This window comes from Periophthalmus magnuspinnatus, chromosome 23 (assembly GCF_009829125.3).
Source record: "Periophthalmus magnuspinnatus isolate fPerMag1 chromosome 23, fPerMag1.2.pri, whole genome shotgun sequence".
Lineage (NCBI taxonomy): Eukaryota > Metazoa > Chordata > Actinopteri > Gobiiformes > Gobiidae > Periophthalmus > Periophthalmus magnuspinnatus.
Genome location: NC_047148.1, coordinates 1641444 through 1779045, shown reverse-complemented (window position 1 = coordinate 1779045; position 137602 = coordinate 1641444). Strand labels below are relative to the sequence as shown.

The following is a 137602-nucleotide window of genomic DNA, read 5'->3' as shown; positions in this document are numbered from 1 at the left end:
TCGGTAGGTGGTCAGTAATATCATTGATTAATATTCCACTAGTCATTTTGTCATTGATGATATTTGTGAAAAAATTATCAATTAATGTAGCACTGTGTACAGTCACTCTCGTTGGTCTGGTTATTTTCGGGTGCAGCATCATACTATACATTGTATTAACAAAATGTTCAATTTGGCTCTGAGAGTTCACTTTCAACACAAATTAAAATGGCAGAGAGCAACACAAAAAGAAATACAGTTTAAGTAACTCCAACAGCAAGCCTTAGGTGGGGCACATAGGTTAGATACCTATAAAATTTAAACCACTGTAATTTTATAATTTATATTTTCTTCCAGCAATACCTATTTGACCTGTGGGTATGTTGGCAACCCAGCTGAGAAGCCTTTGTCTTTTAATGGAAAAATATTATTATTTTCTGGTTAATAAAGATGCTGTAGAAAAATAATTATTACACTATACTTTTTACTTAATTAAACTCCAAGCAATCTTTTCTAAGGGGCTCCTGAAGAATCTTAGTCATATTTATGTTTTCTTTATCCTTCATGGAACTAATTGGAATGGGGCAGAGAGCGGAGTTGAAGACTTGAACTAAACATTATTGCTCAGGAAGTCAGAAAGAGAAAATGGGGTTTAAACTGAGCTTTTACAAAATAGCTATAACACATATAAAATAGGTTAGAGGATCCATTATTTCAGCTTGTTGGGTAAAAAAAAGAATACCCCCAGTTAAGGATTTAATAAACATGTTTGAAATGTTTCCTATTGCTTAGGCCAGTGTGCATATTTCTCTGTTCAGTGACTTACTGATGGTATTTGAGCATGGTGTGTGTCATAGTTAGGCTCAGTAATAAAGAGTTCATGTAATAATAAGCAAATTTTATTTTATTTTTTTAATAAATCCATCATTCCACCCTCAAGCCGGTACATGTACAATTGCAAAATATTTAGCATCATCTTTAGTGGCCATATTACCTTGAAGATATAGTTTCCTAAATTGGACAAATTAATCTCAAATAGAGCGACATACCCATATGGAATAATGGATACATATTGATTAAGAAGAAATCTTTCTATTTCAAAGACTGGTATGAACATGGAAAATGGTCAGTTTTACATTTGACAGATGAAATTTGCTTAGTTTTTCAGAGTTCAGTTGCAACTTGCAAGTATACCGTATTCAACAGCTTAGTAGAGTGATAAATGCTATTCCTCAAGCTATTATTTGCAAAGTAAAATACTTTTTTACTTTATATAAATGTTCTTCACAGACTGTGTTCATTATCAATCAACAACCGTCAATTAGTGGACAAAAAACGCGATAACAAGGATCAGTATTGTTGTATGTTCTGTATCAGGTTTGAGAAGAAGAAATATTATGGGAAGCTTGCACAAGTAACCTTGTTCAAAAAGATAAGGTATAACTACTTCAAATTCCCTATCCCATCCAAAGCCAAAGAGGGGAGTTTTATAATCTAAACAAAATTTACCCATTCAAATAATTTTTATACTCAAAATTAAATTGAGTATATATATTTAACACTGATGAGTTTGTAGTAATAATATTAAATCCAAGGAACACCTTTTCTTCTCATGTATATTTTCGAAAATATTCTAAGAAAGGTTTTCTGTCTGAGCACAATATATTAATTTTGGCTTAATAGTAAATTTTAAAAAGATCAAATTCGGATGATAAAAATATGGAATTTACAATTGAAACCCCTCTTGTATACGTGAATGAGTTGATATCCTTGCTGCATTCAGACAGGGGTGTCCAAGACGCCTCGGACGCCTCTAGTTGGACACCTTTGTATTTGGGGACAGACATCTCCAACGTGCATTATAGACACCGTGAACGTGCGTCCAGATCATCCTTTGCGGCCTGTGAGTGCCTTTGGATGTTTTGTTTTTCTGGTGTCTTTGTGAACGATGCAGACCAGATTGAGAGAGTGGCTTTAGTGTATTTATTACATAAAATCCATCAACAGAGGCGATGGGCGGTGTGTGGGTGGGATGGGTCCATGACTAGGCTTTAGGTTAGCTCGTGCGCCCAGCATAATTAATTATTTCTCATTTTCCCAGATAATGTCATTGCCACATCATCTATTCGCACGTCCAAAGCTCAGACACCAGACTTGAAAAAGTCATTGGCGTTTGACGCGTCAGCCCATCAGAGAAACCTGCTCAACTGGTAACACTTTATAATAACTATAGCCTATTTAGCCTTAATAAAGCATGAACAAAGACTTAATTAGTAATGAACAAACACTTAATTAACAATGATTCATACTGAATAAATACATAATTACGACCTTAATTAACACTTAATTAGCAATTAATTAGTCATTTAGTGCATTTTCAAATACACACACAAATGGTTAATTAAGTATCAACTCAATCACTTGTTAATGATAGTAAGCTATGAGAGAATGATTTACTAATCATATAATGCAATGATAATTCAGGCAGCTATTACCTGTTAAGTAAGTCTTTTTTAGAGCTTTTCTAAAGTGAAGACTAAATATGCTTTATTAACTATTTCTTAAGGTTGGCCAAACTCCAGAGAAACAATAATAGAATTTTCACATTATTTAGGCATATAATAATGATTAAGAAATGTCCAATTAACTTTATTAGTTCATGATTAGTTCAACCAGGAGCTAATATTGTTTTGTAAACACTTCTAAAGTGAAGATTATTTAGATTAATTTATTAAGGTACTATACTAGCCATTTTCTCCTGAATTTTAACTTCAACAGCGGTGGGAATCAACATGAAAAAGCAAGCCAAGAAACATGGATACAAAACATCTGGATGTGTATTACAAACACAATCAAAATCAGTTTTGTTTGCAAATATAAATATATATAAATATATATCCATCCATTTTCTTCCGCTTATCCGGGGCTCCTCACCCTATCCCTAAGGGTGCGCCCAGCCACCCTGCGGAAGAAAAACCCACTTCGGCCGCTTGTATCCGCGATCTTATCCTTTCGGTTATTACCCAGAGCTCATGACCATAGGTGAGGGTAGGAACGTAGATTGACCGGTAAATCGAGAGCTTCGCCTTCCGGCTCAGCTCCTTCTTCACCACAACGGACCGATACAGCGACCGCATCACTGCAGACGCTGCACCGATCCGCCTGTCAATCTCCCGCTCCATCCTTCCCTCACTCGTGAACAAGACCCCGAGATACTTGAGCTCCTCCACTTGAGGCAGAGACTCACCACCCACCTAGAGAGGGCAAGCCACCTTTTTCCGGTCGAGAACCATGGCCTCGGATTTAGAGGAGCTAATTCTCATCCCAGCTGCTTCATACGCGGCTGTAAACTGCCCCAGTGCTGCAGGTCCTGGCTCGAAGAAGCATCAGGACAACATCATCTGCAAACAGCAGAGATGAGATCCTGGATCCTGGATATATGTATATGTATATATATATATATATATATATATATATATATATATATATATATATATATATATATATATATATATATATATATATATATATATATATATATATATATATATATATATATATATATATATATATATATATACACACACACATATACATATACATATATACAGAATTAGCCCTTCCTTAGATACCAGTGGTAGTTACTGTAGTTACTTTACTGTCCTGCATTCCTGTACAGGCTTGAAGGGGCAACCACTGGTACCCAGAGAAGGGCTTATTCTGCACTGGACCGATTCTGGGGCATGTACGGGCAAGAGAACATACATGTACATTTTTTAAGCATTAATTCATCCTTCCAATATTTACTTTTAAAAGGAATTCGCTTCCTTGAATATTTTTTTCTGGGACTACTATGTACAGTTCAACAATTCGAGCAGTAATGAATAACAACTGTATTACAGTCCACCCCAGATTTTTTGAAGGCCGGAGCCACAGTGTCACCTCGCTTGAAGATCTTCAAAATTTCTTGTACCTGGCCACCACATGTCTTGGACTTTGAACTGCAAATAAAACAGAAAATGGAAAGAATAAAGATACAATATTTTAAATAGCGTAGTCTTTTACACTCATTTCCCCTGGTTCGCTTGTCTGCAAACACATTATAATTAGACAAAGACAGCACATAACTGCATTAGAATGATATGTAATGAGGTCAAATAGATTTTACAGGGTGCAACAGGTTTAACAGTAGTATGGATAGATTACCTGGAGTTCAATATGTTGGTATGCATAGGAAAAAGGGTCAGTGAAATTTGGATTTAACCTCAAGGTCATGTGGATGTGGTTGTTTGGGAAATCACTCAAATGCCTAATGCCAAACCCTGCCACGGCTCAGAAGCCAAAAACTCTGCAAACTTTGGTGTCTAAGAAGATATGGGTAAAATGAACAAAGTATTAAAAGTCATATTTTACCTCTTTACAATCCACTTTCAGTGACAGTGACTTGTCTTTTTTTCGTCAGCTGATGAGTTCTCAGTATCACTTTCTGATGATGTTGCGTTGAAACACAAACCTGATTGTAGCTAGTGGAGCTGGGGCTAGGGTAAATTTTCCTGAGAGCTGTAACAAGAATGTAAATAAATACAAAAATATTATTTACCACATTTTCAGACGACTCTCAGACCGTCAAATCGATTTTAATATTTCACAAGACATCACCAGTAAACATATTGGAATGATTATGAAAAATGTAAAAAAAGTCAAATGAGACTTACCTGCTGCCAGATGTTCTTTTAAAAAGTCATTGTCCTTCTTCAACTCCTTAATTTTCTCATTTTGAAAGTCCACTTTTATTTTCATTTTCATCCATCCATCCATTTTCTTCCACTTATCCTGGGGCCGGCTCGGGGGGAGCAGTCTAAGCTGGGACTCCCAGACTTCCCTCATCCTTCTTCAACTCCTTAATTTTCTCATTTTGAAAGTCCATTTTTATCTCCAACATTTTCAATTCCTTCAATTTTATTTGTTTTTTTAATGATGTTAATGGGGCAACTGACAAATCTAAAACACATAAATACATTTATAATAAGCCATGAATCAGTATTTTTTATTTTTTTATTTTAAGAAAATAATGTAATAATATATTAAATAAATGAATAAATTGTAAATAGATCACTTTAAAAAAAAGTTTAAGAGGCTGTAGTGTAGAACTGCAGTTGGCCTGTATAGTTGCAGCCCAAGTATATAGCTTACTTGTTTCAACTGTGCACTCTTTTGATGATATTCTACATGGTATAACTAAAGCCCATCGCCTTGAACTGTTGTGCCAAATTCATTTCACTGCTTATGCGTGACTCACCACTGCACACTGTCATAACCAGGTCAAATGCACGGGACAAATGAACGGGACAGGTAAAGAGTCAAGGTTCAAGCTAATACAGTTGCAAGTTCTACATTACAGCCTCTTAAAGAGGCTTTTTTAAAGTAAACTATTTACAATTTATTAATGTATTTAATATATTATTCAATTATAACATTATTTTCTTAAAAAACAAAACAAAAAACTGGTACTACATCCAGTTTTTGTTTTTAAAAAACTGACTTTATTGTGCCAAAAAGTATATTAAGATATGACAATAATATTGTTATCATAACACAAAACATAGTTATCAAATATCACATATTTTTCTCATTTCTTACAGCTGGGCCTGTCATGATAATTACTCGACTTATATTGACTTATCTTTCAGTATATGAAAGCTTTAATGATATATTTTTAGGTTCAATATTTATCACAAGATCGCCGATACAAGCGGCCGAAATGGGTTTCCTGTGTGAGTGGCTGGGCGCACCCTTAGGGATAGGGTGAGGAGCTCAGTCACACGGGAGGAGCTCGGAGTAGAGCCGCTGCTCCTACACGTTGAGAGGAGCCAGCTGAGGAGGCTCGGGTATCTGCCCAGGATGCCTCCTGGACGCCTCCCTAGGGAGGTGTTCTGGGCATGTCCCACCGGGAGGAGGCTCCGGGGAAGACCCAGGACACGCTGGAGGGACTTGTTTTTTTTTGTTTTCTACCATATAATAATGTTCTCTCAACAAAAACATGTCTGAAGAGATTTTGGATGTCATCTATGCATGTTTCAGCATTTCAGAAAATCCTCCCAGGCCCTATTCAAACTCTCCTTAATGTAAGCTATAAGATTCTGCCCAAAGCTCAGCCCACAAGCCTACATTAGACATGCTCCTACACAACAATATAAATATATAAAAGCAAAATGCAAAGTTGTACACAACAACTTGACAAACCTGATGTGAAGTTTAGTAATTTCATTAGCCGGATACATGCTGATTGTGTTGTGATAGTGCTCTGATTTAGCATGGAGAGTAAAGGGCGGTGGGACTCAGAGTGTCAAAAACAAAACCAAACATGATAACATTATTAATACGTTGTTTTCAGTGAATATAGCATTTTCAAAACAGTAAAAGGTAAATTATGGTAAATTGCAACCTTTGCAATTTACTAACTTTGTCCATTGAAATTGTGATTTTGATTTGATTCCCATTAATCTTGCAACCCTGGTGAGTAGGCATGTTAGCATTAAAAAGAGCAGGGTTGGGGCGTAACTAAATACATGTTCCACAAATAGGAATTACGAAGACAGTTATTCATTGTGAAACCTTTAAAAACAAAACCGGTTGTGTTTTTAAAGGGGTATTATGCAAAAGCAAAAGCTTTCTACAGGGGGATGAAACGATTAATCAAAGTACCGTATTTTTCGGACTATAAGTCACTTTTTTTTCATAGTGAAAAATACTTTACGTCTGTGTTATGTAATGGTTGATTATACATGTTACAGTTTACTTGTTTGACCACTAGATGGTGGTGTTGTGTTTGCAATACCTGTAAGAAAATATACTTGACTCGTTTTCTTTTATACATTTCATATTTAATTTCTTCATATTTATTTCCCCGTCATTTGTAATGTTTGTAATGAAATTTAGAACTATCCTTGGAAGGGAGCTGTAATGATATCTAATCATAAATTCAGTAACTATGTTATTATGAGGCTACTATTAAACTACTATTTGCTGCTACTATTTGCTGCATATCCTCCAACTATTTGTTGGAGGATATGCGATTTTGTGTGTATATGTAATATGAGCCAGAGCTTATATTACATTTCATGTGCTTGGCAGTTCTACGGTGTGAACTGTGACGAAGAAGTAAGACCACAGTAAATATCAGTGAAAAGAACTCTTGTGTCTTTCGTGTTTATAATAATTATCTGATTAACTGTTAATATCTTACGTAAACATACCAGACAGTTTATTGTCTATATCAGTGGTTCTTAACCTGGATTCGATTGAACCCTAGGGGTTCGGTGAGTCAGTCTCAGGGGTTCGGCGGAGATCAAGACACGCTCCCGACTCATATGATTTGCGGACTGCGAGCGTATCCAGAAGCCGGCCGTGTCCCAATTTGACAAATGCACCCTTCGGTGTGCCTATCGAAGTACCCGCCTGACTTAAATGTGCCGTTCGAACGCAGCAAGCATTTAAGGGCAATTTAGTGAATTGAGACAGCATGAGACACGGCCAGAGTGATGCCCCAGCGTTGACTGGGAGGATCCCGGCGACAGTTGCGCTCTGGTTGGACATCTTCGAGGGACCACGGAAGTACATTACCATAATGACAGTAACATATTTAAAGAGCTCCATGCCTCTGCTTTGAGACGTCGATTGAATTTACATGAAGCACAATTGGTTGTGGAGTTACGGTGTGTGTTAAAATGTTAAAAATAATAAATAGCATAAATACAATAAGTTCATTATTGGAATACATAAGGTTAAAAATTCAAATCATTTCAGTGTGGTAGTATTAAAAAAGGTCATGTCTTTGTGAAAAGGTATGTATGTAATTTGTTGAGTTCATGCATTGTACTGGTTTTATTCTTTGAACACAGTGATGTTAATGCACAGTTCATTTTATGCACCAGTAAAACATACATGTGTCTTGAATTTGGAAAAAAATCATATTTTATTTTTCAATAAAGAAGGATTCGGTGAATGTGGATATGAAACTGGTGGGGTTCAGTACCTCCAACAAGGTTAAGAACCACTGATCTGGACGTTTCTAAAATGTGAACTTTGAACTTTGATTTTTAAAACCGAAACCCCAAATCAAATCGCAATCGCAATTCTTGTCAGAAAACTGTCCTACCTGTAACTCTAGGCAGGCAAGGCAAGTTTATTTGGAGAGCACAATGTGTACACAAAGTAATTCAAAGTGCTTTACAGAATAAGTACATTAAAATCACACAAATCAAAACATAAATAATCACAAATAATCATCATAAAATTAACATTAAAACAGAAGAGTACAGAATAAAACCTTTTAACTCCTATGCACAGTTTAACAGAAATGTTTTGAGCCTGGATTTAAACATTGTCAAAGTCGAGGCCTGTCTCACATCTTCAGGAAGACTGTTCCAGGTTTTAGCTGCAGAAAACTCAAACGCTGATTCCCCATGTTTAGTCCAGACTCTGGGCACCAGAATCAAAATCAAATCACCAGTACAACAAGTACGTGCAGCTAAAACATTTATTTATTAGATGTTCATTTTGGAAATGTGAGAAAGCTCCAGAGTCCTGGCTCCTGTCTCTCCACCTCTGGTCACGTCTACACCAACATCTGCTCATCCGCCTTCAGGGATCCTCCAGCCTCTTCAGACTCAGAATCCTCAAGATCTATGAGCAATGTTGATGAACGCCATCCCACTGCTAAATTTGGTTAATCATTAATTTTGAATTGGTGATTAATAAAATTTCAGATTTTTATGTATCAGCTGTCTCCCTCTTTCCAGCCCCTGTTCCTCACTGGGCTAGTCCTGTCTTAGTCCAGTTTAGACCTCGTTTCGTCCTCCTTTAGTCCAGTTAAGGCTTAAAGTATAGGACTAGCCAAGATCCAAACTGAGACTAAAACAAGTTCAAACCAGAATGTGGTTCAGTCTCTGTGAGGGCTTTTAGTATTTAAACATATAAGCCAGTGAGCCCGATCCTGGCTTCTTCTTTTCCTTCTTCTTCTTCTTCTCAAGCTTTTTGTGTTGGTGACAGGTTATAGCCCTGTGTAGTGTGTCCTCGTTTGCCCTCTTCCCTGATCTTGTGCTGTTTAAACACTGAGTGTTGGGATTGTTATGAATGTTTTGGGCGCCAGTAGGACCCCTTTCACTATCTGTTTATGAAACTGGTAGTGAAACGGGAAAATCTTATCCGGGGAATGCCTGGGAGAAGAGCTTGGCCCGCTCCTCTCCCCACGCAGGCCTTGTTTGTTTCATGTTATAAAGACGGGGTAGCCCCTGGTTTGGTAGAGTCTGCTGTGGGATACGTACGGTCGCCCAGCTTTGTTTTCGGACAGCGCAGCGCTCTACTGGACTGTTGGCTCTCCAGTCCTGTGTCAAGGTAAGGCGCTGGTTGATTAAAGTTGCTGTCTGATGAAGTGATTTTGTATGCTGCTTTTGTGTGGGGAATAAAAGACACATTATTCTAGCACTAAGTGGTTTCTGTGTTTTGTTGCTCCGCCGATCCTCTAACGATCCTGCATAAATATATGAATTAAATGTTATAAAACAGTTGGTTCCTGACTCTTTCCAGATAAGCATCTACATCCCCATCACTCTTCTTCAGCCGACATGGAAGGCTGCTAAAGCCCTTAAAAATATGATTCTTTGGGATTGTCTCCTCGTCATCAGGTATCTTGATGTTCCTCAGTTCTCTGGGGAGTTTGAAGTCGTCCTGCCTCTTGCATCTGCCCGTTTCTTCTTTGGTCTGATAATCACGTTTCATCTTGGCAGGTTTGGTCTCCTTTTCAAGGCTGAGAGTGAGTGGGCTTCACCTGAGTCTTCTTGGATGGTGTCATCTCCTCTGAAGGGTTGGTACGAGCACTTATCCTGGACATTATTTTTGGACTTTGGTGTTTGAAAGTCCAGCTTCAGTCTTACCGAAGGCTCCTCAATCTTTTTAGTTTGTTTGTTATTATTGAGGGTGGGTTTGACCTTAGATTTTTTATGTTTCATCTCCTCTTCAAAGTTAGTAGTGGAAGACTTTTCAGTTTCAGGCAGAGGTTTTGTCTCCTCTGTGGGGATAGAGCGAGAACACTTACCTCTGACCTTTTTAGACGACTTTGGTGTATGAGACATCTTCTTGGTTGCATCTGAAGTCTTCTCTGTCTCTTCAGTATTTGAGTGGGCAGTCACTTCTCCGTGATCATTTGGAACTTTTGTCTTATTTCCTTTTTGCTTTTTCTGTTGTCTTTTCCCACCAGGTTTGGTTGGTGTTGATTGGTCTTGGTTGAATTCAGATGGTGCTTCAAATGTTTCAGGAACACCATCTTGGATTGTAGATTTCGTGTTTTTCGGGCTCCCTGCTAAATACTCTTTTGGAGACACTTCAAAGACATCAGAGAAAGTAGTTTGAAGTTCACTGTGCACCTCCTGATCTTCAGCCTTTTTTCCTTTGATTTTAAGGTGTGCTGAGGTTTGTTTGGAGGTTATGACCTTAATTCTTCATTTGTTCTTCCCCCTTTGGTTGTTTTTGAATTGTCCTTTCCAAATCCAGGTAGCAGTGGTGTTCCAGATGGTGCAGGTACATACTGAGCACTAGAGTCTATGTTTCCTGGATCATCTAGTACTACAACGTCTGCTACAGGTTCTTTTTGACACTCCTCTACGGTCTCCATGACTGTTTGTTCAGCCTCTACAACCTCCTCCGACTGTAGAGGAACTGAAGAAATCTCTACTATGGTGTCACATTCTTCATTTGTCATCTGTCACCTGGAATGGTATCACTCCAGGTGTCATTTTGGATAGATGTAGTGCAGTTGGTGTTATCAGGAGAATTTAGACATTGACACTCCTCATTAACTAAAACTGAAGCCTCATCAGTCTCTTCAGTTTGTGTGTTGTCTTTTTGAGGGTCATTAATACACGTTATCAACTCCAGGTTAGACGTTGCACTTGTGTCTACAGCTATCTTATTCTCCTCAGTATTCAGTGCAGGTAAAGACATCTCAGACATTTCAGCAGGCATTTGTTCAGTCCTAGTGTCACAGAACTCATCTTGTGGATCTATTTCATAGACCTCTTGTTGTGGCTCTTCTATGTGGTCTGAGATGTTCTCCTGCTCCTGCACCTGAGTATCTCCAGCTTCTTGATCTTTTTCTGCCTGAAGGACGGTCTCATCTCTTGTCTCATTTAAATCAAGCTGTAGTTTGGAGTGTCTTTCTCTCTCCCACAGTTTCTTCTCCTCTTCCAGCTCCTGCACCTTCAGTTTCAGAAGCTCCTCACTCTCCTCTGACCTCTGCTTTTCTTGTAACAAGGTCCTCTTCTCCTCCTCCCAAAGCATCTCTTTCCGGTGGTGGGCCATGCGCTCTTCTAACCAAGCTTGCTTTTTCTCCAACCACCCCTTCTCCACTGCCTTTAAATTGTCCCACACACTTCTGTCAGCGTAAACAAACAAAAGTCAAATGGTTTTAGAATTTTAAGATTTTTTTTTTTCACAATAGCTTCAGGAAGTGGTGCCATTATTCAACCCCATGTTTCCAGTATGAGTTTTGCCCAATATCAACAAATCTATACAGATACAGATGTATACAGTATATCCGTCGCTTATCTGAATAGACAAATACAGATATGGGAGTCTCTGAGTAGATAGTATAAAGTGGGTTACATCCTGACTAAGCTAACCCTGTGTTTCTCTGTGGAGCTGTAAGAGTGTTCATGTGGAATAGCTCAAGAACAAATGTAAAAAATGTACTTTTTTGGCCAGATCTGCAAAAAAAATAGCCAAAGAACCACTGAACAAACTGATACACTGCTGGGTCAATACCTGTCCATAAGCAGTCCCATTTAGACGTTGAAAATTAGAACCTGGTCTAATCGAATGCAATAAATAATCAAATAAAACCCTACTGGTAACTATGTCTAACACACTGTTATGTCAATATTTCCTGTATTTTTAGTATTTATTATCTTAAAAGAGCAGAGTGGAGAGGTGAGCCCACTGATGGTATAAGAATATGCTTGTGTTTCAGGGTATTTTTTTAGCAAAACAGAAACACATGTAATTAAATAAATGCAAGCAAGATATTTCACACCATGACATGTAATGCTGACCAATGGAAATACAGAATATAGAGTACTGGATATTATACTGCCTCAAAAAATCTATACTGACCCATTCCTATATAATGATTATGATACCAGGATTAAACAGGACTAAAGCAGGACAAATCAGGACTAAACTGGGACCAACCCAGGCTAAACCAGACTAAAACATGTTGAATTTATCCAAACCGGGTCTAAATCAGAACTAACACTCACCAGCTCTGATCTGATGCCACTGTCTTTGTTCTGAAGTTGTGTTTTATTGTGTGTTTTAGTTTGCACAGTGTAGATCCAGATAACCAGTTTTAGCATTTTGACATATTTTCTCAATGTTTAGTTTTTCACAAAATCTGTTACATTAGCGAGCTGTACTGCTGTTCAGCCTGTTGTTCTCTATTATAAGTTATCTGTTCTCTGTATAAGTTATTATTATAACAACTGTTTTTTAAAGATAAACTGTATGTACATGGTCTCAGATTTTGTAAAATAAATTTGGCCAAAAATATGACTCATACTGCATTGCAACTTATATATGTTTTTGTCTTCATCTCTATGCATTTTTTCCCTGGTGCGATTTCAGAGGATCAGAGGATCCCTTGGACTTTCTATTGCGCAGAAGTTGGCAGTCCATCGGAGAGTTCGCTTTAAGCAGCAGTGTCTGCGTAATACCTTTATTAACCTGCCTGATATCTGTACATCTGCTGTCCTCTAATTCTGTGTATTGTGTGTGTTTTATGCAAGTAAGTGTGTGATGTGTGTAAATCCATAGTGTATTATTTCATTGTATTTTAAGTCTTTGTTATGCTAAGTTAGCTCTGGCCCACTTTACGTTGATGCCTCGTGCATCACATTACATTTACATTGTTAAGTTTGTACTCTGCCTCGCTAAATATGTTTACTATTTCATACTTTGTATTGTGAATCCTTATTCTAGTGCTAATTTTGGCCGTTTGTGCAAGTTACGCACTGTGTGCACCTTAATTGGTTGTAGGCCCGCAGCACATCACATGGCTGAAGGGCTCCAGGGCTCGTTTGTTATTACTGTTTATGGCCAACAGAGGGCGCCATTCACGTAGTTATTTTCACAACCTCTAGATGAAGCTATTTTATCTGAATGGCTTGTCTTTGGGTAAAAGCTGACGTTACAAATATAGAGGTTTTTATTTTCTGTGAGTTATTGTCAGTTTAACCAGTATGCTACTGTTCAACCATTGTTTATTACTATGAATTATTATTTGTAGTTATATGGTGTGTTATTTGTACATTTACACTTATTCATTGTTGTTTGTATCATTGTTTCAGAACCACACACACACCCATCCATTCACATTCAATCAGACAGCCTGTACAATCCCGAATAAACATTAAATCCAGTGAAGCATCACAGTGATTCTGGCCGATCACCTGCTGTGTGTTCTACCATAGCGATCCCGCAAAATAATATAGCGAGGAAACCCATCCTTCCTCACAAAGTGGGGTGGTGTGACATAGAGCCCACCATCTACCAGTGGAATGTACTCCCTTTTGGCACCACCTGTAGCCCCTGCTGTACTACATATGCTCTACAGCAGGGGTCACCAACCTTTTTTAACTTTATGGGCACTGAGTCATACGAAGGGCTACCAGTTTGAGACGCTCTTCTGAAATAACACATTTTCTCAGTTTGCCTTTAGTTATATATTATTAATAATGATAAATGATAATCATCTATGTGAACACACTGATCATGTTACAAGACACTGATCACATTAATGATTTCTCAAAATAATTATCAACAATGAGCAAGGAGGGAAACAAATATCAGTATTCAGCACTTTAACTTTACTGATCTTAGTAATTGTTAAATTTCCAGATGACACTTACATCACTACATCTCATAGGAAAAGTGTCCCATTTTCACTATCCATTGACAAACCTTTTTAACAAAACATAAATAATATACATTGCACCATGTTTCATAAAGTTATCAATTATGTAATGTTAAAGAAAAATAAGCTTACATATTTTTAAATAAATTCTCGGTTGCGTTGTGTGACTTTTTCACCCGTGTCGTGAAAAAAGCCTGTTGTTTACCCAAAGCTGCGTTTAGCTCTGGGCTTGTTCTGCCCATAGTGTGCGCCCCCGTGGGGAGTTAGTGTGGAGTTTTGTGAGACATAGTGAAGTGTCCCTCCACATTGTGCCGCTTTGCCGTCACCACAGTCGCTCCGCAGATGAGATACGCGCAGGTTTCTTTTACAGTCTTAAATCGTTGTGAAAGTGATCTCTTAATTTTCTACCATGTTTTGGAGTAAGAATCTGCATTCAGCGCATCCTCACAGCGCAGAGCGGAGCACTGGTTTTGTCACGCGCACAATAAACATATGTTTAAGATATTGTCACTTTTAAATCTATATAAATGCAAGGGTGATAAAAAAAAAAATAGCAACAGAATAAAATTTAATTTTAGATGCAGCTCATTAGTGAGTTGTGCTATTTTTAGAACCGGTCTGCGGGCAACTCATGTGGGGCTTGGGGGCGACATGGCGCCCGCGGGCACAGGGTTGGTGACCCCTGCTCTACAGAGACATGTTATAGACCACACTTTATCAGATGCTGCCTTTGATTGATCCAAAATGGAGCCACGTACGGTCGCCCTGGTGATTTGGTAAGCTATGTGTTTTTTTGTTTTTGTGTGTTTGTCCTGTGTTAGTATGCTCTTACACCCGTGAAGAGCTTCTAGCCATCAGAACAACAACTCCTGCTGATCTACAGCCAGTTTTTTTGTGCCTGCAGTACATTTTGTTCACTCTTTGACCAAAAGAGTGAGACGGCGAAGACGAGGAAAGTGGGCAGGGACCTCGGTGCACCTTCGGAGACGCGACGCTTGCACGCCCTTACCTGGGATTTTCCTCACCAACGTTCGCTCACTCAGCAACAAGATGGATGAACTGGCACTGCTGATGAGGAGAAACAAGGACTTTTCTTCCTCTTGCGTTTTGTGCTTCATGGAGACATGGCTCAACGAGTGTATCCCGGACTGCGCTCTTCACCTGGAGGGATTCCAGCTCCTCTGTGTGAACAGACAACGAGGACTCTCTGGGGGAAAGATGAAAGGTGGAGGTGTCTGTTTCTACATCAACAATGCCTGGTGCATGAATGTGACTGTGATCTCTCAACACTGTTCTCCCACCATGGGATATCTGTTCATTAACTGTAGGCTTTTCTATTCCCCACGTGAGTTCGCTTCATTCATTCTGGCCGCTGTTTACATCCCTCCGTGCGCGGTCATGCACGAAGCCCAGCGTGTGCTCGCGGAGTAGATTCTGAATGTGGAGCGAACCTTCCCGGACTCTTTACTAATCATCCTGGGGGATTTTAATAAAGGAAATCTGAGCCAGGAACTGCCCAAGTACAAACAGTTTATTAAATGCCTGACGAGAGAGCGGAAGACGCTGGATCATTGTTAATCAATGGTCAGTGGAGCCTACAGAGCCTACAGAGCCTACAGAGTCTACAGAGCCTACAGAGCCTACAGAGTCTACAGAGCCTACAGAGCCTACAGAGTCTACAGAGCCGTGCCCCGCTCTGCTCTAGGATTCTCTGATCACGTCATGGTTCACCTCATCCCTGATTACAGACAATGGCTGAAACTCTCCAAACCTGTTCTTCTAAGAAGTGGACCAGTGAGGCTGTGGAGGAGCTTTGCATGTGTTTGGATATTACAGACTGGGATGTGTTCAAGGCCACAGACAGTTTGGATGAGTACACAGACACTATGACATCATACATTCAGTTCTGTGAGGACAGCATCATTCCATCATGTACCAGGGTGACTTTTAGCAATGATAAACCCTGGTTCACACCCAGACTGAGACATTTAAGGAGGGAAAAGGAGATGGCTTACAGGGCAGAAGACTGTAAAGGCTACAGGTGTTGCAAGCATGCATTTAACATTAGACGTGGAAAAGGCTAAAGCTAAATACAATACATGTCTGGAGCAGCATTTCTCCACCAACGATTCTGCCTCTGTCTGGAGAGGGCTTAGGCAAATCACCAACTACAGGCCCATGGACAACAAACAATTAGCAGAAAGGTTAAGAGCTCCGTCTCAGGAATGTGCAAAATGAGAATTAGTGCATAGGAAAAGGAAGCAGGAGGTAGTTTGGAAAATGGCCCAGGTGATTCAGTACAAAGGCCAGGTGAGCAGAGAAGGGAACAGGTTTCACATTCGCAAGGGAAAAAAACAACAACAAACAAATATACTTACAGATGGTAGCTTTAAGTTTGAAAACACAAATAAAGTACACTGCCTGGCCAAAAAAAAAAAAAAAATTGCCTGGATTTAACTAAGCAAATAGGTACGAGCCTCCTCCAGTTGGTCAGGTCTAGGTTCAGCAACAGTCTGTGCTCAAAGAATGAGGTCAGCTGACTACCTGAATACACTGAATGACTAGGTTATTCCATCAATGGATTTTTTCTTCCCTGATGGCACGGGCATGGCAGACTCTACCATCATCAATGCAAGATCTTGGTGAAAAATTAATGCAACACTGGAAATAAATCTTGTGACATTGCAGAAGCTTATTGCAACAATGCCACAGCGAATGTGTGCCATAATCAAAGCGAAAGGCGGTCCAACGAAATATTAGAGTGCGTTTTTTGGTGGCGACTTTTTTTCCCCAGGCAGCGTATTAACTACCGTATACATTTTCAAGTTAGCAAAAAGTTGGTTACAACTGACTGTAATCCTTATATTCCTTTGTTTAGGAAATACAATGGCAGTATACAGTAGGGAAATACATTCTTCTGCTATTCACATTTATAAGATTTTCTGTTTCTTTGAATGGAGACTCACTGATGACTAGGAGTAGAGGCCAAGTGTGATTAACAGGTTGAGTAGCTACTACACCTGCATCAGCTGTTAACGCTAGCATTAAGCAAAATCGTATTTAAATATAGTTAGCAGGCTATTATGTCTGTATTACCTCATTACTATGAAATTTGGATTTTAAAAGGTGATCCACAACTTACAATTAAATGTTTAAACTATCAATTATCCACTAGATGGCAGCACTGTTTGTTTGGTTTTATTTGAACTGAAGTTAGCATAACAGGGTAAAATTTGTAAACCATTTATTGTTTAAAAAATAAATAAAAATTTAAAAGCCACACAGGCATGACTGGCAGGTGGATTAGCCATTCGGGGACATGCATGAGCCATCCATATCCAAAAAAATAACACAGGGGGCTAAAAAACATCACGGATTTCTGCAGAATCAATGAGTGTAGCACTCAACTCTGTTCATCTGAGGTGAGATAAATTAGATTTTATTTGTTGTTGTTTATTGAACTCAATTAATAATGAAACTATAATATAAAATGGCTAAACATTCACAAAACGTTCTGGCATTTCCAAAGAATAGCTTTACAGATTAACAATTCAAAAAGTTATTTGGTTGTGACAGTGCATAAATGATAAACATGAGCCATGAGCTAATTCACTCCATTCACTCTCATAAACGCACTCTCATTTATACACCAGTTTACATGAATTCTGGAGGCAATATGTCTTGCCTAAAGACACGATGACAGTTTGCACTGCTGCTATCTGTGCCATCAGTGCCAACCAGGCCCAACCCTGCTTAGCTTTTGAGATCAAACAAAATCAGGCATTTATTATATTTAATTGTGGCCATATCAGAATTAGGGAATGTGAACTCTGGCCCCCTCTCCATCCTCCTGGACCACAGCTTCCTAAACAACAATAAAAAACAACTTCTCATCACTAGGCCGAAAGCTCTCCACCCCTCTGCTCAGAACATCTTTCTCATTTTCAGGGGCCACACTGCATATGAAGCCTCGGGGTCATCACAAACCCCACCCTCTCATTCAGAGCTCACATCAGCCACATCACCAAAACATCTTTTTATCCACCTCTGCACTGGACAATGAGGGACCAAGCCTTCGCTGCAGCTTCCCCCGACCTTTGGATCTCACTCCCACAACCCATCAGAAACTCAGACTCATTACAGAACTTTAAATCAATCAAAACATTTTTGATGATTGATTTTGGATTATGGTGTCAAATTCCATTGCATGCATTTGGTTTGCTGTGGTTTGCTGTGTGTCTTTATATATATTTTTTTATTCTTATACACTTGTTATGCTGGGTTATATAGCACACACACAATATATAACACCAAGTTATATAGTTGAAGTGTTCCTTTGCACTTATACTTGTTCATTTGTACTTTCTTTATTTGAATATTTATTTTGTATGTTGTATTTGAATTTTTATATTATCATCAGGGGCGGGTGCAAAGAGATCCGGGCGGCAGTCGAAGGCGGGGACCTCGACGACCGGATCTCCGGACATGGAGACTAGCTCTGGGGACGTGGAACGTCACCTCGCTGGGGGGGAAGGAGCCTGAGCTTGTGCGGGAGGTTGAGCGTTACCGGCTAGATATAGTCGGCCTCACCTCCACGCACAGCTCGGGCTCTGGAATCCAACTTCTTGAGAGGGGTTGGACTCTCCATTTCTCTGGCGTTGCCCGCGGGGAGCGGCGGCGAGCTGGTGTGGGCTTGCTCATTGCCCCACAGCTCAGCCGCTGCGTGTTGGGGTTCACTCCGGTGAACGAGAGGGTCGCGTCCCTGCGCCTTCAGGTCGGGGACAGGTCTCTCACTGTTGTGTCGGCCTACGGGCCAAACAGCAGTGCAGAGTACCCGGCCTTCTTGGAGTCCCTGGGAGGGGTACTAGACAGTGCACCGACCGGGGACTCTGTTGTTCTCCTGGGGGACTTCAACGCCCATGTGGGTAACGACAGTGACACTTGGAGGGGCGTGATTGGGAGGAACGGCCTCCCCGATCTGAACCCGAGCGGTGTTTTGTTATTGGACTTCTGTGCTAGTCACAGCTTGTCCATAACAAACACCATGTTCGAGCACAAGGGTGTCCATCGGTGCACATGGCACCAGGACACTCTAGGTCGGAGGTCGATGATCGACTTTGTTGTCGTGTCATCTGACCTCCGACCGCGTGTCTTGGACACTCGGGTGAAGAGAGGGGCTGAGCTGTCAACTGATCACCACTTGGTGGTGAGTTGGATCCGCTGGCGGAGGAGGAAGCCGGACAGACCTGGCAGACCCAAGCGCATTGTGAGGGTCTGCTGGGAACGTCTGGCGGAGCCCTTTGTCAGGGGGGTCTTCAACTCCCACCTCCGGGAGAGCTTCTCCCTGATTCCGGGGGAGGTTGGAGACATGGACTCCGAGTGGGCCATGTTCTCCACCTCTATTGTCGATGCGGCTGCTCGTAGCTGTGGTCGTAAGGTCTGTGGTGCTTGTCGCGGCGGCAATCCCCGAACCCGGTGGTGGACACCGGAAGTAAGGGATGCCGTCAAGCTGAAGAAGGAGTCCTATCGAGCCTTGTTGGCTCGTGGGACTCCTGAGGCAGCTGATGAGTACCGGCGGGCCAAGCGTGCCGCGGCTCGGGCAGTCACAGAGGCAAAAACTCGGGGTTGGGAGGAGTTCGGAGAGGCCATGGAGAAGGACTATCGGACGGCCTCAAAGAGATTCTGGCAAACTGTCCGACGCCTCAGGAGGGGGAAGCAGTGCTTCACCAACACTGTATACAGTGCGGGTGGAGAGCTGCTGACCTCGACTGGGGGTGTTGTCGGGCGGTGGAAGGAATACTTTGAGGATCTCCTCAATCCCACTGTCACGTCTTCCGAGGAGGAAGCAGAAACTGGGGACCCAGATGCGGACTCGTCCATCACCCTGGCTGAAGTCACTGAGGTGGTTGGCAAGCTCCTCAGTGGCAAGGCTCCGGGGGTGGACGAGGTCCGTCCTGAGTACCTCAAGTCTCTGGATGTTGTGGGGCTGTCTTGGCTGACACGTCTCTGCAACATCGCGTGGCGGTCGGGGACAGTACCTGTGGAATGGAAGACCGGGGTGGTGGTCCCTCTGTATAAGAAGGGGGACCGGAGGGTGTGTTCCAATTACAGGGGAATCACACTCCTCAGCCTTCCCGGTAAGGTCTATTCCAGGGTACTGGAGAGGAGAATCCGACCGATAGTCGAACCTCGGATTCAGGAGGAGCAGTGTGGTTTTCGTCCTGGTCGTGGAACACTGGACCAGCTCTATACTCTTCATCGGGTCCTCGAGGGCTCATGGGAGTATGCCCAACCAGTCCGCATGTGTTTTGTGGATCTGGAGAAGGCATTCGACCGTGTCCCTCGTGGTGTCCTTTGGGGGGTGCTCTGGGAGTATGGGGTCCGGGGCTCTTTGCTAAGGGCTGTCCGGTCCCTGTATGACCGGAGCAGGAGCTGTGTTCGCATTGCCGGCAGTAAGTCAGACCTGTTCCCAGTGCATGTTGGACTCCGCCAGGGCTGCCCTTTGCCACCGGTTCTGTTCATTATATTTATGGACAGAATTTCTAGGCGCAGCCAGGGGCCGGAGGGGGCCTGGTTTGAGAACCACAGGATTTCATCTCTGCTGTTTGGACCTGCAGCAGGCACTGGGGCGGTTTGCAGCCGAGTGTGAAGTGGCTGGGATGAGAATCAGCTCCTCCAAATCCGAGGCCATGGTTCTCGACCGGAAAAAGGTGGTTTGCTCTCTTCGGGTGGGTGGTGAGTCTCTGCCCCAAGTGGAGGAGTTCAAGTATCTCGGGGTCTTGTTCACGAGTGAGGGAAGGATGGAGCGGGAGATTGACAGGCGGATCGGTGCAGCGTCTGCAGTGATGCGGTCGCTGTATCGGTCCGTTGTGGTAAAGAAGGAGCTGAGCCGGAAGGCGAAGCTCTCTATTTACCGGTCAATCTACGTTCCTACCCTCACCTATGGTCATGAGCTCTGGGTAATGACCGAAAGGACAAGATCGCGGATACAAGCGGCTGAAATGGGTTTCCTCCGCAGAGTGGCCGGGCGCACCCTTAGGGATAGGGTGAGGAGCTCGGTCACACGGGAGGAGCTCGGAGTAGAGCCGCTGCTCCTACACGTTGAGAGGAACCAGTTGAGGTGGCTCGGGCATCTGCTCAGGATGCCTCCTGGACGCCTCCCTAGGGAGGTGTTCTGGGCATGTCCCACCGGGAGGAGGCCCCGGGGAAGACCCAGGACACGCTGGAGGGACTGTGTCTCTCGGCTGGCCTGGGAACGCCTTGGGGTCCCACCGGAGGAGCTGGAGGACGTGTCCGGGGTGAGGGAAGTCTGGGAGTCCCTGCTTAGACTGCTGCCCCCGTGACCCGGCTCCGGATAAGCGGAAGAAAATGGATGGATGGATATTATCATCACTATTGCTATTTAGACTTGTCATTGCTTTAATTTGTCATTATTCAAAGTATTTTATTTTTGTCTTTATTGAAAACACACCACTCATAATCACTCATCAATAACATTCAACATCACCAATAGAGTGGTAGGGTGTGTCCTGGCATCCTGCTCATTTGTTCTCTGTCTGGTTGACGATATTTAGTCCTAGTGCCATAATGCAGGAGGATTGGACCAAGAGATGCAGGACTCAGGGAAAGGTTTACAGTGCTTATTTACAATAAGTGATAAATAGTATAATAATGAGGGTAGATCTGGCGATGAGCAGTGGGCGAGGTGCAGGCCAGGGTCCAGGGGCGGAACGTGGAGTGCAGAGGAGACGACGGTGCGGGCAGTACTGGGGCAGGGAGCAGAGTGCGAGCCAGGGTCCAGGGGTCGTCGAGTGCAGGGACGGAGACAAGGTGAGCAGAGCCAGAACGGGGAGCAGGGTGTGAGGCAGGGTCCAGTGACATAGAGTGCAGAGACAAGACAAGACAGACTGTACCAGGGCTAGAGATGTTATACTCGAGCCTCTCAGCTCGACGCTGTACCAACCCTATGAAGTGGAAGTGTCGCCGAGCGTTGTTTCGATACGTGCTTCACCACGCCAAAAATCACGTGACCAGTCAAACCAAGGCCTCGTTACGTCAGAAGTGTCAGAGATACGTGTCGAGCTCTGGTTTCAAGCTGCTTCGCGGGAATTTAGATGGGGTGGCTTGTAATTGTGTCATAGCTTTAAAAGAGTCTGAATCCCCCCAAGAATTGTGGGTTTTGAGAGAAGGAGATGTTGTTGTTGACAGCATTTCTAACACTATACTAGTTAAAGGAAAGTTTATATTAAAGCAGGTAAGATACAACAGGTAAGAACGACGTTACACCTAGTACAGATACATTTATATACACTTGGTTACATTACATAACACTTACAAGATACACTCCACCATACACAGATTCACATCAACATACAACTAGGCCTATATAATACAGTCATAGTTTTAGGTAAGTGATACAGGTAAGTGATATAGGTAAGTGATATAGGTAAGTGGTAGATAAGTCTTGAGAGTGAGTTTGAGTGGTTGAAAGAGAGTGTGAGTGAGACAGTAAGGAAGAGATATGGAGGGACAGCTATTGCCACCAAAAAGATATGCATGGGAGCACTTTGACTTAATAAGCCAGAATAAAGTCAAGTGTTTGATTTGTGCTCAAGAGCTGACATACAGCAGCAACATTTCATCAATGCTGCGACATTTGTGCACAAAACACCCGGAGACAACTCCAACTGCAGTGGCTGCTGCTGTTGGTCCTGCTCCTGGTGGTGCAGCAAACCAGCAAGGTAAGTCTGTTCATTTATGTGGGTAATAACATGCTTCAGTATACACACAGACAAAATGTTACATCATTTTAATGTCCAATTCATTTCCATATTATTATTTTTAAGGTCACCAGTCTGAGTAGTCCGAAATGTGCCATGTTTTGCCCACAGTTTCAGTTTAGTAGTAAAAAGGCACTAGAGCAAACCCCAGCACTGGCCGCTATACAACTCAAAGACAGGAAATCTGTGACTTTCTTCAAAACAAGTGTCAAAGCAAAAGTTGGAGAACTCCAGACACAGCTAAACAAGCCACCACACAAATTAATTCAATTAGCTGAAACAAGGTGGAATTCTACATTCTACAACGACTGTATGAACAGCGTGAGCCAGTTGGAGCAGCACTCGCTTCTCTTGAGACTGATTTACCTCTCCTCTCTTGCAGTGATTATGAGATCATGAATGAATGCTTAGAAGTTCTTGGACCAGTTAATCTTGCTTTTAATGAGCTAGCATCAGAGAAAACTGTATCGGCTTCAAAGGTTATACCAATAATAAGAATGGTTCAACACAAACTTTCGGCCAAGTCCGCCACTCTGAAAAGCCCAACTGCAGCAACATTGACACAACACCTTCAACACTTTGTCAGCACAAGATGCAATGTTGAAAATGTGCGTGTTTTGGCCATGGCTACTGTGCTGGACCCAAGATTTAAAACTTTGGCTTTTGGGAGTCAAACATGCGCATAAGATGCTGTTGCCATGAATGTGCCAGACTTATGAGAGCTGAGAGAGCAACACCATCAACTTCACAGGTATTATATTTTCATTGTTTTGTTTACATTGTTATGTGGAACAAAATACAACGAAATGTATGATATCCACTTAAACAGTCAGGATCAGGAGAACCACTTGAACTTGCAGATGCGGAGGAAAGTGACAGTCTATGGGACCTTTTGGACAGTCGTGTTGGTTTGTAGCATTTTAAATAATTAGCATTGGTTAATTTGGTCTCTTTTCCCATTTTAGGTGCAACCCAAGGATCCAACAGTGCCACAGCTGATGCCACTGTTGAAGTTCAGCCAATATTTATCAGAGGCCTACCTCTCCAGAGGAGAAGACCACCTCAATTATTGGTCAGTTAGACAAAACATTTATCCTCACCTTTATCTGCTGGCAAAAGACTATTTGCACATGCCTGCAACATCAGTGCCATGTGAGCGGGTCTTCTCCAAAGCTGGAGAGGTAGTGAACCAGAGGAGGAGCAGACTAAAACCAAACACAGTTGAAATGATTCTTTTTTTGAATTAAAAAAATCTCTAAAACTTTACAAATATCTTATCTCACATTTCCCCACTCACCCCCCCGACATCTTTTCCAAAAATGTTCCAATTTCAGAAAAACTACAGTTGCACAATCACTATCCCAGTTGCTTAACCACATCATTTTATTCTCCAATTTTTACAAAATGCCTCTGTAGCTGCAAACTCTTTAGTTGGCCAAGTCAGAGTACAACTAATACATATATGTATGGGACACAAAGACACCAGTTTGAAAAATAACTTTTTTATTAGAAAGTAACCATTTTATTGGTTGAGGGTAGCACAAAATCCAATGAGCAAGGTAACAGAGAGCAAAAATACAAAAAGCAAGGACAAGCAAGATAATCACGTTGACACGCGGACGATCTGGCACCAAGTGTCTGGTCCTGGCACCGAGTGTCTGGTCCTGGCTCCTCTTATCCCGCGGCAGGTGGCGTTGATTGCGCTGAAGAGTTCCAGGTACGCGCGGGAGGAGCCAGGAGCCAGCTCCAGCTCAGGCAGGTGAGGGAGGGGAAGGAGCAAGACAGGAGGCAAAACAGGGAGCAGGAAATAACATGGATCATAACACCTAGATACTAGATACAGTCCTTTCCAAGGTCACAAATCTGTGTCTCCTTTCCAGTCATAGAGTATATATATAAACAGACATAGCTAACCTGCTGCCCTTGGCCTCCCAAATAGGAGGTGAGCATGGGCGTCCTTCTGGTTGCATCAGCTCCTGTTCCAATTCACTTTCTATTGAAAAACTATTCCCCCTCTCTCTGTAACTGCTGCTGTCAGGCTTGTCATTTTGGTCTTAAACTGTTTATTTTAATCCACGCTACATAATCCACATGTTTTTATTTGGCTATTGTGTCCATTAATCAAGATATGAACATTAATGACAGACCAGTGAGGTGCCTTCCTGTGTCTTGTCTTCTTCCTTGTCCCATTATAATGTATACATAATCAACCATAAACAGAATTTTGTATATAAGCCTCTGCCTCTAGCTGTGTCATGTATTTAAGAAATAAAGTGTTAGTGTGTAGTGATTGGTTAGTCAGTCAGTGTGACACATTTCCAGTCTAAAAGCTCTTACGTATTTCAGGGGTAACTCCTCCTCTGAGTAAGCCCCACCTTTCCATGTTGAGACACAGCTGTGTTTGGCATCAGTTCAAAGCAGCAACAGCACATATTCGCACAGGACACTTGCTTAAGGTAAGACTGGACTTTAGACTCTGTTTCCTGCTTGTCATTTACATGTGCTACCTGCTGCAGTTGTCTGGTAGTGTAAAAAAGTGAATATTCTCTGACAAATGCATATTTATTTAAGCCTCAGAAATATTTGCAATATGCATCTTTTGAATAGATTTAAGCAGAAATCGTAAATTATATGTTTAGTTAACCAGTTGTTAACATGAGAAGATAACAATGCCATCTTAAAATGACAAGAAACATTCACCACAGCCTTGAGAGGCAAAAACTGTATGTGTATATAATTCTGTATGATTTGATCAGGTTTTAAATGTTATTTGGTTCAAAATGCAGTCTCATCCTCTCATAGTTTATATCTAACAAAATACCTTGCCCTATATGTACATCAGAGATTGTGCAGGACTGTTAGTTGGCATTGCTCAAAAGTAAAGTGCTATGAGAATGAGCGAGTCAATGAAGATCTGTGGACTCAGGCTGTCCTTGTTTAGTTACTTTAAACACAGGGTGTATCAGCTTGTACTCTGCTCTTAGAACTGATAGTAGCCTCTTTATCTTGATGTTTATGGGTGGAGAAACACATACACACCAAATATATGTTCTGTTTAATGATGGCAGTACAATACTGGTTGTCACCTGTTACATCACACCATTCTAAATTGCCCATATTTTAATGTCAAGCTGGAGGGCATTTGAGAATTATGTGTTAGAGTTTGCCTTTTAAATATCAAAATACATAGTTTATGGTCATTCTATTTCAGTCATTTCAGTAGTATATGGCCTATCCATATACCACAAGAACGTGCAGACAGTTTAAAAAAGTGTAGGCAGTATTAAGTCATAAGATGGTTATTCATACCAGTTAGAGGGCAAGAGGATTATTATAACAAATCTGTAGACCCAGTCCATCACACTAAATTATAGGTTTCAACAAATGAGGATTTTCTGTTGCAATATTTCTTGCAAAACTGTATTCCACAGTTATATTGGCCTCTGCCCTCCTTATGAAAGTATGATACAAACTCATAGAATGTTTTGAGTACAAAATTGGAGTAGTTATGGTGATGAACATGGGTTTCAAGCTTTTTCTTTCTCATTTTGTGAGAACCTTTCGCCATTTAAAACACATATTTGCTTAGAATTGTGTTATTGCTAAAAAAAATAATGGAGGATCGCTGCTATGCCGTGATAATGAACGTGGTTTGTGTTGACGTCTGTTTATGGGATGTGCATTGACCCTTTCACCTTTCACCTTTCACCTTTCAGTCTTATTCATCTTCTATAAACAAACTAAAATGATGAAAACAAAATGCTTTTTAAGTATGCTTGAATTTATGCTGTAGCTCCGGGTTTATTGAACTTTCCTGACAGAACCTACACAAAGCCTGGGCAGAAGCAGTTCAGTTAATTATTCCCACTGCTGGAATGTGGGCTACATGAGTCCACACCTCTTGGAAATCTGTTTATTAGTTTCACATTCTTCTGAGGTAGTGGCTGAACCAGCTCGAGAGGAAACTCCCCTGTCGTACCTCTCTCCACAAGGCTTTGTCCATTAGAATAACATTGAGACAAATATATGTACTGTTTCTTAAATTGTCTACAAGGTGTGCCTTCCATAGTCATGCATCTTAATACATTTTCTGTATTAGATTAATTGCCAGCCTTAAGTGATTATCAATCTGTAGAGCTCGGATGACCATTACCATGGAAATCGACCATGTATTTGGCAGCAGTGTATAAAGTCCATTAGCCAAAATAATACTGAAAAAGTACCTTATAAATACATTGTATACAGTGTTGTTCTCTTCTGACAGATAGTGACAGCCAACCTACTTATTTATAGAGTGTACAGTGATGGGTTTTAAATTCATCATCTGTTATGAAACGGTTGAGTGAAGGAGTATATCTAAAGGTTTCAATGTCTATTACATCTCCATAATCCACTACAGAATGAAAGGTTGCTTGAACAATTCATTTTCTGTAGTTTAAAGGCATACTATATTTACATCACTCTATAGTGGCAGAATACTTTTGAATAAATGGTACATTTAGACAGCAAGACACTTCATCCACATTGTTTGGTACGAATGTGGTCAGTGAGAGTGTTAGTGGTGGTCGGAGGGGCCGGTGATGCAGACTGGCAGCTTCGTTTAGCTGGTTAGCTGTGTGACTCTATGGAGATAAACGGTTAAATCTAATTATGTGGAACAGTTCAGGAAAAGCATTGAGATTACTTTTGAGACAAGCAGCAGCATGCGATCCACCAGGCCATGCCTGCATGTCATTTCCCATACAAGGGTATAAAGTGATATTTCTGCCCTTTTGTGGTTATTTTATGCTTAATTCACATTTTGTCACATTCCTCGGAAGATCGCCAGAATATCGTGAATATTTCAAATATGATTATTAAATTGATAAAACCTTTAAAAATGAAAAGCAGAAAAAAAAGTAAACATAATAAACAATTTATAGTTTATTTAGTTAAGCAAGATGTTGTGTTTGTTTTTTAACAAAGGAAGCAAGGCCCCATACGTCCCTCATTTAAATTGACTATATTGGTCTAGACGTGTTCTTTGGGGTGCGGCAGTGTTTGCCACAACAGGAGTGAGCTTTGACGTTCAGCCATGACTACGAGTACAGGTATGATGATGTCACTGACTGTCTGCTCAGACTTGCTCTGTCTGTACTGTGCCAGGCGCAAATGAAACCCCAATACAAAGGTTCTCTGCCACCCTTGCGGGAGTGGTGTAGTTCATTTCCAGCTTGAAAAACAGGACAGTGACATAAAAGTCTCACATTATGGTTTATTATTAAGTTGAATATCTTACTTTGTAATAAATAAAAAACAGATTGGCCAGTGATCAGTCTCAAAGCAAATCACATTCACTTATTTTCTCATATAGACACAAAGATATATTTTAAATCAATTCCATATGGTCCTCATTGACATTTACCATAGTTAGTTCTTCACTCCATGCTTCCTTCAGAAGGTCCAATGTGTTTACTCAGTTAGAGGTTAGAGGTTATGTGGCTGAAGCTCCCATCTCCGCAGACATTTTGGAAAATAATTTGAATTTTTTTGCTTGAACACTTTGAAGACATGGTCTCACGAGGGCAGCTATCAAAACCTGCACCATAAGAGCACACCAGTGCTCTGCTCTTCTAACAACTTTTCTTCTACACTTTGGCATATTTTCTGAAACTTTTCATAAATCTGGCATATTTTTGCACACATTGCACAGAAGACACAAAACAATTCAGAATGTATGAAAAAGTTAACTTTGTGAATAAAACACTCTAGTAAAAAAGACACTTTGTGGTTTAAGTATAAACACAGTCATCAGATTTATGCACATAACTAACCATCATCCAGAAAGTGCCCAGAGAATGCTAGCACATTTTGAAACATGTAATGGGAGGGAGTCACAGACCTGTAGGACCAGTATCACACTTTTTGATTGATAGTGATCTCTACAAAATATTACACAATCATTTACGGAACAAAAAGCACAATTTACAAATGTGATTTTTAATAATTGTTGTCTAAACTGTGTCTGACTTGGATTTTAAAGCTTTTGAATTAAAACCTGGTTCACATAGGTTTTCACTACAGAAGTCTTTTACATTGTGGTTTCTAGTGGTTCTGTATCTGTCTATAAAATCTATACCGATTATGAATCCTGTGTGTTCACTTTTGTCCTTTGTGTCTTTGGTGTATGGAGCTGGATAAAAGACTACAGTACATTCAAAATGTACTATAAAATGTACTATAGCACTACATTATGCAGAGTATATTACTGTGGCTACTTACGAAATAAAAGAAAAGTTGCATTAACAGTGGCAGTTTTAGATTCACATACTTCATCACTAAATAGTTGTCAGGGCAAGGTGAAAAATTGATTCAGTCAGTGTCCAAACTTACAAGTGTTTATAGTGTTTAATTGAAGATTCAGTACTACAACTGAAAATTTCACAGTATCCATGTATCACCAGGTTTGTGACCTGGTGATACATGGATATTGTGAAAGTTTGTCCTCAAGCCCTGTACATCTCCCACACAAAGAATATTAATCAGACCATCTTGAACACATGGATATAAACCACCCAAAATCCACTCTGTACACCCAAAATTCTAAATTCTATATCTACATTCAAAACAAAAAGTTAAGACTTAAATAAATATGCATTCATCTTCAAAGAAACAAAATTGCCTTTTTGCTACAAATACGGACACGCTGTTTTTGTTTTGTTTGTTTTTTTCTTTTTCATTTGATATTTAAACAGCTCTCAGATTTATACAGATTTATATTATTATAAACATTACACCCAATATTCAAAATATTCATTGTCATCTTCTAATCCATTACATCAGTGGAAGGAGTAAGGAAAGCAATTACTATGCTTCCTATACTGTCTCCTTTGGCAAGGCAATTTCTTTAGGTTTTGATAAATATTAAATACATCTTGGTCCATTGACTGTATATATATATATATATATATATATATATATATATATATATATATATATATATATATATATATATATATATATATATATATATATATATATATATATATATATATATATATATATATATATATATAAATGTGTATAATATCTACATATTATTAATCTTAAAAAATGAATTTACTTTATAGAGTTTTTCCAGATGCTTAAAATCTCAAAGGCTCATATACTACACACATGGTAGAAATCTACTCAACAGTTTGCCTGAGGTAAGGTTAAGTGAGTCCACCAACTGCACCACTGACCTTCCTCCACCAAACATTCACTTGCACACTACATTCAAACAAAGTCAAGGCATGCGTTTAAAGTGGATGTCTGTTGGTTTGGAAAACAAGGAGAGAGTGCTTTGTAACTAATCACTCTTACTCTCTCCCCCTTCCTTTCTGGCTGGACTGAAAGACACGCCTCTTTCCATGTGTACATACACATACAGAGACTACCGGGGTCAATACAGGATTGCAGGATATAGAAGATAATTTGTTTTCGGATTATGACATTTAAATGTATAACTATGAATTTTTTATCCTCAATTTCAGTTGTTAGATCTGGCAGTAAACACTAATTTAATTATTTGTATTACATATTACTAACTTCGCATCATAATGCGGGGGCAGGTGGTCAAAATGAAATGAAACACATTTGAATTAATAAACATTAATTTTAAATACAGAGAATGTTGAACCAGCTTCAAGCAGCACAGTAACCCAAATGCATACTGTTGGTATTTTCCATGTTCAGTCTATTGGCTTTGATTATATAATGTAATCAAAATAATTGCTGCTGTTGTTTATTTGCAGTGGATGGCTATGCCCAGCATTAGATAGAGGTGAGGGAGGAGTGGGGCTGGGCCTCAACAAGACATGCACCATTTGTGTAAGACAAACCTGTTTAGCAGATCAGTGTTGTCTCAGAGGGAGTGGAGCAGCAGCAGATCAGTAAGTCTATAATGGTTTTAGCTTTGACAGTTGGAGATTCTGTTTTTTGGCGACGCTTTGTGTATAATGTGGTGTTCGATTTTCTAGAATGAGAAATATGTATAGAGTGCTTATCTCTGTTATCTTTGGTAAGTAAGAGAGAGAAATTTTGCATTCTAAAGTAGTGGTCTAGATTATAGCATTTAGCATTTAAAAGAAACCCAGGAACAGTCAATCAGGAAGAGCAGCTCCAGTGAAGATGAAACAAGGCAGCTTGTCTGTCAGGGCTCAGTGAACACCTCTGTACAACTGAGCACTTTTTGTGTACTGAGCAGAGCTCAGGATGACAAAGAATGGCAAATTATTTATTAACTATGTAAGAATCACAATAACAAATCTTGCTCCTATGAATTATATTGTGTGCAGTCAAAGGAGCTACTCTGTAAGGGTCAGTCAAACAAGCTGCTCTGTGAGGATCAGTCAAGTTAAGTTTTGCAATGGGTTACTTTCATATTCTACAGTTTGATAGTACCATATTTTTTTAAGGGCAGGGGTCTATGGAAGATCCACTATTTTTGAACTTATGATTTATAACTGTTGATCTTAATCATTATTTGAAATTGATTGGGTCCACAAACTTGCCATATTAATTTGCTGAAAAATAGCCTTAACCTTGTCAGTAAGATATATTTTTTGTGAATTCACAAACTCACAAAAATCCATCTGGCTTGTCTCCCACTGTAGTGACTACCTGGTTCATTAATGGTTCAGATCACAGGGCAGCAATGTGGTCTGGCCAGTAGCCAAAGGTGAAGTAACAAAAGAAACCAAAATAAACATGGGGACAGATGCAAACGCAGAAGGCTTTGTGCATTTGTAAAGATATCAGTGCTTGTACCATGGACACTTCATGGACCGTGGACATTCTTCCTTTTCCCGATTGCTTTCATTGAGAGCCATCCCAGATTCACTTTATTCATTTATACTGGTGGAGAGGACTCTGAAATTTGTGCAAAATTTGAATTCATTCATGTTTGTTACACATGGAATTTTAAGTTGGCTTATGTTAACCCGATGGAGATTTTATGATGCTATGTATTACATTTTGCATTCATTCAAAAGCATTCTGACACTATAGAGTGATAAAAGCACATAACAGTAGTGTCCCAGCTGCTTATAAGGTTGTTCTACTGCTCCTTTGTTTACTTGAACTTGCGCTGCTGCTAAAAAATGGTGGATTTGTCAATAATGGTTATTTTTTATGTTTTGATATTGTCATTGAAAATAATAATATCACACTTTCACACAGTAAATTTTTGTGTTGAATGTCGTTGATCGGTAGGTGGGAAGATCCTGAGATCAGGGTCAACTTTGTCCTGATGTAAAGGTGTGGTTTGCTTCAAAGTGCATACCTCTGCAGTGACTGGTACTCTGCATAAGGGAGTGGCCCACAACACTGCTTTGAGAAATGCTGCTAAACATTCCTCAGCTCTTAGCACAAATTCAACAGATCATCATACCATATTGTGTTTTGAGCCACAAAAAAGGCCTGCAAGCTCATATATATATATATATATATATATATATATATATATATATATATATATATATATATATATATATTAGCGCCCACATATGTGGACACCATATTTTGGGTTGGGTTTTTAGAAGAAGAAGAACAGCAAAAATGCAAAACTTTTCAATTTAGAATATTTTTAAGAGTTTAGAATTTATTTTATTTTATTTTTTTTTGTAAAGGCACATGTCTTCCTGCTCCTGTCAGCAGCACTTCACCACACGAGACACATTGTTCCAAGAGGCACAATTGTTGTTTCTCATTTTGTTTTTACATTCAGGACAAATGTTGCGTTCAGAGACTTAAATAAATAGTTTTTTGCAAATCATTATTCAAATGTTTCATCAAAATGATTAAAATGTCCACATATGAGGACATTTGTTTTACTTTTCTCAGAAACTACATAATGTAAAAAGATAATTCTTTGTTTTTACACTCATCAGGTCAGGTTAATTAATAAAGCATGTCATGCAAGAGCTTGGGTCTTAGGAAGTCATATATATATATATATATATATATATATATATATATATATATATATATATATATATATATATAAAAAATCTCATCCTCATCCTCTCTCTCTCTCATCCCCTCTTTTCCACGCTCTCTGGACCTAGGAGCTTGAGGGTTCTGCGCAGTATCTTTGCTTTTCCGGACTGAGATGTCTGATGTTTTTCCTGGGATCTGCTGTAGCCACTCCTCCAGTTTGGGGGTTGCTGCCCCGATCACCACGGGCACCACTGATACCTTCACCTTCCAGGCCTCCTCCAGCTCTTCTCTGAGCCCCTGGTATTTCTCTAGTTTCTCATGTTCCATTTTCCTGATGTTCCCATCACTTGGTACTGCGATGCCCACCACAACGGCTTTGCTCTGTTGTTTATTCACCACCACAATGTCCGGTTAGTTCACCATCACCATTCTGTCAGTCTGTTTCTGGAAGTCCCACAGGATCTTGGCTCAATCATTCTCCACTACCTTTGGAGGTGTTCACCACCTTGAACTTGAGGTTTCCAGTCCGTACTCTGCACAGATGTTTCTGTACACTATGCTGCCAGTTGGTTATGCCACTCCATGTATGCTTTCCCTGCAGCATCTTACACCCTGCAGTTATGTGCTGGATTCTGGAGTCTCAGGGGCCTCTTTGCACAGCCTACACCTTGTATCTTGTCTGGTGTGGTAGATCTGGGCCTCTATCGCTCGGGTGCTCAAGGCTTGCTCCTGTGCAGCCAGGATGTGTGCCTCTGTGCTGTCCTTCAGTCCAGCTTTCTCAAGCCATTGGTAGGATTTCTTGATATCAGCCACTTCAGTTATGTTCCGGTGGTACATCTCATGCAGGGGCTTGTCCTTCCATGATGGTTCCTCCAGCACCTCTTCCTCTGCGCTCCACTGTATGAGACATTTGCTGAGTACATCATCTGTTGGGGCCTTGTCCTTGATGTACTTATGGATCTTGGACTCTCTAGTCCTCGGCCTATTCCTACGTACAATGGCTAGCCTATGATTCCTGCTGGGTATCTGATTACTGGCAGAGCATAGCTGTTTATTGCCTGGATCTTGTTCTTGTCATTGAGCTGACTCCTTAGGACTTGCCTTACTCATCTGAGGTACTTGGCCGTGGCTACTTTCCTTGTTTCCTCTTCAAGGTTGCCATTTGCTTGTGGGATACCAAGGTACTTGTAACTGTCCTCAGTGTCTGCTATTGTCCCTTCTGGAAGGGAGACCTCTTCTGTGTGGACTACCTTCCCTCTCTTTGTCACTATCCGGCTAGACTTCTCAAGCCCGAATGACATTCCACTGTCTGCTGTAGATCCTGGTGGTGTGGATCAGTGAGTCGATGTCTTGCTCATTCTTAGAGTACAGCTTGATGTCATCCATGTAGAGGAGGTGACTGATTGTAGCCCCATTCCTGAGTCGGTATTCGTAGCCAGTGTTGCTGATGATTTGGCTGAGGGGATTCAAACCTATGCAGAACAGCAGTGGGGACAGTGAATCTCCTTGGTATATGCCGCATTTGATGGTCACTTGTTGATGGTGCAAGTGGCTTGCCATTGGCCTCATTGGTGGTTTTCCAACACAATAGTTGGATGGTACTGTACCCTTTTAGGGATCCTTCTGGATCAGGATCGTACGCCCTTCGGTTAGCCATTCAGGGTGAGTCCCATCCATTAGCAACTGGTTCATTTGTGCTGCCAGGCGCTCATGGAGAGCAGTGAGCTTCTTTAGCCAGTAGGCGTGGATCATGTCAGGGACTGGTGCAGTCCAGTTTTTCATGCCTGAGACTCTTTCCTGGATGTCTGCCATTGTTATGGTGGCTGAATTCTGTTCAAGAAGGTTGCTGTGGTCTTCCCTCAGAGCCACCAGCCACTGTGCATCACTGTTATGTGAGGCCTCCTTTTCCCATTTACCTTTCCAGCACTGTTTGGTTTCCAGCCTTGGTGGGTCTGTTCTGGTGTTATTACCCTGCCATTAAGCGTACACTTCCGCCAGTTGTGTTGTGAACAGAAGGTTTATTCGTCTGGCTTCATTATCTCGTGTGTACCTCTTTCGGTGGCTGGCCAAGGCTTGGAGCCCTTGTTTGGCAGTTTCCAGTGCTTCAGGAATGGGCATCTGGCTTTACCTCTTGGGTACTTATTTTTCATCGCATATATATATATATATATATATATATATATATATATATATATATATATATATATATATATATATATATATATATATATATATATATATATATATATATATATATATATATATATATATATATATATATATATATACTGGAACAAAATTTGGTGAGTTTTTGAATATGTTCAGGGGGTCAAATTCCTTCTCAAAGAGCAGAAGGAGTAGCATGGGTGCCTGAATAGGGCTCAGTGCCAAGAGTGTGCTAGCCCACTCAGTGTTGACGATGATATGGGTTGCTAGACATATTAGACATTGGTTTGACATATTATACGTTTTTTGAAAGCTCTTGACTTTCCCCACATAATCACGAGGTCAATGGCAAACCACTTGTCATTCACCATGACATCACGGTGCCCAATTGACCTCACATTGATTTCCATTCATTTTAGCAGTAATAAACATGGCCCATGCCTGCGGCATGGATGCTTGGATAGACCTCAGTGCCAACATTGTGTTTGGGGGGCATGAGTTGCCCATTGACTCATTGTTGACAATGACATGTTAGCTTGGCAACAAATATGCATATCGTTGCTAGGATACTGGAGTCAGGGCAAGGGGCTTCGTGCGCATTTTCGAAAAAACAGACTGAGCAGTAGGCCGTACGCCCTGTAGGGACTCAAGCCTAAAAATAAAAATATATTTAGCAAAAACAATGGCCCTACACCCTGTAAGGGCTCGGGCCTAAAAATAAAAATAATAATATCTGATAACATGAGTCGCCCATTGACTCATTGTTGACAATAACATGTTAGCATGGCAACAAATATGCATATCGTTGCTAGGATACTGGAGTCAGGGCAAGGGGATTCTTGCAAGGGGCAACTTCAACAAAACAGACTGAGCAATAGGCCTACGCCTATTAGGCGGGGCTCTGGTCTAAAAATAAAAATATTTTTCGCAAAAACATTGGCCCTACGTCACCATGAGGTCAATGACTGGAGTTAGATCAGGGGGTGCTTCGCAAGCAACTTCAGCAAAACAGTCTGTAACAATGCGATGAATTATGATGATCATCGTTGAGGAAGCAGTAGGCCCTATGCCCTGTAGGGGCTCAGGCCTAAAAAGAAAGGTCTGTTTAAACCAGTGCCTTTTGAGCTGCAATGGGTCTGATTCTTGATGAGTTATGGGAGTGAGCTCCAGAGGGTAGTGTGGTTGCAATGAAGGCTCAGTCTCCCAGGGTACAGTGCTGTGTTCTAGTGGTTGGAATCAGGAGGTTGATGGTGACAGATCTGTGGTGGCATTTGATGCATTATTTATTTATTTATTTATTTATTTGGTTTACCAGAGCTGAGTGCTGGGTTATGGCAGTCAGATTCCTTTGGAATGTAGTCGTTGTTCCAGTTCCACTGTTTTCTAAGGTTCCAACAGGACAGAGAGAGGTTGAGATGTGACAGCCAAACTGTGGTGTGGATGTAAGTGTCTGGGCCGTTTTGTGTGCAGTTGTCTGCACCAAATATCAGTCGTAATACTAATTTCAGCTGAGTAGTGTATGCTATGAAGATGTTTGTATTAGATTGGTTGGAGATTGCTATCAGAGTTAAGGCTGTTGTTTCTACCTTAAAACAGGTGTGCCATTGACTGACAAAGTGTTTGTTCGATGTGTAACCATATGGTGTTTGATTGGGCAGGGTATACAGGGTATTACTAATGAGTAATAATGGAAATTTGGGGGATCCAGTTTTGACTGAGATTTTGCAGTGTGGAAAGTTTAGTTTGACTATTCGACTATTAAAAAAAAAAAAAAAAAATGTTAGTGCTGACAAGTGGACTACGAAAATAATGGTTAGCTGCAGCTTCCCATATACAAGCATGGGGAGGGGTTGGGGGAGGGGAGCAAACTTGATCATTAAGGGTAGTTGTGACATCTCTCCAGTTAGCAGTTGGGTTAGCAGTTGGAGGATTTAAAATTTTTTTTTTTTTTTTTTTGATGCAAAATTAATAGTGGGAAGACCAAACAATATAACAATTATCAAACGTGGCCCTCCCTCAGATATGGATTTGTGGCCACAGGGCACTGATGATTGTATAATACCAATGTTTTACACTTTAATGTAATGAATGGAATGTTTCAAGGAGAATGTTTAAACTACAAGGTTTGTAGTTTAAATTCCTGATCTGGCCCAGTTTGGTGGGATAGTACCTAAATGTACCTAGCTAAATAGTGCTCATAGTTTTACATCAGTTAAGCAGCAGTTTGAGGAAAAAGGTTGAGAAAAAAGTGCATAAATACAGGAAGCAGCACTGAATTCTAAAACTGAATCACTCTACCTATGTCATCAACACCAAAAATTGCATCCAAAATGCAGGGACAATTTACTTTTTGACTGATTAAGCATTGATTTAGCAAAATAAAGTTGTTGTTATCTATTTTTATCCATCTAGTCATAGCTATTGTGTAATTTAGACAAGCGTTGGCCCTTGTTAACATTATGGTTGCTAGGTAACAGAACTAGAAACAGAAAGTGGAATTATAAAGAGAGAGAGAGAAAACTATTTTGTAAAATCTTTGTTTTCTTATATTTTAGTGAAATTAGTATTCATATACACTTTTAATATTTACTTACCTTTTCTTTATCAAAACAGTGGGATGCCTCTTCTCACCTGTTACATAAAGCCCCACCCACATCATACCAGCAAGTTTGTGCGGTGTGTCTACTGGCACACTGCCACTATTCCAGACACACCCAGAGTCCTCACCTTACTCACACCTACACATTGTATGTTCACTCTGCTCAGGCCATCTAGACTTGAGGCTATTTTTATCAAGTGGTCCCTCTACATTTGTACTTGTGAACAAGTAAGTATTATAAATTGAAAAGAGACATGAATTAATTACAAATATGAGTCATATGTATTTTATGTATTTAAACAGCTTCATAAAATGGAGTAGAGGCTTTCAAAAGTTGTGTTAAAATGGTTTATAGCACCTTTATTTACTGGACTCAACAGGTTGTGTTAAGCAAGAGTCATGCATATATATTTATAAATTCTACAGCAAACAAACAAAAAGACATGTAATGGCAACCAGTTAAAGTAGGCCCAAATAATATTTAACTTTAAAAAAAGGAATAAATTGTGGCTGGCCTTTAAGTACACATCAAACATGCATTTAATTTGTTTAAAGGGCCCATATTACACTATTTCTGAGCTATGTTATAATGTTGTTTCCTTATCACAAACATACCGTACCAGAAGTTGTGTTTTGATGGCCAAGTTCTCTCAAATGAAACAAACACTCTGTTCCACCTTGTGATGTCATGTTGTAAAACAGGAAGTCCTCCAAAGGATAATTTCAGCCCTAGAATTGCCAATCTCTACACACAAAAGGTGAAAGTTGGTTTATAACTTGAAAACTACCATTACATGACATCACAAGTTGGAGTAGAGTATTTTGAGCTTTGGAGATGTAAACAGACTAATAAAGGATTACTCTAACATGTGTGAATGATACAAAACACAACTCAACAGTCAATTGTTTAATATAGGACCTTTAACATCACATAATTGAAATTCCTTGATCAAAGTAAACACAAAGGATCCATCAATTTCCCAAACTGGAAGCCTTCAGGAGACTGGGACATATAGTGAATATGTGGATGTTATGGAGTGCTTTATTAACTTGACAGTTTTACTCATTTTGGATTATATCATAGATTATTTACCTCATCTATGCAATGGCTGTGGTATACAGATGACTGGGAATTGTGCCTAAATGAATAAACAGAAAAAGCAACTAAAACTTCAGTTTTAGTTTTCCTCGTAAGCAGCCATATTTGTCTTGATATGGACTGATCATGCACACACACCTGTCAATCATCGCCATCTAAAATCGGGGAGATTCACTGTGACGTAACAAACTGAAAAAGTGTGTATTCTGTGGATGTCAGGCAAGTTACTTAGGGAAATTAAGGCTCAAGCAACAATGCAAAATGTTTATAACTTAAAAGGTACTTATCTATGAATATGTTTCTTACATTATAATGAAAAAAGATGCAAATTAAGTTCCTTATGGGTGAAGTAATACCATTATTCAAGAGTTGCAATAAGCACCTTTTTAATAACAGACCAATTTTACTATTGTCACAGTAACACCTCCACGAACAAGCAGCTATTGGACTACCTATCAGAAAAGTTACATAGCGCACCTTTAAGCAATATCCCTCTTTTTTCAAGTACAAATCCACCTTCCCACTGTTCTAATGCCACTGTTCCTTTAGAACTTGGGAAAATGTTTTGTCTTTTCTTATTTGCACATGAGTACTAGCACACGCTGGAAAAACAACTTGGGTCAAGGCCTGACAGCAGCTGACCACATCAATGGCACAAGGTGCAAGCTGTTTTTTCAGCTACTCTTTATGCAAATGAGCCATGTGGTTTAAGTTTTGTTTCTGTAAAACGTAAACAAATATGTGCAAAGCTGTTTAAACACATTGTAATATAAATTAATATATAATATTATTAGTAATTTGCCGCAATGTATAACTTGTAAATTAGTGTTTGTAAATTATTTGCAGTTTGATCTGCACGTGAATTGTGGGATGCCTCAAAGCTCCTTGCTGCTGGTCAGGAACCTCCCAAAGTTCCTATGCTAAAAAAGCAATGTCTCCTTTCCTTCCTAGCTTTACTGATTAGTTCGGGTGGTCTATGCTCCTTATGCATACTTGTGTGAGTTTATTATTGTAGCAGTATTCATAGTATAATATTAGTCTTAGTTATTACACTTATACTGCTGTTGCCTCATCAGAAACACACCTGGAGTTGTTTTTTTTTTAATTCGTACTTATTTTATTAATCCTAAATTGTCATCTCTAAGCATTCCATTTGCTTTTGACCAGTTTTGCAAAATGGAAGCCCATAAACCATCACCAAATTAATTTTATGGCCAAATTGTGTTGGCAAATAATGCATGGCTTTATTAGGCTCTATTAGCATAGCATTCACTGGAGATTTGTTTATTTTTCCATTTTTTATTCTCACTACTGACAGCACAGAGCGCTCTAATGCCTAAAAATAAAAACATTCATCCATCCATCCATTTTCTTCTGTTGTGGGGGCAAACTCCCATGAACCCTCAAGGACCCGATGGAGAGTATAGAGCTGGTCCAGTGTTCCACAACCGGGACGAAAACCACACTGCTCCCCCTAAATCCAAGGTTCGACCATCGGTCGGATTCTCCTCTCCAGTACCCTGAAATAGACCTTACCAGGAAGGCTGAGGAGTGTGATTCCCCTGTAATTGGAGCACACACCTCCAGTCCCTCTTCTTATACAGAGGGACCACCACGCTGGTCTGCCAATCCAGAGGTACTGTCCCCGACCGCCACACGATGTTGCAGAGACGTGTCAGTCAAGACAGCCCCACAACACCCAGAGACTTGAGGTACTCAGAATGGATATCCTCCACCCCCGGAGCCTTGTCACAGAGGAGCTCGCCAACCACCTTGTTGACTTCAGCCAGGGTGATGGACAAGTCCACCTCTGGGTCCCCAGTCTCTGCTTCCTCCTTGGAAGACGGTGGGATTGAGCAGATCCTCAAAGTATTCCTTCCACCATCCGACACAACATTCCCAGTCAAGGTCCTCTTCCTTCTTCAGCCTGATGACATCCCTTACTTCCGGTGTCCACCACCGGGTTTGGGGATTGCTGCCGCGACAAGCACCGCAGATCTTACAACCACAGCTATGAGCAGCCGCATCGACAATAGAGGTGGCCCACTCAGACTCCATATCATCCCCCGGGATCAGGGAGAAGTTCTCCCGGAGGTGTGAGTTGAAGACCCCTCTGACAGAGGGCTCCGCCAGATGTTCCCAGTAGACCCTCACGATGCGCTTGGGCCTGCCTGGTCTGTCCGGCTTCCTCCTCCGCCAACGGATCCAACTCACCACCAGGTGGTGATCGGTTGACAGCTCAGCCCCTCTTTTCACCTGAGTGTCCAAGACACGCGGCCGGAGATCAGATGACATGACAACAAAGTTAATCATCGACCTCCGACCTAGGGTGTCCTGGTGCCACGTGCACTGATGGACACCTTTGTGCTCGAACATGGTGTTTGTTGTGGACAAACTGTGACTAGCACAGAAGTCCAATAACAAAACACCGCTCAGGTTCAGATCAGGGAGGCCGTTCTTCCCAATCATGCCCCTCCAAGAGTCACTGTCATTACACACATGAACATTGAAGTCCCCCAGGAGAACAACGGAGTCCCCGGTTGGTGCACTGTCTAGTACCCCTCCCAGGGACTCCTAGAAGGCCGGGCACTCTGCACTGCTGTTCGGCTCATAGGCCGACAAAACAGTGAGAGACCTGTCCCCGACCCGAAGGCGCAGGGACGCAACCTTCTTGTTCACCGGGGTGAACTCCAACACGTGGCGGCTGAGCTGTGAGGCAATGAGCAAGCCCACACCAGCTCGCCGCCGCTCCCCAGGCCCAGTCCAGGCCCTCTCAAGGAGTTGGGTTCCAGAGCCCAAGCTGTGCGTGGAGGTGAGACTATATCTAGCCGATAACGCTCAACCTCTCGCACAAGCTCAGGCTCCATCCCCCCCAGCAAGGTGACATTCTATGTCCCCAGAGCTAGTCTCCATGTCCGGTCCGGTCGTCAAGGTCCCCACCAGATCTCTCTGCACTTTAATAATAATAATAATAATGCCTTACACTTGTAATGCGCTTTTCAAAGCCTCTCAAAGCGCTACACTATAGTCATTATTCATTCATTTCCACACTTGGTGATGGTAAGCTACTACTGTAGCCACAGCTGCCCTGGGGAGACTGATGGAAGTGAGGCTGCCAATCTGCGCCATCGGCCCCTCCGACCACCACCAATCATTCACGCACACACCACTTTCATACTTCCCCTCATGGCTCCTCCTGCAGGTGGTGGGTCCACGGGAAGATGGCCCCACGTTGTTCCTTCGGGCTGGGCCTGGCCGGGCCCCATGGGGAAGGGCATGGCCGCCAGGCGCTCGCTGCCAAGCACCCACCCCAGGCCCGGCTCCAGGGTGGGGCCCCGGGCAACATAACTGGCCTTGTTATTTTCAAAAAATCGAAATGTCTAAATTCCTCATTAGAAACAGAGGTGTAGTTTATAACGTATATTTTCCAAATGCAAAGATTATAAATTAGGAATGCTAACGTATTGTAATGTAATGTATTGTCCCCAAGAGATCATTTATCTCAGCCCATACTTGAAGCTGAATAATAAAGAATACACGCAATGACATGCACACAAAACCTTGTCAAAGTAGTAGATGGCTGTGTTTTGGTCTTTTTTATTTATTTATTTTTTTATTTTAGTAATTTTCTTTTTCTTATTTTCAACAGCTTCTTCAGGGGCCTTTAACAAAGCACAACAACATGGTATGTAACTTCTAAAAAAAAAAGTCTCACTCCATAACGCAAGTGAAATCCCTGCTCAAAACAGACTAACTTATCCTTTTGCTCTGCTCTGATCCAGTATACTAACATGACTTCTATTTAATAACTACTTCTTATTATGGTAACATTCTGCTGGTAATAAGAGCCTTACACCTATAAAATTTTCAGTTCAACTTTCCTAACCTCTCTGCTTGACCTTAAATTTTCTATATTTTCTCAATCACTTATTGTTGCTCTGGTTTTAGCTCTGAACTTTGTACGATGTTAGCTCATCAACTTCACTTAGCATCAAAAACAATACAGCACCATAAAAACCTGAAACCTGAATATAGGTCAGTAAATAACACCAACAGGCCAGTGCTTCCACTTTTTCTGTATGTGTATTGCTGCCATTGGTGCAGTGCCAGCCCTAGCTTTTTGGCACCCTAGGTGAAATTTCTGATGATGCACCCGTGCCCACACCCACAGTAATAAATAGTCTAAAATTTCGTACTTTTGCCAATACCTTTATAGCCATTAGTCCATGAATAATGGGCCCTGAATTAAATTCTGCATTGATTTTGTAGCAGTCTATTTTAAATGCAGGGTGGTCTGGGGTTCCCTCAGGAATTTTCTGGCAGGTTGAGGGTGCATAGTTGGCTCTAATAAGGTTAATCAACTTGTGATGTACAGGGAGGAATTCCACTCCAGAAATTGTATAATAGTGATTCTAATTATGGTGATTTAGTCTACACACAAATTATGTATATTTTTCCAGTAAATGACAAAGTGATTCTGTCTGGGGTTTTTTTTACATTATTTTAGATTATTTTGTTGCTATCCTGACAATAAATCCATGTTTCCAATCTTCAATATTGCTTAGTTTATTTTGTTTTTTACCATTTTATATTCTGTCTCTTATAGGAATCTGAGCAGCACAACAGTACTGATGATGGCCCAGTAACACCTCAGCCCATGTCAACCAGCCAAAATCCCAAATATCAACTGTTTCTTAATAATGATCTGAAGACCAATGGCACAGGCTCCAGAGAGCAGGACATTAACAGTGGTGGAATAGCAGGGGGTGAGAATGGACCCAGACCCCGCTGGGAAAGCACCAGGTTGGGACCTACTAACTACAGAGGGTCCCTGGAATCACTTACGTCACGGGACTGGGACACCCCGTCAGACCGAGTGAGAAACAGTTCTACTTTATTTTATAACTGTTTGCAGTGGTCCAAATTTATTCCTCACATTCTTAACACATTCCTAGCACCCAGATTATTATCCATGATGAGTTTATGTAGTTGATTTAGTTTTTTAGTTGTTTTAAAATCTGAATTTTTCATCTTTAACTTCAGCCTGCTCCAGTCCACTCTCACCTCTTGCGATGCGGGCTTACAAAAACTGCCATGAGGCGCAGCACTTTGCTTATCTGCAAAGAATTTGAAGAAGTGTTTCATCCAAGAAATCTTCAGTAAATATGTCTGCATTTAAGCAGATGCTGGCCAAAACATAGAACAGGGCTATTTATTACATTCATTGTTCTCAATAATATTATACATGCATGCTCATGCATGAGCTCATTCACTTTTCCTGGTGCAGTGCTAGCTCTTCTCAAGCCATGAAGTCACCTCTATACAGTCTATGGATAGATTCCTGCTGCTGGTGGAATCTATAATTCCAGCTCCATGTGGGATTTGTAAAGCACAGTTGTCCATAATGGAGTGTTTTCAGGAGTTTGCATGGCGCACACCCAACTGCACTACAAATTTACACACTCAATACAGAATTCAAACCATCAGTCAGAATCAGTGGTTGACCTGCCCATGACTGCTATATTTCAAAATGCTTCAATTATGTCAAATTCTTAAAAAAAAAAAAAAAAAAGCATACAAAAGCAAAGAAGAAGAAGAAGAAGAAGCCCTGGAGAAGACCCAGGACACGCTGGAGGGACTATGCCTCTCGGCTGGCCTGGGAACGCCTTGGGTCACCAGAGGAGCTGGAAGATGTGTCTGGAGTGGGGGAAGTCTGGGAGTCCCTGCTCAGACTGCTGCCCTCACGATCTGGCCCTGGATAAGCCGGGATGCACATTTTATTCATCATCTTTCACTCCCGAACACAGGAAATCTGTTTTCTGTCGGCTTTATTTTAGTCCCCTTAGATCAGGGGTGTCAAACACATTTTCACAGAGGGCCACATGAGCAAAATGGCTGCCCTCAAAGGGCCAGATGTAAAATAGATGTAACTACTTTAACTTGTTAATTAACCGTTTCTGTATTTATTACTTATTCAGGTTTCAAATATTGCATATTCATTTGAATAGATGTAAAAAAATATGCCTGTGTAATGACATATCTCTTAATAAAATTAGACCATCATACCTTTTAATTTACCATGTTGAGGGCCACATAAAATGATGTCCAGGGCCACATTTGGCCCCCGGGCCTTGAGTTTGACACATGTGCCTTAGATCTTCTGGCTCACAGGTTGACGTTGTGATTCCTGCTCCTACAGAGGAATACTGTTGTGTCATTGGGCAGGACACATAACTTGCCTCTTCCCACCTCACCCTAGTATCTGCATACACTGGTGTGTGAATGTGTGATTGAATGGGTGAATAGTTCTTGATGTAAAGCCATTTGATTGCCTTGTAGGTAGAAAAGATCTATATAAACTATAGAAAAACTATATATGAACTATTGAAAGCAAATTTGCACCAACCATTCATAGTAAAATGGAAATGAGCAGTGTGGTTCAGGTTCAGTAGAGATTTTCAGATGTTTATACTTTATACAGCAGTTGACGTGTATATGACAGGTTTTCATGTTTTTTATAATTATTACTTAGTTTGATAGGATAATGCATTTGGTAAATATGTATCACTTGCACAGTAATAAAATTGAAAAGAAAAGTACAAAATTACAGGAAGTTGGCTGAGGTATAAAAGTGAAAGCACTATGTCACAACACAGACAACTCCATCTAAAATACAGGGACAATTTACAAGCAAGGAAGGGATTTTTCTGACAGTTTAAACCTTCATTTGAAATTTCAAGTATAATTGTTTATTATGTTTTAGTGAAATTAGTTGTCTGACCTATCATATGCACTTTATTGAACTCATTTGCAAAATTATGAATATTAATATTATGGCCTTTTTTGTGGCACAGGGGGGTATTAGTGATGGTTCATTGCGAGTCTTCAACAGTCCCTACTCCACTACTGCCTCCATGGACTATAATCCTACATTTCGGATGTCTGAATATAAGGTCAGTCTGCTGATTGTTTTCAGTCATTTATAATTGTTTTGTCCTGTTACACATGCCTTGCTATCAGAGAGGTAATTACACAGCAGATGTCATACCAGGAAGGTGTTGATGATTTTCTAAATCCAAGGGGTACTCAACATTTTTACATTTGAACATTACTTTTGTTCAGAAGCGGGACATGCACTACAGGACTTTTTCTGTTCAGTAGCTTTAATTTTTTGGCCAGTTTTGTATCTACACAAATACATAAAACTTTCCAATCATGTAAGACATTTTTACAGCTGGATTTATTAATACCTAAATATTACTTTTTATTTGGATTTTTACACACTTTGAGGTGGTTATGCATTTTTTTTCCTTTTTTGTTCTCGAGGAGAAACTACACTTTTTTGCTGACTGTGTGATTCTGAACTGGCTACATTTGTGGTTTGATGCTTGTGGCTCAACTGACTAAAGCAGTCTGATTGCTGAGTCCAGAAATGATAAGAGCAAAAGAAGCAGTGAGCGATCATAAATGTTTCTTTTTGATGTCTGTGTGTTAACTTTCAGGTAGCAGGTGGTTTGTCTCCAGCTACCTCTGAGCTGAACTTGTACAACTACAATGGGCGCAGCATTAGTCCAGTACCCTCTGTCACTGTGGGTGCTGGACGGACACGCTTCTCCACTTACGAGACACTAAGACGCAAACCTGAGATCGTTCCTCCCGTAAGAACAGAAATTCATCAAATCTAAAGAGGCCAAAAATAAAATTAAAGTGAATATGTTTCTATTCATTTTGTTTCATTTTCAGGTGCTCCCTACAACGCACTATTCAGTGCGTTCCTCAACTCTGGGCAATCCAAACAAGAAAGATTACATTGAGGAGTTGACTAAAGAACTAGATGCCTGTCAAAAGGTGAGCGTTCTACATTTCTTAAAATAACAGACATAGCTGTTTATGAGGTATAAAAATGTAAAAAGAAAAAAATGTAAAAGCTTTGTTTGAGTCAGAATTTATGGATAATTAGGCTATATGTTTGAGTGAAATCAATACATGATTTCAGAGTATATCTTGTGATTGTTAGAGTAATATTTATCTGTATATGTTATATTGTTTTGCAGAGGAACCAGTTTTTGGAGGCAGAGAGTGTGGAGATGGAGAAGGAGAGAAACCAGATAAGGTCAGAAACATTTATGTAAAGGTGTTTCTAGGGTAAAAAGTTACTAGAAGACAAATAAAATGTGTGCATAAATATTACATAATAATAAACACCTTTGACAAAAAGGTTTGAAATGCGGGGCTTGCTGGTGAATAACGAAGACCTTCTGAGAACCAATACTCAACTGACCAATGAGATCAAGAGAACAAGAGAACAAATGCTGGAAATGGAAAAAGAGAATCAGGCTATGGCTGAGCGCTGTCGGGAGATGGAGGTCAGTCCTGAGTCCACTGTGCAGTCTGTTGTTATTTCATCTTGGGTTAGTGCTAGGTAGTCAGTTCTGGAGAGACAGAAATGTTAACATAGCACTGCTTATCATTTATGTGTACATTTCTGTGCTATGAACAGCCTTACACTTGGAGGGTCGAAAATGAAAGCAAAACCTATTAAACATATTAATAAGTTGTTTTTGGCGGATATCCCGCTCTCAACGTGAACATCATCGGTTGAGCGGTCAGGTCCACGGATCCACAGGTTGCCGGTGAGATTCTAACTCACACAGATGAATGATGTCGTTGTGTCCTTGGGCAAGACACTTAACCCATCTCGCCCTGAGTTTCTGTGTGCACTGGTGTATGAATATATAAAAATGTGACCATTTACCATGAAGAATTTTCAAAACAATAAAAGGTAAAATGGTGATCAAAATGTGGTTTGTGTTAGCAATTAATACCCTCTTTAATATATCACAAAGTTCAGTTGTTAATACATATAAATTTGCACTCATTTACTGAGAATTAACCTGGTCTTATATATTAAGGTGTAGTATTTTGCTGTTTTTTGCAGACTGAGGTGAAACAAGCCCGGGAGATAATGGTAGAGGCCAACAACCAAGAATATGCGTTTAATTTTCTCCAACAGTCATTGAAAAACCAGATTCAAGATGCAGAGGTAAGACACAAGTCAAACTAGCAAAGCAGATGTAGCAGGTATAGGGGAGAGTTGGCAGCTGAAATAAACAAAGTGAGACAGCAGCATTCATTTTGTGTTGTCTTGGCTTTCTGTGACTGGAGATTAACTTTATTTGTAAATTAGGTGTAACTGTAATTGTAACATTAGCATGTACACAATCAAAATTCAGCGGAGGACCATTTTACAACACAGTATAGAGCCAATGGAGAAATAGGAAGGTCAAATACAACAAACACGACTAGCAAATAAATAAATAAATAAATAAATAAATAAATATTTATTTATTTATTTATATATATATATATATATATATATATATATATATATATATATATATATATATATATATATATATATATATATATATATATATATATATATATATATATATATATATATATATATATATATATATACAGAAGCCAGACCTCCCTCAAACCGTCTCCGATGGCACCGTGTGCTGCCATCAAGTGGTCAATTTCTGAAAGTCAGAATTACAAGTGTTAATTTCTCAAAATAAAACCACCACTAATACTCATTTACAAAATGACATTAAATAAAAACAATGTGACCACACATTGTGGGCATCACACAGACAAAAAGGCCAATTTCTTTTCACACACACCTGATAACAAAATCTCTTAAAGTGGGACTTAAATAAATAAGTTGTAGCTGTAGTTAAATAAAACAGGGTGAGTGTAAGTAGTACGTTATCTAGCTGCTTCCCCTTGTCCCACATTCAGATATTTGTTATTTAGCTGAAGTTATATTATGTTTTTTGCCATGGATTTTAGGCCACAGAAAATTCAGTAATGCACTTTATATGACAGTATAAGTGGACAGTATATTTATATTGTAGATATTCACTCAAAAATATGAATGAACACACAGAAGGTAGCAAACAAAAAATAACCTCAAAATTAAAACTGCAAACAGTGATAATGGGCCCTCGTAACACTTGTGTCCGCAGAAGGGCATGTCACAGGGTGCACAGGGTATCAACCTTAACTTGACATGTGATTCAACTGGACAAAAGTGTCCATGCTAGAAAAATGTAAATAATAATAATTAAAAAAAAAATAAAATAAAAAAAAATAAAAATAAATAAATAAATAAATAAATAATAAAAAAATAAAAAAAAAAATAAATAAATAAATAAATAAATAAATAAATAAATAAATATATATATATATATATATATATATATATATATATATATATATATATATATATATATATATATATATATATATATATATAAATAAAGAAAAAGAAAAATTAAAAAAGAAAAATTTAAATAATAATAAATAAATAAATAAAAATATATATATACTTATACTTTTATACTTTTTTTTTAATGTTTATGTTTTTTTATGCTTAACTAGGAGAGCTTGGAGAAGCAGACACAGCATGCTCAGACTTTAGCAGAGAAGTTGTGGCATGCAGAAAGACAACTGGAGGAGTTTGAACTCGACAGAGACTCCAAGGAAAAGAAGACATCAGAACTTAACAGCACTGTGCTTCGACTAGAGGATGAGGTGCAGTGAAACACAACATTTGATTCAGAGATTTAGTCTTAACACTTGTATAGAATTTAATAATAATAATAATAATACTAATAATACTAATACTACTACTACTAATACTACTACTACTAATAATAATAATAATAATAAAATAACAATACATTTTATTTATAATGTACTCTTCATGAAACAAAATCCCAGAGTGCTACAATAAAAGAACATTAAAATCCTATTTGCTAAAAACTAAAAACATCTGCAGTAAGCTTTTCTAAATAAAAAGGTCTTTAAATTAGCTTTTTTTTAAAAAGTCCAGGCCCTGTGCGGCTCTCAGCTGGGCAGGGAAGCAATTCCACATTTGCGGTGCAGCTGAAGAGAAGGCTCGGTTCCCCATTGTACGGACCCTGGTGAAGGGGATCTGGAGGAGCATGCTGCCTGTAGATCTGAGGGTGTGGATTGGGGATTGGGGATTTGGAGAAATTATTGCAACAACAAGAATAGGATAATAATGAATTACAATAAGATTGGATTATTATCAAGGAAATTAAAAAATATGCTTAATAAAGCATGAAGAAAGTTTTAATTCATGGTGTGGTCCCAATGGCCAGACTGGACTGTGGACTGGGTTGTCAAGGTACATTCAACCAAGGTCATTCAATCAGTGCCCAGCCCTCTCTGTTCCTGACCAGAAACACAGTATTTAACAAGCCACAAAATGGATAACATAAAAGCATGTCTCTTTTGTTTTTTTTGTTTTTCTTGTGGTTATTACACTGAAAAATGTTGAAAAACCAGTGTTGTTACTGTGAGCAGGCTTGCATCTCCACAAACCTGACTTTTATTTGCCCTGTAGGAGGGCCTTCTTCTGCTTGTTGCCATGGACATGTTCCATGCACAAATACATTCCATGTTAATGCATTGTAGTGTTTTGTAGCTGGCAGAGGCTCTGCAGATGGCATCCCAGGCTACTGCAGAGAGGAACCTTCAGGTGAAGCTAAGAGAAGACAACCAGCAACATGTGGATGAGCTGGAAGAGAGCGTTCTGGCCAAGGATCAGGAGATTGACAAACTACAGATACTGGTCTCTAAGTTACAGGCAGAGGTAGGACATTTCTTGTACCTGTAAAAACAGATACAGATAGTTACACTAATGTCTTTCTTGCATGTAAATTGTCTTTGCATTTTGAGTGGAATTCTGGCTGTTTGCTGTATGTTCTGAGTGTTATGTGCTCTGTGTTGTATGCTCTGTGTGTTTGTAACTTCTGTGTGTTGTATGTTCTGTGGATTGTGTAGCCTGTGTGTTGTATGTTATGTGTGTTGAATGTTCTGTGTTGTATATTCTGTGTGTTGTGTATTCTGTTGTGTGTGTTCTGTGTTGTATGATCTGTGTGTTGAATGTTCTGTGTGTTATATCTTCTGTGCATTGTATGTTCTGTGTTTAAAGCCTCTTTCTTTGGCTCAGGTGTCTGGAAAATTAGTGGATAAGGAGCGCTCTTTAGAGGAGGAGATACAGCTGAGAGAGAGGCTGCAGTTGCAATGCAAACAGACAGAGCGCAGCCTTGAGGACCTGCGCATGGAATTACATACAAGCAATCAAACCCGTGATGACCTCAGTAAGCAGCTCAAAGTAGCACAGGTAAAAACACCCACACACACATACTAACAGAACATTTTGATTCAATAGATTTAAAATAAAAAATGTAAAAATAATTAGATTTTCCATTTTTCATTTTGGTTCATGGAAAGAAAAAACAAAAACACAAAAGGACTTCATGTTTTAATTGGGCTTAAAAATAGAACATTCATGTGGATCCAGTAACAAAAGTAAAAGTGTTTGTTCTTGCTTTCTTTTATTACACTTGTGAGTCACAGTAAATAACGAGGATGGAGGTGCATGCACAAGAGTGCATTCTGGTCATGGGGGATAAGGGGGTGGTGGGAGAGTTGAGGTCAGCACAGCGTCCAGGTGTAGGGCAATAGTGGTCCATATGGAGAGCACTGAGGTTGGGACAGACTGAGGCTGTCACTGCAGGTTGTATAAACTCTCTTAGATCAAATAAAACCCATAAATGTCATTATATGACATAGTATTAATTTTATAAGAAATCATTTAAGAAAATATGTCACTTAGAAGATTTTGGTTGCATTATTAGAGTAATAATATTCTAAAACAGCTGCGTGTTTGCAGGATTTCTTCTTCCTGAAAAACATTTTGAGCTAACAAAAAGTTTTGTGAATGTGAAAAATGTTTGTTAGAAGTACACATTTATACTTAATGAATGAGGCCCATTGAACCTGGAAGGAAGATTCTCTTATCCTGAATGTTTATTTTCTATTTTCAGGAGAAGATAATTGATCTTGAAACTGATCTGGAGGAACTGCATGACAGTGAGCAGCGATGGGCCTCCAAGCACAAGAGAGCCATTGAACAGGTAAGGCAGTGCAATCTATTTTTTATGAAAGAAACAACAAAATTGTACATTAACCATTTAGAAAAAAAGACTTCCTGTGCTTATGTGTGTACTGGTGAACTATTGGGATATCAATTGAATTGGCTTCCAGTCTTTTACTTTCATTGTTATTTCAGTAGGAGTAAATCCCTATTCAGAACAATTCAGTCAGTCAATTAAATATAAAATATACATAGGTTTCTGTGCTTGTGAGGACATTGCATTGACTTACATTAATTTCTCTGAGAGTGATCATAACTTTAACCATAATTAGGACCTGCCTGAAAAAAATGAACAAAAACAAGTTAAATGTACCATTAACTTAACTTTAAACTATTGCTGTTGATCTAATATTGAATACTTAACCTCATTGGGACCTATCTCCTCAAAGCAAAAGGTCCATTTGAAGCCTATACCGATTTCAGCCTATACAATGTGATAAATAACTAAATGATTGACAAATGCATCCTTACATGACCTATGTAAACAGTAACCTTCACTGGTTCAACCCACAAGTATAGTCCCAGTATAGTCTGAATAATATCCACACACATCTAATATTACCTGGAAACTTTTGGAACAGGTGGAACAACTTCAACTCAAGTTTATTCAGCAAAAAGATCTTAGTGAACAACTGGAAATGGACAAGGAGTCACTGGTGAGACAGGTTAGTCACACGAGCACCATCTTTAAAGACAAGTTCCGTGTTCTTTTCTGCGTTACACTTTGTCAAGGCACTGTTTTGTTACAGCTGCGGGAGCTGCGCCTGGAAGTGGATGAGCTTCAGAGCTCCAGACTGCAGGAAGACGTCATCTCCAGAACTGAGTCAAGAGTCAAGGACCTGGAGAATAGCCTGAGAACAGAGGAGCGGTCAGTATTCATATGTCGTCTTTTTACATAAAGCCAAGCTATACTTCATGAAAAAAGTGTCTCAAATGACACCCCTGATAAAATGAGGAACAAGGTTGAAGGGATGATGTTGTTAATGATGTTTCTCAGTTCAGAATTAGGAGTGAGGTCATTCAAATGTACAGTGGAATACAGTGGAGTATCCCTGGAGGTGAGAATGTGGTGATTGTGGCTTTAAATATACCAGTGCCCGATATCAACCCATACAAGTGAAGAGACTATTTTAGTTTAAACACAATTTACTAACAAAATTAATCCAGTTCTGTTTTGTAACTATTATTTATTCTTTAAATAACTACAGAACGGCTTTGTATAAATACAAATATAAAACAGTGTGAGGCTTTTCTGACACTGTACTGCCTTGCACATGCGTCGCTCGCACCCGCTCTCCTGGTGTCTCTTTTGCGGTCTGTCTTCCAAATGTGACAAAGCATGTGGATAAAGTATGTGGATGCTCCCAGCCAGCAAACCAGTGGGATCAATTACCTAAAGCTGATATCCAGTTGATGAAGGTTAGATAATTCATTGAAATGTAACCCTTTTACCAAGCTACTCGTTATTATGGAGGAATAACCAATTTATATAGGACTCCTGTAACCTCAAGTTAAACCAATGGTAAAAGAGACATCTCAATGTATAAAACCTTTGTCTAGGGTAGAAGTATGATTCTAGCTTTTAAATTTAACAAATAACTCCAAGGAATATAATTATTATGACAAGAAACCAAGATGAAACGTACTTTAAATATTTCTAACTTTGTGAATATTTTTTACAGTGTTTGCTTTTACAGTGTACAAATGAGAAACACACAGTAAATACGTTTTAGACTTTTTTTTTTTTTTTTTTTGGGGGGGGGGGGGGGGGGGGAATTGTTAGCAATCAAAATAAATTTCAATAAACACTAAATTTCTCCCCAACACTATAAAGTCAGAACACGAGTGCACTGGATTTGATATTATGCTCTTGCAGTTTTTTGATGGCGCGCGTTGGAGCTCAAGGTAAAATCCAATAGGAAAATACGTGGAATAATCCTACTAGTCCGTTGTTCACTTTCAAGTTCAAATGGAAAAAGATTTATGAAGGTGGGACACAGAATCTGCTCTCCTGTCTGTCGTCCTCACACAGGTGAGTGTGCAGACTCGTGGCCACACCCTCTCTCTCCAACTGACTCCCCAGGCTGTATGTTAAGTACCACAAGTTCCCCTCGAATCCTGAGCAGTCCTCCAGAGCACGGGGAAAACTCTTCAGAGTACGCTGAAATGCGGCTTTATTTTCGTACGAGCTTTCCTTCGTTAAGTTGTTCTTGCCATTGTAGTGCAGTCTGATGTTTTCGTGCTTCTCGAACGTTCTCTTTGCTCTTTTCTCATACATGCATTACGTCATCACGTACACTCAAATCAAGTAACATATTTATTATGGGGTATTTTTAGCTTTTTAATCAATCATGAATTTTTAAATTTAAATGTTTTAACACCATGCAAAATGCATATTTAACTATTTTATGAACTTACAATATGGAAATTTTACTCTATAATATGAAATAACATATGTTCTCAAGGTGAACGAAAACAAATAATCCTAATATAGAAAATATTCAGGTTGTTACAGAGAAAAACATGTAGGATCTATCAATGTTAATTGTTCCAATAAAGAAGAGGGGTCCTGTTGAAAACCCCAGGATTGTGCAGTTCAATTATAGGGCCTGCGTATTCCTCTACATTAGTTTGTGGCATATGAGGTATTACTTAACCTGTTATATTCTATTTGCCGATTTCAGGCATATTAAACTTCAGACAGCACCAACTTTGCTTCTCAATGCTAATGTTAGCTTGTGATTGACACCAAGGTTGGCCAATAAGGTGGGGGTTGTGGGTTACTGGAGCCCTAGACAGAGAATGAATGCTACAGATGGCTAAAGGTTTACGCCACTCTCTCCCCCTTGTATAATCAACCGATTACATTAGTGACATTTTCCCCTAACAGCCAATGAGCAGCGGAGCCAGACGATGTGTCACATGCCATGATTTTCTCTAAACAGATGGAGCGCTCCATATGCGCAAAGGGAGTGAATGAATCCAGGGACTACGTGTGTAATTTGTGCGCATTTTATGCACTGGTGTTTTGCAACAGTTTTGTATTCTAAACATGATTAAACAGACAAACAAAAGAAAGTACGTGATCGAAGAAGTTATGCTGTTATGCTGGAGGCATCTCTGTCCCGGAGCGAATCATGACAAAGAGTGATTTTTCCTCGGTGGAGTAGAGGACCTTATGTTTTGATGGACTGGATGCTGTTCTTGGTAAGCATGGTTTATTCTGCTATTGACATAATTCTAGGTAAAATATATCTTATGTAATCATTAGCATTGCTTCTGTGCAAATAGTGCGCATTCAAACCATGCACTCTGGCACATTTGTGTTTAGCTGTATGAATTAGACTTCATTTGTCTATTGTTTGAAATGTGTTATTTTATTCTGCAGTTTACTTTATTGTAGGTAAAAATATAAGATGTGCACACATTAGCGTCTCATCTGTGCACATGGGTGAGGCGCACTCTGGCACGTTCCTGTGGAGAGTTACGGATCGGACTTTGTTTATTGTTGATATCTGGCAAAATATAGTTCAGACAGTGATAACTGTGCTGCCCAATGATAAATCCAAATGTTATCTTCTGATTGACACCTAATTTGACATTCAACGTTGGTTTTGCGGATCACTGAAGAACCAGTCACAATGTTTATGCTTTCTCTCACCGCTGTAGTATCAACCAATTACTACACATTACACATTAACTGATGCTTTACACATTATGGATATGTATGTGATATAATATTACTTAATCCTCTCTCAATTTTGTACTTTCTTGTTACTAATGTGCTTGTGTTTTTCCTTAGACACATGGGTGACATTGACCTCTCAGATGCGCTCATTGGCTGTTGCCAGGTTTTGCACAAAACAAAGAAATGGTACAAGACATTTTTTTGCCATTTTGTGGACATTACCTTTGTGAATGCCTTCATTCTCTAAAAGGGCACGGTAGACACTGTAGATCAGAGAAGAAGAGAAAAATCCCATAAAGGCCTTTAAAGAAACTCTTGTCTTGGAGCTGACAGAGGCAGGAGCCATCAGAACACAGCAGGAAGAAGGAAGCGGGGAGAGGCATCATCATCTTGTGTACATCAACCTGGGCGGATGAAGTTGAAGTACTCCTGTACTTCAACCTGACATGCCAAAACTCCAATGAAATGTTTAACCCGCAATATACTTCTGTGTATTGCAGTGTGTGTGTGTGTTTGTTCACTGTTTGGAGTGTATGGAATTTGTAAATATATATTTATTTTGACCCTTACCACTTGTTTTGACTCTACTTTATATACAAATATACTTTTTATATTGTGTTTTGATATGCTAAATAAATGTACATAAGTAATAGAGCAGCTAGGTGTGCAGATACAGATTCCTCTTAGTGTAATTTCAGTAGAGCCCTCCTTGATGTTTGTAGGTTGAAGCATTCAAAAGTTAATTCATTTTTTCCCAATGCTCTCCAAACATCTACATTTGGATAGGTTTGGAGAGGTTTGGATAAATCTGAATACATCAAAAGTTCCTCTGTAAAACTCCTGGATTTACTAATAATAAAATTAGTGTAAAAATCATTGTGCTCAAATTTGAAATATGAGTGGTCAACAATATTTTCAGATGAAATATAGTCTATTTTGCCCCCAGTTCCCTACTGCAGCTTTCTATACCTTCATTTTAACAAAAAAAATTTGTCGAGGATGAGAAAACTATTTCTGAAAACTCTTGGCCGTGTAACTGGCCCTTAGGTGTGAAACATACAGTGCAGGATTGAAACAGATGGTGATGTTGATCATGTGTTGTTTTTTTCTTGTCTGTGAGCAGAAACAAAGCAGTCTTGACCAACACCATCAGCAAACTAGAAAGAAAAATCACAGAGCTGACAGATCAGCTGGAAGAGGAACACCGCATCTCTACTGAGCAGAAGGAGTTGGTAATGTTTTATACAATGGACTTATTCATTTATTAAGAATTTATTTAAAGTGCTCATATTCTGTGTGTTTTCTTATCTTATAATGTTATTTCCTCATTCATTCACACATGCTTAACACACAAACCCTGCATATTTTGACTTGACTTCTCTCAAATAGAAAACACTCTGTTCCACCTTGTGATGTCATGTGGCGAAATAAAAAGTGCTTCATTGTGTTTTTAAACTCCATACACCTTCACTAAAACATGTATATTTTCACCCCTGAAATTTCTACTGAACAAAAGTAAAAGACAGGGATTGAAAACTTGAAAACTACTAAGCTACGGAAATGTCGACAGACTAATTAACCAGTATTGCTCCAGTATATGTGAATGAAATAAAACACATTTTTAAGGAAGTAACAGCATTTTAACATGGCTTAAAGCTCATAAGAGTCAGTTTTGCACAATGTAGGACCATTCAGAGTAGGGGTGGGAAGAGACACATTGGTCCATGAGAATAAGACAAGATGAGATTTTGACATATTTTATAGTAAATAAAATGTGTAGTTCAGTTCACAATTTTGGCCTCACCATTTCTGATTTCCTTTATTTCATATTTTTGCACTGAATGTAGTCAAGTCAAATGTATACATAAAGCACATTTACCACAGCTGCCCAAAGTGCTGTACACAGGCAATATAAAGTGCAATCTTATAAAACAAAACATGCAAAAACAAGATAGAACAATGCAAATATAATACAATACAGACAATAGCCAGCTCGTGTTAAAAGCCAGTGCAAACAAATGAGATTTCAACAAAGATTAAACAATATTTAAAGATTGGACTGTTCTAATACACAGAGGAAGATTGTTCCAGAGTCTGGGACCAGCTACAGCAAAAGCCCAGTTCTCTTTAGGTTTTACGTAGCTGGGACCCTGGAAAATCCAAAATCATCTGGTCTGCTGATCTCAACATTCTGAGAACATGAACAGACAAAAGCTCAGAAAGATGGGGAGGGGCCATTGAGACATTTAAAAACCATCATTAGAATCCTAAAGTCGATCCTCACAGGGAGCCAGTGCAGAAAGGCCAACACTGGAGAAAATGTGTTCAATATGCTCACAGGCACCAGGAAGTGCCTGTGAGCATATTGAACTTGTGTATATTTGAGCATTCTTTAATCATTTAATAATCATTTTATCTCTTGTAATGATGTTTACGATGACGTCAGCTCTCATTGGGCACCACAGTTTTCTAACACAGAAGTCAGAGTTGTTCCTTTTATTAAGTAGTTTTAGTTAAATATCGTGATTTAAAATGTCCAAATGATTGCATAACGATTCACGGGTGTCATAGATTATAACTATATAGCATACACAAGCACATTATGTCTTTTTTAAGAGCTTAAATAAACACTGTGTACCTATATTTATACCAACCGTTTCTGACTCATCTTGTGGCCATAGATGACACAGAGGATGCGGACTTTGAAGAAACAGTTGAATGAGGCTGAGGAGGAGGCCAGTCGAAAGGAAGCCCAGTGTCGCTTTGCTCAAAGAGAACTGGCAGAGGAGCGTGAGGCTCGAGAACGCCTACAGAGGCAACTTGTGGATCAACAACTTCAGGCCAAGTATGCTTTCACCATTTTTATTAAGCATGATTATTTTTCATTGTGTATTAATTCATTAATGCATATATTTATGTATGTAATATAGGCGTAAGGAGGCTCTAACCATGCGTCAAACACTGGACAACCTGAGAATGGACCTAAGCATTGATGATGAAGAGGAGGAAAACGAATCTAAAACAGAAACTGTTACCAAAGTTTAGAATGCGTGTATTTTAAAAGAATGCTGTGAAAAATGTATTTTACCCATTATGTCAGTAGACTGGGTTGTCTTCTTTAGTGAGTTTAGTTAAGACCATTCGTCAATTCAAGGACCAAAAGCCATATCCTATTACGAGCCTTTATTTGCAAGAGTTTATCATCTCACCTGAAACTCTACCTGATCCCATTGCAGACATTTTTGGCAAACTGGGGACACTTGTATTTGTGCTTGGGGGAGAGCAGGGGCTTTTTCAAAGGGATTTCAAATAAAACATGGTGATGTAAATAATGTTTGTGTTGTAGTTTGCGACTTTTTAATTCCAAGAGCAATTAAATTCAGTTGGTGTTCCAGGTTTTTAAGCGGAAGATATTTCAACTTCCAAAAGACATTGTCCATTTTTAAGAAAATGTAATTCAATACATATTTTTAGAGCCCAAATTTTCCACAGCAGTGTCCTTGCAGGGTTGGATACACATGCTTGATTTAACCAACAGAAAGTCAGAAAATCAAACATTGAAACATTGGTCAATAACTGACTGGTAGAATTGTCCCAGAACATCTCTTGTGCTTAGACCCCTCTCTCAGTGCAAAACAAGAAACCTCATGGAGAACCACAGTGAAGAAGAGATCCATGCCCATGGAGGGGCAGGCTGGTGATGGGTCCACTGACACACATCCATTTGCAGATAGTTCAAATGTGTAGTGCCACTGTTTACTCAAAACAGAGGGACAGAGGGGGGCTCATTCAGGAGAGGGAAGGGGTCATCCAGCCCGGTGAGGAAAGGGAAGGAAATGCTAACAGATGTAATGCATATCAGAGCATGGTATTAAAACACCAACAAGAACTTTTTGTCCAGTTGAGAGATTTTACTTTTGGCTTTTACTACAAACTGATGGATTTTACCTTATTTGTTTATGTAATAGAAAATGATGATACACTTAATATTTTAATTCAAATTTGTGGGTTTTACTATACAAATACAGAAATGTGGACCAGACTGTAGTTTCATTTTATTTTATATGCATATATATTACATACTTACCAATATTTTACTTTATTTTTTAAGCCTTTGCAAATTAACCTTGCATTTCCACCCAGGAAATTCTAAACTGTTGCTTGTTTGATGTTAGAAAGACTTTAGGTATTTAGATCTGGTGCCAGGTAATCTTTGAAAATGGCTCTCAAAAATAGGTCACCCAGTGTGGTTCCATTATGGAAAATGGAACATTCTGATTGCATCACATTTTAAAGGGTCTATATTATAATTAGATGTAAAATGGTTTTGGGGCACTGATAATTGTGGTACAATGATATACTAATATACACTGCCTGGCCAAAAAAAAGTTGGCACCAAAAAAAGAAAGGTCCCACACTCTAATATTTCGTTGGACCATCTTTAGCTTTGATTACGGCATGCATTTGCTGTGGCATTTTTCCAATAAGCTTCTGCAATGTCACAAGATTCATTTCCATCCAGTGTTGCATTAATATTTCACCAAGATCTTGCAATGATGATGGTTGAGTCTGACCTCTGCACAAACTCTTCTCTAGCACATCCCAAAGATTCTCAATGGGCTTAAGGTCTGGACTCTGTGGTGGACAATCCATGTGTGAAAATAATGTCTCATGCTCCTGAACCACTCTTTCACAATTTAAGCCCAATGAATCCTGGCCTTTTCATCTTGGAATATTTCTGTGTCATCAGGGAAGAAAAAAATCCATTGATGGAATAACCTGGTCATTCAGTATAATCAGGTAGTCAGCTGACCTCAAGAAAGATAATCGCCCATGCAGTAATTATCCAATAGGAGGCTCGTACCTATTTGCTTAGTTAAATCCGGGTGGCGACTGTGTTTTTGGTCAGGCAGTGTATTTTGCTTTTAAAATATGATTCCCTGGGCATTTGTTATTGTTGTGAGCAGAATATTGTGTAACTATTTTAATGATCTACTAAAGAGCAATATAAATATAATATAAATATAACACACCTAGACTTTTTACAGCCTTCTATTTTCATGTTTATCCTAATGCCAACACAGTGTACAGTGCCATGTGCAGTAGTTTTCCATCTATTATTACTCCCAGGAGCTTCATTATACAAAGGAGGGTAAACGGCAGGTTAAGACAAGCAATGAAGCATAACTTCAACTTTACTTTACTCTTTGAGACATGGTGTTTTATTGGTAAGATTAAAACAAGTGTTGTGTAAATCACACAGCTGAGCTGAGACCACTCCCAGGTTTTTGTCTGCTTGAGCTTAGAGCTAAGACTACTGCCAGGTTTTTGTTTCCTAGTACTGAAACCACTTCCAGGTCAACGTCTCCTAGATCTGAGATCACTCTCACGTTTATGTCTCCTAGAGCTGAGACCACTTCCAGGTTTATGTGTCCCACTTCCAGGTTTATGTCTAGAGTTGAAACCACTCCCAGGTTCAAAGTCTCCTAGAGCTGAGACCACTTCCAGTTTTAAGTCTCCGAGATCTTAGATCACTTCTAGATTTAAGTCTCTTAGAGCTGAGACCACTTCCAAGTTTATTTCTCCCAGTGTTGAGGCCACTCCCAGGTTTATGTCTCTCAGAGCTGAGACCACTTCCATGTTTATGTCTCCTAGAGCTGAGACTACTCTCAGCTTTATGTCTCCACATGCTGAGACCACTCCCATGTTAAATGTTTTGTATTTATAAAGTTTGGGGGCAAGTCTGTGAGGTGATTTGAAAATTATACATCATTGTTGTTGTTTTTGTTTTTTGTTTTTGTTTTTTTGCTTTTTGGTCAATAATTATGATTTGGAAATCTGGTAAGTTTGCATTTGTTCTTATATACTGATGCCTTCACCACCTTCACATTATGCCCACCACTTGGTTATGCCGCTCCATGTGTGCTTTTCATGCCAGCATCTTACACGCTGCAGTTATATGCCGGACTGTCTCAGAGGCCTCTTTATGTGCTGGTCTGTCTCAGGGGCCTCTTTATATGCCAGACTGTCTCAGGGGCCTCTTTATGTACTGGTCTGTCTCAGGGGCCTCTTTGCACAGCCTACACCTTGGGTCTTGTTTGCTGGGGTAGATCTGATCCTTTATTGCCCTGACATTCAAGGCCTGCTTCTTTGAAACATCGTCCACAAATTAAAATATTATTCACGTGTCTATTTTGACCAATCACACACGTACAACGAAATCACAATTTTGTATTTTTTTGTTCTAAAATTCTCTCAGATATAACATAAATATTAGCATCCTATCAGATGTGGTGTTATCTTGTGGTCAAACAAATTTGTTATAAAATTAAATTTTATAGCAAGTTGAGTTCTAAAAATGGCTGGATCTGGGTAAATTTGTCCTCTGGATTTGATCCATCCTTCAGTGCCACTGGCACAACCTGTCGGGAGCAATGGGCACTGCAGAGATGCATCTCTAGATCTTGAGCTAGGACTTCCTCAGCTGGAGGAGCAAAATATGAAAATTTTAATTAACCACAGGACACACACACACAATGTGTAATTATTGATTTTAACAGTATATTATGCTTGGGGTCCAAATATTGGGTCAAATTCGGTGTAAAACCTGGCATGCAAAACTAAAGATTCACTTAAATATGTTTAATTCACATATATTTAAAATGAATGTGCATTGAGGTGTCTCTGCATCTGTACATATTGGACATTGCTTCCTATGTTTTATTAAATACCAGAGATGTAATCATGACTTTGATGCATGGTCAGAACTGAGAACTAGTGATCAGAAGTGGGTACTTACTCATTTACTCAGTTACATTTACTTGAGTAACTTTTTAAAGAACTTTCCTATCAGCATAATTTTAGTCCTACCTGAGTTTTATTGAAGTAACAGTACTATTACTGTGTCAGTCTAGAAGTGCTTTATGTTGATTTGAGTTGTTTGTGTCTTGCACCTCTCCTTCAGATTTAGTTTTTCTCATTTTGTTCTGTCCTTTAAGCACCTAATTTTGTGCATTATGAATAATATTTTGTCCTTCCATTTTAAACTTTAAATATAAATTAGATGTTACAGTTACTCAGTAGTACTCAGTTACATTTAGTTGAGTAACTATGAGTAAGTCTACAAGTAACAAAAGCATTATTGAACTCCTCCCTCAGATATGATATAGTTTGTCTCATTTTTGTGTGTATCCTTCAAAAATACCAGATTTTGCACATTGTATAATTAGAATAATTATTATTATTAACTTCAAATTAGAAATCAGATGTTATGTACCAGCAGTTACTCTTACTTTAGAAGTTTTCCTAAATACCTTTTTACTTGAGCAATTTCTTGTACCACTACTTCTGTACTTCTCCTACCAAACTAAATAATAATCAGTAAAAAAAAAAAAAAAAAAAAAAAAAAATACACAAACAAAAAAATCGTAACATGCCTAGGCACATGAATATGATAACCTATCAGATTTGTATCTGATTTTGTTTTCACAGAAATTTATTATGAAATTCAGTTTCATACCAACTATAGTCAGTTGGAATTCAAAATGGCTGAGTCTATGGCAGGGTTGTCCCATCTTTTTTTTCACAAACGGCCACAATGAATCATTCACTATGCCAGAGCCACAATTTTAATAAGGCTTGGAACATTTAAGTATCTACCACAATGTTACTGAGTTTATAGTGGTACAATTTGTAAAATGTTCAGTAAAAAGTACCTATCATCAAAAACTTTTTTTTTTAACTTTACTTGGAACCACTACTTTACATTTCTAGTTGAGTAATAATATTTTGAAATATTGTAATTCTTACTTGAGCACAATTCTTAGCTCTACACACCTCTGCAAGTGATAGAGAAACAAGAAGCACCAATAGCACCATCACCTTGTTTGCAATAAAAGTAAAAATGACAGGAGGCTGTGAGGTTTGAATGAAGACATTTTCCTTTTGAAACCAAACAGAAAGCACACTGTTTGTCCAACACATACACTGGATTCTCAAAGGCATGAGCAAAATTACAAGGAAAAAAGAACAACATTATACATGTAAAAATAGAAATTTTACATACACCATTTTGGAGATCACTTACTTTATTGATTGCATACAGTTGTCTAAAAAGCGTGTAGTCAAACTGTTCTGTTGAACCCTGCCCAAGGAGCTGCATGTCCAGGTGCGATGCTCTAGAACTCTACATGAATATAAAATCAATGTGGAATTGTTTTAGCATTTCTCAAACTGCCTCATGATGACTGATATGGGTGCATACAACATAGAAATAAACACCAATGTCATAATAACACTTCTAATAATTCATAGGAAAAAAGCATAAAAGATGATCTTACAAAGTACTAGCACATAGATGCACTGAGGACTACAGTGGACTGGCTCACAGGAAAGTCAATTCGGCCAGGATCATCAGCTGAAAGGAGGAATGTTCGCCATGGGAACTGGAAAGAAAAGTGGGAATCATTTGGGAAGACTACCATGACAGGACAGAGCATATGAACTGTAAAAGAATTGTCCCAAGACACTTCCAGGACTTTTTCTGCCTCCTCAACCTTCCATTCTAACCCTCCCAAAGGTGTCCCAAAGTATTGAAAGCCAACTTGTTTAAAAAAAAAAAAAAGTGAATACACAAATGTTTGAGCTTGTTAGCATTAAACAGGCTTGGATCATTGCACTAAAACATTATTAAATGGCAGTATATTTAAGTTTCACTGTGCACATGATAATAGGCTTCTTTGAATAAACTTTGAATAAATGTCACACAGGGCTCATGAGCAACAAAGCTAACATCATTTCCACTGTGAAAAATCAATGTTTAAAGGGTCAGATAGGGCCAAATATCTTATGCTTGACTAGGGGAAATACTGTGTCTCCCCCACCAATGTATTTTATTTTTTTCCTCTTTAACTTTTTGTCATAAACTGCCACTTCACTGTAAAACTACTATAATATTTGGCTCAGGAATTCTCCTACCAAACTAAATAATTTAAAAAATCATAAAAAAACAAACATATGCACTTCAAAGATCATCTATTAATAGGAAAAAAAATAAATAAACTTTGATCAAAGACAACAACAGGAGTGTACACCATTAAAACAAGCACATGCCAGAGTTCAGCAGAAACAAAAAGCACACTCCTCCAAGAGCGCAAGGACAGAACAGAACCATGGCAACTGTTGATGCCCACAAGAGGGCACTGTCTACTTACAAGCATATACAACATGAAATGCAAATTTGCCTTGCCCCTCTTCTTTTTATTACAAACATTGGATTCATCTTTATATTATTGTTCCCAAGTCTTGTAAAAAACCCACCTGCATAGAACCGAATGACAAAACAAGAGCATTGCATTTCTCTAAGAACAGGTCATGTCCTTCTCTGGCAAATGATACTCTGAAAGGCACATCGGTAAGAGATGTTGGGTGTCTGTGGGACTGTCAACAAACAAACGTGAGGTTGACTTTTCTTATTTACCCTTACTAATTTTTAAGCGGGACTAAACTCTAAAAAATAAAATTCTGATTCTGAATTTGTGCGTTTTTGTAATAACAATAATAATTTAAGTTAATAGAGGCCCTTTTCCCCCTTACTACTGCGGGGTAAATGCCACCGCAAAGAACTGGCGTATCATCATTTTGCCTTTCTTGCCTGCCTCACCCCTCCTCGGAAAGTTGGTGTATATACATTACAACTTAATAAATTGCCAATTTAAGAGAACAGTTGTAGACATCGTCACAGCCGCACAGTTGGACATGTTCTTAGAGGTATGTACTTTTTTTGTTTAGTATGATTTTAAGGAGAATATGTGTGTCTATTTTTAGCTAATAACATTTTTTCTCATCCCATAAAAAAAAAAGCAAGGTGGCATTGTAGAGCAATTTCACATCATAGTTATATAAATAGTATCAATGGATTCAGTTCATCAATGTGCACAAATACTATACATACTATACATATATGAGGATTCTGTGCAGTATCTTTGCTGTTCCTAGTACTACACTTTTCTGGACTGAGATGTCTGATGTTTTTCCTGGGATCTGCTGTAGCCACTCCTCCAGTTTGGGGGTCACTGCCCCGAGTGCTCCGATCACCACGGGCACCACTGATACCTCCACCAGCTCTTTTCTGAGCCCGTGGTATTTCTCTAGTTTCTCATGTTCCTTTTTCCTGATGTTCCATCACTTGGTACTGCAATGCCCACCATAACGGCTTTGCTCTGTTGTTTATTCACCACCACAATGTCCGGTTGGTTCACCATCACCATTCTGTCAGTCTGTTTCTGGAAATCCCACAGGATCTTGGCTCGATCATTCTCCACTACCTTTGGAGGTGTTTCCCACCTTGACCATGGCGTTTCCAGTCCGTACTCTGCACAGATGTTTCTGTACACTATGCCCGCCACTTGGTTATATCGCTCCATGTATGCTTTCCCTGCAGCATCTTACACCCTGCAGTTATGTGCTGGATTATCTCAGGGGCCTCTTTGCACAGCCTACACCTTGGGTCTTGACTGGTGTGGTAGATCTGGGCCTCTATTGCTCGGGTGCTCAAGGCCTGTTCCTGTGCAGCCAGGATGAGTGCCTCTGTGCTGTCCTTCAGTCCAGCTTTCTCAAGCCATTGGTAGGATTTCTTGATATCAACAATTTCAGTTATGTTACAGTGGTACATCCCGTGCAGGGGCTTGTCCTTCCATGATGGTTCCTCCAGCACCTCTTCCTCTGCGCTCCACTGTCTGAGACATTCACTGAGCACATCATCTGTTGGGGCCTTGTCCTTGATGTACGTATGGATCTTGGATGTTTCATCCTGAACTGTGGGTCTCACACTCACTAGTCCTCTGCCTCCTTCCTTATGGCTCTTGTACAGGCTCAGGGTGCTGGATTTGGGATGGAACCCACCATGCATGGTCAGGAGCTTTCAGGTCTTAATATCTGTGGTCTGTATCTCCTCCTTTGGTCAGCTTATGATTCCTGCTGGGTATCTGATTACTGGCAGGGCATAGCTGTTTATTGCCTGTGTCTTGTTCTTGCCATTGAGCTGACTCCTTAGGACTTGGCTTACTCGTCTAAGGTACTTGGCTGTGACTGCTTTCCTTGTTTCCTCTTCAAGGTTGCCATTTGTTTGTGGGATATCAAGGTACTTGTAACTGTTCTCAATGTCTGCTATTGTCCCTTCTGGGAGGGAGACCCCTTCTGTGTGGACTACCTTCCCTCTCTTTGTCACTATCTGGCTAGACTTCTCAAGCCCGAATGACATTCCACTGTCTGCTGTAGATCCTGGTGGTGTGGATCAGTGAGTCGATGTCTCGCTCATTCTTAGAGTACAGCTTGATGTCATCCATGTAGAGGAGGTGACTGATGGTGGCCCCATTCCTGAGTCGATATCGATAACCAGTGTTGTTAATTTGGCTGAGGGAGTTCAGACTTAGAACAGCAGTGGGGACAGTGTGTCTCCTTGTCACATGTGTCACGTTTGATGGTCACTTGTGCCTGCCACAAGGGTGGTTTTCCACAACCTCATCGAGTTTGCAATAAAGGCTCTTAGAGTCCTGTTGATGTTGTACAGCTCCAGGCATTCACTGATCCATGTGTGTGGCATTGAGTTGTAGGCTTTCTTTTAATCAATCCTGGTAGTGCACAGGTTGGTCAGACGGGTTCTGCAGTCTTGGGCGACTGTTTGTTCTACCAAGAGCTGGTGTTTGGCTCCCCTGGTATCTTTGCCGATGCCCTTCTGTACTGTGCTCATGTATTGATCCATGTGCCCACTTATCTTAGCTGCGATGATGCCTGGCATGAGCTTCCATGTTGTCGAGAGACAGATTATTGGCCGATAGTTGGATGGTACTGTGCCCTTTGAGGGATCCTTCTGAATCAGGATTGTATGCCCTTCAGTTAGCCATTCAGGGTGAGTCCCACCCATTAGCAGCTAGTTTATTTGTGCTGCCAGGCGCTCATGGAGAGCAGTGAGCTCCCATATACCTTTCCAGTACTATATCAGTACTATATATATATATATATATATATATATATATATATATATATATATATATATATATATATATATATATATATATATATATATATATATATATATATATATATATATATATATAATGTTGTAAGCAATTACAAAACACATATTCTCCTTAAAATCACACTGAACAAAAAAGTATATATATAATGGCCACATCTTTCAAAGATTATCACACCCACAATTTACAATATATATTTGGACATGAACCTGACTGACTTTGCCACATTGTTCCCCATCACAGAGAAGGTCTCAGTTTTTCATAAGTTCATGACAAATAGGCTTTCATGCAAAAGTGGCTGCATGCTCTAGGCAGGGGGAGCAGACAGCTAAAGAGAAGAGAAGGATGGAGTGCGGGCAGGCGTGGCCCTATCAAGAACTTCAGAGTGACATGAAGGTATTGATTGCGGTGTGTGAGGAGCTAATAGAGCTGTTGTAGGTTGATAAAGGATGTGTGTGTGCGATAATGGGGACTGCTGAGTTTTGAACTCAGCAGTCCCCATTAAGTTAACTAATATTTTGAGGCAGACCAAACAGAGGGGAGTCGCAGTAATCCAGACTGGAAGTGACAACGCTGTGAACAAGAACAGCAGTAGACTGTGGAGTAAAGTGAAGGATGGAGAGGGTGGATGTCGCAGAGGTAAAAGTATGATTATATGATATATATGAGGTGAAGGAGAGGGTGCTGTTGAGGATGACACCAAGAACAGTTTTATTGCTGTTGAGTTTGAGAAAGTTTGAGGTGTATCAGGATTTAACTTCACCATGATAGTTGAGTAAGTCGTAGAGTGTAGTTTGTTGGAGAGACAGAGCTGGGTGTCATTCACATAGCAGGGGAAGTGGATATGGTGCCTCTGGAAAAGGGGGGAGGGGGAAAGTAGATGATGAATGGGAGCAAACTAAGGACAGAACCCTCCGGAACACCTGTGGTGAGAGATTGATTTGGAGAGGTGAAAGATCTGAGTTGAATGAACTGAAGGCAGTGGGATATGCGAGTGAAGCCAGGGGAGGGCAGTGCCAGTGATGTAGATAAAACAATGGAGGCAGTACAGTTTAAAGAAGTATCTGAGGTCCCAACTTTCACTTGTGCACACCTCATTCCTCATAGTTTTGCCAGATGCTTAAAATAATTGTATGGGGCTTAATAAACCTGTCCTCATGCATACAAGGTGCCAATCAGATTTCTGTCTCCAACTGAGAATCACATACTGGAAAATACATAATAATAAAAGAGCATATTTCCGTTAAGGATTACAAGGGTAAACACAACCTAAAAAGCCTCGCTCCACTTGAGATGCATACACTGACAATTTCAGTGACATATATTGTCTGACCACTCCCAAGAGGGACAGGGCAGCAACAGTAGCAGTGAGTACAGAGTACACTCAAATCACAGTTACTAGTGACTTCGTTCCACTAAGGATGAACTATTCAGGAGCCTGAACTGTGTTAGGGGCTGCAGGTTTGTCTTGTTCTTTCCCTGTTAATAGCAAAAGACAAAGTTTAAATCTGTCAACTGGACAAATTGTCCAGAGTGAAGACGTTTCGCTTCTCATCTTCAGTTCTGGTCAGATTGCTGGTGGCCACTGCCTTATGAGGCAGTCTTTTGCAAAGGATCAGACCAGGACGACTGAGGGAGTATAAGACTTTCCCTGTTAAGCAGATATTTACTAGATAATAATAACTATACATAATCAGCCTTAATAAAGCATGAGGAAAGACTTCATTTATAATGAAAATTTGTTTGTTAATGAACACCCTTACTCCTAACCCCATGCCCTTAGCCTCACTGCATCAACCAAAAAATAGAGATATATTTAATGACAGGTGTGTTTATTGCATTAACAACATTGAACAACATGCACCCTTGCTGTGATAAGGTTTGTCTCAAGGCCTGACTTGTAACTGTTCTGGTTTTCCATCTGCTTGTCTCCATGGAGATGTTCTTTCTTTACTTGAACATTTGACAGAATGGCATAAAAAGAATCAATCTCAAAAGAGACATGCAGGAGACATGCCTACCACCAGTAATCTTGCGTGTTGCTTCTTTAAGTTACTAAGTCTGACTCTTAATAAACCTCTTCAAATGTTATTAAAGATAATTTAGCCTGTAGTTATTATAAAGTGTAACCAAACATTATGTTAATCTTATTCTCAATTGACTGGAACATGATTGCCATATACATAAACCCAGAGAACCCAACACCTCAAATGAACCAAACAAATAGGCTTTCATTATAAGCAGGAGGCCCCTGATCATTTACAGATAATCAAAAAGCATAATCATTATCATATGGAATGAATTATTTAGGCAGATTGGCAGCTGGTTCAGGACAGGGTATTCAATGAAACAGGCATTAATCTGAAGAATATTCAATCGGACTGACAATGCCTTCACTCCCAATGCTTAGCACACGTTGGTGAAATGACTACATCTCTGTAGGACTATGTGGCCTTGGGAATGCGTGATGTCTCCAGTCTTCTGTAGACCTTGGGTAGTGAAGCTGCTATCAAATGTTTCCTTCATAAATTTTGCTGTAATATGTGCATTGTTGGTTTGTGTTTTTGTTCCTTCCGGTGGCATCCAAGAGGACTTGAGGCACAGCTTCTTCCACAGTGTTGATAAACTGCTGTTCAGTCGTTGGTCTTTTTGCTTTTTTTTTTTTTTTTTTTTTTTTTTTTTACAAAGGAATCCTTCAAACACTGATATGTTTTTTTTTCCCATTAGTAAATTATCCCATGAGTTCATTTAATGTGTGCCCTTTGCACCTTTTAGACCATTTTATCTTCTTATATATATATATATATGTATATATATATATATATGTATATTTATATTTATACAGCATATTTTATACATTTATAAAAAAAAACACTTTTGTTTTTAAAAGTGGGAATGTTGATAAAATGCAAAGTAAGATTCCTGTTACAAAGGTATCCACAAGTGAATCCAGAGTTTCAGTTGTAGAAGATGACTAAAGGTCGAGAAAGTAGTCTTCTGCAGCCTGGCTCCTTGAACCTGTAGGCAGAACACACTATCACTCGACGTTCAACAGAGAACACAGAGTCATACAAAGTTCTACAGAGAACACACAACATTCTATAGAGAACATACAGCCATACAGCATTCTACAGAAAACACAGTCACACAACATTCTTCAGAGAAAACACAGTCACACGACGTGCTGCAGTAGGGCTAAGAATGTAAACATAAGGCAACCTCTGTTGTGTTACTCAAGTATTTGAAAGTTTTTTTTTTTGCAAATGGTCAAATTGAAAGTAGCGTGCAGTGCTCTAACCATTTTACATATGTCCCATGGAGCCGTCTGAGCCCATGGGATGGTGTGTGGGTGCCAGAGACAGTGGAGGCCCTTCTGTTGCCACAGTAACCTTCTCCTCTTCACGCCGTTTTAAGCACGCTGCCTTTGGATTCAGATTTCTCTCTGCACAGATACGCAAAAATATTAACAGAAATATTAACTTGAACCAACACCCTGGCAGATCACCACAGTGTGCATTCAATTGAAAAGTGACAGTGCAGCCTGACCTCGGACTTGTTGCTCCAGGCTGAGGATGACTGCCACGGCCTGATGAAGGATGAGCAGCTTAGTTTGGGGTTTGTCGCTCTTCAAATGCAGCTGGACCATTCGGCCCAGCTCCTTGAAGGCCTCGTTAATGTCGCGCACTCGCAGACGCTCCCGGGCGTTATTGGCCATCCTTCGCTCCCGCTCACGCTCCATCTTCTGCTCCGGTGTGAGGTCTTCATCATCATTGTTGCTATGGTAACCAAAGGATAAGCAAAAACAGGTTACACATTTTCCAAGTGAGAAGCACCAGTGAGAAATAAAGGAAAAGCTCAGCACACCCGGGCAATCAAAGAAATAGGCTGAATTCATGATAATATAGAATATAGAGAGAGGGACAATGACTATTTGGGTACTCTCTTTTCTATGAACAAAATCTACAAATACACCACACACATGCTGATCAATTTTGTTAGAGCTTGGGTCCAGAAATTTGCCGTATTAATCTTGCTGCTAAAAGTCCCTTCAATTGACAACAGTCATGCTTTTGTTTTTGTCCAAAAAAAGCAATATTAATGCTAAAATGGGTAAATCATTGTCATTGTGTCAGTTAAACTGTAAATTTGAGTTCAGTTTTAAACTCTGCTCCTGATGTCATGAGGCTTTTCCTTGAACATATTTAAGATTGGCCCAATTGTTGTGTAAGAAGAAGCCAAGAATGAACCCCACCACCACATTTGGGGAAAATTTAGCTCCTCCTCAACACAACTGCAGAGTCCATCAGAGCGATCACAGCGGCTCCATAGGGCCTGGACACACTACAGGCATCGTTTAAATGTATGTACAAATTGCAAAAGGGAGTGGGCTTTGATGATGCACACAGCTGGTTTGATGCATTACTTACACTTACAATTCGATGCATTAAAATAAATAAATACATAATATACATTTTTGAAAATTTAACACACTTAGTACACACACACAGGCATACTGTAAATCAATATATTTTTGGTAAATTTATGAGAGCTTTCAAGAGTACATGGCCTCATGTTCACTCTTTTATAGAATGTTATTGGACACATCTGCATTTTTCTCAGTAAATATACTGACCGCAAATGCAAATTGATAAAACCACTGAATTACATATGTACTAATAATGTGAAGCGTCGGCAGTGATGCGGTTGCTGTATCGGTCCGTTGTGGTAAAGAAAGAGCTGAACCCAAAAGCAAAGCTCTCGATTTACCGGTCAATCTACGTTCCTACCCTCACCTATGGTCATGAGCTCTGGGTAATGACCGAAAGGACAAGGTCGCGGATACAAGCGGCTGAAATGGGTTTCCTCTGCAGAGTGGCCTGGCGCACCCTTAGGGATAGGGTGAGGAGCTCGGTCACACGGGAGGAGCTCGGAGTAGAGCCACTGCTCCTACACGTTGAGAGGAACCAGTTGAGGTGTCTCGGGCATCTGCTCAGGATGCCTCCTGGATGCCTCCCTAGGGAGGTGTTCTGAGCATGTCCCACCGGGAGGAGGCCCCGGGGAAGACCCAGGACACGCTGGAGGGACTATGTCTCTCGGCTGTCCTGGGAACGCCTTGGGGTCCCACCGGAGGAGCTGGAGGACGTGTCCGGGGTGAGGGAAGTTTGGGAGTCCCTGCTTAGACTGCTGCCCCCGTGACCCGGCCCCGGATAAGCGGAAGAAAATGGATGGATGGATAATAATGTGAAATGAACCAGGCAAAAACAAAAAAAACAACACAATCAGTTCTAGCAGTTTTTTCTGTTCCTTTTTCTCATATCAAGTGAGCTCTACAACTATCTCCTGCTCTCTCCAACAAATACATCATTTTGAAGGCAGCGGGCCTGCTGTGCATGGGGCTGGACTGATCAGTCTGATGGACTGGTGGGGCCTACAGAGGTTACCTAGATCTTTACCTCTCTAAAGCTTTGAGCTCCTTCCCGTCAATGTCCTCCTCCTTTGGGTCTAGGGCTTTGGAATCCTGCAGCAGGTTCTCGTCCACCTCATCTTCAGATTTGATCTCAGAGCTGACTGAAGATGCACTCTGCCCCTGCACTCCTCTGGACAGCACTGGAAACACAAAAACAATCAGGAAAGTAATAAGGATAATCCCAGATGTGAAAGAAACTGCAACCCCAATTTCAATGAAGTTGGGACGCTGTGTAAAACAAAAAAAAAAATACAGAATACAATGATTTGCAAATCCTTTTCAACCTATATCGGACTGAATAAACTACAAAGACATTATATTTAATGTTCAAACTGATAAACTTTGTTTGTTTTGTTTGTTTTTATGCAAATATTCACTCATTTTCAATTTGATGCCTGAAACATGTTCCAATAAAGCTGGGACAGGGGCAACAAAAGAATGGGAAAGTTGAGGAATGCTTAAAATCCACCTGTTTGGAACGTTCCACAGGTTAATTGGAAACAGGTGAGTGTCATGATTGGGTATAAAAGGAGCATCCCCAAAGGTCAGTCCATCTCAGCTCACCTGATATGGACTGACGCAAAGTGGAAAAGTGTGCTGTGGGTCCACATTTCAAATTGTTTTTGGAAATCATGGATGTCGTGTCCTGCAGGCCAAAGGGGAAAAGGACAATCTGAATTGTTATCAGCGCAAAGTTCAAAGGTCAGCATCGGTGATAGTATGGGGGTGTGTTAGTGCCCATGGCATGAGTAACTTGCACATCTGTGCAGGCTCCATTAATGCTGAAAGGTACATACAGGTTTTAGAGTAACATATGCTGTCGTCCAAGCAACGTCTTTTTCAAGGACATCCCTGCTTATTTCAACATGACAATGTCAAGCCACATTCTGCACGTGTTACAAGAGTCTGGTTTCGTAGTAAAAGAGTACTAGACTGGTTTGCCTGCACTCCAGACATGTCTCCCATTGAAAATGTGTGGCACATTATGAAGCGCAAAATACGACAACAGAGACCCCGGACTGCTGAGCAACTGAAGTTGTACATTCAGCAAGAATGGGAAAGGATTCTTTCTGCAAAACTTCAACAATTAGTGTCCTCAGTTCCCAAAGGCTTATTGATTGTTGTTAAAAGGAAAGGTGATGTCCCAGGTTTATTGGAACGTGTTGCAGACATCAAATTGAAAATTAGTGAATATTTGCATAAAAACAATCAAGTTTATCAATTTGAACATTAAATATCATGTCTTTGTAGTTTATTCAGTTCAATATAGGTTGAAAAGCATTTGCAAATCATTGTATTCACACAGCGTCCCAGATTCATTGGACTGGGGTTGTAGATACAATGCAATGGCTGAAGAATGACTGAAGAAGAGCAGACCAACAGACTGGATCTGTTGGTCTGCTCATACAATCAAATTTGTCAAGTGTAAAAAATGGTATGGTAAAATTTTCAGTTCATTTAAACAAAGATCTATTTTACAGGTGGTTTTATTGCTAAAAATATCTCCGCAGAGCTGATTTGTAACTTGGCCAGGTTGTGTCAGTTGCCTGTACCTTTCTTGCGACAGTTAAGTGAACGTGCGTGCAAATACATAAATATAAAAGGGTCACATGCTGATAGATACAAACTACACTAGGAGCAAATGTTCAAAGCTGAGCACATGTCTACATTTGTTCTCCTGCACTTGATACAGCTCTGGGATTGTGCCAAAACTTGCTCACACACACTACTATCCACCATTTTGGATCAGAGCAGGCATTTGGAGAATTCTGCCAGAGGTAACTGTTCTTGTGGGGCTGATGATTAAGATGTGAGTGCATGCAGTGCCTTCTGTACCTCTGTAGGGGTCACTGTGGTTCAGCTCAGGTGAAGTGGTGGCTGCCTGATTGGACAGTTGAGAGACAGACTGAGTTGTCATGTGACTGTTTCGATGACCCCCCTCCTCTCTGTGAGAGCCCACCTGCAAAACATAAGTAAGAAAACATTAGTGGGATGCCATTTATTTCCATGCAATGCAGATTTTTATTATTCAGATAAAAGATAGTACCGTTCCTAGTTTTCTTTCCTGTAAATGCCCAGAAGGGGGCAGCACACACCTGTGCAGCACTCATTGACTGGCATATTTAGTATAGTGAAGGGTGTATTTTTAAAAAGGGTCTCTGTAAGTGTGTGTTAGTGGATGGCTCATCTGCTTCTCATCCGTGGGAAAGCAAATCTTTTAGGTAAAGCTGGGCATTATGGGAACAAAATGAATCGTGTTTTTTTTTTTTTTTTTGCTCATTTTAATCGAATATTTCTATTTGCTGTGTTCATGAAAATCTGACTTAATCTGTGCAATTTAACACAAAAATACCATACCATACTATATATATATATATATATATATATATATATATATATATATATATATATATATATAAATTTATTTTATTATTTTTTTTTTTTTTACTATAAACAATATATTATTAGGTTTTAGTATGACCTTCCTAACTTTTTTTTATTAGGAGTGAGCCACAAAGATGTCAAGTGTCTCCATCGGAGCCAATAGTCTGAGCGAAGCAGACTGAGACTGCTTCAGACATAAAGATTATCCATTAAATATGAAACGCATCTCTTCTGCCAGCTCTCATAGGTGCACATGAAAGAAAAAAGAGAGAGAAAGGGAGAGAGGAAAAAGAGAGAACATGGAACAGGAAGGGAAGATAAGAAGAGGATATAAGAGAGATACAAAGGGGAGGGAGGAGGGATGGGAGATAAAAGAAAAAGAAGTGAACAAGGGAGGAGAAGAAAGGAAAGAGATGAGGTAAGGCAAAACGAAGCTACGAAAAAGAGGAAGGAGGCAGGCACAAAAAGAGAGGACATGATAGAAAGAAGAAGAAACAAGGAAAGGAAAAAGGAGGGAGAGAAAGAGAGAGACAGGATCAACATGTGAATAAAGGAGAGGAGACAGAAGAGAAAAGGAAAGAGGGAAGAGGGGAGAAAGGAGGGAAGAAACAAAAGAAAACACACTCTAGAGAAAATGTGCTGAACAGACATGGGGACTGTTTTGTTTTTGAGTCAGGAAGTGAGTGGATGCTTGTTGCAAAGGCCTTGGTTTAATCAGAGCTGTGGAATTCAGTGTGAAATATGTGCCAAAGATGTACTGCTTTTGCTGTGCCTGAGAGAGAGCGTGGCGTTCAAGGACAGTCGGACATGTGAGTTTAGACAGCTGGCAGCTCTACTGACATTGTACAAAACTTCCAATTTTTCCCTGTGAAATATCCTGGTGTTTATTGTGTTAGAATGCAGAAGCAAAGGCAGTCAATGTTATTTTCCCAGCATTGACTGACTCAGTTATCAGATTGAATGTTGCCTGGGATCTAGGATACACGCTACTTCAACATTTTACAAAGATTTGAGTCTAGTCACTGGTGAATCTCTGTTTTCAGATGGGTGTGACTGACGGGTGAATTAGCCAATCAATGCCAATCGGTATCTGTTGGAGGGCTTGGATTCATAAGGAGGGGGACTTACTGCTATGTACTGTCAGGCCAAACCTGGCACGCTGCTGAGCACTGGTAACGTGGTTATCATCTTGTGATGTTATGTGAGTTTACTACAGAATATCAAAAGTCAATACAAATTGGGGACTTAACAGAAAATATCGTCACATCAAAATTCTGCTCCAAACCACATGCTTTTACTGACAGAGGAGTGGCTGTAGGGATGGGACATTGAAGTTTTCACCTATAACAAAGTAAAATACTGTAGCATTTGTTTAAATATGGAACCTATGCATAATATTAAAATAATAGTTATTCATATCTTACATTTTAAAACTGTAATAATTATTGTGATATAATCGTTAATCACAATTATTTTGGCCATGTTAATCGTGACACCAAATTTCAGTATCGTCCCATGCCTAATTGGCTGATGACTACAAATGACTTAATCTCAATCTCAAATCAAATTGGATGAATTCCACAGCCCTACCATTTCTATTTGTCAACAGCTGAATAAAATAAACAATCCCGCCTCACCTCCATCTCCACATGAGATCAACTCTTTTATTTAAACTTGATTTTGCATATTTTCCATTTGCTTTGTTTACTGAAAAAGACAAAAGAATTGCTCTGGCTGTTTTTCGATCTTCCCATGGAGCCAGTGTGAATGAGCTAATTAAGCACAGGGAGATTTCTAGGTCAAGAGCTGTGGCTGTGGCTCGTAAACAGCAGCTGAGAAATAAAGTCTGTCACAACTCGCACACAGCAATATTTCACCAGGAATTAGCTGCGATCACCCCTGTAGTACACTCCACTACACAGGTATTAGGCTATCAGTGGAGGCAGTGTTGTTATTGCTTTGCTTGGAATTTTCCACAGTAGGGCTATACACTAAGCTAAGGTGTTTTACATGCTAAAGAAATACATTGAGATGTATTCTTGCTGAGAACTGGTTCACCACAGATGTGATGAGTATCTTGATCGTGTCACCCTCTTGTCTCCATAGATATGAATTTGATGTCACACAATGGAAAATCCTAGGCAAACCATGGTGACCAGCAGGTGGTATACCCTCCACCATAAATTACATACTGCACCTTTATAATTATGAAATGTATTTATTTATTCTGATTCACAATCGATTTAGATCAAAACAATAGAGACCTGTTGCTTGGAGCTTGAAATTGTATAGGTCATTTATGAGAGAAAAATGTATGGGAAATTGGTAAATGAAAACTACTCAGCTATAAGTAAAAGATATCAGAGCCAGGTTTAAAGACATTTAGTATCATTATTTATTTATTAGGAGATTATTGCACACATTTAGCATTTTTATTTGTCAAATATTTTATTTTCATTTTTTTTTTCTTCTATGGGCTAACACATTTAGATTACCATGTTACATTTAATGTTTTGGAAACAATATATTCCCTGAATACAATGTTTCAGTTTTTGCCACTCCGAGTCTCCCCTCCAGTTTCATCAGTATGCTTCCTGCTAATGAAACTAGTGCACATTGCATCAGGTTTGTCAAGTTGCTGTGTACAGTTTTGCATCATGTTTTTGTATATTTATGGAGAATTGTCATAGGGAAGCATGGGTGATGTAGGTTTGTAGGCTGTACAGTCTTACAGCTAACTGTTACTGTAAAGAGTATTCAAACATGCATGCATTAAAATATTCAAACATACAACTAAAACCTGTTAGGACTTAAAATCATTAGCATTTTGAGCTGTCACTTAATCACTGAAAAGGAACTATGGTCAATTTCATTTTGCCTCCAGTCACCTCCATTCTGGAATTTTTGAACATTCTGACCAGAGCATATTAAAGTTTATACTATAATGTTTGTTTTTACACTGCCTGGCCGAAAAAAAAAGTCACCACCAAAAAAAGTCACACACTCTTGATTACGGCATGCCTTCGATGTGGCATTTTTTCGATAAGCTTCTGCAAGTCACAAGGTTTATTCTGTCCAGTGTATAAATTTTTCATCAAGATCTTGCATTGATGATGGTGGAGTCTGACCACTGCACAAAGCCTTCTCCAGCACATCCCAAAGATCCTCAATGGTCTGGACTCTATGGTGCCTAATCCATGTGTGAAAATGATGTCTGATGAACCACTCTTTCACAATTTGAGCCCAATGAATCCTGACTTTGTCATCTTGGAATATGCCTGTGGCATCAGGGAAGAAAAAATCCATAGACGGAATAACCTGGTCATTCAGTATATTCAGGTAGTCAGGTGACCTCAATTTGAGCACATACTGCTGCTGAACTAACTGGAGGAGGCTCGTACCTATTTGCTTAGTTAAATCCAGGTGGCAACTTTTTTATTGGCCAGGCAGTGTATTTATTCCTTTAGTTTAAGTCAGCAAATTATTACAAAGTAGCAATACAAAATCTAAAACAAAAGATGTGTATAGATAGATGTGTATATATAACTGAATATGTGTATATTCATTTAAAGCATTTACTACTTAACTATTTGTATTCAGTCTTTAACAAATGCAAGAACCACAATTTAGCTTCACAGTAATCCAAAACAAAAACCAGGACTTGGTTTAGTTCTTTAGCCAAGGCTAAAGAACGAAACCAATACATTCCAAGACTAAACCAGGACTAAATCTGGACTAAACTAAAACTAAACCAAGACTGAACCAAAATTTACCCAAGACCACGCAAGGACAAAAGGGACAAAAGCATCAAGACTAAACTAGGACTAAATGTGGATAACCTAGAATAAAACAACAGGGCATAACAAGTACTAAACCAAAATTAGACCAAGGAGGACCAGGAAGACTAAACCATAACCATACTAAGACTAAATCCAGGTTTATTAGCAAGACTGAACCAGGACTAAATAACGCACAAAGCAGAAGTGGGGGCGTACTGTGGGCGCACAGCTGGAAGAGCTTTGCTGTGTTTTTCACTAGAGTCCTGTGTGCTGAAGTCATGGGTCCAAAAACAGGTGTAACACATCCCCCTTCCCCCCCTCCCCTCTCCACACTCACATGCATGCACACACACGCACACACAGACAAAGACACACACTCATGTTGGGTTTCCATTCTTGTTTCGGTCATTGCATTGGCTTCCATTCATTTCCTGAAGATTGATTCTAACCTTAACCATAGGTACTACTAGGGCTGAAAGATTTGGGAAAAACATATATGTGATTTTTCTGACATGCACTGTGAATGGGATTGGATTAGCAATTTTTAATAAAAGGATTCTGTTCACAATTTAAAGTCATCCAGAAGAATTGACAGGGAGATTGGAACATGAACTGACAAACCAATGCAAGAATCATAGCAAAAGACAGAGTAAAAATGTGTCAACTGGACAAATCGTTGTAAGAGTAAAGACATTTCGCTGCTCATCCAAGCTGCTTCTTCAGTTCTGGTCAGATTGCTGGTGGCCACTGCCTTATATCTATCTGAGGGGAGGAGCTAACCACACTGGAACTGTAAACATCTATTGTCTCCAGTTTCAGCTGAGACTACCCTATTCAGCCCTTAATGACCCTGCTATTGTTCTCATTGTTCTGGGTCTGAGGATGGAGTTGTAGATGAGGGAGAGGTTATGTCTCAGGCCCCCATTTCTGTTGAAGGAAGGATTCTCTTTCCTAACAAAAATGGCTTCTTTAACTCCCTTCTCAAACCATTTCTTTTCTCTGGCTAAGATCTGAACTTCACTATTTTCAAAGGAGTGGTTAGTGTCTTTGAGATGGAGATGTACGGTGGACTGGGGTCCAGAGGAACTCTCACGCCGGTGTTGGTACATCCTCTTATGGAGTAGCTGTTTAGTTTCTCCAGTGTAACGCTCACTGCACTCTTCATTATACTGAATGGAGTAATCTACATTACTTTGTTTGTGGCTCGGGGTTCTGCCCTTTGGGTGAACCAGTTTCTGTCTTAAAGTGTTAGTAGGTTTGAAATACTGTCTGAAAATTCTCTGAAGTTTTTCAGACACATCAGCTGTATAAGGAATGGTAACACCTTTCCTTCTGGGTTCAGATTCCTTGTTGTCCTCTTTTTTAGCTCTCTTAGATCTATTGAAGGCCCACTTTGGATATCCACAAGCAGAGAGGGCTTTCTCCACGTGTTGCTTCTCCTTCACTTTTCCCTCTGTGTTAGTGGGCACCACTTGAGCTCTGTGTTGTAGTATATGGCCACATTGTAAGATAAGATAAGATAAGATATGCCTTTATTAGTCCCACAGTGGGGAAATTCCAGTATTGCACCACACAGTTCAAGAACAGGAGGAAAATGGTACATGCAATAAAACAAGATAATAGATTAAATAATTTAAAAATAGCCTTAAAAAAAATAAACTAAAAATAGACTCTAAGAGCAAAATATAAAATACCAACAAAAACTATTATGTACAATAAGAGTGACAGTGCAGCATATGAACAGAATAAATCTCAGTAAAGTGGATTTACATGGTATTCAGTATTGCACATAGTGTTCAGTGTTAAGAGTGTTCATTGTACAGTCTGACAGCAGCAGGAAGGAAGATCTGCCAAACCTCTCCTTCACACAGCGAGGGTGTGTGTAGGCAGCACGGTGGCTGAGTGGCAACACTCATGCCTCACAGCAAGAAGGTTTGGTTCGATCCCCGGGTCGCCCAGGCCTTTCTGTGTGGAGTTTTGCATGTTTCTCCCCGTGTCTGGATGGGTTTCCTCCGGGTACTCAGGTTTCCCCCATCAACCAAAACATGAACGCCCTTCGAGACAACTGTTGTTGTGATTTTGGGCGTTACAAAAATAAAATTAACTGAATTGAATTGAATCAGCCTGTCACTGAAGCTGCTCTCCAGGACAGACAGAGCGTCCTGCAGGGGGTGAGACTCATGGCCCAGCATAGAAATGACCTTAGCCAGGACCCTCCTGCCCCCCACCTCCTGCACTGAACCCAGAGGACAGCCCAGGACAGAGCTGGACTTCTTGCTGACCTTGTCCAGCTTCTTCCTCTCCCTCTCTGTGATCCTGCTGTTCCAGCAGAACACACCGTACAGGATGGTTGATGCCACCACAGAGTCATAGAAGGTCTTCAGGAGTGGCCCTCTCACTCCAAAAGACCCGAGTCTCCTCAGGAGATCCTGCTCTGGGCCTTCCTGTACAGTGCATCTGTGTTGAGAGTCCAGTCCAGTTTGTTGTTCAGATAAACACCCAGGTACTTGTATGAGTTCACTCTCTCAATGTCCCTTCTCTGAATGTTCACTGAGGGAGAGATAGTCCAGGATCCAGTCTGCCAGTTCACAGTCCACCCCGGCAGTCTCCAGCTTGTCCCTCAGGAGCAGTGGCTGGATGGTTCAATTCAATTCAATTAATTTTATTTTTTTAACGCCCAAAATCACAACAACAGTTGTCTCGAAGGGCGTTCATGTTTTGGTTGATGGGGGAAACCGGAGTACCCGGAGGAAACCCATCCAGACACGGGGAGAAACATGAAAAACTCCACACAGAAAGGCCTGGGCGACCCGGGGATCAAACCAAACCTTCTTGCTGTGAGGCATGAGTGTTGTCACTCAGAAAAATCGGCCAGGCGAGGAGGAGGAAGACCAGGCGAGGAGGAGGAGAGCCAGGCGAGGAGGAGAGGGAGGCGGGTGGAGGAGGGCCAGATGGGGAGGATGGTGTTGAAAGCACTGAAGAAGTCGAAGAAGAGAATCCTCACAGTGCTGCCGGGGTTCTCCAGATGAGACAGTGAGCGGTGCAGCAGGTAGATGACGGCGTCCTCCACTCCGATGCCAGACCGGTACGCAAACTGCAGCGGGTCCATCGCTCACGGTGGAGCGGAGGTGGCCAAGGATCAGTCTCTCCAGTGTCTTCATCAGGTGAGATGTTAGAGCCACTGGCCTGAAGCTGCTGAGCTCCTTGGCCTGTGGCTTCTTGGGCACCGGTACCACGCATGAGGTCTTCCAGAGTTGTGGTACCACCCTCAGCTTTAAGCTCATGTTGAAGATTTGTTCCATAACTCCGAACAGTTCATCTGCACAGAACTTAAGGAGCCTGGAGCTGATGCCGTCTGGTCCTGCTGCCTTCCCGGGTCTGATCTTCTTGCGCTCCAGTCTCACCTAGGCTGTAGAAAATGAAAAAAAAAAACAAACAAAAAAACAGCAAAAACAAAAAACAGCCCCGCTGTAAAACAGGGCATCCAAAAATTTGGGATAATCTTGTTGTTCCTCTCTACGGACATATTTAGTAAAAGGCGAAATATTTGTACGATCTGAAGAGAAACAAGAGTATGTGAATGAATCAACACTACATAAAATGGGTCTGAGGGGTACTCCTTCTTTGTGGATCTTTGGGAAGCCATAGATACAAGGAATGGCATCACCAGGATAGAGTCTGTAATATAGCTGTCTATCAATGACTCCCTCCTTCTCCAGCTTCTGTAAGCAGTCTATGATTTTCTTCTTGTACCCACTGGTAGAGTCTTGTTTCAGCAATTCATAGATGGCAGTGTCACTGAGGAGGCTGTTCACTTTAGCCTCGTAATCAGCTAAGTTCATGATTGCGGTGCTTCTCCCTTTGTCAGATGGCAAAATGTCGATGCTGTGGTCCTTTTCTAGAGCAGTGAGAGCCTTCCTTTCCTCTGATGTTATCTTGGAAGGAGGAGGTTTGGCGCTGCTCAGTACAGCTTTTACTTTCAGTCTCAGGTCACCAGCTTCTGCCTCTGTAATCTTATTGTTTCTAATTGCCGTTTCTGCTGCTGTAATGTAGTCCACTGTGGAGATCTGGTTGGATGTTACAGAGAAGTTCAGTCCTTTGAGAAGTACCTCTCTCTCTGCCTGGGTAAGCTCATGGTCCGGCAAGTTCTTCACCCAGTATTCCCTGTTCCCAGGATGGCCGAGTCCATCCTCTTTCCTCCTGTCTCTCTGATTCCTTTGTTCTTGTAGTTGCATAAACTTCCTAATGTGACGTTCTTTGGCTTCCTTGTGTCGTTTCAACTGCCCTATGGCTATAAAATTGTAGATCCTCTGGGCTATTTCTTCTGGGACTAAAGTGGCTACCCGGCTTTTTAAGCTATCCATTTTAAACTTCAAGTTATCAATAAGAAAATTCAGTCAGCTGATTCTAAGCTCAAGCACTTTCCTAAGGTAGCGCTGAGTTAAGCTGGCTGCTCTCTGCCCTGGTTCAGGTGCTTTCTTCTGTAGTACCTTGGGTATTAACTGATTCTGCCGACATCTGAGGTTAAACCATTGGTGATTCTTATTCTCCGATAATTTCTTGGCAATATTTTCAAGCTCTCTTGCCACTAACACAGGGAAAAGTGAAGGAGGAGTAACACGTGGAGAAAGCCCTCTGCTTGTGCATATACAAAGTGGGCCTTTAATAGATCTAAGAGAGCTACAAAACAGGACAACAGGGATTCTGAACACAGAAGGAAAGGTGTTAACATTACACAGCAGGTGTGTCTGAAAAACTTCAGAGAATTTTCAGACAGTATGAGATTCCCGTCTTTTTCAAACCTACTAACACTTTAAGACAGAAACTGGTTCACCCAAAGAGCAAAACCCCGAGCCACAAAGTAATGCAGTCTACTCCATTCAGTGTAGTGAAGACTGCAGTGAGCGTTACACTGGAGAAACTAAACAGCTACTCCATAAGAGGATGTACCAACACCAGCGTGAGAGTTCCTCTGGACCCCATCTCCATCTCAAAGCCACTAACCACTCCTTTGAAGACAGTGAAGTTCAGATCTTAGCCAGAAAAAAATAATGGTTAAAGAAGGGAGTTAAAGGAGCTACTTTTGTTAGGAAAGAGAATCCTTCCTTAAGCAAGAATGGGGGCCTGAGACATAACCTCTTCCCCATCTACAACTCCATCCTCAGACCCAGAACAATGAAAAGGGTCTGAGCAGGGTCGTTAAGGGCTGAATAGGGTAGTTCCAGCTGAAACTGGAAACAATAGATGTTTACGGTTTCAGTGTAGTTAGCCCCTCCCTTCAGATAGATATAAGGCAGTGGCCACCAGCAATCTGACCAGAACTGAAGAAGTGGTTTGGATGAGCAGCGAAACGTCTTCACTCTTACAATGATTTGTCCAGTTGACAGATTTTGATTTTGCCTTTTGCTATGGATCAGACCTGACGACTGAGGGTTTACACAGATATTGATACAAGAATCACATTTCAGAACATGTTTGTTCAGTTCTTTGTATTTGTATAGATATTTGTACATTTAGTTTTTTTATGTTTGCGCAGGAAATTTAACCTGGCTCTTGCCAGATTGATACACTCTTGAGTTCTACACATTTATCAATTTGGAATGGCCCTCGCTGAAAGCAATGGGGAAAAGGCGGAACGTAAGTAATATTTGAATCTGATTGGTCAAAGTATCACAACAGCAGAACAAGCCAAAAAATCTAACTTTAGTTAAATCCAGTTGAGAGAAAAGCACAGACATCGTCCCTGTCCACAAATGCACAAAACACTTACCAATTTTGATTCATCTGCAGCCCTCCTCACTACTAGCCTAACTTTAACTCTAAAGTTAACCTCTTTAAACCATATCTGATAATGCCTGATTTTGTCCTGATAAATGAGGCAGGTCCCCATGATGTGAGGGTGTGTACAGATTTTCCCCCCCACAATTTCATGAATATCTTTTCATACACAAACTCTTCATTAATAAGTTACCACACAGTGCCTGGAGCCTGATATTCTTTGGTTGTAGCCACAATAGATAGTGTGAACCATTGCAGTGTGAGTGCATGCCATCTTACAGTTTCATATCACCAAGTCTTAGAATGTGACCTCCAATCACAATCACAAGGGACTGAAAAACATCACAGAATCAATGAACAAAGCGCTAAACTCTTAATCTAAGGTAAAATAAATTAGAATTAGATTAAATGTACATTCACATGTCACTGAAAAAAACAAATGTGTCTGCATGATAACATTTGGCCGGGCTTAAGACATAAAAATATACAGCCATATCATTCTGGATTTGTTAGGAAACTTTAAAAACCTTATGATGTCGTCTAGTAGTAGTTTTCAAGTTAACAGCTATCTTTTACCTTTACTTCAGTAGCCAATTTCAGATCTGAAATCATCCAAATGATTCCAGTTCAACTGTATGGAGTTTAAAAACAGTTACCACAAGACATCAAGTATTTTCCTGTTTCAGGACTTAACCTTTTATGTAGGGTTTATGAGTTGAACTCCAGGTATGTTTTTTCAACTTTAAATATAGATCATATATGAGCCATTTAAAGACAAAAAAAGCAGTGAGCAATAGGCCCAACATTCACACATCCATCAAAGAAAACCTGCTCAACCTGTCCAATCCAACAACTTATATTGTGTGAGAAGACCTGAATCAAGCAGCCAATGAATAGCAAACAGTCCACGCAGGCCTACCATGAGCGAGGGCCGGCAGGACAGCAGGCCTGAGCCATAGCCAGACTCCAGAGAAGCCATAATGCCATTATGTGTTCCCAGAAGACTGTGAACGTCACCGTGTGCACTCAGGCCTGTAGAGGACCCCACCGCATGGCTCCGTAGCACATGAATGGCATCGTCCAAGCGTTCCAGTCGATCCTCAATGCGTGTCTGCTACAAAGCACACACCAAGGAGCTTGTGTTAAAATCTTTAAGGAGACATACTGGTATTTTAAACATTTTAAATCCCAAGAGAAACAAGTCTATAGGTATGTGTTAATCTTAATGTATTTGTGTATGTAACAGTTGTGTTCTTTTCCTGTGCTTGCCTAGTGCCCACCTGTAGAGGCGGGGTGGGGGGGTATGTTAAAATGTAAAAAAAATATTAAAAAGAAACAAGTCTGCTGACTTCCGGACTGGAGCCGACATCACTATAAACATCACAACAAAGCGGTGCATTCTGTCGGTCCCTCCTATGGATAGCTGCAGATCATGATAGTGGCAGATTATTATTTTTTCCATTTGTGCCAAAATGGCAACACAGAGAAATCCTACGTATATAGATGTATTGGAGCAATGCTGTCTTGAATACAGGAGAATGAAGATTACTCAAACATGCACAAATCAGTTTGCATGATGCCTCTCCTTTAAGAGACGTACAGGGCAAATGGGTCTTGCAGCATTCAGCAGTCTGCCATCTGCTTGACTCAGTGATGGTATTGCTTTGTCTGGAATGCACAGTACCTATATCTATGCATTTATTCAGTTAGAGGGGATTTCGTTGCAAAAAATAAATGCATATCAGACTGTATAAACAAGTGGACTAAGGGAGTGTCACATCACCCATAGGGAAAAATTTGGAGCCGAGTTCCATATTTGGAATTCCGTCCACGAACATGATAGCAACCAAAGAGCCAATCTGGAGTGAGGCTGTTCAAGGTAATGCTCCTTCCTGCCTGCACTGCTGGTTTAGCAGGGAGCAAGCACTTGTCAATCAAATATGTTACTAATGCTAACCGGGGCGACTTTGAGGAGTTGATGGAGCCAGAAGTGTGCCCATGCACCAGCCAGTTAGCAAGTTAGTTAGCTATGACCATTTATATATACAGTCTATGTATAAAAAGCATGCAATCTAACTGTGAGCTGGCTTGCCTCTGTACAGATCTGACCCATAATTTGGTTGGATGGTTTTACCAGCTTATGACATAGACACATTAAATGTTATACCGTGGAACATTCCAGGCAAAGCATTAACATCTCCATGAAGACAAGTGGGTGGCAGACCCCTCTCCAGAAATGTTACATCCTACATCTTTAAATAAGAATGGTATACACTGTATGGAGCCTGTACCAGAGAGTGCAATGGGGCTTCATAGTTGGGCGAGGGGGCTCCTTGTCCTCCATTTCTCGACCAAGCAGCAGAACTGGGAGCTGCAAGAACAAACAACCAAAAGACACATTGAAAAGTACTCTCGGACATGTTTGCTTTGGATCTAAAATCATGAATTGGTGACAAGTTGACTTGGTGCTTAAGGTAGTAAAGCAGTCGACTTGTAATTGCAATGCTAGAGGTTGAATTCTTGTGTACTGGTACGCAATAGTAAGCAATATTAGTAGTATTAAAGAGGGGGTAGCACACTTCTGTTGGATATTAATTGGCAAGGCAAGGCATTTATTTGTATAATACAATTTGTATACAAGGTAATTCAAGTGCTTTACAGAAAAAGAAAGACATTCAAATCACAATACAACTAATCAAAACAAATAATCACAAATAATCATCATAAAATCAACATTAAGGTAGAAAATTGCAGAATAAAAACCTTTCAGTCATATGCACAGCTAAACAGAACTGTTTTGAGCCTGGAAAGACATTACATATTTATATCACCATGTTACCTTTTATTGCTCTGAAAATGCTATCTGCTAAATGCTTCACTGAAAAGAATGTATTAACTGAGCAGTACTGAGCAGTATTTTAAAACTAAAGCTGGATAGAAATGCACCTTGCATTTGCATCACCTTGCATGTGACGTGTATTTCACTGCATAGCCATCAGAATGTGTAAACAGAACATTTGATGTAACTTGCACATGTCATTTTGGCTAATGTGTGCAATCTCTGTTCATTTAGTTGTTTCATGTCATGTGGCAACTGCGCTACAATGCCAACTGAAGAGGAAACCCATAAAAGTGTGTTCGCTTAACAAAAACATGTTTTCATTTATTGTATATTATGCACACTTGCGTTATTGATAATATGTATTTGATAGGTGTGTGCAAAAATGGAAGAAGCCCTGGCCACATGCTCTGTGGACCATCCAGGATTTGAGCCTGTGTGTTTCAATCTATACTCCCTTCAAAATGCAATTAATGTGTACAAAGCACACTTTGGACTATTACAGCTAAGAGGAATGGTACAGTAAGTTGACTTTTTGATTATTTATTGTCAACAAATGCTAAAAGTGACATTGGAAGTATAATCAAATAAAAATATGCTAATATCTACACATTTTTAAGTAATTTACAGATACTGCAAATGCAGGCATACACAAAAAATAAATAGTGCGCACTGTCTAACTTCTTTTTACTTTTTACTTACTTTAAGCCTCACTCCAAGCACAACTCTAGAAATAATTAAAAACACAAGCAAAGAAATAGAATAAATAAGTTATTGCATGCTCTATAACTAACTATCTTTTTCACCTCAAGCACACCCAAGACACAACTTATAAAAAAAACAAACATAAATAAATAGAATACATGAATAATTATTGCAAGTTGTATATTCAGTTCTATATGTACTTCCATTGTGAGTGATTGCCTCAAAAGGTTGTGCAACAAAATATTAAGTTAAGGTTTCATGAGTTTATTTTTTTTTAAGCATTTTTTTAAGCATTAAGGTTGAAGCATGGTTGAAAAGCAATGTCTAACTTTCAACGGTTGAATTTCATAGAATTTGTATTTATTATTACTTTTGTCAGATTCAAGTTATTTCTGTGACCATTGTGAGTTTTTCTTTCATTAACTGAAGGGTACCAACAATTTTGGGCATGTGGGCATCAGACCGGTGCTGAATTACAGTGGGAAGTAAAAGCAGAGACAACAGTTCCCTTGTTTGGACGAGGGTGCTAAGTGGACAGTGGAGGTGGAATGGGGATCTCTAGCATCTCCTGGACAAATGGAGCTGGGTCTGGAATAGGCATGGGACAATAGTGAAGTTTATTGTCACAATTATCATGGCCAAAATAAGTGAGATTATATCACGATATTTATTGTTGCTGACAGTTTAAAAATGTTCTGGATATGAATAATTAAAAGCAGCACTTTTTGGCGCAAAGCACAGAATCACACTGTGAAATTATTCCACTGCTGAAGTCTTCAAGTGTGGGCTCATCTTGTCTACATCCTTGAGGATCCTGTTGCCAGTCCATATGTTGCCAGTTGCAAGCTTACACAATGCTGGTGTAGATTGACCAAAAAATAAAAGATACATTTTTAAAATGATTAATGCACTATATAGTATGCAGGACACTATATATAATTATAACAGTCACCTGGTTTCAACCATTTGCTTTTGTCCCTTGTCGTCTGCTGTGTGTGTGTAAACACAGAGGAAGCAGCATCGTCGTGATTGTGTATATCTTGGACATGGTTGATGACTGATATCCACTTTGCTAATCTTTCCTCTGGTGTTGTAGAAGCAGCAGCTGTCCAGGAGATGTTTTTAGCCATTTTTACCATCTTTTTGGAGATACCTGAAGAACAAAACTATTATATAAAACCAAACAGAAATTGAATTTAAAAACTCAGTTTATACTAATATTATTATTAATGGATTCGCGGGTGTCGGTTAGTGACTAATTTAGATTCCAGATTAATACCATGAGCATTCAGGAAAGCAAGGCTCGAGCTCAATGTGATAACTCCCTCCAACTTCATTACTCTGAAAATGCAATGCAATAATGTTTTCATGTTTTGTCATTACTGCACTATTATAGTTTATTTTAGGGATAAGTGCTGCGAATTAGCTGCAGCTATAAGAACTACGGTGCATGCATCAGGATGCTGTGTTACAATTATTCAATGTGTTTTGCATCCGTCCCGATTCAGATAAACAAAATACATTTTTACCTGAACTAGCTGCAAATCAATGATCCTCTGGCTTCTCAGACCCATCATAGAGTAACTCCCAAACTCTGGAATGTACTAACTAAAAGACGATCAGTATTTCAGACTAAATCAGAGTCAAAATCATAATCTATTCTAGTACCAGTGATGACCTAGAGCACGTGTCAAACTCAAGGCCCAGGAGCCAAATGTGGCCCGCCACGTCATTTTATGTGGCCCGCGAGAAGGTAAATAAAAAGGCATGACTGTCATTTTAAAATAAGTCTATACTGCTTTAATGTGCGCACTGACAATAAACTAATGAGACTTTTTTGCCCCTTTTGAGGCCCACAATTATCTCCCCAAGTTTCATGGCAATCGGACAATGTTGCGTCTTTTACGTGTATTGTAGGAGAAGCTATTGTGTGTAGTTTTTTTTGTAGTTTTTTTTTTGTTTTGTTCCTGTTTGGATTCTGCACCCGTGGTAACATTTTGAGCTCTCTTTGGCATTACCTGTGCGTGTCAAACATTTCTCAATGATTTTTTTTGGTGTCTTTGCGCCCCTGGTGTCCAACCATGCACCAAATGTATTCCCCAAATTTTGTCTGAATCCGATAATGTTTACATTTCACGTCTATGGTAGGGGGAAATATAGTGTTCATTTTGATTAAAATTAATGCTGCAATCTATTCATGACATAGTTCTGTATATGTGATGTGAATGTGAGCACTGTAGGGTAATGCCCGTGGTTGTGAGAGGACATCGAAAAAAAATTAAACAAAGGCGGCGTTCTACAGGCCAACGGCATGGAATTTGGAGAAAACATGGATGTTTTATGAAAACACATGTGTCTGGAAGTGGCATGTGAAATCTACACTCATTTGGACCAAAAACCTGGGACTAGATACATTTGAAAACACACAACAAAAAAAGTGGCGAATTTTCAATCCAATATGGTCGACTTCCTGTCCATCATATAGCAGTACTTCAATTCATTTTTATTCTTGTCTCACTGTGCTCTATCACTGTTCCGATTTTTGTGTGTGTATTCCAAAATTTACCAGCCTCGTCCCCCATAGGGGTGAAATTGTAGGTGGCGCCATCAAGCCGGTGGGCGTGGCACATTTTTGTGATGCCAAATTTATTAAATTTTTTGCCAAGCCGGTCAACCCTATACCCATATGTGGGACTTTTTGTGCATGTTCAGGGGGTGAAAACTGCGATAGTTTGGGCGGAAAAATAACAATAAGAAGAAACCCTGGCCATCACTGAGTGGCGAGGGCCACAATGTAACATATTTGTATACAACTATTCTTTTAAAATATTAGTAATTGGAGCTTTGACTTAAATCTCCTTAAGCACCTCTGACAAAACATTCAGTGAATCTTCAGGATCATATGTATAATCCTGTGGATCTGATGGAATATCCATTTTTGAGCTGTCTTCTAAAGGGTCCTCTGCTACAGTCTCTTCAAGATGGGGTCTTTCTGGCTTTTTATTGGCATTATCACATCACAAATATCACACAAGCTTGGCCTTTTCACAGGCCAAGTTTGTGTTGATGTGATAACTGTCATCAGGGGACATACCAACACCAACATCTGTGCACTGTGGGGTTGTCAGAGTTCCTATGTAAAAAAAAACAACAACAAAAAAACACTAGGATTTGACCCTAGGCAGGTCTTTCAGCCTAGGGTCTATACTCCAACCTCATATAAGAAAACAGAGTACTATTCATCTCTTTACCTCTTTATAGTATCTGCACATAGTATGAATGTTTACATACCTATACTCCTAAAATGAGGCTGCAGGGTTTTGACAGAGAGCTGTGTCCCTGTTGTGCACGTTGTTATTATTTCTGTCTGGCAGGACCGTTGTAGGAAACGATGGCTGGTGTGCACTGGAAGTCCTCTAAACAACAACATGTTAATTGTGCAATATATGATCAGTAAGCAACATTCCCTTAGTAGCCATTAGGTATTCTGTTTTAAAGTTAGAAGTGTTTGTTATCCACTATATTTAGATATACACATCATAAAATCAAAACAGAGGACTAAAACGAACCTTGCCTGCCTATGCTATTATTACTAGACGTTAAACGCAATACCAAACTAGCTAAATAAAGTATTTGAGCTAAATATGTGATATAGCAGTCGCTTGACTGGTTTACAAAGGCACTCTCTAATAGGAATATTTACACGTTTGTATAGCTACTCATAGCGTTGCCATCCTCTCCATTGAAAATGCACTGAATATTTTCCACCTAGCCTGTGATAACGTGCTGGCTCCTAAAGACCAGTGTTTATTCTTCCTAGTGGTTTGTTACACATTAAAACAAATTTTAAATACCAAACAATACAAAATCCACCTCTGTGACCAAATAGCCTGTGCGCATGTAAACAAGTAATTAGCCCAGCGAGCTACAAGCTACAGCTAACTAACCTTTTAGCATTTTTAGGTGGAAGATAATGAAATGAAAATACAAAATGTGCAATTATCAATTCCGTAATGAACACAAAAAGTCAGAGGGACTTGTTGCAGTCAGAAATACAAACAACACAGTGGCAAACAGCATTATTCAAAGCTAATGCTAAAGTCAAAGTCATATAAATCACAACGTCACATCAACATATACAATACCATTTAGCATTATTTTAGTGTAGTTTTTTACTTACCTCATCAAGTGGATAAATAGACGGAAATGATCCTTCTATTAAATGGAGCCTTACGGCAAATCTGTTGCTACACTGGTGCAGATTTGAGAAACATTCCTCCTTGAAGTGGTGTGCACATACAAAAAGTGTCGGACATGTTTGTAAGTACATTTCCCCGAAAAATAAACGTTATCCAAGTGTGACTAGAGGCCTTTGTACCACATTTTCTTCATCACGTTGAGCTTGGACTACAAACCAGAGAGTTAATACAGACCGTGTAGATCCAGGAAAAGGTATCCAAGAGCTAAAAATGTTGATTTAGTTTAATATGTGTTTTTTAAAGAGTACATGTCTTTTGATCTTCATAAAAGATAAACTTACTAAAACACTAATCAACAAGTCTGATTTTGTATGTATTTAACTGAAAACAGCACTATGAATTCAAAACAACACTGGCTCAACCTGTTCAAAACTCTTCTTAGTTGCTTTTCACTGTAGCAAGCATCCTTTCAGAAAAAAAATCACAAGTATAGGGCTGTGGGCGGGGCTAACGGGGTAGGTGAAGAAAGATCTCCATTGAAGCATAATAGAGAATTACTCATACATCCATGTTTAAAGCAAAATACAACTTCAAGTAAGACTATTGTCACATTCAGGGGGGTAGAGTAGCCAAACATTGTTCTCAAGAGTAACAGTACCTCAAAATAATATCACTCAAGTTGAAATACAAAGTAGTGGTCCAAGAAATGACTCAAGTAAGAGTGAAAAAGTATTTGAGAAAACTACTACTCAAGTGAGAGTAAATTAAGGAGTAACTGTCTGGACATAACATCTGATTTATAATTTGAACTTGTCATTTGAAGGACAAAACATTAAATCATTCACAGAATCTGGTATTTTCAAAACACAGAAACAAAATCTAGAAAAACTAAATCCTATCTGAAGTAGCAGTGCAAGAAACAAAGACGTTCAAATCATTTCATATTGTCAATATAAACCTTTTGTCACTGGGAGACTTACTTACAGTGGGAAGAGTAACCAAACCTTTTGCTGAGGTAAGAGTACTGTTATTTCAATTAAAATATTACTCAAGTAGGAGTAAAAGTATGTGTTAAGAGAAATTCAATTTCTGAGCTGGCAGTGAGTGCCCTCAGTATACAGTATGCTGCTAGAAAAGTACTCTGAAAAGTAAAATTACTTATGCAAATCTAACTGAGTGAAGGTCCTGTATTACACAAAATTAACTCATGTGAGCTTTAAGCCATGTTAGAATGCTGTTACATCCTCAAAAGCATACCTGGAGTTGTGTTTTGTTTCATTCACACGTTTGGGTCTCTCTATATCTCAAAATGTTAGCTTCCACCTTGTGATATCATGTAGTGGTAGTTTTAAAATTAACAGCTACCTTTTACCTAACTTAGTAAAGATTGAAAATTCCAAGGCTGAAATGGTCCAAATGATTCTAATGAAGGTGTATGGAGTATAAACCACAGTGGAACACAAGGTGGAACAGTGTTGAGAGAAAAACTCACCCAAAATATGCAGGGTTTGTGTGTTAAACATGTGCGAATGAAAGAGAACACAATTCCAGTAAGGAGGTATGTTTGTGATGAGGAAACAACATTATCACATAGACCGGAAAATAGCGTAATATGGGCCCTAAAAGATCATAAATACATTTTGCATGCTTCTTTTAATGTTGTTGTTTCTTAAGGCCGTAATATTGTATCATTGCCCTGCTGTATCGTGTATGACATTTAGTTGCGTGCTAATTGTAGGCTCTGTTTTTCTCAGTGAGCGTGGGAGAAGCCTTAGACCCACCTCTGATCACTCTCTCCTCTTCTGGCCCTCTATCTCAGGCTGCTTGTGTTCACACAGGCACATTTACATATGCTAATATCTAAGTACAAAGTAATAATACATTCAGGTATGCTCATTCAGTGCAGATCATTTTCACCTTTTTAATACATTTTCACACCACATCAAAAAGGACTTACAGCTGCCAGCACTTTATGTGCTGTCCTGGATATACAGATTTGTTATATCCTTCACCACAAATGGTCTACTTCACCTTTACCTCTAGTTGCCTCTAGGGGTGGTTAATATGTATATAGTATCTACAGTCTTACAGTATTCACCTTATTCCGTGGGCATCACTATCATCATTCAGGTTGTAGTATTTTGAGTGGGGCTGTTGATCTTGACAGCAAAATTCTGTATGGACTATAGCCATTTTAAATCCTCCCAGAGAATCGGTGCAGTGTTGACTTGTGGGTGAATAAGAACATTGAACGTTTTGCACAAACAACCTACTTTATATCATATTTCAGTGGCAAAACTTTTCTCGAATTCCCCTTAAAATGAATAGGAAAAAAGTGCAGTTTAGTACCATTTAGAAGTTAAAGTGGGCGAGGCAGAATAAGATCAGTGTGTTCTACAAATGTAACTAAAGCTACAATGCTGTGAAAAAGTATTTGCCCCCTTACTGATTATCTGCACCTTTGTCACTCTTAGCCATTTCAGATCAAGCAAACTTAAAAATTAAACAAAGATAGCTCATAACTGGCAATGAGTCTTTAACATTGCTGTGGAGGAATTTTGGCCCACTCTTTTTTGCAGAATTGTTTTAAATCAGCCACTTTAGAGGGTTTCCAAGCATGAGCCGCATTTTTAAGGTCATGCCACAGCATGTCTATTGGGTTCAGGTCTGGACTTTGATTAGGCCAGTCCAAGACCCTTATTTTGTTTTGACTTGCTGGTGTGCTTTGGGTCATTGTCTTGCTGCAGAACCCAAGTGCGCTTCAGCTTAAGGTCACAAACTGATGGCCGGATATTCTCCTTGAAGATTTCTTGGTAAAGAGCAGAGTTCATGGTTCCTTCAATCACAGCAAGTCGTCCAGGTCCTGAAGCAGCAAAGCAGCCCTAAACCATGATGCTACCACCATGTTTCCCTGTTGGCAAGATGTTCTTTTTATCAAATGCTGTGTTCATTTTACACCAGATGTAACAGAATGCACTCCTTCCAAAATGTTCAACTTTTGTTTCATCAGTCCACAGAATATTGTCCTGAAAGCTGTGTGCAAGATGTTTTTTGGCAAAACTGAGACAAGCCTTTATGTTCTTTTTTGTCAGCAGTGGCTATCGCCTTGCATGTCATTTTTGCTTGGTCTCTTTCTTATGGTTGAGTAATGAACAGTGACCTTTACTTTTGTGACCTCTCGGATCAGTCATCGCCGTGCTCTTGTAATTTTTGTAAGCCGACCACTGGGAAGGTTCACCACTGTACTTTGCTTTCTCCATTTGTGGATAATGGCTCCAAAAGATTGAGAAATGGCTTTGTAACCTTTTCAAGACTGAGACATGTCACTTACTTTTCTTCTTATCTGCACCTGAATTTCTTTGGATTGGGGCAGGTCTTAGGTTCAATATGGCCTAATTCACCTTGTCAGACAGGTTCCAATTAAGTGATCTCTTGATTTGAAAGGTCTGGCGGCAATCAGGCCTGGGTGTGGCTATGAAATTGAAGCTTTCTACAATGATATCACAGTCCTTTAACAAGGAGATGTAGGCTTGGATAGTATGTTTCTCTTAACAAATAAAGTCATAACAGAAAAACTGCATTTTATGTTTACTTGGATTGTCATTGCTTAATATTTAAATTAGTTTGATCATCTGAAACAGTTAAGTGTGACACACATGCAAAAAAGTAAGGAATCAGGAAAGGAGAAAATACGTTTTCACAGCACTGTATCTGCTGTTTCTTAATGCTTACTCCTTGACTGTGATTGGCTAAGTCCACCTGTCACTCATTCAGAGCATGACAGAGGATGACCAATAGGAGAAGTGGGTGGTGGAAAGAGTTTGCTTTTCACTATAGAGCTGCATTCAACAAAAATCATGGAATCACAATATGGCCATAATCATCATGACGAGATCACACATAGATTTTTCTCACTGTATCACCCAGCCCTAACTGCCTCATTCTTTGACGTTGTGGTGAAAAGAATGTGAATGTGTGTCCTTGATGTAAAGCACATTGAATGCCTTGAAAGGTAGAAAAGCACTATGGAAATGTAACCATTTGTCCTACTGTTTGATAAGTCTACTAAAAAGGGGGTGTGGCAAAAGCTCACTTTACTTATCTCTGTGTATCTGACCCAAACTGCAAGATTACACCTGCAAGGGAATTCATGATAAAACTACTTATGAAGAACAAACACTAGGAATGTATGTAATTGTATAAAGACAGATTCAACTTTTTTACATATCAATAAAAAAACAAAACACTTTCAACTCACTCACTAGCTTCTCCTTTTTGCAAATGTCCCATATACATCTCTATATTCTAAATGAAATGATCAGTTGACTAATGCAGATTTTGGTCGACTAAGACACCATCAACCAGCTAATCAACTGAATGACTATAGGCATACAGTCCTATTAGATACATGGTTAAGTGGTTGGTGGGAGAGGAGTCTTACCTGTAAGTGTGGGCGGAGATCCAACTGGGGTAGAGGGGTTTGACGAAAAGCTGTTGTTTGTGTGGTCTGGAGAATAAATCTGTCAATCAAATAAGACACATACAACAACAAAAACAACAGTGATAATAAAAATAATAATAATGAAAAGTTCATCAAATCAGTGAATGCTTTCTGAAACCTTATGCTGCCATATGACTTGTTTAGAAGATTCTGGGATTGATATTTTTTGATGAAAATGTGTACATACATTTTAGAGGGCTATACAAAACAGGTAGAGGCAGGTGTGTGTATGTTCATGTATGGATTTACATGAAAGATCTCTAGTCTACAGAACATGGCGGAATTGACATGTTTTGAAGTAAACCAAACAGGACACTGCCATGACCTACTCTCCCTGATGGGCAGATGTGGTATATTATAAGCATATTGGTTTTACTGGTGTACTTACTGAAGCAAGTGCTTTTCCTAAGGCATCTCCGGTCTGAGAGCTGCTGGCTGCTCCACTCTGGGCACGATTCACTAAAAACAGTTATAAATGGGTTATTGTTTCTACTTTTGAGGAGCACACAGTAACTCTTTGGATTTCTTATGTTTACATGGAAAGTTCACTATTTTAATATCATTGAGATACTGCCACAAAGTTAATGGGTGTGCACTGCTAACTACATGGCATGAGCCCTACCCATGATGGAGTCTGTTCCGTTGGTGTTGGAGGTGCAGGATGCTGTGCTGTAGTGACTGCCCCCTCCAGATGAGCTGCTCCCCCTGTGGAAGCTGGTCATTGGAGGCAGACTGGAGCTGAGGTCTGCTGACGAGTGAGGCGGGTAATTCTGATACACATTTTACATGGTTAATTGATTCTAAAAAGTACAATTAGCTGCTATAGTGGATTTGAGAAGTGCATTTCAAATACTGATCAAATTAAATAATCAGTGCTCACCAATCTGTCATGGGGGTGGATCCCACAATAAGAGGAGCTTTGAGAGGGGGTGTGGCCAGAGGTGCCTCCCCCAAGCATATTGCCATGGTAACCACCATGCTGGGACATACTGCTACTGCTGCTGCTGCTCCAAGGGTCACTGCTGTGGTGGCCATCTAATAAAAAGACTACAATCGTCAAAATATGGGCTGACATTTTTTGCAACAATGTTTACTGGTGAGGTGTGTTCATACCTGGCATAAAGAAGGAACCAGGGAACCCAGTGGTGGGGGGCTTTGAACTGGGGTATCCTGGCGAGTCCCTGTTGTAGTCAGCTGAACTGGCAGAGGGGGCGTATACCTGCACACATAATACACAGCTTTAATCATCTGATAACAGAATGTTTATAAGGTTTGTAAGGGGATTTACAGTTCCATTTGTATCCAGCTGCACAAAACACTCAGAGTCAGAGTGAAGCATCCAGTACCACAAGCAGACTCCCAGAGACACGGCTGCATTCCATTCCACTGCAGAGTGAGTGTAGCGTGTGAACACTGAGCCATGAGAAGCTAACACATGCACAGCAGCTGTCGCTCTCTCTCTATGTCACGTGATCCTAAGCTGACCTTTGACCCATGTGCTTCAAAAACACACAGTGTACAATGGATTAAAGATAAACAACACAAACAGCTATGTGATAAAGCAAAGGACTCTCAATCAGCACTGACTGACCACAGAACATACGATAGCACACAGTAGTATCAGGTGATACTGTGACTGCCTCAATGACAAGTAGTAAACTACAGTTTTGTTTTGGGTGAAAAGGATGATGAAGAGAGACAAATAACGGTGGACTGTTCCTCAGACAGATGAGACTATTCTACACAGACACATAATAATAGCTTACACTTGTAATGCGCTTTTTCAAAGTGCTACACTATAGTCATTATTCATTCATTTCCACACTTGGTGATGGTAAGCCAATCTGCGCCATCGGTCCCTCCGACCACCACCTATCATTCGCGCACACACTTTCATACTAGACAATGTGGGTGAAGAGTCTTGCCTAAGGACACAACGACAGAACTTGGTCTGAGCGGGACTTGATCCTCCGACCTTCGGGTTGGGGGACCAACACTCTAACCACTGAGCCACTGTCGCCCAGATGAGACTATTACACAGAGACAGATGGGGCTATTTCATAGGTAGATGGGCAGACAGACAGGACTATCTCACAGATAGACAGATAGACATGACTATTCTACAGGCAGACAGGACTATTCTACAGACAGATGAGATTCCAAAGACAGACAGGACTATGCCACAAACAGACAGCTGTGACTATTCAACAGACAGCTGAGAATACTCCAGACAGACATCGCTATTCCACAAACAGACAGGACAATGCCACAGACAGACAGGACAATTCTACAGATAATTCTACAGTCTATCTGTTCCACAGATAGACAAATGGGGCTGTTCCACACACAGATTTGTACTGCTCCACAATAGTGCTGTCAAATACATCAATAACCAGACACTAAACGACTACTATATATTTAAAAAAAAACACACAAAAAAAACACTATTATTTTGTTAGGGGAAAAACTGTTCTGCTTACAATAGTGGTATCGAGCATCATACTTTTTCTTTGTATCAAAAGCAAGTTTGAAATGTATTACGGCAAGACTTTTCCACATGGTGTCCAATATCACATCTGTAAATGACTACAGACCTGTGGCACTTACCTCCATCTCTGCCAATTGCCTGGAAAGACTGGTCATCAAAGTTGCAAGACCACCATCACTCGACCCATACCAGTTTGCACATAAAGAGAACAGGTCAACAGAGGACACCATCCCCATTGTGCGCCACACACTAGTGGAGCACCTGGAAAATAAGAAGACCTATGCAAAGCTCCTCAATCTTCAGTCCAAACTACACCATTTTGGACTTTTTAACAAACCGCGCACAGTGTCAGGTTGGACAAACACACCCTGCCCACCCTTTTGATCAACCCGGGAGCCTTCCAAGGGTGTGTGCTGAGCCCACGGCTATACACTCTGTTCACACATGACTACTTTGTCTCTTTCTCCTCCAATCTCATTTTCAAATTCATCAGCAACACCACAGTGCTTGAAATCATCAATGACAATGAGACTACAGGAACAAGGTGCAATATCTGGCATTATGGTGTCATGGCAATAACCTGCTCCTAAACATCTAGAAGACCAAGGAGATTCCGCAAAAATGGACAAAACAATGGTTGGTAGAGAGGGTGACCAACTTTAAATGACTGGGAATGACCGTAACTGAGTACCTGTCATGAAGCATTCACAATGCCTCAACTGTGGAGAAAGTCCAACAATGCCTCTATTACCTAAGGAAACTGAGGAGCACCAACATCCTCAGACTACTGATGGTGAACTTCTACAGCTGTGCCATCAGTAGTGTTCTGACATTATTTTGGATTACTAGTGTGTTTCTCCAGCTGCACTAAGGCCAACCAGCAGGCACTCCAGCGGATGGTGAAAACAGCAGGGAAAAACACTTAAGACAACTGTCGCAGAAATCAGTATCATCCACAACACTCACTGTCTAAGGAGAGTGCACAACATCCTGTGTGACCGGCACCACTCTGCTCATCAATTTTTCCATCTGTTGCTCTCAGGGAGAAGGTAGAGGTCCATACAGGACAGAACAACCAGAATGACCAACAGCCTTTATTCTCAGGCTGTATGGGTCTCTGCCCCCCTCCCATGGATAATAATCACATCCAACAATATGATAACATTGAACTGGACTTGCATTGTTGCATAATGACATAATAACTTCACATATCTGACAGTATGTTCCTCTGATGCACTTTACTGTTGATGCCCTTTATACTGCTGCTAAGACTGTTACTGTTTATCACATATGTGCTGCACTAAATGCCACAATTGTGCTAATGTTTACAGTGGGGTTATTTATGGATGGGCTCTTGCACCTTTTGTATTGGACTTTACACCAAAACTATGTAGTCTTTGATGCTCTACACATAATTTAATTGTTCTCTCTCTGACATCCATCCATTTCTGTCCGCTTTATCTGGGGCTGGGTTGCTGTTGATTGACCGGTAAATCGAGAGCTTTGCCTTTCGACTCAGCTCCTTCTTTACCACAACAGTCCAATACAGCAACTGCAGACCCTGCACCGACCCACCTGTCAATCTTACACTCCATCCTTCCCTCACTCGTGAACAAGATCCCGAAATACTTGAACTCCTCCACTTGAGGCAAGGACTCTCCACCAACCCAGAGACGGCAAGCCATCTTTTTCCAGTCGAGAACCATGGCCTCGGATTAAGAGGAGCTGATTTTCATCCCAGCAGCTTCACATTCGGCCCAGTGCATGTTGCAGGTCCTAATTTGAAGACACCAGCCGCAAACAGCAGAGATGAGATCCTGTGGTTCCCAAAGCGGACCTCCTCTGGCCCCTGACTGCGAAATTTTGTCCATAAAAACAATGAACAGAACCAGTGACAAAGGGCAGGCCTGGCAGAGTCCAACATGCCCTGGGAACAGGTCTGACTTACTACCAGCAATATAAACACAGCTCCTGCTCCAGTCATAGAGGGACCGAACAGTTCTTAGCAAAGGACCCTGGACCCCATATTCCCAGAGCACCTTCCACTGAATACCACAAGGGACACAGTCCCTCACAGTTAGTTGGGCAAACTCACATGAACCCTTGAGCACCTGATGGAGCCTATAGAGCTGGTGCAGTGTTCCGTGGCCGGGACAAAAACCACACTGCTCCTCCTGAATCTGAGGTTCGACTATCGGTCGGATTCTCTTCTCCAGCCTCCCTGGAATAGACCTTACCAGGGAGGCTGAAGAATCTGATTCCCCCGCAGTTGGAAAACACTCTCCGGTTGCCATCTTAAACAGAGGGACTACCACCCCGGTCTGCCAATCGGGAGTGACTGTCCCCTACTGCCACGCATGTTGCAAAGATGTGTCAACCAAGACAGCCCCACAACATCCAGAGGCTTAAGCTACTCAGGATGGAACATGACAACAGGACACCATAGGCCAGAGGTTGATAATCAACTTTGTTGATGAGTCACCTGACCTCTGGCCACATGTCTTGGACACTTGGGTGAAGAGAAGGGCAGTTGGATCCACTGGCAGAGGAGAAAGCCAGCCAGAAACTGGCAGCCAAGCATATCGTGAGAATCTGTTGGGAACGTCTGACAGAGCCCTCTGTCAGAGGGACCTTCAACTCACACCTCTGAGAGCTTCTCCCCTATTTCAGGGGAGGTTGGAGACATTGAGTCCAAGTGGAGCATTTTCTCCACCTCCATCATCAATGCGGCTGCTCGTGGCGGTAGCGAACCCGGTGGTGGACACTGGAAGGGATGTCATCAGGCTGAAGAAGGAGTCCTATCAAGCCATGTTGGCTTGTGGGACTCATGAGGCAACTGACAAATACCGATGGACCAAGTGTGCCGCAGCATGTGCAGTTGCAGAGACAAAAACTCCGGGTTGGGAGGGGTTCAGGGAGGCCATGGAGGAGGAATATTCTGTTTTCTATGACAATGACAATAAAATCTTGAATCTTGTTCCAGACACTGGTGGGCTATTCCATAATCAGAGAGCTGGGGACTGTTCAGACTATGTGTGTGTGTCAGTGTACAGTGTGACTTGCATGACTTATGTGTTGCCTTTAGTTACTTTGTTCACTTAAAGCTAGAACATACTAAAGTTTGCAATTCAAATTAGTCTGAGTATGAATAATTGTGAGCAAAACTGTATGCATTCTCAATACGGTGTTCCTCCCCCTCCCCTCCTGCTGTGTACACAGAGTGAACAGCCTTTATTCCAAACAGATGTGGGACTGAAGCGCTCTCACGACACTCGGCTGCACCTGTGCCGGCCGCTGCATTCCTCTCTTTCTCAATCACTTTTCACTCACAGCTTCCGCTTTCCAGAGCCCTTCTAAACGTCAGCACTCAGCTCCATATGAAGCACTCCAAGACATGAGCCTGGCACTTCAACACTACACACACGTAGTGTTACCAAAGGTATGCTTCCAATGATATTACCTGATACTGGAGTGAATTGTTGCTGAGCTTTAAATCATGTTGCTAATTATAAAGAATTTCTGTCATGGGGACCAGATTTTTGTGCCCATAAGAGGCACATCCTTGTGATGTGAGTGTGTAAAAACCCATTCTGACATGCATTTCTGTGCATCTGTAGAATGTGTGCTGGAAAAGCCCACATTTCTTCACTGTGTGGATTTTCATAGACTTGAATGTGAACATAGAATCAAACATGTGATCCAGACTGCTTCATGGTCTGTTGTTTTGTTATCAGACTGTAGCTATAGACTATAGTTATGTTATTATAATTTAAGTCTTCAGTATATAACATAATATATATATATATATATATATATATAATATAATATATTTCAGGACAATGCTGCTGTTTTTATTCCAAATACAATACAATTAATTTAAAAAGTCATAATAAATTATACAAAATTCCATGTATCCATCATAAAAGGCAGATTTAGCTGGGCACTGGTGCTAGCCCACAATCCCTCAGTGTTTGATGGGGGCTGACTGCTCTTCACTTGTGGCCCATTTGAAGTGTGAGCCAGTGCAGGGGCAGACGGGAACTCTTCCCAGCTGCAAACCGCCTTTGAGCTGCACTTTTACACAGGCCTGAGCTCTCTAAAGGTTCATTACAGCACCAATTGGAAACACATGCGGCAGACTACAGCACAGCGGAAGAACCCCAAACCCAACCTGCAATTGTCCTAATGCAGACCAGATGAAGTCACAGCCGCTAATGGGGAACACGTGAGCAAAGTAAAGACTGAAAATGAAAAGAAAACTCTATATTCTGCACCCTTTCGATATGTGTAATGCCCTCTTAAATAAACACGGATTCAAGCAAGAATAGTTTTATTACAGAACAACCGCTAAAGTACTCTCCAACTACCGAGGAAAGTGACAAATGCAACACTCCTTATGGTTCCCAAAACAGCAAGGAAAGCCAGATGCAAGTGTGTGCGTGTGTGTGTGTGTACATTAAGGTTGTCAAAAGTATCAAAAATCTTATACTAATCAGCAGTAAAAAGTTGCATTCACATGAACCTTTCCTGAATAACTTTTGAATAATCTTGAGCTGTATTTGAAGTATAAGACCACATAGACTAACGGACGAGGGATTACATAGATATAAGGCCACATGGTAATATAAACAGTACGAAAAAGGACTATGATTTAAATTTGAAACTCACATTCTATTGTCTAAAGAAAGAGTTTTTATTTTTTTTATTATCCTTGTGGTATTGGAATCAGTATCAATTCTATCCCTTAGTATTGAAATCATGGCAACAGTATGAGGAAGTGAAGTGCCAATCTGCACCATTGACCCCTCCGACCACCATTAGCCACTCACCACATTCACACATGGGGACAATGAAGTGTCTCAGATACAAACATGCTGACAGTCCATAAGCTTGGGGTCTTCAATATGTAGTTTAGAAACATATTGAATAATTTTGCAGGCACAACAAGAGGGTGGGAATTGGACAATAGTTTCACCTTAAATGCATACGCAGCAACCACACACAACAGCCAGAATGTCAGAATCACAAGTAGAACCACATTTCATGTCAGTCCTACCTCCATTTTTCAACAATCTGAAAGCTCAGTACATGCTTTGAATACATTATGAAAGCACTGACACCACCATGTCAAAGTCAAAAAGAGTCATGCAATAAGTTCCATGTATCCATCATAAAAGGCAGACCAAGAAAAAGGATTTATGGCCATTAACTATCTGGAGTTTTTAAAAAACGTTTTACATATTTTGAACTACTAATAATATAATTCTTTATGTGCTTCCTAAAGGTAATAATCCAAAGTTGCCATGTAAAGAGCTTTCATGTGTCTATGAGGAGTGATTGAGATTCTACGTAATGTATGTATGTATGTTCTGAATAAGTACAGAGGAAAGGAGCAAATATTTGCCTTTAATGTGGAAGCAGAGTCTGGCAGCCATCAGGAGCCTATCATCTGGCTGGGGCCTGGTTGTCATGACAACGGCGGGGCCCCAAGCCAGAGCTGGGACAGGAGTGATAGAAGATGGCCGCCGCGGGATGCCTTGGCTGCGAGTTGCTCTGAGCCCCGTTGCCGAAGCGATGTTGGCACACAGCCTGGTTCTGTCGCTAAGTGTCAAAGCCGTTGTTATGGTAACACAGGATCCAAGCTAGGGTGCAAGGGTGGAACTGAAGACAACAGTCAACACTTTGATTACTCTGAGGAATCACCTGGGCCTGGGAATAAGACGTGGTATTCAGAAAATATCACTATAGTAGATTTCAAATCTAAGTGTTTTAATGTAGGTAATAAATTATAAACAAAAATAAACACATGTTTTTTTATTGTGTCTTTCAATAGTGTCACAGTATTTCAATGCGATACAGTTTTCAAACACCCAAATCACAACAAAGTTCACGTCACAGATCTTCGGAACAGTTTAACTAACAGAAAAAGTTAGAAAATCACCGACCAATAAAAAAAACACATTGACCAATAATCACTAAAGCAGGATGCAGTACAGACCATAGGCTAATACAGCTGAAGTCTAATATAGACCTAAGTCTAATACAGGCTCTAGTCTAATACAGCTGTAGTGTAATACGCACCATAGTCTAATACAGACCATGGTCTAATACGGCTGTAGTTTAAATCAGGTCATAGTGTAATACAGACTATAATCTAATACAGACCGTGGTTTAATACAGACATAGTCTAATACAGCTGTAGTCTAATGTTGACCGCAGTCAAATATAGGCCGTAGTCTAATACAGATCGTAGCCTAATTCAGGCCGTGGTCTAATGCAGACTGTAATTTCTGAAATTTTCATCTTAGGTGCATGTCCACTGTGAGACACATAATCTAAAAAAATTTGGAAATCACATTGTATGATTTTTTTTAAATAATGTATTTGTATGTTACTGCTGCAAATAAGTATTTGAACACTTGTCTATCAGCTAGAATTCTGACCCACAAAGACCTGTTAGTCCACCTTTAAAAAGTCCACCTCCACTCCACTTATTATTTTAAATTAGAAGAGCCTGTTTGAGGTCGTTAGCTGCATAAAGACACCTGTCCACCCCATACAATCAGTAAGACTCCAACTACTAACATGGCAAAGACCAAAGAACTGTCAAAATGCACAAGAGACAAAATTGTAGACCTCCACAAGGCTGGAAAGGGTTACGGGGCAATTGCCAAACAGCTTGGTAAAAAAGATCCACTGCTGGAGCAATTATTAGAAAATGGAAGAAGCTAAACATGACTGTCAATCTCCCTCGAACTGGGGCTCCATGCAAGATCTCACCTCATAGGGTCTCAATGATCCTAAGAAAGGTGAGGAATCAACCCAGAACTACACGGGAGGAGCTGGTCAATGACCTGAAAAGAGCTGGGACCACCGTTTCTAAGGTTACTTTTAGTAATACACTAAGACGTCATGGTTTAAAATCATGCATGGCACGGAAGGTTCCCCTGCTTAAACCAGCGCATGTCCAGGCCCGTCTTAAGTTTGCCAGTGACCATTTGGATGATCCAGAGGAGTCATGGTAGAAAGTCATGTGGTCAGATGAGACCAAAATAGAACTTTTTGGTCGTGATTCCACTCACCGTGTTTGGAGGAAGAAGAATGATGAGTACCATCCAAAGACCACCATCCCTACTGTGAAGCATGGGGGTGGAAACATCATGCTTTGGGGGTGTTTTTCTGCACATGGGACAGGATGACTGCACTGTATTAAGGAGAGGATGACCGGGGCCATGTATTGTGAGATTTTGGGGAACAACCTCCTTCCCTCAGTTAGAGCATTGAAGATGGGTCGTGGCTGGGTCTTCCAACATGACAATGACCTGAAGCACAGCCAGGATAACCAAGGAGTGGCTCCGTAAGAAGCATATCAAGGTTCTGGAGTGGCCTAGCCAGTCTCCAGACCTAAATCCAATAGAAAATCTTTTGAAGGAGCTCAAACTCCATGTTTCTCAGCGACAGCCTAGAAACCTGACTGATCTAGAGAAGATCTGTGTGGAGGAGTGGGCCAAAATCCCTCCTGCAGTGTGTGCAAACCTGGTGAAAAACTACAGGAAATGTTTGATCTCTGTAATTGCAAACAAAGGCTACTGTACCAAATATTAACATTGATTTTTTAGATTATATCTCTCACCGTGGACATGCACCTAAGATGAAAATTTCAGACCCCTCTAAGTGGGAGAACTTGCAAAATCACAGGGTGTTCAAATATTTATTTACCTCACTGTATGTAGCCTAATATAGACCGTAGTCTAATACAGACTGTGGTCTAATAGAGACTTTAATATAATACAGACCGTAGTCTAATACAGTCCATAGTGTAATACAGAGCGTAGTCTAATACAGGTCATAGCCTAATACAGACAATAGTCTAATACAGTAGTAGTCTCATACAGACCGTTGTCTAATATAGACCGTAGTCTAATACAGATGTAGTCTAACACAGGCTTTAGTCTAATAAAGGCCGTAGTCTAACACAGGCTTTAGTCTAATAAAGGCCGTAGTCTAACACAAGCCATAGTCTAATACAGACTGTAGTCTAATACAGGCCTCAGTCTATTACAGGCTGTAGTATAACACAGACTGTAGTACACAGCGTTGGGAATGACACCAATTAAGTATACTGCCATTACTTTTACCAGAAATAAGTAATTTAATTACTTTTTCCTCTAGTATAACGTCATTAAAAGTTATGTCAACATAACAGGGCTCATTATTTTACTGTGGGATTAGAGACAGCCCCTCCTTGAACTGCCACCTTAACATGGTGGAAAGGTTTGAGCACCCAAATGATCCTGGGAGCTATGTTGTCGGGGACTTCATGCCCCTGGTAGGGTCACCCATGGCCAACAGGTCCAGGGGGACGTGTCAGACTAAGCGGTTCAAAAGCCTTCCATGATGAGTAAATGACCAAGGCCAGTCACGTCGCCCGGACTGGTGTTATCAGGGCGCCAGCAAGCAAGGAGATCTGGGCAGGATTGTAGGCGAGGGCCTCGACGACCGGATCTCCGGACATGGAGACTGGCTCTGGGGACAAAGAATGCCACCTCACTGGGGGGAAAAGAGGCTGAGCTTGAGTGGGAGGTTGAGCCTTACCGGCTAGCACAGCTTGGGCTCTGGAACCCAACTCCTTAAGAGGGGCTGGACTCTCCTTTTCTCTGGTGTTGCCCGCATGGAGAAGCGGCGAGCTGGTGTGGGCTTGCTTACTGCCCCACAACTCAGGCTCCTCGTGTTGGAGTTCACCCCAATGAATGAGAGGGTCACGTACCTGCGTCTTCGGGTTGGGGACAAGTCTCTCACTGTTGCAGTCCCTGGGAGGGGTACTAGACAGTGCACCGACCGAGGACTCCTTCTAGGGGACTTCAGTGCCGATGTGGGTAATGACAGTGACACTTGGAGGGCCCTGACCCGGAAGAATGGCCTCCCTGATCTGAACCTAAGTGGTGCTCTGTTATTGGACATCTGTGCGAGCCACAGTTTGTCTATAATGAACACAAAGGTGTCCATCAGTGCACGTGGCGCCAGGAGGCCCTTGGTCAGAGCTCGATGGTCGACTTGTCATGTCATCTGACCTCCGGCTGTGTGTCTTGGACACTCGGGTGAAGAGAGAGGCAGAGCTGTCAACCGATCACCGCCTGGTGGTGAGTTGGATCCGCTGGCAGAGGAGGAAGACCTGGCAAGCCCAAGCTATTGTGAGGGTTTGCTGAGAATGTCTGGTGGAGCCCTCTGTCAGGGCGGTCTTCAACTCGCACCTTCGGGATCCCAGATCCCGGGGGAGGCTGGAGACATGGATTCCGAGTGAAGAAGGAGTCCTATCAAGCGTTGTTGGCTTGTGGGACTCCAGAGGCAGCTGATGAGTATCTGCGGGCCAAGCATGTCTCGGCTCATGGTGTCGCGAGGATGGGAGGAGTTCGGGGAGGCCATGGAGGAGGACTATCGGACAGCCTCAAAGAAATTCTGGCAAACCGTTTGACGCTTCAGGAGGGGAAGCAGTGCTTCACCAACACTGTTTACAGTATGAATCTAGACCTGCTGACTTCTACTGGGGATGTTGTTGGGCGGTGGAAGGAATAATTTGAGGACCTCCTCAATCCCACTGTCACGTCTTCCGAGGAGGAAGCAGAGACTGGGGACCTGGAGGCGGACTCATCCATCACCCTGAGGTGGTTGGCAAGCTCCTTGGTGGCAAGGCCCCAGGGGTGGACAAGATCTGGCCCGAGTACCTTAAGACTCTGGATGTTGTGGGGTTGTCTTGGCTGACACACCTCTGCAACATCAAGTGGCAGTCAGGGCGGTACCTCTGGATTGGCAGATCTGGGTGGTGGTCCGTCTGTATAAGAAGGGGTACCGGAAAGGGTGTTACAATTACAGGGGAATCACACTCCTTAGTCTTCCCAATAAGGTCTATTCCAGGGTACTGGAGATGAGAATCCATCCGATAGTTGAACCTCGAATTCCAGAGGAGCAGTGCGGTTTTCGTTCTGGTCGTGGAACACTGGACCAACTCTACATTCTCCATTGAGTGCTTCAGGGCTCATGGGAGTTTGTTCAACCAGTCCACATGTGCTTTGTGGATCTGGAGAAGGCATTTGACCGTGTGCCATGTGGCGTCCTTTGGGGGTTGCTCTGGGCGTATTGGGTCGCTAAGGCTCTTTGTTAAGGTCTGTTTGGTCCCTGTATGACCAAAGCAGGAGCTGTGTTCGCATTGCCAGCAGTAAGTCAGATCTGTTCCCAGTGCATGTTGGACTCCACCGGGGCTGCACTTTGCCACCGGCCCATTGTTGGCCGTTCAATGTCAGAATCCCGCTTGTTTTTTTAAGACTTCACCTACATGCTCTTTCTCACCTCTTTGGCTCATTCTCTCGGTCTTATGCTGCCAGGCTGTAGGTCTTTGAAAAGGTTGACTCCCATGGCTGGGCTGCTGCTGCTGCTTCGTCAGAACACTCAGGATAAATATTTCATCTGGGAGAAGAAATAAGAGGCTGAAGCACAGTCAGGGGCCAAAGGGGGTCTGGTTTGGAAACCACAGGATCTCATCACTGCTGTTTGCGGATGATGTTATCCTAATGGCTTCTGCAGCAGGCACTGGGGCAGCCGAGTGGCTGGGATGAGAATCAGCTCCTCCAAGGCCATGGTTCTCGACCGGAAAAAGGTGGCTTGCCCTCTTCAGGTGGGTTGGGAGTCTCTGCCTGAAGTGGAGGAGTTCAAGTATCTCAGGGTCTTGTTCGTGAGTGAAGGACGGATGGAGCGTGAGATTGACAGGCATATCCATGCAGTGTCCACAGTGATGTGGTCGATGTATCAGACCATTGTGGTGAAGAAGGAGCTGAGTCAAAAGGCAAAGCTCTCATTCCTACCCTCACCTATGGTCATGAGCTCTGGGTAATGACCGAAAGCACAAGATCACAGATACAGGAGGCCGAAATGGGCTTCCTCCACAGGGTGACTCCCTTAGAGATAGGATGAGGAGCTTGGTCACACAGGAGGAGCTCGGAATAGAGCCACTGCTCCTACACGTCGAGCGGAGCCATCTGAGATGGCTCGGGCACCTGTTCAGGATGTCTCCTGGGCGCCTGCCGAGGAAGGTGTTCCGGGTATGTCCCAAAGAAGACCCAGGACACGCTGGAGGGACTATGTCTGTCGGCTGGACTGAGGTCCCACCGGAGGAGCTGGAGGACGTGTACGGGGTGAGGGAAATCTGGGAGTCCCTGCTTAGACTGCTGCCCCCGCTACCCAGCTCCTGATAAGCGGAAGAAAATGGATGGATGGTTGTATTAGAGACAGTGATTGGCTAAAACAGACTGACTGTTAAGGTAACCAATCAGAAGCAGCATTACACTTTCCTAACATTTCATTGGTTTAGTGCTGACACATGACGCTTGCTGTTTTCAACCTACATGAAGAAATATGTAGCATATGACTGGATTTTATGGATACACAGTTATTAACCACTTCTTTATGATTGCAGCACAAACAGACGACTACAGCGGGAGTGAAACGTGCTTTTGGAGTTTAGAGATTCCTAAAAAGACGTCAGTAAGGCAAGGCAAGGCAAGTTTATTTGTATAGCACAATTCGTAAACAAAGTAATTCAAAGTGCTTTACAGAATAAGAAAGACATTAAAATCACACAAATTAAAACATAAATAATCACAAATAATCATCATAAAATTAACATTAAAACAGAAGAGCGCAGAATAAAAACCTTTCAGTCGTATGCACAGCTAAACAGAGCTGTTTTACACATTGTCAAAGTAGAGGCCTGTCTCACATCTTCAGGAAGATTGTTCCAGGTTTTAGCTGCATAAAACTTAAACGCTGATTCCCCATGTTTAGTCCTGACTCTGGGCACCAGCAGGAGGCCAGTCCCTGAAGTCCTCAGAGTGTGAGATGGTTCATACGGCGCTAATATGTCGGACATGTACTTTGGTGCTAGGCCATGGAGAGACTTATACACAAGCAGAGCTGCTTTAAAGTCTATTCTTTGAGCTACAGGAAGCCAGTGCAGAGACCTGAGCACAGGACTTATGTGCTCGTACTTGCTGGTTCTAGTCAGGACGCAAGCAGCAGCGTTCTGGATGTACTGCAGCTGTGTTAAGGCTCGTTTGGAGAGGCCAGTGAGCAGACTGTCACAGTAGTCTAACCTACTGGAGACAAATGCATGGATAAGTCTCTCTAAGTCTGGCTTTGACAGTATACCTTTGATTTTTGCAATGTTTTTTAGGTGGTAAAAAGCTGCAGATGTTACTGATTTGATGTGGCAAATCAGTAACAGGACAGTTATTTGCTCTGTGTTCTTGTTAGGCCTTTTAAGATAAATACACACGTGGACAAAATTGTTGGTAAAGAAAAATTCACACAGAAATGGTCACAGAAATAACTTAAATCTGACAAAAGTAATAATAAATAAAAATTCTATGAACTTTAACCAATGAAAGTCAGACATTGCTTTTAAACCAAAAGAATTATTAAATAAATAAACTCATGAAACAGGACTGGAAAAAAATAATGGTATCCTTAACTTAATATTTTGTTGCACAACCTTTTGAGGCAATCACTGCAATCAAACAATTCCTGTATCTGTCAATCAGACTTCTGCACCTCTCAGCAGGTATTTTGGCCCACTCCTCATGAGCAAACTGCTCCAGTTGTCTCAGATTTGAAGGGTGCCTTTTCCAGACGGCATGTTTCAGCTCCTTCCAAAGATGCTCAATAGGATTTAGGTCCTGGCTCATAGAAGGCCTCTTTAGAATAGTCCAATAGTCCCATGGATCTTAAATTTCTGAATAATATGTGCAACTGTAGTCACATGAGCATCAAGCTGCTTGTAGATGGTCTTATAGCCTTTACCTTTAACAAGCTTGTCTATGATATGATTTTCTCTGGTCCATGTTGAGTGTGGTACACACCATGTCACCAAACAGCACAGTGACGACCTGTAGCCCTATATACAGTGAAGCAAATAAGTATTTGAACACTCTGTGATTTTTTGAAGTTCTCCCACAGAAATCATGGAGGGGTCTGAAATTTTCATCTTAGGTGCATGTCCACTGTGAGAGACATAATCAAAAAAATCTGGAAATCACATTGTATGATTTTTGAAATAATTTATTTGTATGCTACTGCTGCAAATCAATGTTAATATTTGGTACAGTAGCCTTTGTTTACAATTACAGAGGTCAAAGGTTTCCTGTAGTTTTTCACCAGGTTTGCACACACCGCAGGAGGGATTTTGGCCCACTCCTCCACACAGATCTTCTCTAGATCAGTCAGGTTTCTGGTCTGTCGCTGAGAGTTTGAGTTCCCTCCAAAGATTTTCTATTGGTTCTATCCAGAACCTTGATATGCTTCTTACGGAGCCACTCCTTGGTTATCCTGGCTGTGTGCTTTGTTTCATTGTCATGTTGGAAGACCCAGCCACGACCCATCTTCAATGCTCTAACCGAGGGAAGGAGGTTGTTCCCCAAAATCTCGTAATACATGGCCCCGGTCATCCTCTCCTTAATACAGTGCAGTCGTCCTGTCCCATGTGCAGAAAAACACCCCTAAAGCACGATGCTAACACCCCGATGCTTCACAGTAGGGATGGTGTTCTTTGGATGGTTCTCATCATTCTTCTTCCTCCAAACACGGCGAGTGGAATTGCAACCAACATGTTCTATTTTGGTCTCATCTGAACACATGACTTTCTCCCGTGACTCCTCTGGATCGTCCAAATGGTCATTGGTCAAACTTAAGACGGGCCTGGACATGTGCTGGTTTAAGCAGGGGAACCTTCCGTGCCATGCATGATTTTAAACCATGACGTCTTAGTGTATTACTAACAGTAACCTTGGAAACGGTGGTCCCAGCTCTTTTCAGGTCATTGACCAGCTCCTCCCGTGTAGTTCTGGGTTGATTCCTCACCTTTCTTAGGATCACTGAGACCCCACGAGGTGAGATCTTGCATGGAGCCCCAGTTTGAGGGAGATTGACAGCTTCTTCCATTTTCTAATAATTGCTCCAACAGTGGATCTTTTTTCACCAAGCTACTTGGCAATTGTCCCGTAGCCCTTTCCAGCCTTGTGGAGGTCTACAATTTTGTCTCTTGTGCATTTTGACAGTTCTTTGGTCTTGGCCATGTCAGTAGTTGAAGTCTTACTGATTGTATGGGGTGGACAGGTGTCTTTATGCAGCTAACGACCTCAAACAGGAGCTTCTAATTTAGGATAATAAGTGGAGTGGAGGTGGACTTTTTAAAGGTGGACTAACAGGTCTTTGAGGTTCAGAATTCTAGCTGATAGACAGGTGTTCAAATACTTATTTGCAGCAGTAACATACAAATACATTATTTTTTTTAAAAATCATACAATGTGATTTTTCCAGATTTTTTTTTAGATTATGTGTCTCACAGTGGACATGCACCTAAAATGAAAATTTCAAAGCCCTCCGTGATTTCTAAGTGGGAGAAATTGCAAAATCACAGGGTGTTTAAATACTTATTGGCCCACTGATTACAAGACTGTAGACACCTGTGATGCTGATTAGTGGACACACCTTGGATTAACATATCCCTTTGGTCACATTATTTTCAGTGTTTTCTAAGGGTACCGTCATTTTTGTCCAGGCCTGTTTCATGATTTTTTTTTTTTAAGTACCTTTGTTGAAGCATGGCTGAAAAGCAATATCTGACTTTCATCGATTAAATCTATGACTAATTATAGATACAAACTACAGTGTTGAGTTCTGTTATTTATTTGTTGCTGCTCATATTTTTTTTAACTATATTGTTTATTTAAATTGTTTTGGGGGATAATTCTGCTTCATGGTTTGGTTTCAGTATTATCATTTGTCATCTATACTTCCTTCAGCAATATATCGCACTTGAATTTGAATTTTCGTGACAGGCCTAGTTGTCATGACTGTATAGTTGTGAATATTTTGGTGTTTTGGATGAGAATAGTTTGTAACACTGGGTCTGGGTGTATTTGCTGATTTGCAGGACAAAGAAGACTGAATGTAGCTTGTTTTACTTGATAAAAGCAGCTGGGTTGTCTTTTTGGTAATTGAATGGTAACTTTATCTGGTAAATAGTTACTTTCAACGCAGGTACCTAGAACTAATTACTTAGGATCTTTCCTGTCACTACAGGCTGTAGTCAAATACACATATGATTGATGCCTAGTTACACACTAATTAATTAGACAAAATAATCCCTAAAACACGTAACCCAATTAATCTCAATCTCATATGTCAAACGTTTATCAGTCCCCTGGCTCAGACAACACGTTAATTTTAGTCACAACAATCTTCTTATTGAAACAAACACTCATACCATTTTCAACAGGTTAATCTCTTCAACAAAGATTGGGAAAAAAAACTTTGATTTTCAATCAAGTAAGTTACTTACACTTAGATTCCTGAAGTCCACCTAAGCACCAGATCCAGTTACTGTTGACATCTGCTGATTCTCAGATTTTTCTGACAGTGTAAATGCAGCCAGTCAGATTATCTGGAGCAGTACATTAGAGATTACAGGATTAGACACACACACTCATGTTGGGTTTTCATGCTTCTTGGAGACATTACATTTGCACATTTAAATTTATTTCCCAGAGACTGATCCAAACTTTGACCATAGTTACTAATTCTTTAACCAAAACCAAGTCCATAATCTTTTTTTAACACATATCTGAACTTTAAACAATGTTTTTGATCTAATAATAAAGGCAAGTCCCCATTAACTGAGTGCATACAGATTTTAAAATCCCCCACATTGTGGGGACTACTGCCTACACACACTTGTTCAATAGGCGTGAACTACTCCGGCCATCAGGATCACATAATCCTGATGTGCACAGTATGGGATGTATAACATAGCCTTCCAGAGCAGTTTATCTACAACACCAAAGCGTTAAACATATTGGGGTTTACCATCACAAAACCATTAGCACACTGCAGCACCAGGCACTAGGCCTCAGCTCAGCTCTCCAGAACACCATCAGTACACAGCAGCACCATACACCATACACCAGACACCAGGCCTCAGCTCAGAACTTGAGAACACCATCAGCACACAGCAGCATCAGACATCAGACTTCAGCACAGAGTTCCACCAGAACACCATAAGTACACAGCAGCACCAGATACCAGACAAGAGGCCTCGGCTCAGAGCTCTACCAGAACAGGCACTAGGCCTCAGCTCAGAGCTCAGGAACACCATCAGTACACAGCAGCACCAGGCACTAGGCCTCAGCTCAAAGTTCATTATTACAAACACAACACAAAACATTAGTACTACTGGAATAGTGTTAGTAGTCTTCTGGTAGTTCTTATCTAGATAATTTCTTTAAAAAAACAAAAAAACAAAAAATAGGAAAGTTGTATTTTTGTCCTGTCTATACAATTTTATGTAACAATATCTGCTCAAATTAGTATCTAGTAGTTTTGATTGACAGTATGAACACTGTACTGTATCATTACTTTTGATAACCGTACTAGAACTGTTGGACTATCTGTTCAGTTTGTATGCCAATTAAGTTTAATAGGAAAGCTATAGAACAAAGCAAAAATAAATAAATCAATTAAAATGTATGAGAAAAGTAGAAAAGAAAAAAAGTGAATATTTATACTTTTAAAATCATTGCTATACATTAAGTTGATCCTGTTTTGTTTGTTTGCAAACAGCTGCAGCCTAACATTCACAGACCCTTCATTACAACAGAGCTGTGGAGAAAAAAACCCACTGATAAACATTTCTGTAACTCTGCCAGGGCAAATCATAAGCCATTCAAATATAACACTTCTGCTTACTACGGTACTTAGAATAACATGCACCAATGCCATGGGACAGACGTGAGACTGGAAGTGAGTGCACAAGCAGAAGGCACAAATACAGCCAAGAAAGAAAAATGTAGGCCTGTCATGATACTGAGTTATTGTTCAATATATAAAGATAAAACAATATATTCTTGGGGTCAACATTTATCGTTTGTACTTTTTCTTTTCACTACTTGGGAATTTGTGGTTATTTTTTACCTATATGATATTATTTAAGCCATAAAATGTTGAATTTATAACATCTAAGAGTCATCATAGATACAAACTAAGTACTATAGTGTGTCTTTCTGATGTTCATTTATTGCAGCTTATAATTTTTTAACAATATTGTAACTTTAGAGTAGTTTTTGTGGAATAAATCTACCCTTGGGTTTTTGTGTCAATGGCATACATTTGTTTCATTATTATCGTTCATCGATAGCAATAAACTGCAATAAATTGCACTTCAAAATTGGTTATCGTGACAGCACTATGTATGTGTGGACAATTATAATAATTTATTTTTCATTACAAGGGGAGTATTACGTTTCACTTGGATATATAATTATTTTCTTAACCGAGGTGAATGTCACCAAATTTTTACTTGAATAAGAAAAAAATCTATGAAATCTACAGAGGTGTGACATTGTGGTTGTGTCATGTGCTGTAGGTCTGGGTGGGTCTGTGTGTTATGGTCGTATGTGTTATGATGGCAGTGCTTGGTGGGTGGAGGGAATGGGGTTTTATTGGCACTGCATCAAGACTTAAGACTCAAGAGAATCCTGTGCCAGAACCAGAACAAAGCCACACGGAGACAGGCCCCACGGCACCCAGAACTGACAATCAATCACAGCCAGCTCACAAGATCACATGACCTCCACGCTGACATCCACCGGTAATGACAGGCTGGACCAGTGGTCAATGCTTAACAATTTAAAAAGTACATTATTTTTAATTAGATCATTAATAAATCAATGTTTCAATTGGCTAAGAATTAGCGCAAAAGTCTATCTGAATACACGATGCTGTCTTTGAACTTTGTTCTATACAGCATTATTCCAACAGTGCTAAAAAAGTAAAATTTACATGGAAATAGAAGAAAAGAAAGAAATCTCTTAATAATGATAATAATTATTAAATCCTATTTTTGAAATGTTTGTAGTGTTCAATATGAACTATTGCATGAAAAGTAAATTGTAAGTTTCTGATCAATTTTTGTTCTCTTTTTGATTTTCTCACAGTGTTCTACCTTGTTCAATATGTTCAATTTTCAAATTTTAGGCCTCTTTAAAAAAACAACAAAAAAATCCTCAATAGAATCTCATAGACAGTATATTTTCTTCCCTAAAGTGGAAATATGACCCACAATCCTTCTCCATTTGAGAGCTACGGAAAAATTACTTGTTGTATTCAAACATCAAAGAGCAGGAGGCAAGCAGCAGAGGAAGCAGAGGAGGAGGAGGAGGAGGAGAGGAATACCAGAAGAGGAGCAGAGCAGGAGCAGAGGAAGGACCAAAGCAGGATAAGAGCAAGGACTGGTGAGGACAGGAGCAGAAGAGGAGATGGAGCAGAAGAGGACACGAAGCAGAAGAGGAGCCGTTGAGGAGCAGGAGCAAAGCAGGAGTGGAGGAAGAGCTGTTAAAGATTGGAGCAGAGCAAGAGAGGGACTAAAGCAGAACCAGAGGAGGAGCAGAGGAAAACAAGAGGAGGAGCCAAGCAGCGCAGGAGCAGAGCAAGAGCTCAGGAGGAGCAGGAGTAAAAGAGAAGCAGAGGAGGACCAAAGCAGCAAAAAAGAAGCAGAGGAGAACCAAAGCAGGAGCACAAGAGGAGCAAAGGAGGACCAAAGCAGGAGCAGTAGAGGAGCAGAGCAGGAGAGAGGCGGACACATTTGTTTGAATATTTATATTGGTGAATATGTATTTACATGTCCTATTTAAACAGTATAGCCGAGCAGAAACACATTTCCAGAGAGCAATGCTTCTCAAATTATCTTGGGATGTACATTTATTTGGATTGTCATTTTTGTCCTGCTTAAGCAGGTTTAGTCATCCTGTTTAGCCCTGCTTTAGTCTGAGGAAAAGCTACTAATTTTATTGTAACACATTATGACTAGAAAAAAAATAAATAAATTGTCTGCTCTGGATCTAGGCAAAGTGGTGGGATTTACACACGTGTGTGTGTGTGTGTGTGTGCGCGCGCGCAATGAGAGCACACACGTAAGCGACTTCTCCGTAGGCCTTCACTGAATGTAAGACCTTTTAATAAAGCCTACACGTGGCACACATTGGTCCGGAGAAGCAGGTGCTAAGCGCGTGTTAAAACGCCTTTATTCTGTGTATCATTTAATAATAATACAAAAACAAACAAAAAAACGCATCGGTCATTTCTGTGTCAAACCATGACAGGCCTTGGCTTGTTACCGCAGCCGCCAAATGTTTACGGGAATAAAAAGAGCCGACTATGAACTAGAAAATATCATTTGGATCATGCTTTGTATTCGTATCCTTGAATTTAATTAAAATAAGGACGCAAACGCGTGTTGGACTGATTATCAACTGCAGTAAACACCCAGAAAGTGAACGGAAAATAAATGAAATAGCAAAGGGGAAAAAATATAGTCTTTATATAGGCCTATATATAGACTATATAGACTTATACATAATATATAAATATATAGTATATATATAGGCCTATACAGGTAAAGGTCCCCTGGGGGGGGGAGTCCGCTCACTGCTCACACGCACGCGCGCACACACACTCTTCTGTCACCGACATCGCGATGTGACAAATATCACGACACAGGACACAGAATCTTGAGGATTCTGCAGGCTGATACTCACTGGAAAATAGGACGCGCGCATGGGCCAAAGCAGCTGAAACAAGGCCTCGGGTTTGGATAAACAGCTCAACGCAACAGCAACAAACTAAAACAGCGCAATAATGAGCCCATTATTCACAAGGTCGAATATAGAAAGAAATATCGGCTTATCTAAACTAAACATATTTACCATTTTCATTTCATTGATTAAAAAGTGGGACAATGGTACAGGTGGTGAAATGTATGCTGCATGTGCAGTACATATCCAAAATGCAATATATGAGACACGCCATCAAAAATGAAATAGTTATTATTTTACAAAGTAATTATCGGCCCTGGTGAAAACAGAAAAATAATCCTCAATAATTCCATCCTCGCAATGAATAAGATTGGCTCTTTAATAAACCAGTCCCGCGCTGATGAGGCTCATTTTGAAGGTGGGCTGCACGCGTGCTATTCCATTGTGAACTTTGACCCTGAGCTCGCGCCTCTTTTGAACAGCTGCCTGGAACCTGAAGACGCACTGAGCCCGTGTCACCTCAGTGCGAGCTGCGTACGGACGCACCAGCGCAGATTTGATCAAAATACTTTACAAAACATAAACACTGCGAAGCAGGCGCACAATCACTCACCGCCTTCCCGTTGTAGTAGTACATGAGAGAGCTGCTGGTCATTCCCGGGATGGTGTACGCGCAGTACATGTTTCCTATTGGTGCCAAGCCAGAGTGCTGCCCGGCTCCTCTTCGCTCTTTCCCGCTCTCCCGTCGGGATCTTTCCACGGCACACTGCCCCTTTCCCTCGACTTCTCCCTCCTCTCTTCCGTCCGTTCCTTGATTTTGATCCTATTCGAATTGAGTCAAGACTCCGTAGCTGCGGTGGGACTGTGCGCTTCAGCTCAGTTCCGTCAGTCGCATGTTCCCGTATGACCGAGCGAAGGCACGCGTTATGCAAATAGAGCCGGAGCCCCTCCCTCCGCGCACTCAGCCGGAGACACAACTGTCAGCGGCTTGAGCTTGGAGCAGAGCTCGGGCTGCAGAGCGCGGGCTGCACTCCACTCACTGCGCGCTGTGGACTCAGCTTTGTGTTCATCATGTTCTAGTTTGATTTTGTCAAAATATCGGAATTCGAACATGTGCATTTCTCTATGGGGCAGTAATCAGTAAACTTAATAGCAATAATAATAATAATAATAATAATAATAATAATAAGAAGAAGAAGTATTATTATTATTATTATTATTATTATTATTATTATTATTATTATTATTATTATTATTATTATTATTATTATTATTATTATTATTACTTTCTTGCAGCTTCGCTTGTGGCCACTAGAGGAGTTGATCGATACGCATTCCACGGTGATGTGAGGCCGGGGTTTGATTAAAGCAGATGTCAACAGGAAGTAAGGCTGGGAGCGTGCACAAGAACCCGAGCGCGCGCATGTGTGTGGTAAGCGCACCTTCTGCCCGTGCACGAGGGCCCAGGCGCGCGCACGTGTGTGATAAGTGCACCATCTGTCTGCGCGCTGGCTCACAGCTCTGGCTCAGACCCAGCTTTGTCCCGCACACTCACGGCTGCACTCCGTCCCGACAGCAGACAGCCCCCACCGACAAAAAAAACACATAGTTTCACTTTCATCATTTGTGAAATTACTTAGAATAATTAAGCTTCCTGAAAAACGTCAAATGAGTTCCTTCTATCGTCTGGCAAAAATATGCAAATAACGTAAAAGCTTTGAATCATCCTTATTTCTCACTCAACAAGTTCACAGTATCTTTCTCAAAATGTTTGGTGGTTTTTCAAAAAAGTCAAATCACGGGGAAATCACCATAAGGGCTGCTTTGCATTTTTAATTAAGGAACTAACATGTGAATATATTTGCATGTGATTGAGCCACAGATGAAACCATGCATACATAATCCACACACACGCAGGTCTGACTGCAGTGTGGGGACCAGTACACGTCAGTCTGAGGAAGTGGCGCAGAAGTTCAGAATAACCATTAGAACAATATTCTCTTCATATTGCGGTATACTGTTTAAAGGCCCATTAGGATTTGTCACTAGCCTTGTGAATGTAGTTGCAGCAAAATAAATAAAGGGTTAAAATACTAAGTATGAAGAAGAACAATTTTTGAAAAAAAAAAAAACAGGTAATAATAAAATTAAGCAGTTTTTGTTTTGTATAAAACAATAATCAAAGTCACACCAGCTAAATAAATGTGAAAAACAAATGTACATTAATAATTCCAAATAATTACATTTCTTGGGGAAAACCCTCGTTTGTTCCTGAGTGTGTCTGTTCACCTGTTAAACCTTGTGGTCTGGCTGCAGATCTGAGTGCGTTTAAGTCCTGAGCCTTGACTTACAGGCTGCTCCATTCTTTACACATACTGTCACATCCTTAAAAGACAAGTGCACTTGCTGGTCTGTAAGCGGACGGTTTGAATTGTGTTCAGACATTTGTACAGAGATTTGAAGTTGAGTCAGTGCCATCTGACACAAAATGGCGGCCTGAGTACAGCGGTGAGTCTACATGCAGCAAAACCAGGAAAACATGCACAAGATAAAAATATGGTTTGGTCAGACGGGGTGGACAGTCAGAGACGTGTGTGTGCTCCAAATCCTCTTTATTTACTCCATTAAGTTACAGACATTTTTCCACATTATCTTTGCTTTTATATTGTTTTGTTTCAGGTTTTCATGAGTATTTTGAACAGTAATCTTGTAATAATGCTTTACAACATTAGCTTTAGTTAGCCTATTTTATCCAGGCTCATATTGCAGGGGGCTCTGTTTTGTGCACACTCCATACTGACATGGGAGGAAGAGTGTTAAACAAAGATAATCACTCATATTTATTTGAGAGTTACTATAAACACCTCAGTGAAAACATCCCGTTAGGTCAATTCTAATGTTGAAGGCACATCTGTAACTCTGAGTCAGACTGCGAGCATAAGGTCCATTTCACACAAGACAGATTCACTCAGAGGTTACAACACAAACACTGTGCATGGACTGGAGCCAGTGCTTTGGCACTTTTGTGGAGGTACAAACAAAATTATAATTTTCAATTCTATTCAATATAGTAACCGAGACTTGACGATTCAAAACATGATCTGGAACTACAGCATCTTCTCCTGTACTAGCCCTTTTGTTTTAAGAGCTCTTATCCTCATTTGCTAACTGCACCTACCTATCTAGTGTAGACTTATAGTATAGTAACGTATAGTGCCTGTGGTAGTTTCAGGATATTAGGAGAATTCAGCAGGGCCTATGCCTGCTTAGATCTTTCCTCCTCCAGGAAATGTTCATTAAAATAGACAGTATTTTCTGCATTTAAATGTATTTTAACAGGTTGTCAATCTGAAAAGTAAAACTTGGATGTAATATAATATGTATAATATAATATTAACATAATACTGCCTTTACAATTCTGACTGAGGTGGATGGCGTCTAGGCAGCCAATCATGGTGCCCCTCTCTTATTTTGCCTGTGACACTTTGTTATTTACACTCCTAAAGTTTAGCCCAGATCAGCAAATATGCCTTTTCAAGCAACACCAGCCAAACACAATGACAGAAAAGATGGCTTGATCATCATTCCCACTGTGCAGTACACTGCAATAAAACCACACAACAGGATTTACATTTGATTTTATAAATTACTCAATATTGTCAAAAGACTCTGCCTAAGTGTCCAGACAAACCAAAGGTGAAGCACCACACATTATCCTAAACACAATACAAATCAGTTATCGAGCAAGGCCTGGACATGCATGGAGCACCTTGCATCTACATGTGAGCATTTCTATACATCTGATTTCACATTGATAGATTAAACAAATGTAAATGTAGAGAACGAAAAAGGGGAGGACTGCTTTGGAGAGATACACAAAAAAACGCATAGACACATGAACACACACGCATGCAAATGCACACACACATGTGGAAATACACTTTGGGATATATTTACAAAGCCAGATACTAAATTAGGAACGCAAACTGAAACATTGCATGTGCTATTTGTGGGAATGTTGCACATGATTTACCATTAGAAACTGTGCCTCTTATTTCTACTGCAGTTCTAACATGGAAATGAGAGTTTAGGGACTCTGGTGTTTCTGCTCTTTTCATACACACAGCTTCAACTTCCCATTTTTTAAATCATCAGCTTTACACCTCATTGTAGATATAACCCTATAGGCACAGAAGCCTCGTGCAAGTGACCCAACCTCATCCAGAGCCAAATCCAAAGATGCATAAAGGAGAAACAGCTGATGCGCACGCATGTGAGAGATGTTGGGAAACACAACTGAACTTTTACCATAGTGTTCCGTAGTGCTGCTGACAATGCAGAGTCCGGAACAGATTTTTGAGGTTTTGATTTAGCCGGAGAATGAAGGACACGAATGAAGGGTGCACTTTCGTAGAAATAATCTTTTGACAAGTTGACTGATCAAAAGAATAATCACTAGCTGCACCCTAGTTTACTTTCATTGCGATGATGAGACATCATGAAACTCGTTCATATGCCTTCATATGCCTACTTGACATGCTGCATGATAACAATTTAAAAAGATTTTAATCAAAGCCAGGGACTACTAATCTTTCAAACAAGGGAAGCTCTTTTCATTATGAATCTTCTCATATCCTACTATTTAACACATTATAAACTTTTAATACATTTGTATAGATGTGTAATTTAATTTTAATAGTTTATAAAAGTCCTTGATTTCACAATTTAGCAATTTTTTCAAAATCTCGATAATTAAAAACTCAGATTAGTCAAATTAATTTGATTAATTGCCCAGCCCTAATTGGGTCTCATGTCCTCTATCACATGATCCCACTAATCAAATTTAAAGGGAGTCACCTCACTGAAGTATGTGTCGAAATGCGACGGCCTGTCCATGTATTCCTAAGGAGGTTTAACTTTTCAGTGGATCTGTTTCACCGACACTCCAGCTCACACCGTTTTTAGAGCATGTTCATCTTTCCTAAATTCCTCACAGTTATCAAATGCTATCACAGTCATGTCCAATGTTATTTTGTGAGGTGAGATTTTGTTCATTGTACATATATATATATATATATATATGTATATATATATATATATATATATATATATATATATATATATATATATATATATATATATATATATATATATATATATATATATATATATATATATATATTTTTTTTTATTTAAGAAATTACAGGAATATAAATTGCTAAAATAACATAGGAATCCCATGCATTTTAAGAACCACAGAGGTAGCAGCATCTATACATAATATCCCATAATGACAAAAGAATATTTAGATCTCATTAGTAAATGCGGCAATGTGATTGTCTATGATGTCACACATTACTGGGATAAAACTGCAGTACAATTCCACAATGCATTAATAAGCATCATTTGACATAACCCACTACAGTTGAGCTGTGGTGAATCTAGCGCACTAAACACTAAATGTTTGCCTGTGACAGAGAGGCAAGGAGAGACACTGATGGCTTATTGAAGATGCCAGTGCAGCAGTGGGTGGTATCTTTGGAGAGGCGCACACTGAAGAAAAGATGCATTATGAAAATGAACACCTGTCTGCCATTGAGAAGGTGCCAATGCATCCAGACTAACACTGAATGCAGCACTGACTACAACAGACATGAGCCTAAACGCAGCACAGACTACAACAGACATGAGCCTAAACGCAGCACAGACTACAACAGACATGAGCCTAAACGCAGCACTGACTACAACAGACATGAGCCTAAACGCAGCACTGACTACAACAGACATGAGCCTAAACGCAGCACAGACTACAACAGACATGAGCCTAAACGCAGCACAGACTACAACAGACATGAGCCTAAACGCAGCACTGACTACAACAGACATGAGCCGAAACGCAGCACTGACTACAACAGACACAATACTGAACGCAGCACTGACTACAACAGACATGAGCCTAAACGCTGCACAGACTAATGACAGACCAGAATGGACCCTGAATGTAGCAAAGACTAATGACCGAAAGGACCCTGAATGCAGCACTGACTACAACAGACGGGAGTATAAACGCATCACAGACTAATGACAGACAGGATCCTAAACGTAGCACAGACTAATGACCGACAGAAGCCTGAATATAGCATAGACTCCAATAGACAGGAGTAGCACAGAACTCACCGATGAAGGTAAACCAGGCGGAACCTTACGTACTCTCTTTGTGTGAGCATCTGTAAAACAGGAGAACACAGAGACATGAGCTGTGCAGACCTGTGCAGTGCTCACAGATCAACGCAAATCTGTATATGAAGTAATATTAGTAAAAATAGGATTTTTTTCAAATAGATTTTTTATTTAACAATTAATTTAACTTAACGTGTTGTATGTATTTATCCAAATAATAAGTGAGCAAAATAAATTAGTAAAATGTATCTAACACAGAAAAAAATAATTAAAAATTAAAAAATTAAAAAAGAGAAATCACAATGAGAATGAAACTAAATTCATTTCTAAAATAACAAAACATCACAACATTCATATGATGAATTCTATATTGTTAAAACTGTACCCATGTGCTGGAGGGGAAGGGTTCTCCTGCGGCCGTGAGGGGCATGGAGAGCGCTGGACACGTAGGCCTGGTACGAATGCGTTTTGGAGGGTGACAGTGACAGCTCGCCTCCCAGCACAGACTGCACAAGAGAGACACGCAAGCTGGAGATGAAGTGCATTCACGATGCCTTAACTGTGCTCATGTAAGTCTGGGAAAGGACAGCGACTAGCAGAGGAAGGCACGTTCGGGAGAATATTACACTGGTGTTGGGAGGATTAGGGGACTCATTCATTTCAGAAAAAGGAACAAAGGATGGCCCCTTTGTTGACTGTTTTGAACTAGTGTTGCCATTTATATTAACACTGAGAAGGATATCCATGCTTATTTGCAACAATCAATCATGTTTTTCTATTCATGCAAAAAAGTAGACATTCAATTTATTTAAAAATATTAATATTGTATTGTTCATTCATATTTCTTTCTAGGTTTTTGTAAGGAAAATTGTTTACCTGTGTGTGTGTGTGTGTGTGTGTGGGTGGGGGTGTGAGAGGGTGTGTGGGTGGGTGGGGGTGTATGTGTGGGTGTGTGTGTGTGTGGGGGGGGTGCGTGTGTGTGTGTGTGTGTGTGTGTGTGGGTGGGGGTGTATGTGTGTGTGTGTGTGTGGGGGGGGGGTTCAAAGAAATAGTGTGGGGATTTTGGGGAAATTTAATATACATTTGAAACATCAAAAAACACATTGAAACAACTCAGAAATGTATTAAAACAAGTGAAATGTTTAATTTACAATTATCTATGTAACGTGTGTATAATCTGGCATTTTAATATTATGTTTGTTTTTTTTATACTCTGCGATCTGTGTCTTCAGGCCTCATTACAGCCAACATTTAAATTTTACATGAAAAGCTTTTCTTTTGAATACTATCTCTGGTCCTCACCCTTTCACCTATTCACCGTGGGGAAGTGTACGACTATAATGCTTAACATGAACTACTACTATAGAGTCACACACATCCTGTACTATTCTATTCCAAGTTTTAGTTCTGCTTCTGTCCTAGGAACAACCACATTGTCTGTGCCTCTGAGTTTTCAAAAGTAATACTAAAAACCATACTAGACGACTGCTGCGCTGAATGGTTAGTGTGTGGTGGCCGGGCCAAAGCAGTCTTTCTCATACTAAAGAGGACCAAAGCGGGCCAATTATGAGCTTGAGCTGGCTGTGGGCTGAGACAAAGAGCGCCTGTGTTAGATGAAGTCACTCCCTCACTGTGCGGGGCCGAGGGGGTCCCACTAAAACAAAAGGACTCTTATTGGCTCCACTGCTTTGGGCCCCGTTTCCTTTGGTTGCTATGACAACCACAGACCTGATTAAACAACCATCTGTGTCAGTTTCTAGGCTACCTGTTGCTGAGAGGAAAAATAAATGAGCATTTCCTTTGCTAAACATGATTTTTATTGACACTTTTTACTTTGCAAAAAAAAGAATTCAGTTTATTTCTAATGTTATCAGGGCTCCAGACTAACTTGTTTGGGGACCGTCCTGAAACCGCCCCAAAAACCATCCTGAATAGATTTCCTTCCACTGCAAAATATTTAAGTTGAAATGTTGTTTATAATTAGTATTGTAAGTATTTCCATGGCATTTCTGCTGTGTGAAATAAAGCTTCTGAGAAGTCTGGAATTCATATTATTAATAATAATAATAATAATAATAATAATAATAATAATAATAATAATAATAATAATAATAATAATAATAATAATAAAATCAATACCAATGGGCACAGTGAACAGCTCTAGTGCAGTGAACAGGCACGGCATGCAGACGCAGCAGCGGCCTGTGTGTCCCTATGCTCTGAGGTGAGTGCGAGGAGGAGGGAGACTACAGGACAGAGAGGTGGGCTGACAGGCAGAAACGGGTGATATTTGCTCTGTGCTGTACGTTTGCTTAAAGCTCCTTAAAATGACAATGATAATAAAGTGTATGATAAATGCGCTGATGCTGCGTATTTCCAAATCCTGTATGATAAGACTGTAACAGCAGATGAGGCTAGCTCTATGTCAAAACCATCCCAATGAAAAGCTCTGATCCTAAATTTTTACCATCCATGGGATGACGGGATGGGCCTGATGTTACATAGTTGTGTGTATGTGTGTGTGCTTTTTGTTTGTTTTTCTGACAGATCAAATTTCTATAGATTTCCTACATATATTTTTCCCTATATCCTCCTCAATACCTATTCAAGTAGACAAAAAAAACTCCAATGAGATAGTAAAAGCACAAAGATAATAACAGGCCTATCTGCAGGACTGTCAGAGTGTGTCAGAAGCGTGTGGACCAGTATGGGGAGGCCGTCTTGGACCAGAGCCCGACTCTGCTTCTGCCATTTCCAACAATTAGCATTAGGCTCAATTCAACAAGAGCATGAGCAGGGGCTAGCAAGAAGCGCTAAAGTGGGATTTGAGCCAAGTTTGTCCTCTCCGGCTCTCTGTAGCACCACACAGAAGCCACAGCTGGATGTGAGAGCAGTGCTTAGACAAGCCAAACAGGAAACAGAGCGGAGAATCAGCAGCATGCTAAAGGAGCAGGACCAATTATTACAGAGGAGAGCATGTTGTCCTGTAGCTACATATTGTTACAAATAAATAGTTTTATCGTAGGCTGGAAAAATAGCAACAAAGTCAAAGCCTTAATTATTTTAGCATTGCATGTATTTGCATGCCAAGTCCAGAATGATATGAGGGATATCTGTCTGGTCACCACTTCCTCCGCTGAGCCTCAAGCCAGGCCCAAACACGGCCATCTAATCAGATTTGTGGTTTTTTTTTCAGTGGTGCATTTGAAATGAAGGAGCTAATTGGTCAACTATTATTTCAAACAAAATCAAATTTCTGTCACCTCACATTAACAGTTTAGACCTTCACTCATTGGTTCTGCTGAAAGACTCTGAAATACGAAAGTTTTTTCCTCGTAAGCAGTTATATTTGTTTTGATACTCATGGACCATGCATATCCCTGATTGGCTAATCCAACTGTCAATCACGACCATCTGAACTCGGGGAGATTCATCAGTGACCAGACTCACATCTTTGTAGAGTATTTAAGTAGTGTGTATTCTGGTTCCCAAGCAATGCACATATACTACATCCTACTGTATGAACCATTTGGACCTGTTTTCCACGGAAATATGCAAATACTTTTTGACATCTAAAATGAAGATAACAATGTATATATTGTTTTTTTTTTTTTTTACCTTGTTAATGGGACTGCTCCTTAAACTCTGTGCACAGCATCTACAAATCAGGGGTCAATTCTGTGGTCTGTGAGGGGTGAGTGGTGTTTATTTTTAACATTATTCATGGAGAATAGCAGCTTACATACATGTGTGAAACTGAAGATCGACAGGACTCCAAATGCATATTTCTTCATGTTTATGTAGGTGTCAAGGAAGGCATTCTATGTTTTAAACAAGAGTTTGTCCAGTGCTGGAAGGTTCTCAATATTATTTGTGATTCTGAACAAGATGGGCAACATCTTCAAGATCCTCTGTCAAGTGCTTGAATTTGGGCACCCACATATCTCTGTCAGCTATTTCAGCCAGCTCCAGATAAGGTTGACTTACACCTGCAAATGCATTTTGGGCAGTGTTTTGGCAGGTACCAGTATGGGGAGGCCTTCTTCAAATGTGACACTTATTTTGAGCGATGAAAAATAATAAAATATAATTTTATTTTAATATTTCAAGATCATAATAATCTTCCAATTTAGAACTACAATTTTAAAAAAGAACTAACACAAATAAAATACACTTCAATTACATTTTTAATTTATTTGTCCAAGCCACACGGAGCCGCAGTGCAGCGCAGTAAGGATGAAAGAGCTGCATGCAACCTCTGATTTTTTTTTTGCTTTTAGCAATCTCTCCTGGGCCCTATTCGAACCCTACTTATGATTAGTTCTAAGATTTTCAGAAGCCTACATCACCCATGCTCCCACACAACAATTGTCCATAAATATACAAAAACATGGTATAAAACTGTACATAGCAACTTGACAAATCTGATGCAATGTTAAGGATGCATGCTGTTTGTGGAGTGATTTAATGCGAGGAGCAAAGGGAGGAGAGACTCGGAGCACCAAAAACAAAAGTGAAACTTATGAAACATGTTAATACGTTGTTTTCAGTGAATATAGCATTTTCAAAACAGTAAAGCAGCAGTAGCATGGCGATCTAAAAATGTTATGTGGTAGCAAATAATACACTATAGAATATATATATATATATATATATATATATATATATATATATATATATATATATATATATATATATATATATATATATATATATATATATATATATATATATATATATATATATATATATATATTGCCTTGAATACCTGCTGTTACTTGATATGTTTACAATTTTGGCTTATTACAAGGACCTACTCCTGCTCACAAACATATCTTTGGGATGTTGGTCATGGTCATAAAGAACAGAAAAATCATTCAAATCATTAAGTGTCCTGTTTTTTTAACTGCACAGACATAAAATAGAAAGGCCTGTGCCATGGTGGTCCTGATGTGGGCTGTGAGGTGTCCATGAAGCGTTCAGGGACACTCCGCGTCCTTTAAAAAGCAAAAGATCAAAACTAACATAGTGGCTTCTTTGTACCAATAAACAAAGTGGGAGTCCTTCAGCCAGTCCCGGCACAGCTGTTGCCATGACAACCACGCCAATGTCGCCAGGCCTTTGTAAACTTTCACCTGCTCCGTCCCACGAGCCCCTCTGCATGTGTGCTCCACTACTGCAGATCCACAACAACATTCAACTAGATGTGTTTACAATGATACATTTACAAATCCTACATTTTTATTTATCACTGTATAGCGGTATCACAATTTGAAAAAAACTCTTTCTTCATGAGATGTACGCAATCTAATCTGATTTTGATTAGGGACAAATTAGAGCAGCACTTCAGAAGACCGGGCAGTGCCAGGATCAAAGAAAACAATAAATCATATATAGGATTTATGCATTCTACACACAACTCTATGAGGGACAGGAAGCATTGTGGTTCAACCAGAAGTCAAAAGCTAACTAAAAAAATCACACATCACACCCAATAGAACACTCTTCCTTTTCCCAGTCACTTCAACTGAGAGCCCTCTTAGACAGATAATTCATACAATTCCAGTCAGAGTGTTTCACATATCAGTTGGGCCTCCTCACATGTGCACGCCTCCTCACCTGCACAAGCCTTGTCACATACACACGCCTCCCCCACACATAGAGCTGGGTAGCATTTGATTTTTTTTTCAATACCAATACTTTAACAATACCTGCTTTGCGATACCGGTTCCTGAACATTAATGTATATTTTAATATACATTAATGGCCAATATTATTAAGAAAATACTTTTCAATTCTTGAATTATGTTATAACTATGTTAATTGGTATTTTAAAACATAGTACTTAGCTATACAATGTCCAGTTATAACAAATGCACATGCAAATGAACCAGAGGCACAGCTGATTCTCAGTTGGACCAAGACACTCTTAAGTTAAACTTTTGTTTTTTGTTTTTCTTTATACAATATTTTAGATTAAAGGCTGCAGAGCACATGCTCTTTGATCAGATAAATAACTTTACTCTTTGCTGCACGGAGGAGGAGGACTATGGCAAACTTTACACGGACTTGTTAGGCTGCATTTTCACGCACACAAGCTCCACTAATAGATATATTTACTACACCACATGGATTTATGAATTATGGTACAAAGAAAGAACGAGGATGTTGGAAGAGTCTGGTTCATATTCTCTGTTTAGCTTGAACTTCATGCCAACTGTGACTGGATGTGGATTTGTTATTAGGCACAACACTTTGACACGAGACACTGTAAAGGCCTTGGCACTGACATGTTGAATCTGGACACGCTGTTTCTTCATCTCTTCTGTTTCATGGGTAAGATGACACACTGCCTTTGTTTGGACACACATAGGTCTATGTTAAAACTGAGTGCTGTTTGTGCCATAGATTTGTGCAGAGAGCGGTCGTGACCTGCGCTGCTCGTAAATCTGTGCGGTGTAATTTATTGGCGAATTGATGTGGGCATTTAAAGTCAAGGAATCCGAAAGTTGACATGTTTTTCAATGCTGGTACTTACCATACCTTTTTGGTCGGTGCTCACTTGGAACCGAGTTTCAGTGCCCAATCCTACTCAGACACACACGCATTTCCTTACACACGCACAATCCTCCTAACATGCACACATCTCCTCATTCATCTCCTCCATACATCTACTCACAGGCACACGCTTCCTCACGCACAAACTCCTCTGCATACGTGCACACCTCCTCACAGACGCATGCCTCCTCACACGCATACGCCTCCTCACATGTAAATGCAGATCAGAGAGGGGAGTTACAACAGAGAGACTCTTGAGTGCGGCTGGTCAGATTGAAGTCAGCAGATATGTTTTTGAATCCATTTAATGAGACAAGCTTTAGTCAGAAGAACAGCCTGCTATTTACTGAACGCCTGGACGCCTTCATCTCCATCAATCCATACACTAAATCTACATTTCCACATCTGTGCTCCTAATCATGACGCTACTGCACATGCACACCCCTGCACGTGCACACCTGCCACATGCACACCTGCCACATGCACACTCACTGTCTTTGCTCAGAGGAAGCTTGGATTATTACAGTTCTGGGGTGGTATCTCCACAGGAAGTCCAACTTCACAAACAGATGTTGTTTTAAAGAAGCTTGCTTAACTGCAGAACATTTGGAGAATTAAAATAGAAATAAATTACTTCTAAGTGAATTTTTGAAACTTGTCCTATGTAACATTTCTGATGGTGAATCTGCGCATGGAGATGTCATTATCTGGAATGTTTCCCAGTATGGCATTAAACTTGTGTTTCTGGTATTAATTGAGTTACAATAATTATTTTATTCATTTATTGCTCAAAATAAAAATAACCACCCTTTGCTTTGATCACTGGTTTGCAATGTGGATACTCTGAGGATTTGAATATAAAATCTTGAAAACACTCAATGAGGGTGTGTCCAAAATTTTAGACTGGTTGTGTAAGTTTAAGGTCATTTTGTGAAACTTTCCCCATAAAAGTTGCATAGTCCATCTATAAGTTCAACTTCCAACCTCTGATCTGTGCAGACAGATGAGAAACTCCATATTAAAGACATTCTTATTCAAATGTGTGTGGACAGGTCAATCACATCCATTATAATATGAATGGGTGCAATTACCAAATTGCAAAGACTGCTATTTTGGAAGCATCATAATTTCCTCCATAGACACAAAACAATCTTGTGTTACACATTGTACATCTTCTGTTATTCGACATAAAAACTACTAACTCAGTAGTTTAGATAGTTCTGAAATGTGATTCTTGCATTTTGTCAGTTCATATTTCAGTGTTTTTGTCAATTCTTCAAGACATGTTTAAAGGGCCCATATTGTGTTAAAATCTGACCTATGTTACATTGTCGTTTCCTCATCACAAACATACCTGGAACTGTGTGTGTTTCATTCACACATGCTCTGCATATTTAGAGTTCTTCTATCAAACTGAAAACACTCTGTTCCACCTTGCGATACCATGTGGTAATACAGGACTGTGTTCCCAATCTCTACTGAACAAAGTGTAGAAAGTTAGCTGTTACAGGTAGCTGTTTTATCCACACAAACATGTGTGAATGAAACAAAACACAACTCCAGATATGTTTTTGAAGAGGTAACAACATCATAACATGGCTTAATGCTCACAAGAGTCAATTTTACATAATATAGGACCTTTAAAATATGAACTTTGAACATTATTCCAATTCTAAAATATAAACTGATTCAATCACAATGCTTGTCAGAAAAATCTTTCTTTTTTTTTTTTTCACCAAATCATGCAGTGCCATGCAGACGTACATTCAAATAGATTCACCCAAAAGCATTTTGATAATTTGACAGTTGAAATGTTACTCACCTGGTGGCAGTGTGGGTTGGTCTCTCGGCTGTAGGAGAAACCTCGCTCGCTTTTGGCAACTGCAACAACAAAAACATAAATGATCAGGGGAAGTTTTCCTCCTCCTTTCCAGTCATGGCTCTTGGGACACAGCAGGATGGGATAGAAGGATAGAAGGGATTTGGGTTTGTTTCCTGCAGATGAAATAGGATCATTTTGTGCTGCAAGTCAAGTGGTAGCAACCCAAACGTGTGGTGTTACTTGTCTTTCTGATTGGACAGGCATTGATGTAGAAGGCAGAAGAACTGAAACATATTGTGTTGGATTCCAGAATGGGGGATGCATTTATGAAGAAGCCAGAACCTGATATTGGTAATGAATTCCATATTTTATTTTATAGAAAAAGAAAAAGAAAAGTTGACAGTTTAGTTAGCCTGACAAAAAGACATTATATATATATATTTACACTACAAGTCAAAGGTTTGGGCGCACCTTATTCTTCAATGTATTTTTTTCTTTGAGTTTACCACTTTCTACATTTTATATACACCTAGAAAACATTAAATATATGAAGTAAGATATATAGAATTATGTACCAAAGAAAAACTATATATTATTTTATATATGTTTTTAAAATTCAAATCCTCAAAGTAGCCACCCTTTGTTTTGTTGACAGCTCTGCAAACCCTTGGCCTTCTCTCAGTGAGCTTCTTGATGAATTCACGTTAAATGGTTTTCACTTCATAGCTGTGCCTTGTCTGGTTCAAGAAATGTCAAAAGTGCAAACCAGTGATCAAAGCAGAGGGTGGTGAATTATTTTTTTTATTATAAATATTTTTTAATCTAAAACAGGTTTGGAGTTATTCCATTTTCAAACTTAAATCATTTAAAGGGCCTGTTAAGATCCCAGTCTGTCCTGTCTTTCTTGCGCTGTTCTCCCCCTCCCTTCTGTGTCAGAGCCTGGAGCTGGGCGAAGATTGTGGCTCCTCCCATGCACACCTGCAACTCATTCCATAATCAAGCTGCACCTGGGGAGGACAAAGGGACCGTGGACCTGACACTTAGCCCCAGATCATCCACGTATCCACAGCAGTACAGCTTGGTTCAGTCTCATGTTTTGCAGTTTTTACTCTGCACTCAGTTGGATGCTTTTTGTTTCTCGCCAGATCCCACACCCTGGACGCGCTCAGCTCCTCCGCCGCCAACCCAGCTCTCCACGATCGGTACAAACCTCACACCTTCTGACACTGTTCACCTTGACCGGTGCGGGCTACCTAATCTCTGACCCCGCTGCCCATGACCCGCTCAAAGACTACTGCAAACAATCCTGCTGTCTGATCCATCTACCTTCATTTCCATTATATTCTCAGTAAATAAGCTTTGTTAAACTCTTCACAGTTCTGAATCTTTGGTCCCCCTGTCAGTCGTTACGACAGGGCCATATTATACAAATTTCTTATCAGTGTTATAACATTGTTTCCTCATCACAAATATACCTGGAGTTGTGTGTTTTGTTTCATTTGCACATGTTCACCACACAAACCTGCATATTTAGGTTGACGCTCCATTCCACCGTGTAATGTCATGTGGTAATACAGGAAGTGCTCCACTGTGTTTTTAAACACCTTCATTAGAACCATTTGGATAATTCCAGCCTTGGAATCGCCCTGGAAATGTACATCTGGGCAGATGTTTGGGGGGGGGGAGAAGCTGACATTGTATCTTTTACAATACAAAATTAGTTAAACTAATTGTCGGTTGATAATGGCAATTTTGACCTCACACTGATAATTCAGATAATAAACTCTTATCTGATAACAATGCCAAAAATACAATGATTTAGACAGTTGTCCTCTGAGGTTTTCTCACTCAGAGAATCAGATGACAAGTGATTACATATATGGGCTTCTTTTACATTTGGAGGAAACCACTGTGTAACAGCCCTATGACACGAGAGAGGGGAATACAGACTTCTGACATTTAAGCAGAGTCATCCAACTAGCAAGTCATCCAACAGTTTTTATCACAACAACGAGTGAAAGTACACTGACGCAGCCTCAATAGTCTGTGCATTAGCGCTATATCTTGAAATGTGCCCACGTTGTGCTAAATAGCCCAATGCAGACAGGACTGTCTTTGTCTGCCTCTCTCCACTAACTTTATATTCATGTCACAGTCTATATTCTGCTTCTAGCTTGTGTCACTCAGAATGCATCTCATATTAAAGGAGCCCGCCCCATTCCCTGTGTGTTGAACAAAACATGAAACTCACTAATAGAATATAACTTACCTGAAGCATATTGTTAATAAAAAAGGAAAATAACAGTATGAAATAAACAGCTTTTACAATGATGCCAGAAGAATTAATGTAGGCCTGTATGAAACATTAGCAGGGAATAGGAGTAGGGGCATAGGATTTCATATTTTTAAGACTTTATACATATTATATATTGTGCTTTAGTCACATTTAGGCCTATAATCTAAAACAAATTCACAAACAAAAACACATTTCAATCAGATTCTTTTCAAATGTATTATCTGTTATCGATGACGCATCTCCAAACTGTCCATTATTGGTATTGTGATAAAAATCTAAGTATATTAATATTGTAAAGTAAATATTTTTATCTTATGTTTTTAAATGCATTTGATCTGTGTCAGACCCAGACCAGACATTAACGTGTGTGAAGGCTCTGTCTCCATCCCACAGGAAACTCTATGTTGCTTTCTAAGTGTAAAAGTTTATTATCTCATGGATGTGAAACAAAAGTCACTTTGCGTTGAAATGTACGTAGCTTTGCAGAAAAAATGTATATTCATTTTGCAGAGTATTTTTCAACCCGTTCAGATATTTACATTATCTGTTACAGCGGAACAAGGTTGTAGGTGCAACACTTTCCGTGGCCGCCATTTTTTTGTCCAAAATGCTCTGTTTTTTCTTATGTTAGCCAGCACAATCCATGACGTCGACATCCTGAATCTGAAACACTGATAACGGCATGGTTAAATTTTATTTTCTGTGGGAATGTACTGCTGAATGTGGGGAAAATCCTTTTTGTCTGCTCCAAGCACTTCAAAGATGAGTGCTTCAGTAACCTCCGCCACTACCAAGAAGGATTTGACCAAAGACATTTGATCAAGGGGTCAGTTCCTTCAGCCTATGGAAATGGTGGATATAATGGAATGGTAAGTCCTACTTAGCGGTAAAATAGCATTACATTGTTTATGAGACCTAGTTTGATTGTGCTGCTCTCTAGTATCCTAGCCATCGCTTATGATAGTATTAGTGTAAACAATATACAAATATAATACATCGCGCACAAAAAGTTCTGTTTCCCGTATAACAGTTAGGATTTTTCGTAATCACAGAAAACTCAGACATAACCATTACAGTTTGGTCAAGCCCACATTTCTCATTTCTTTACAACAGCCTCCTTCATACAGGAGTGCATGACACACCCACTCCAGGAGGATTTTAAAACACTGATGTAATCTCAACTTGTTAGACTTTGTGTTAGACTCTGCGTTAGACTCTGCATTTTTGTACTATAAAGATCTATAGAACAATTCCCGTACCTCTGCACCTGTTCTTCATACAACAGAACAGAAACCGACAGAGAAACTTGGTGGAAGATGCGGGCAATGTCAAAAATCGACTGATTTCTTTTTCTTTCTTACAGAGTTTTCACTGAAGGTGTCGGGTGAGGGCATGTATGTGCCCATCAATGGCCTGAAGTGACAAACTTGTAGAGTTTCCATATTGACTGACATTCCCCAAAGTAGAGGTTGACCCAACTAAAAGGTAAGCACAAACCTCTTGTATTAAAAACAGAATTCTGCATACTGGATTCTTTTTTGCTAAATTTAACTTTGTGAGTTTGCCACACTTTATGCCAACGTGTGAATGATTTTAATGTGTAAGTGCACAAAGTAAAGGAGTTTTGAGAAATAAAAGTGCTAAAGGTCCCAGATATATA

The 137602-nt window shown here is 40.3% G+C and overlaps 2 protein-coding genes and 1 non-coding gene across 4 annotated transcripts; 1 reads left to right on the top strand and 2 right to left on the bottom strand.

The window, feature by feature from the left end:
- Window positions 1-25109: 25109 nt before the first annotated feature.
- Window positions 25110-58608, top strand: LOC117391649 (cingulin-like protein 1). Its single transcript, XM_033989509.2, has 18 exons — window positions 25110-25181; window positions 42199-42234; window positions 43156-43425; window positions 45404-45502; window positions 46052-46207; window positions 46293-46397; window positions 46604-46662; window positions 46768-46915; window positions 47488-47592; window positions 48999-49151; window positions 50071-50238; window positions 50599-50772; window positions 51479-51568; window positions 52170-52253; window positions 52338-52456; window positions 56400-56508; window positions 57958-58121; window positions 58207-58608. Exons 2-18 carry the CDS (start codon window positions 42232-42234, stop codon window positions 58319-58321), a joined length of 2121 nt encoding a protein of 706 aa, XP_033845400.1. The 5' UTR covers window positions 25110-25181; window positions 42199-42231; the 3' UTR covers window positions 58322-58608.
- Window positions 58609-70285: 11677 nt separating this feature from the next.
- Window positions 70286-119991, bottom strand: LOC117391650 (transcription factor 4-like). 2 transcript variants are annotated; one of them, XM_033989510.2, is made up of 13 exons: window positions 119700-119991; window positions 98078-98183; window positions 97845-97999; window positions 97587-97734; window positions 97353-97423; window positions 96905-96983; window positions 87012-87091; window positions 85640-85834; window positions 74615-74738; window positions 72765-72918; window positions 70858-71087; window positions 70610-70753; window positions 70286-70329 (listed from the first exon to the last, which is right to left on the bottom strand). In XM_033989510.2, exons 1-12 carry the CDS (start codon window positions 119766-119768, stop codon window positions 70614-70616), a joined length of 1551 nt encoding a protein of 516 aa, XP_033845401.1. In that variant the 5' UTR covers window positions 119769-119991; the 3' UTR covers window positions 70286-70329; window positions 70610-70613. The 2 variants fall into 2 exon arrangements, with proteins under 2 accessions (XP_033845401.1, XP_055087778.1); XM_055231803.1 differs by having other exon boundaries at window positions 85640-85831.
- On the bottom strand, window positions 82404-82516 carry LOC117392338 (U5 spliceosomal RNA). Its single transcript, XR_004543040.1, has one exon. It is a non-coding gene; the product is annotated as a U5 spliceosomal RNA (small nuclear RNA).
- Window positions 119992-137602: the final 17611 nt, after the last annotated feature.

Excerpts from the sequence above, each read along its gene's own strand:
- LOC117391649 (XM_033989509.2), top strand. Across the intron at positions 47,593-48,998 it reads ACCAGATTCAAGATGCAGAG|GAGAGCTTGGAGAAGCAGAC; the intron begins GTAAGACACAAG and ends ATGCTTAACTAG. Across the intron at positions 52,254-52,337 it reads AGGAGTCACTGGTGAGACAG|CTGCGGGAGCTGCGCCTGGA; the intron begins GTTAGTCACACG and ends GTTTTGTTACAG.
- LOC117391650 (XM_033989510.2), bottom strand. The coding sequence starts at position 119,768 with ATGTACTGCGCGTACACCATCCCGGGAATGACCAGCAGCTCTCTCATG. Across the intron at positions 87,092-96,904 it reads ATCTCCGCCCACACTTACAG|CTCCCAGTTCTGCTGCTTGG; the intron begins GTAAGACTCCTC and ends TTGTTCTTGCAG. Across the intron at positions 70,754-70,857 it reads CCTGGAGCAACAAGTCCGAG|AGAGAAATCTGAATCCAAAG; the intron begins GTCAGGCTGCAC and ends GTATCTGTGCAG.